At 40.7% G+C, this 142,081-nt stretch overlaps 10 protein-coding genes and 1 pseudogene across 20 annotated transcripts; 7 read left to right on the forward strand and 4 right to left on the reverse strand.

Moving 5' to 3' along the window:
- The first annotated feature begins 6,945 nt into the window (after positions 1-6,945).
- LOC146982692 (uncharacterized) lies at positions 6,946-10,229 on the forward strand. The gene is made up of 4 exons (XM_085785387.1): positions 6,946-6,962; positions 8,128-8,724; positions 8,807-8,926; positions 9,264-10,229. Exons 1-4 carry the CDS (start codon positions 6,949-6,951, stop codon positions 10,126-10,128), a joined length of 1,596 nt encoding a protein of 531 aa, XP_085641513.1. The 5' UTR covers positions 6,946-6,948; the 3' UTR covers positions 10,129-10,229.
- Positions 10,230-11,556: 1,327 nt separating this feature from the next.
- On the forward strand, positions 11,557-18,278 carry cdip1 (cell death-inducing p53 target 1). Of its 2 annotated transcripts, none has more exons than XM_085783796.1 (6): positions 11,557-11,663; positions 12,708-12,754; positions 13,791-13,940; positions 14,343-14,498; positions 15,305-15,584; positions 16,343-18,278. In XM_085783796.1, exons 3-6 carry the CDS (start codon positions 13,865-13,867, stop codon positions 16,452-16,454), a joined length of 624 nt encoding a protein of 207 aa, XP_085639922.1. In that variant the 5' UTR covers positions 11,557-11,663; positions 12,708-12,754; positions 13,791-13,864; the 3' UTR covers positions 16,455-18,278. The 2 variants fall into 2 exon arrangements, with proteins under 2 accessions (XP_085639922.1, XP_085639923.1); XM_085783797.1 differs by lacking the exon at positions 11,557-11,663 and adding an exon at positions 12,575-12,593.
- Positions 18,279-18,283: 5 nt separating this feature from the next.
- Positions 18,284-20,740, reverse strand: polr3k (polymerase (RNA) III (DNA directed) polypeptide K). Its single transcript, XM_085783798.1, has 3 exons — positions 20,479-20,740; positions 19,417-19,504; positions 18,284-18,644 (listed from the first exon to the last, which is right to left on the reverse strand). Exons 1-3 carry the CDS (start codon positions 20,587-20,589, stop codon positions 18,517-18,519), a joined length of 327 nt encoding a protein of 108 aa, XP_085639924.1. The 5' UTR covers positions 20,590-20,740; the 3' UTR covers positions 18,284-18,516.
- Positions 20,741-21,010: 270 nt separating this feature from the next.
- snrnp25 (small nuclear ribonucleoprotein 25) lies at positions 21,011-22,785 on the forward strand. 2 transcript variants are annotated; one of them, XM_085785390.1, is made up of 6 exons: positions 21,017-21,203; positions 21,243-21,374; positions 21,958-22,048; positions 22,168-22,273; positions 22,377-22,451; positions 22,553-22,785. In XM_085785390.1, the coding sequence occupies exons 1-6, from the start codon at positions 21,108-21,110 to the stop codon at positions 22,608-22,610; spliced, it is 558 nt and encodes a 185-aa protein (XP_085641516.1). In that variant the 5' UTR covers positions 21,017-21,107; the 3' UTR covers positions 22,611-22,785. The 2 variants fall into 2 exon arrangements, with proteins under 2 accessions (XP_085641514.1, XP_085641516.1); XM_085785388.1 differs by having other exon boundaries at positions 21,011-21,374.
- Positions 22,786-22,887: 102 nt separating this feature from the next.
- LOC146982696 (uncharacterized) lies at positions 22,888-27,602 on the forward strand (annotated as a pseudogene). Its single transcript, XR_015036272.1, has 5 exons — positions 22,888-23,022; positions 24,069-24,228; positions 24,379-24,705; positions 26,120-26,267; positions 26,947-27,602. The product of XR_015036272.1 is annotated as an uncharacterized LOC146982696 (transcript).
- mrtfbb (myocardin related transcription factor Bb) lies at positions 27,320-75,404 on the reverse strand. Of its 3 annotated transcripts, none has more exons than XM_085783802.1 (16): positions 75,270-75,404; positions 48,430-48,563; positions 44,631-45,007; positions 41,180-41,245; positions 37,414-37,469; positions 37,240-37,315; positions 36,846-37,007; positions 35,536-35,717; positions 35,017-35,148; positions 33,855-34,102; positions 33,478-33,610; positions 32,478-33,383; positions 31,234-31,359; positions 29,922-30,053; positions 29,776-29,836; positions 27,320-29,683 (listed from the first exon to the last, which is right to left on the reverse strand). In XM_085783802.1, exons 3-16 carry the CDS (start codon positions 44,713-44,715, stop codon positions 29,217-29,219), a joined length of 2,832 nt encoding a protein of 943 aa, XP_085639928.1. In that variant the 5' UTR covers positions 44,716-45,007; positions 48,430-48,563; positions 75,270-75,404; the 3' UTR covers positions 27,320-29,216. The 3 variants fall into 3 exon arrangements, with proteins under 3 accessions (XP_085639928.1, XP_085639925.1, XP_085639926.1); XM_085783799.1 differs by having other exon boundaries at positions 44,616-45,007; XM_085783800.1 differs by lacking the exons at positions 48,430-48,563; positions 75,270-75,404 and having other exon boundaries at positions 44,616-46,486.
- Positions 72,721-90,424, forward strand: shisa9b (shisa family member 9b). 2 transcript variants are annotated; one of them, XM_085783805.1, is made up of 4 exons: positions 72,721-73,588; positions 75,339-75,445; positions 83,881-84,021; positions 86,717-90,424. In XM_085783805.1, exons 1-4 carry the CDS (start codon positions 73,080-73,082, stop codon positions 87,094-87,096), a joined length of 1,137 nt encoding a protein of 378 aa, XP_085639931.1. In that variant the 5' UTR covers positions 72,721-73,079; the 3' UTR covers positions 87,097-90,424. The 2 variants fall into 2 exon arrangements, with proteins under 2 accessions (XP_085639931.1, XP_085639930.1); XM_085783804.1 differs by having other exon boundaries at positions 72,723-73,588; positions 86,714-90,424.
- An 11,162-nt stretch (positions 90,425-101,586) lies between these two features.
- On the forward strand, positions 101,587-104,548 carry igfals (insulin-like growth factor binding protein, acid labile subunit). Its single transcript, XM_085783803.1, has 2 exons — positions 101,587-101,666; positions 101,789-104,548. The coding sequence occupies exon 2, from the start codon at positions 101,794-101,796 to the stop codon at positions 103,525-103,527; it is 1,734 nt and encodes a 577-aa protein (XP_085639929.1). The 5' UTR covers positions 101,587-101,666; positions 101,789-101,793; the 3' UTR covers positions 103,528-104,548.
- Positions 104,549-105,143: 595 nt separating this feature from the next.
- On the forward strand, positions 105,144-117,194 carry LOC146982700 (dynein axonemal assembly factor 8). Of its 3 annotated transcripts, none has more exons than XM_085783810.1 (30): positions 105,144-105,336; positions 105,468-105,569; positions 105,698-105,838; positions 105,935-106,051; positions 106,191-106,293; positions 106,406-106,514; positions 106,594-106,830; positions 106,931-107,218; positions 107,303-107,447; positions 107,538-107,720; positions 107,809-107,955; positions 108,043-108,234; positions 108,331-108,438; positions 108,545-108,689; positions 108,815-109,094; positions 109,911-109,993; positions 110,147-110,301; positions 110,448-110,571; positions 110,687-110,818; positions 110,915-111,079; positions 111,266-111,568; positions 111,712-111,774; positions 112,173-112,336; positions 112,433-112,571; positions 113,012-113,106; positions 113,206-113,320; positions 113,626-113,840; positions 113,944-114,029; positions 114,129-114,198; positions 114,364-114,541. In XM_085783810.1, exons 1-30 carry the CDS (start codon positions 105,250-105,252, stop codon positions 114,430-114,432), a joined length of 4,362 nt encoding a protein of 1,453 aa, XP_085639936.1. In that variant the 5' UTR covers positions 105,144-105,249; the 3' UTR covers positions 114,433-114,541. The 3 variants fall into 3 exon arrangements, with proteins under 3 accessions (XP_085639936.1, XP_085639935.1, XP_085639937.1); XM_085783809.1 differs by having other exon boundaries at positions 105,145-105,336; positions 112,430-112,571; XM_085783811.1 differs by lacking the exon at positions 111,712-111,774 and having other exon boundaries at positions 105,145-105,336; positions 112,430-112,571; positions 114,364-117,194.
- Positions 117,195-118,849: 1,655 nt separating this feature from the next.
- Positions 118,850-130,271, reverse strand: unkl (unk like zinc finger). 3 transcript variants are annotated; one of them, XM_085783812.1, is made up of 16 exons: positions 130,199-130,271; positions 129,334-129,543; positions 127,115-127,291; positions 126,430-126,563; positions 126,157-126,292; positions 125,928-126,045; positions 125,685-125,769; positions 125,329-125,495; positions 124,731-124,919; positions 123,896-123,946; positions 123,633-123,810; positions 122,166-122,255; positions 121,812-122,048; positions 121,129-121,316; positions 120,747-121,004; positions 118,850-120,562 (listed from the first exon to the last, which is right to left on the reverse strand). In XM_085783812.1, the coding sequence occupies exons 1-16, from the start codon at positions 130,261-130,263 to the stop codon at positions 120,407-120,409; spliced, it is 2,439 nt and encodes an 812-aa protein (XP_085639938.1). In that variant the 5' UTR covers positions 130,264-130,271; the 3' UTR covers positions 118,850-120,406. The 3 variants fall into 3 exon arrangements, with proteins under 3 accessions (XP_085639938.1, XP_085639940.1, XP_085639939.1); XM_085783813.1 differs by having other exon boundaries at positions 120,333-120,562; positions 121,129-121,247; XM_085783814.1 differs by lacking the exon at positions 124,731-124,919.
- A 3,994-nt stretch (positions 130,272-134,265) lies between these two features.
- On the reverse strand, positions 134,266-137,627 carry gper1 (G protein-coupled estrogen receptor 1). Its single transcript, XM_085785391.1, has 2 exons — positions 137,497-137,627; positions 134,266-136,066 (listed from the first exon to the last, which is right to left on the reverse strand). The coding sequence occupies exon 2, from the start codon at positions 135,660-135,662 to the stop codon at positions 134,559-134,561; it is 1,104 nt and encodes a 367-aa protein (XP_085641517.1). The 5' UTR covers positions 135,663-136,066; positions 137,497-137,627; the 3' UTR covers positions 134,266-134,558.
- Positions 137,628-142,081: the final 4,454 nt, after the last annotated feature.

Consider the following 142,081-nt stretch of genomic DNA (forward strand, 5'->3'; position numbering starts at 1 on the left):
TTCTGATACTCCAGACACATATGGAATGACTATGTTGTTTCTCTTGTTTTGTCTTTCTTTCTCAACCACTTTGCTGGTTTTCTTTCTGGAAGCAGCTGCAGTTTTCACAAAGGTCCAGCTAGGGTAACCACAAGTTGTGAGGGCGCCTCTCAGGTGCTTGTGTTCTGCCCCTTGGGCCTGTGAGCTGGTGGGCACGTTATCAGCTCTGTGTTGTAAAGTTCTGATAACCCCAAGCTTATGTTCCAGAGGGTGGTGAGAGTCGAAAAGTAGATATTGGTCTGTATGTGTGGGTTTTCTGTATACCCCAATGTGGAGGCTCCTGTCCTTTTTCATATGGACGTCACAATCTAAGAAAGGCAGACTATTGTCCTTGACATCCTCTCTGGTGAACTTGATGTTTTTGTCCACTGAGTTAATGTGTTCGGTAAAAACACATTAACTCAGTGGAATGAAAGCAGGACACTTCAGCCTTTACATTGATCCCATCGGTGTGTTTGTAGCTTTACCCAGAAGCCGAGCAGTCAAGCCATGACAGGCTAAACTCCAGGGAAAGCTGTGAGCGGTCACACGAGCGGCCAAAGATCGTTTATTTACATCAAGATGCTGCTCTGTTGTTGCCGTGTGTGAAAAAAAAAAAAGATTTGATTTGCTTCGCTGGTTCATGCAGCTGCGCGTGAGTTTTCCTCTGTAGGCCTACACATACACCCGCTACCCACCCGCGTTCATTTGAGTTCCGCCCGTGCCCGACCCGTGAATTTTCACAAGACAGCTTATCCACCCGTTGAACACCGTTTTTGCGGGGTACCCGCCGGATACCCGCGGGGATCCGACCCGATGCAGGACTCTGTGTGAGACACCCCCTGTATCTAGAAAACGGAACACATTTATGGTCATCTGACTTTCTGACTTTCTTGCTGTCAACTTAATCAACTGTTGTGCCAAAGCAAATTGATTCACGTAAAAAAACTTATATGATACATGATGATGAACTACCAACACATAAAACCATGTGATGATGCTGGCTGAAAATTAGCCTGAATTTCTAAGAGAGGTATTTTTTTCTAAAATGGGGGTGTTGGGGTAAAGTGAGACAAATGCTGCGGGGTAAAGTGAGACTGTAGTGTATTATCCACCTGAACTTTTAGCTTTAACATCATGTATTATGTTTATTCTTTGTATGTGTGCCTTTTTTTGAGAATTGAAGGAAAGTGTGAATTGGTGCTCTGCTTCATGGATATATTTTGCTTAGAAGTAAATAAATTGAAGGTAGATGTTATAAGAGAGAAAGACGCACATACATTTATAGATATATAAAGATGTTGCATTAGTTGTTTAGTAACAGTAATAGATTAGATAATGAGTGGCTCTTGTGAAATGTACCCTAGGAGAATGTCTTTCCTGTTGTTCACATTTTTCTGTGAGAGCCTTGCTTACAGTTTTTCTCGATTGTTTACACACAATTTTTGGTACTTGAGACACAATGGCCTCAACATCTAACTCATGCACCAACTCCCTTGACCAAATCTGCTAAACTACAAGCACAATTCCTGCTTTACACTCAATTTGCAGTTCTATAACACACTTTTTTCAAAACACTACACACAATTCTCTGCATTTGGCACAATTTTCATGAAGAAAATCTCTTGTTTTCACGAGTAACACACTGTTATTCAAAATTCTAAAGTTAGTTTCCCTACTATTCACACTGACTCATCACATGGGTAAACACCTGTCACACAGTTTTACAATTAGCAATCAGAGCTTTAGCAAAAAAGGGAAACATAGCAGGCAGTGATAGACTGACACCAAAAAGAGAGAAACCAAACAGAGAGATGCCACACATAACACACACACACACACACACACACACACACACACATATATAGCAGTGATCATAATGATGATGAGAAAAGAAAATGCATTGATCACCAAAATTGCATGTTGATAGAAGGATTCAAACCTAGACTAGAACAAAGTCTTTGACTACAAAGAGTGCTGCTCTACTAGGTGAGCCACATGTTACAGTAGTTTCATCTTGTCAAAATTATGTATTCAGTCTTTCAAAATTGTTCGGCCGTAAACCAGCTGACCCCGACTGACTCTTTCTTTTTTTCTTTTGTGGTCAGATCAGCATGGCTGCATCGTCACACACCCACCTCGGTCGCGTCTTCACACATTTCATTTGTTACCGTGTCTTTGAGTGTTCTGAGTATCAAAACAATATTCTAAAATTTTACAACACATTTATATATGTACTGTCTGTAGTTACAGTAAAAAAAAAAAAAAAACCTAAGTCATTATGAGGAATGTAGTAGAAGTGTTTTCCATTCATCATAGTGTTTTACACTGAGCACATCAGTGTTCAACTGGTTCTTATAAATGTCTAGTCATATGATGGTTTGTGTGTGTCATTTGAGACTAAAATAGCATTTTGAGAATAAATAACATTGTTTTGAATGTAAAGTTTCATTTTGCAGGAGAAGTTAGGGGTTTTGCCCATTGTGTGTGTGTTTTTGGATTTGTGTGTAGAGTTCTGAGAGTATGAGGCATGCTTTCAGAAAATGTGTGTAAACAATCGAGAAAAACTGTAAGTTTATGTTAGCCTCGTCCGGAGTATGAATGCAAGGTCGTAAAACTCTATAGGCTAGATCCTGTCTCATGTACATAGATGCAAGACATGAACTGCGTATGTTAAACACTTACAGGAATTGTTTAGATTAACGGATACATGGATTGTTCATGTTAATGTTGAACACTTAATGCCTATTATGGTAAGCTATATCCTTATGTTGGGAGAAGGTGGAGTTTTGGAGTTAGAAAGTATATATGATCATGGTGTTGAGCCATTGAGAGGAAGATCTCACTTTGGCACCAGGGATGCTTCAGGATTCGGCATTTTTTGTACACTGTTCTTCTTCTTGTTAATAAACTTCTTTTTAAATACAAGTGAAGACGTGTCGGCGGTGATACCTTCTTTTCATCAACACATCAATATACCACAAGACCATGGATTATTATAATAAATCCAAGAGTGAGACACTGTGAGCACACCATACACAAAGATTCACACTAGAATCTCGTCCCCCAAGCCAGAAATCTTGCGTGATCAATGATCTTTTACATGCTTTCATTTTCAATGTGCGTGCGAGCAGGAAAGCTCAACAAAACACTGATTTCAGATAAGTGTCAGTGAAGTGTTAAAGAAATAAAGACTTGTGAATGTGAATTTATCTCAAGATGGATGAATGGGCTCTGAATCAAGTCTTACCAGATTCTTTACTGCGGTCAATGAAAACGAAATAATATATTCTCATGCAAAGTCATGATGGGGAAATTACAAAGCAAATATATTCAGAGGTCAAATGATGATGATGAATGATATAAACAAAATGAAATCTTAGGTTAAAAAATTGTTGGGATGTTATGAAAGAGACTGGCTGCTGAGGCTGCGGCTCAGTCAGGTTAATCCTCCTAGTTGTCTATGTGACTCACTAAGTTCCTTGGAATGGATTTTCAAGATATAGATATCTGTTTAATATTTCACAGAAAGTCACCCACTCACATAAGTGTGGATCCATCCATCCAAATACATTAATACATTTAAGTGGAGTTCTTCTGCTTCTGTGAGATAATGTAATGTGGTCCAAGGATTCGTAGACTTGAGTTCAGGAGCATGGGTCAGGAGATGTCTGGTCTGATCTATAAATGTATACATGATTTTTGTCTAATCTTAATTTAGGGGAGAGTGGGGTAAAGTGAGACACTTTTTACATTTGCTCCCCTCTAAGCGAGCTAAAATGATTTATCAGTAAAATTTACACATTTCCAATTAATTCAGGATGTTGCCTAGCAATGGAAATTATCAGAATGTATTTAGGACGAAGGACAGTGAAAATATGATTGTTTTAAAAAAAGTGGTCTTGTGTCTCACTTTACCCCAGCTCAGGGGTAAACTGAGACAAACTAGAAAAATCAATGGGGTAAACTGATCCACTTACTTTTTCCACTCTGAAACTACCATAACAACACCTGACAGAATCCTGACAGCCAGCTTGACAACCACACTTCCCAAAACTAATGTCGGACTAGTAGCAGAATCACGGGGATTTGTCAATTAAGCACTTTTGTTTTCTCAACACAAAGTGACTCAAAACCAAAATCAAATAGGCCTACAACACAAAATGTTTTAATTAACATTCAAATGACAGATAGAACCAGTTAGATAGTCTGGGGGTCAGGTTGTAGGCCCCGACAATGGTGACCATTTTGATCAAAAGTCCTCTTGTATGTGGAGGGAGCCGACAAAGTGGAATGTGACTAAAATTGAGTTAATTAACCAATAAATAAACAAGCTGACTGAGAGCACATAGCATAACAAAGCAGTGTGGCTACAGATCATTGATCACGCAAGATTTCTGGCTTGGGGGACGAGATTCTAGTGTGAATCTTTGTGTATGGTGTGCTCACAGTGTCTCACTCTTGGATTTATTATAATAATCCATGGTCTTGTGGTATATTGATGTGTTGATGAAAAGAAGGTATCACCGCCGACACGTCTTCACTTGTATTTAAAAAGAAGTTTATTAACAAGAAGAAGAACAGTGTACAAAAAATGCCGAATCCTGAAGCATCCCTGGTGCCAAAGTGAGATCTTCCTCTCAATGGCTCAACACCATGATCATAACTTTCTAACTCCAAAACTCCACCTTCTCCCAACATAAGGATATAGCTTACCATAATAGGCATTAAGTGTTTAACATTAACATGAACAATCCATGTATCCGTTAATCTAAACAATTCCTGTAAGTGTTTAACATACGCAGTTCATGTCTTGCATCTATGTACATGAGACAGGATCTAGCCTATAGAGTTTTACGACCTTGCATTCATACTCCGGACGAGGCTAACATAAACTTACAGTTTTTCTCGATTGTTTACACACATTTTCTGAAAGCATGCCTCATACTCTCAGAACTCTACACACAAATCCAAAAACACACACACAATGGGCAAAACCCCTAACTTCTCCTGCAAAATGAAACTTTACATTCAAAACAATGTTATTTATTCTCAAAATGCTATTTTAGTCTCAAATGACACACACAAACCATCATATGACTAGACATTTATAAGAACCAGTTGAACACTGATGTGCTCAGTGTAAAACACTATGATGAATGGAAAACACTTCTACTACATTCCTCATAATGACTTAGGTTTTTTTTTTTTTTTTACTGTAACTACAGACAGTACATATATAAATGTGTTGTAAAATTTTAGAATATTGTTTTGATACTCAGAACACTCAAATACACGGTAACAAATGAAATGTGTGAAGACGCGACCGAGGTGGGTGTGTGACGATGCAGCCATGCTGATCTGACCACAAAAGAAAAAAAGAAAGAGTCAGTCGGGGTCAGCTGGTTTACGGCCGAACAATTTTGAAAGACTGAATACATAATATTTTGACAAGATGAAACTACTGTAACATGTGGCTCACCTAGTAGAGCAGCACTCTTTGTAGTCAAAGACTTTGTTCTAGTCTAGGTTTGAATCCTTCTATCAACATGCAATTTTGGTGATCAATGCATTTTCTTTTCTCATCATCATTATGATCACTGCTATATATATGTGTGTGTGTGTGTGTGTGTGTGTGTGTGTGTGTGTTATGTGTGGCATCTCTCTGTTTGGTTTCTCTCTTTTTGGTGTCAGTCTATCACTGCCTGCTATGTTTCCCTTTTTTGCTAAAGCTCTGATTGCTAATTGTAAAACTGTGTGACAGGTGTTTACCCATGTGATGAGTCAGTGTGAATAGTAGGGAAACTAACTTTAGAATTTTGAATAACAGTGTGTTACTCGTGAAAACAAGAGATTTTCTTCATGAAAATTGTGCCAAATGCAGAGAATTGTGTGTAGTGTTTTGAATAAAGTGTGTTATAGAACTGCAAATTGAGTGTAAAGCAGGAATTGTGCTTGTAGTTTAGCAGATTTGGTCAAGGGAGTTGGTGCATGAGTTAGATGTTGAGGCCATTGTGTCTCAAGTACCAAAAATTGTGTGTAAACAATCGAGAAAAACTGTAAGCAAGGCTCTCACAGAAAAATGTGAACAACAGGAAAGACATTCTCCTAGGGTACATTTCACAAGAGCCACTCATTATCTAATCTATTACTGTTACTAAACAACTAATGCAACATCTTTATATATCTATAAATGTATGTGCGTCTTTCTCTCTTATAACATCTACCTTCAATTTATTTACTTCTAAGCAAAATATATCCATGAAGCAGAGCACCAATTCACACTTTCCTTCAATTCTCAAAAAAAGGCACACATACAAAGAATAAACATAATACATGATGTTAAAGCTAAAAGTTCAGGTGGATAATACACTACAGTCTCACTTTACCCCGCAGCATTTGTCTCACTTTACCCCAACACCCCCATTTTAGAAAAAAATACCTCTCTTAGAAATTCAGGCTAATTTTCAGCCAGCATCATCACATGGTTTTATGTGTTGGTAGTTCATCATCATGTATCATATAAGTTTTTTTACGTGAATCAATTTGCTTTGGCACAACAGTTGATTAAGTTGACAGCAAGAAAATTTACTTTTACATGCAAAAATCATATTTTTGTGAAAAAAACATGCTTTCCACAGCATCATGAGGTCCTCTCCTTCATGACCATGGGGAAATGGAAGGGGCTTGAAAACATAATGGTCAGATGACCATAAATGTGTTCCGTTTTCTAGATACAGGGGGTGTCTCACATTACCCGGTGTCTCACATTACCCCACTCTCCCCTACTAGCCTTGGAGAAGTGGGAGTTTCCCAACTTCCTGATATTAATGCAGCCCAAAGGCAAATCCAGTACTCTTCCCACTGGTTTTAAGAGCTTGCGCCACTTTCATTTTTATCAGAAACTGAAGTCTTCACACTGAGGAGAGGATGTCTGTTACAAGGTAAACTTTAAAACGAGATATCATCCTATTGTGGCTTTGCTTTCCTGCTTGCGCTCTAAAGTAATTTTTAAGAAGACAAATGCTGGAGACAGAAAGCTTAACATTGCCTCATGATTCATGTGTGATCATTTGAATGTGTTACAGCTACTTAGTTTACAGCCACATACATGGATTTTTATGTTAAGGTTAAAAGAAGCTCTTATCTCGCTGATTTAGGAGGAAGTCCTACTTAGTATGTCAGATGAAACATCAGCTGACCAGTGTAAGAGTAATCAACAAAGCCAATTTAAAACCGAATCACAAAGAATTATAAAAGGGCTGCTGTAATTCCACGTCACAATGTTTTAGAAACCAAAAACAAATGAATAATAGATAGAGTTTGATGAGGATGCAATATTGCTTACTCATTGAAAAGACTCAATCAGATCATTTGTCAGTGTTGCACTACTTGGCAACAGAGACAATTCAACTTTACAACACAGACAAACAGCATCACTTTGCCGTCCCAAAGCCCACTACATTATGATGTCTCTGATGATGAGTTACCAGCAGTTTTAACAAAAAGACACTTCACAACAAAACAAAGATTACAATCTTACCATTAAAGGGGATGAAGGGGTGTATTATTTGGCCACTAAATTGTTACTGAGTTGGATGTCTGGTACATTTTAGGAGATTTTTTAAAAGTGACATTAGTTTCTGTTTAATAACGAAAGCAAAGTGTGTGTACAAAGTGATTTTATTGCTGTGAAACCATGTGTGCTCCTGACACACCTTCTGAGCAAATACAGAGAAAAACATTAAACTATGACGCATACACGGACATGTTGGGGATTATAGCTTACTTGCTTTGTCACAGACCTGCTGTTCCTATATCTGCTGTGTCACTGGTCCATGTTTCTCCACCGAGGTTTCCCTGAATATGGCTTTCATTACTCAAATACTCTTTCTCTCCGTATACTCTTTTCAAAACAAACAACAATAGACGGGGAGAGAGGGAGTGGAAACTCTACTGTACAATTCTGTGCTTCAACTATGAAGTTATTACTGTATAGCTCTCAATATAGCTAAATTAAAAAAGTGAACAACAAAATCCAAACAGATGGGTTATGGCAACTATTTCAAAACTTCAGCAGTTCAAACTAATTGCAGTGCTGTTTTACAGAAAGGAACTACAGAAGGCTTTGTGCCACTACGTCAGAGATACCCTCATCTACATCAACGAAGTGAGAGAATTCAGCAAGAAGATTTCTAAATGGGTGGAAATGAGAGAGAAAGAATCAGACATGATGAAGGACATTAAAAACAGGGACGATCAACTTCACTTGAGCTTCAGCCATGTTAAGCAGTCAAAGAACAGATCAAAGGCCTTTGGGGAATTTTTGAAGAACAAGATGACCCTGCAGACAGCTGTAGACACGAAGCGTGCAATACTGCAGGAGGAGCTTTCTGATGTGTTGAAGGACACTCTGGAAGGCCTGAAGGAGCTCGACTGCTTCCTGGATGCAGTGGAGAAGCTGGCGGTCACCTCACCTCATGTGTTCACGGAGAACCAGATGATACGTCTGCCTGATGGCATCAGCTTCAAACATGTTCAGGACGTCATCAATACTGCAGGAAAGATCTGTCCTCGTCTCCTTGAGTTTAAAAGAGAAGCAGAAGTCTTCTTCCATCCTAGACTTCAAAATGTGGAGGTGTTGTTGTATCAGTTGGACAGATACATAGAGGCCACCCAGACAATTTGTGGGAACTTCAAATACAGGTAAAATGATATAGCAAAATTGCACATTTTTAGAATCATCTATTGTAGACAGTTAATGTGAATGGTTAAATGTCTGTCACAGCTCTTTAGGTGGGTTTTGTGGGAAGAAAACAGATGAATCTCAGGTTGACCTGGATCTGGACCTGTCTGAAGACGACATACAGAAGATGCTGCGTCACATTAATGAGCTTGAGGAAATCAGGTAAAGGTGACCCAATGCATGTTTTTATGTGATTTGTTCATAGATTGTTGTTTTGTGTAATGTGAATTTGTACTTCAAAGGATGCTCAAACCTGAAGGTAAAGAGAAAAGAAAAGAAAAGAAAAATCACAGATCCCAAATCCAGTGTTTCATTCAGTATCAGTATCAATATTTATTTCACACAAAACACATGATATTTATCTACAGAACAGAAAAGGAAGAAAACAATTGTGTGAAGCGGCAGGTCTCCCAAGAAGCTATTTAAAGCTTATGGCGGGACCCTTAGAGTTCAGGAGTTCAGTAGTTCAACTGTATTTCCTCTTTTTGGTTTTTTTCAGGATGAACCAACACTTCCGGACAGCTTTCCTGTTTCAGGGGGAATCATGTTCTGGCTTTATCAGTGAATTCAACAAGCGTCACCCCGGGATGCTTCAGTTTCTAAAGGACCTGGAGGAGAATGCAGTTCAGCTTGACAGGATGAATAAAGGGTCAAAGATCTCCAGTGTTGCAGGCAGCTCAGTGGGGGCAGTTGGTGGTGTGCTTTCCATTGTTGGTTTGGCATTAATTCCTGTAACAGCAGGAGTGTCTATAGGTCTCATAGGGGCAGGGGCAGGTCTAGCGGCTGCCAGCGCCCTCAACAGTGCTGTTACCACAGGCACAGGGATTGGAGTGAACCATAAGCATCAAAAGAAAGCCAGTGAAGTCTTCCAGGTCTTCATGGAGGATGTGCAGAGTCTCATAGATTGTCTGGAGAAGGTGATCAATCAACCTGTGATGCAACCCGACAGGATAGATGTGGTGGTGGGAGTGGTCAACGTCCTGCGTAACGCTGGTACTGTTGGAAAAGCCATTGATACAATTGTCGGTGTTGCCTCTACAACTAAGGTAGCCTCTACAACTAGGGTAGCCACAGACATCCCAGATATTGGTCAGGCAGTAGTCAAAGGGCCTCTTGCTCTCTCCAAGTCGGCCAGAGCAGGTTTCATTGCTCTCAATGCTCTTTTCCTTGGCATGGATGTCTTCTTTATCTGTAAAGATGGCATCAGTCTGGCCAAAGGCAGCGAGACAGAGGTGTCACAGTTCATCAGAGCCAGAGCTGCACTTTGGAGCTCAGAGATAGACGCATGGGAGAAGATCCGTGACTCCTTGTGTGAAACCTCAGAGAGAAAGAAAAGTACCTTGGGGACATCATTTTATCCATGAAGTAGATCCAGACCTCTACTGAGAAAAAGATGCATAAATCTCTGATCAAGTTGATGGAAAGTGAACACAAATATTATTTTTCTTTATTTTCTGTCAACAAAGCACTCTTGCTGCATTGCTACCAATGCTCACAAGCTACCTTTTCAATATTTGATCATTGTGAAGAGCTATAAATCACCTATTAGCCTCAGACATAATTCAATATAGCTATATATAAAATATGTTGATACAATACAATACAATACAAAATAGTTTATTAATCCCCAAAGGGAAATTAATTTGTCAGTCACCTCATCCGCCATTTGCAAAAGAATCAAAAAGCCAGAAAGGTACAAAGGATCCTCTATATTTATCCATAACTGCAGCAAAGAGAGAGGAGCCGCTGCTTTCCTGGTCCATCAAGGTGCCACGACGTGGATGATCTGAGCTGTTCACAATGACTTCCCATCCTCAGTGCGCATCTCTCCACCACATCCCCCAGTGAGTTCCTCAGGGAAACATGACTGAAGTCTCCTGATATCATTAAAAGTGCCTCAGGATGTTTAGTCTGTATCCTAGTAGCAACGACTTCATGGAGAACTTCAGATGGAACTTCAGCAGTTGCCATTGGGTGGGATGTAGGCCTACACAAGTTTTGTTATGATTTTTTAAAATGTTTACTTTCTGAGTTATCACCATGTCTGGACATCACTCTTGTTGGGCAGAGAGTTGGTATTTCCCATGATGACTGATGGCAGAAAGGACCGATAGTACATCTCCACTTCCAAGCCTTCATCTTTGACAAATTTGCAAAATCTATTTCTCCTAAAGCCGATTTATTGATTCCATCAACAATTGAAAGTGCAGTTATCCTTTTCCCTCGCTTGATTTATATCTCTTTTACAATGAAGCTTGTCTCAATATATAATTATGTCAGTCAGTGTTACATACTTTTAAGAAAACATATATCTTACCATACCAACAATCTTAAGAAATATAAATGAATGTTGATTAAATTGGATGAGAATATTGTAAGTTATTTGATGTTTTGTTTCATGCAGTTTAACAATCAAGTTGTTGCATTTCTTCCATATGGCCACTGGGGGGCGACTTAGCTCAACTCAACAGCATAGACTCAACAGTGGCAATTTTATGCAAAAAGAACATAAAGTTCATGATTATTTTGTTGGGTTTGTCACTTTATTTCTTCATTTAACAAATGATATTGCATGTGTAACTTTAATCTCAATAAATTTTGATACCAATCAAAGAATGTGAGGTGTGGTTTAATATACATTGGCTACAGTCTTAATTGCTCCAGTCTAGTTTATGTTCAGTCTTATCATAGTATTTTTATGGGGGGAAATATGTGACTTTTCCCACATTGTCCACATGTGATTGTTGTATTTTTCCTCTCTGTGTGAATGGTAAATGGTCATTAGTGTAATTACTGACGTGAGGAGTTAATCCCTCTCAGCGGATGTTGGAGCTGCTAACGTCAAACAAACTTCAGTGACACCGCGGACAGGCTGCGTTTCCCCCCCACACATAACCAGGTAATGACGTTTTCACTACACTAAAAAATATATATTACTACAACCACGAGCAGAGACAATGTTTTACGACATCCAGTCCGTCGATATATAAGTTTATGTCCTCTTTATTTGTCGTCTGTTTTCTTTCTGTGCTTTAGACTGGCGACGCTAGCTCGCTAACGTACCAAGCTAATGACAGGTAGCAAACATGGTTAGCTTTAGCTGGTTAAACACATAAAAATATATAAATACAAATAAAGATACACCATTAAGTTGTTTCTAAATCGGTTATAACATAAAGATAGATGACAGGTTTTAATCATGCAGCCCTGGCAACGTCAACATTACGCAGCGTTATCTCCGTTAGCTAACATGCAAGTTAACGATAATAATAATTTACAACGTTAAATATTCGGACTACACAGGCGTCCTAGTTTAACATTTGCACAAATACTGTCTTCCGCTAACCTCGGTTACGTAACTAAGTTATTCGTGGTTAGTTGTGCAAGTAGTTTTGAGCTGGATTATCTGGGAAAGGATTAAAAAAAAACACACAGCAGCAGCTAGCGTTAGCATGCTAGTTGCTTAGCATCATTTTAGGAGCATTATCGTTTAAGTCACAGTGTAACCTTATTATAAATATTTGTTATTGTGCAGCTTGTGTTGTTATTATGGCGGTGGTGGTTCCCTGTCAGCTGTGTTTTATTTACGTGAGCCAGGAGGGCAGATCTGCTGAGAAAGCAGCGCGTTTGAGTTGTGGTTGTAGGGGGGCTGCAGGTTAGCTGCTGAAGCAACACCATTGTTTTTGTATGAATAATAAGTTACTGTTGTGAGCAACAGATTGACATCCATCAGTGTTTTAGAGCCTCTTTTCCTCTGTATATCAACACAATCCATTGTTATTATGACCTCCAATCTAAATGGTCGGTTCACCAGTGTCTCTGTCGTTTGGTTTGTTTGTCAGCAGGATCACATTGGATGTAGTGAACTGACATTAGTATTATAATGATGAGGAATGTCCTTCTTGTTGTGTTTGTTGATGTGTGTTTTTTCATCGTTTTACAGGTTACCAGGGTCCTATGGTGAAACCTTTTTCTTCCCTGTAGCATCAGGTAAACATCTGCTTCCTTGTCAACTTGTTATTCAGGTTGGACTCCCCAAGTGAACAACATATTACATAATGCAACATGTGGTTATTATGGTACAACTAATGCATATTGGGCTACAGGTAGTCTGAATCTATGTTTACAGTCTATGCACAATGCAAAGATGCATTTTGGCAAAACGCCCTACACAGCTATGCTTCTTCTTTCCATTTGCCGACTCATAAGACAGAAACTTCGAGAGCCTCAACCGGTTTCCTGTTGTCGTAGGTACATTTTTGTGCCATGATGAGCAGATAAACCACGCTGCGAGCAGTTCACCTCCAGCTCTCTGCAGTCATGTCACCGTAACAAAAATAAAAGTTCAGATTTGACTGTAAAATCCCACATATTTTCCCTGTTTTCATTCTCTCTGTTGAGCTCTGCATTCAGCCAAGGCATGCATTATTTAGGCAAAGAGAAACCATGCTTCCTGTTGAAATTGAAGCCCTCAGACAGAAAGACAGAGACGCTCTCACTTGTGGTGGTGTTGTTGTTGTCAGTCTATTTGTAATGCTAATGCATTATTTACTGTGCTGATGATCATCTATCTATCTATCTATCTATCTATCTATCTATCTATCTATCTATCTATCTATCTATCTATCTATCTATCTATCTATCTATCTATCTATCTATCGTATAACCAGATGTTAAAAAATAAAATGTGTAGTTTTTTATTCAAATATGTTTTCACATTAATAAATTCAACCTAAACAAAAATATTACAAACCTTTTTCATGACAAGCTCTATAAAATAAGGCTAGTACTATTTCTAACAGACTGTAAGCTCCAATAAACCAGAGATTAACACCATCAATTACTGTCTCAATCATAAAACTGCTGCCAATACATTTTGCTTGTTCATCAGCAGTTGAGCCATGTTCCTCATTAGCTTCTCGTGACTCTCGTTGGAACAGTTTATGACTTTGGAGGAGCTTGTGTCAAAGAGTAATGAGCTCTGGGATTTCATCTGTATGTTGTTTTTTTTTATTACTCTTACCAGAGTGAAGGTCCACAGGAGAGTTGTGAGAAGAGCTCCGTGTCCATCCCCTCTCCCTGTCCACACATCCGGCCAGTATGTCCAGTGATCCTCCTCCTCCGTACCCCGGAGGTCCCAGTGCCCCGCTCATCGAGGAGAAGAATGGACAACCTGGTAATAAAATGAAACATGCAGCATTGTGATGATGAATGTTGAAAAGCATCTATTAATTTATTATTTTACTGTGAAATCAATGGATTGAACAGTTCAGGCTGTTTTCTTTGTTTAGTTTGAAAGAAATAGGGCTTGACATGTTTTAATTTTTAATCATGCAGTGTTGTAAGTGAATAGTTCACCTCTGGATTCAGTTTCTATCTCCATGCTGTCTTCATGTTTCAAATAACATTTTAACATCAAACTCCTTTGTAATTTATCAGTTTAATTTCTTTGAATAAAAAAAATAATGATCAATCAATTCCAGAATAAACCTAATTACTAAATAAATCATTGGTAATGATGCATATTGTAACTATGGAGACATTAAATGTGTTTTCTCTTGTTGTTGTGGTGAATCAGGTCCAATAAGAACTGCTCCACAGGGTCAGCCCCTGCCCCCCGACTATGGCCCCCCACCCTACGAGGGCCCGACGCCAGGCTTCCTCCCCCCACATGTCCCAGGAGAAGGGCCCATGCCAATGCCTATGCCCATGCATATGCCAATGCCACCTCATGGTACTGTAGACATCCAGCACATTAAATACACATCTAATTCATTTCCTTTCTTTGAGATTCTCATTTGGGAAATACCTCAGTTTGCCTCGTGTATATGTTTATGTTTATCTGTTTTCTTTAGGTTTTGTTATTTGTGAATATATACTTGGGGGGGAAAAAATGCAAAGTACAAAATCACAAGGAGAATGAAATGACTGATTATGTTTGTGAAGGCAAGAAGCTTTGCAATAACGTGTATATATATATATATATATATACACACGTTATTGCAAAGCTTCTTATATATATATATATATATAGGGCTGATGTGTTAGCTAATGTCTGGCCCACTGATGAATGGAAATCCAGAGTTTACTCACCTGTTAACATGAACTCTGTCCATGAAATTCTCCAGAAAAATACAGGTGCATCTCAATAAATTAGAATATCATGTAAATGTTCAATCATGTTGTAATATTCAAATTTTTTTGAGGTACTGAATTTAAATTTAAGCCATAATCATTACAATTAAAAGGATTTAAATAAATAAATAAATAAACAGGAAATGTTGTTTAATGGATCTATATAATGTATTGGTTTCACTTTTTGAATTGAATTACTGACAGAAATAAACTTTTCCATGATATTCTAATTTATTGAGATGTACCTGTAACTGGTAACTGGTGGAAGTAGAAAAGTGCTACAAGCTACATAAAGCAGCCATGTTGGGCGTTAAATCTGAGTGGGTTATTGGAATGTAAAGGTTGTGTGACTTCAATTGTTATCTTTTGTACTCACTCTTGTCTCTCTTTTTTTCCCCCCGACAGGTGGCCCCCACTACCCACCCCCACCAGGCCACTACCCTCATCCGATGCCAGGACAAATGGGCCCCGGTCCCAGTCACTTTGTCCACATGGGAGGACACACAGCGACCGTCCTGGCTCCTCCGGGGGGAGCCACCACCGTGACCGTGCTGCAGGGGGAAATGTTCCAGACGTCACCGGTGCAGACCGTGTGTCCGCACTGCCAGCAGGCCATCGTCACCCGCATCTCCCACGACATCGGCCTCATGAACACACTCTTCTGCCTCTTCTGCGTCTTCGTCGGGTGAGTGGACGACATCACGGAGGACGAGCAGGGAGGGGGGGGGGGCGGGCTTGATAACAAAGTGATGGTCATGTAAATGTTACAAACCTGTGGTGAGATTCGTAGCATTGTGACAGATTTTTGTCGGCCACAAAAAACCCAAATACTACACACACATACAGGCTAAAAGTGAAAGCAGCTCTGAAGCTGGGCTCTCACATTTCCAAAAATATCTAAAAGATCTACAACTGTATATATAATTTATTTATTTAGAGTCATGGTCTGTTAATATTTAAATCTAAACAAGTGATAAAATCAAGTGCTTATCTCAAAGTTTTAGATTATGTCTCAAGCTCATGACCCCCGCCCCCTCTCGCCGTCTGTTAGTCCATGGTCACGACCTGTTCTTAGCAACCCGCTTACATGCAAAGCAGGTGCAGCTGTTCATGGTGCAACACATGCAAATGTAAAAGGACCAGAGGCAAATCAAAAGAGAAAATATGCCCTGAATTTGATGTTCGAAGAGTGTCACGACACATTCTTGATTTAGCCAACAAGTCTCTGCTTTGTTTTGTCTGTGGGCATTACTTTGCATACAGCCGAGTCTTGTTCCAGTAAAACATCTAAACTTGCACATTATTCATTCATAATTCATTCAGATGAGGTTAAACATGGCGTCTTCACCTGTCTCTGTGCATGCATACCCCTTGCCATAATATAAAACCATGTGCATATGTTGGAATTTGTACAAATCTAAACCATATGTTCCTCTGTTCCAGGTGTGATCTAGGCTGCTGCTTGATTCCCTGTCTGATCGACGACCTCAAGGATGTGACACACACCTGCCCCAACTGTAAGGGCTACATCTACACATACAAGCGTATATGCTAACCACCGACAGCTGTATGCTACAGAGACATGTACATGCACTCAAATAAACTCACAGCTCCTCCTGCTGGTAGTTACAAGCTCCCCGCCCCCTCCCCCCCATTTTTGCAAAGTGTTGTGTAGCCCTATTAAATTGTTAGGTGCAGTTTTCTCATGAGTTCACTGAATATTTACTGTATATATCTTTCCGCATAGCTCTTTCATGTATAAACATGCATTTGTACAAAAAAAATGTACAAATATCTCACTGAAGTACAGAGGATGTCGGGCACTAAAACATTCACAGAGGCCGATAGGCAGCAGCTGCACAGGAGTATCCGATCCTGTGCGGGAACCTGGAAAAATTAATGCTTGTGATGTTCCGCATGTAAATGAAGAAAAAAAAAAAAAAATCTGGATAGACAGATAGCCTCAGTTAGAGAAAACTGTGAAAAAGGTCACTTTATTTATTTGAATTCATCTGTGAAACTCGCTCTGAAGGAATCATTTTGAGGTCAAACATGCTGGGTTAGTATTGTTTTTTTTTTTTCCTTATTTATTTCTAATATTTTATCCACTATTTTAACAAGTTAATCTTAATAACTGTGAACATTTTTGTCCATGTCTGATGATTTTGTTCTAACAGGCTAAGTTTTCCTTTTATCATAATCCCTTTTTGAATGTGAGCAAATTAACCACCCCTTTTTTTTTTCTCCTCTCTCGATAAGCGGATGTACTTTGCTTGTTTGGAAACGCCCGAGATTGATGTTACTTGCTGTATTTATTAATCTACTGGGCTTTAAGTAAGCAGCAACATAATGTGGAGTGATTTGCAGCCGAGCAACGCCCTCTGTCCATGCTGTACTTAATTATGAGAATAAAATCTTAACATTTGCACTTTAAGTTGAATTTCATATTTTGATTTAGTATAGGAACCATCGTCCTCAGTGAGGCGCTTTATCTGAGGGAAAAGATGTAATTTACTCCAATGAGTGCAGCAGCAGTGTGTACCTTTGGCTTTCACTGGGTTAGTTGTTAGATCCATACCAGCACTTATACAGACTACAGTAGAGTTGGCAGACAGAGGCTTCTTACTGTTACTAACAGTGATGCAATGCACAACACCTCGGTAATCTCTCTGTGTCCTCTCTCATCGATGCTGTCGGCCGATTTCTGCCGCCACAGTAAACGTGGGTAGCTAGTTTTAAGATAGAAACATCGGTTGACAGTTAAATAGAAGTGGTGGCGCCATCATCGCATACCACTGTTTAAGGCTGTTAACTCTCTTAACATGACACCAGCCCTGTAAGGTGACCTGCATTGCTCAGATGCATGTTAGATAACAAATAAAAGGCTAATAATGTTATTAAAAAAGAAAAAAGACAAAGAAAAAACTAAAGGGATCTCTGCTAGGAATACGCTTAAAATAAATGATTGTATCAGTCATCTTGCAAAATGACATTGTGATTTCATTGAGATTAATACTAACAACAAAGGACCATCGCATCACCACAGCATGCCCGATCCGCCACTCACCTAACTGCAGTTTGTCTGCATGAGCCACACATCAAATGAAATGAATAACTCTCACTGATTAACTCCTGGACTCTGTGTGCATTTGATCTTTTTTTTTTCCTCTCTTGAGGCTGAACTAAGCTGTGCAAGAGGGTCCACTCTGAGTTAAAGGATTGCATTGAACTTTTAATACAAAGTACAGTATGCCATTGTTGTGGATAATGCTGGTCTGCATTGCTCTCTAAATGTCTGTGATATGTATAACTATGTAAGTCAAAATTTGTTTGACTGTTGTATACAGGTACTATTTTATCAATAAAAATACGAACATGATTGTTCATTGAAACAAATTTTATTGTCATCTGGAAGCTTCATTATGTGTAAAAAAAAAAAAAAAAAAAAAGTATAACTTTAATCTGCAATGACAAAAGGAAAAGTTCCTCCAGCTGTTCCCCATGCACAGAATGGAAATCATCAAGAGCCTATTGGTAATAAATAAAGGCTTAAAGGGAAAAGCTCAACCACTTGAGCATTAAATATGTAAAAAAAAACCCATCAAAGTACAAAGGTGTCAATCTCTCCATCTGTGTCCACACTGGGCGTTGCAGCATTTGTAGAAAGTGGTCATTGGTTCATCAGCTGATCTGGTCTGAATCTGCATGAAATAGGCCCGAGGATGTTCGCACTTGGGACATTTTTCTGAGAACAGACACAAGTGGGGAAAAAGTGTCACAAAGGGCTGCTGGGTTCAACACATTTGGTTTGTGGTGCAAAGACAAAACAAGTCAAACATTTACATGAGCAGCGAGTCGCATTAAAATGTGTGTATGTGCATTAAAAACATCTAATTTTGGGGGGACAGCTTCAGTATTGATCAGATTTTTTCCAACAGTCTTCTCAAATGTTTAACTACTGTGCAAATCTGAGCTCAGGACCTGCATGCAGTCTGGCTATAATACAATTTGATGCATTAAAATATTGTTAGAAACTAAATAAAATATAATATTCTGTAATAAAGCACACTCTGTAACTTCTATCAATAAATTTGCCACCATGACGACTTTATAGTGACACATAATCCCCTATATCAGACGTCTCAGGTCATAGTAAAGTGCATCAAGACTTCTTTCTCACAGTCAATAGTTACATTAACCTGCACTTCACCTACTGTATTCACTTTTCATTTTGAATCCTGTGTTACTTGCAAATACCTTCATATCATTGTAATGTGCACCCTGTTTTTCATATATATGCATTTGAGCTTCATACACTCACTGTTCTTGTCACTTTGATATGTTAGTAGAAACCATAGAGATCTCAGGCGACGTGTCAAAACATGTATTTACAATTCAAATTAGGGTAAGTAGTCAGTGGTGAGCAGCAGTGCAACATCTAATACAGAGACAAAGAGCAGTTTGGGGTGGCAGACAAACTCCAGAGCTGTAACATGACTTAGTTGAGAAAAACTCACCAGCAGTTGAATCCACGTTTTCCCAGGCTGCAGCTCCACCAAGGACATCATCCACCTCCTTCAGCTTTGGATACTTTCTGTTGTTTACCTGTAGCCAGAAAAAAAGCAACACAAAAAAACCACACACATATGAAACTAGGAGCAACTTATCAAACATTAAAGGGATAGTTCAAGATTTTGGCAAATTCTCCTATTGCCATAATCCCTATAGTTATAGGGGTAGGTTAATTATCTTTAGTTATTGGTGCATGTTGTTTTGAGATCGGAGAGGCAGAGACGTGAGCTGCTTAGTGAACACAGTGGAGGTGAACGGTACAGGTCCCTCAAACTCATCAAATACACAATCCAACAACTCCAAAACGCTCTCGTGGACAAGTTGTGACCTGCACATTCACCACGCTATGAGATAATAATGTAAGATGGCAAGACAGAGTTGTTTTCGAGACAAATGTGAACTACATTCTTGACATGGCTGCTGAGTAGAGTGATTTCAAAAGCACAGCAAAGTAGTTCTGAGTATTTGCTTAATTTGTCGTGCCCCAAACAGACTCTGCATGGTGAACTGGCTCATGGTTTGAGGCCGATAGGTGGGCCCAAGAGAAGGCAGAAGGACCAGCTTGAGACTCTTTCACTCACACCTTGGTCTTCATAGCCATCAGCAAGCACATAAGCCCAGATGGAGAATGACTAAATGGATGAGGAGAACGGATCCTCGATGTAGGAAGCTGCCATGATGATGACATAGTGTGGTGATGAATGTGCTGGTCACAACTTGTCCACCAGTTGTTGGATTTGATGAGTTTGATGAGGGACAGGGAACCAGTACCGTTCACCTCCATTGTGTTCACTGAGCAGCTCACGTCTCTGCCCCACCGATCTCAAAACAACATGCTGCTGCACCAATAATTAAAGGCAATGAACCTACTCCTATGACTATATGGATTATGATGATAGGAAAATGTGTCAAAATGCTGAACTATCCCTTTAAGCACAAACTGTCAACCTGATAAAATGAAGTGACTCGGTGTCTTTGTGTCGTGATGTTGTATCAGATGAACTCACCTTCCTGGTGATGTTGTGTACGTACGGACAGGTGTTGCAGGCGAACCTCATGCACTTCTGTCCTTCCTCCACTATTAAAACGTTTCCACAGGTCGGACAGAAGAGGAGCATGTTAGCCGAGAAACGTGTGCGTTTTCAAAGGTAAACAAAAGCAAAAAAAAAAACTCAATATAATTACAGTATTTCACATAAAACAGCGAGCTTGTCTGAGTTTAGCCGCTGTAAACAGTTCAGCGCGTGTAGCGGAAGTAGCGCTGATGAAACCGGAAGTGTCTCCTGTTTTAACTGTTCGACAGGAAACAAGACATTAAGAGAGAAAGTGGTTTTGTATATATAAAAAAATACATTCATTCATTCAACTATATACATGCAGCCTTTAAATAATATATATAATGTATTAATAAAAAAAAATGGATATTTGATAAAATAATGTAGCTATGTATTAAATTACGTAGACGAAGAGGAACGCTGTATATGTAGCAACGCTATCCTTCCGGTATATTATTTCTGTCGCACACATTGGCTTCGTAGTTTCCACGGGACAGAAGTTGTTTTACGATGTTTAATGAATGTGAATGTAATTAAAACCGGATCTGCTGCTACTGTTGTTGCTGCTTTAGAGCCCGGTGATGGAGGAGCAGACTGCGGACACCGCTGGAGGAGCACGGCCTCTGGAGGTAGAGAAGGAGGAGAAGAAGGAGGAGGAGGAAGATGAAGAGGAGGCGGTGAAGGAGAGTCAGGCAGCTCCTGATGCTGAGCAGCAGCAGCAGCAGCAGGAGGAGGAGGAGGAGGAGGAGGATGAAGATGCTCTTCCTCACTCAGAGATCCTGGATATTTTCGAGGAGGGTCTCGCTCTGCTTGTGCAGGACCCTCTGCTCTGCGACCTGCCCATTCAGGTGTTTATACATCACACACACACACACACACACACACACACACACACACACACACACACACACACACACACACACACACACACACACACACACACACACGCACACACACACACACACTGAACTTGAGGACACTATGTTGTTGTATGCCCCTACCAAAGTTCTTCATTGGAAGGCTACTGTATACGTAAAAGATCTCAAAAACTCAAAAATGAGAAAGGATGATGTTTTCGATATATTATAATAGCATCATCTCACAGAGTAGTTTCGAGCAAATTGAAGAACAGATAGTTTTCCCTTCATACATGTTAATGCCATGTGAATATGTATAGCAGGTTTTATTAGAGCTGTAACCCGGCTGTTGTCAGTGTTACTGACCTGGTTAAAATAAAACCTCACGTTTCCAACTCACACAGGAACAAATTAAACTCTGTGTAGACCTCACTGTTTGTCTAATACATGACTCAAATAGTAAAGTAAGTAGTTTATGACCACTTCGTGCCACTTCATATAGGCTACAATAGATAGAAATAAGTCGTCTTGCAATATTTTCTGAATTTTTAGCTGTTTCCTTTTATTTTTGTAGGTGACTCTGGAGGAGGTGAATTCTCAGATCGCCCTGGAGTATGGGCAGGCCATGACCGTGAGGGTTTTAAAGGCAGACGGTGAAGTCATGCGTAAGTTGCTGTAACTGCTTATATGCAATCACTGCACAATGTGTTGATAATGATTCATTTTAGATTCATTTATCTATTTCTTTTTAAAAAGTATTGTCCATGTAACGTTTCTCCTGAAGCCATAGTTGTGGTGCAAAATGCAACAGTCCTTGACCTGAAGAAGGCCATTCGCAGATTTGTGGAGCTGAAGCAACAACGTGAGGGTGGAGTGAAACATGTCAGCTGGTAAACACATGCACACACACTTACTTACACCCACACAATCACAAGAGGGATCTCTTAAAAGCGATCATAATATTTGTAATGGTTTGCCTCTGTTCCCTTACAGGAGATACGTCTGGAGAACCTTTCACTTGGTGTTTCAGGGGGAAAAACTTGAAGATGACAAGATGAGGCTGAAAGAGTATGTGGATGAAAATGATCACTTAATTAAAGTGATTTAATTTTCATCAACACTGTTTGACTGATTTTTTCCCCTTCTCTTTTTTTCTTTTTCTTTTTCAGCTACGGGATCAGGAACAGAGATGAGGTGGCGTTCATGAAGAGACTGAGGAAAAAGTGACAATGTGTTTATAACAATAACAATACCACTAGTTCTATTCTAAGTGTTCAAGACAGTCAAATTGTGGTCACTCTATAAACTCTCACTGTACAAACTCTTAGTTTCTTCAAGAGACTACATGTAAATATGTGAAAAACTGACAGTTTGTTTTACTGTGATTTTTGTACAATTATCTGCAAATATTCAAACTTATTAAAGTATTTTCCTTCATCTTTAGTGCATGTTTCTGGTTTACTTGACATCGTATCCCAGGAGACTTATCATGTGACATTTCCTAAACAGAGCAGGTGAAACTGTGTCCTGGCGATTTGAATATTTTCCTGATACAAGTGAACACTACATGCCCTTGTTTACTTAGTTTGAATGTTACTTGTGCAGGATACAACACACTGGGAGCAGCGCAGCTAATAAGGTTATACACATTACTTTTCTTCAACAGCCGGTGATAATCATTTTCTCTTTAATACAGTTTAAATTGACTTTATGAAATTAGTAGTGGAGATGTTTGAGTATTGTTTTTGTTTTTAGTGTGAATATCTATTGCATTGTTTTAAGATTGTTATGCTGCCCAATTGTTGCTTTGAAAAGTATTACCTCTGTTTATTTACAAGTTTAAAAACCTTTACTGCTAAAAAACATAACCCCAAAATATTAAATATATATTTATAGATTTTTTGGGGGCCTGTTTATCAAACCAAATATATTTGCGTTATGGAAATGTCTACGCTAATCTCGAGTAGTTGTTTCATAATTAGCGAAAAGTGAGATGGAGTTTATTCTAAAATGAATTTAATGTGTAGGACTTGCTACAGTGAAAAGTGAGTGTGCCTTGGCCTCTTCTCAACGGCCTCACATGACCTTTCATTAGTTTGTCTAATATAAAATTTGTGTTTATTGCTGACTGAGATGAACAATAACACCATTGACGGGCCCACTTACTTTTCCTGTTTAGTATTTCAACCATAAATAGATAACCTGCAGCCAACACGCGACAGTAGCCTAATCCTCTTCAGTAACTCCTGTGATCTGCCTTCTTTTTTCATTTTTGATCTTTCAGATAAAGTAAATATATGCAAATGGATCCTGTAAATACAGTTTCCTGTTGTGGTTTCAAACATTAAAATGACTGCAAGACAAAAGTGACTCAGTATGAAGTCAGTGTAAAGGAGATTATATGATGTTTAAATCTAGAAAAGTAAATAATTGATATGAATGATATCAGTATTATTGATCTATTGTAGGGCAAGTGCTTCCGGGCCTTTATTTTGAAAGGGAATATGTGCAACATTAAGTCAAAACCAGCTAAATCCAACTTTATTTTTCACTTTATACCCACATGTATGCACCTCTGGATCACAGGACACAACACTGAGCACAGCAAACACAAAGTGGACACACACACATTAACATATGAGACTCATGAGGCTAAAAACAATCCAACAACCTCTCTCTTTTCAGTCTTCAGCGTTCACCATGACGTCTTCTTCACACAAAGATCTGAAGGTGATCACTACAGAGCTGAGACACCTTTCACTGAAAAGGCAGCAGCTTCTGGAGAGGAAGAAAATCCTGAGCATATTCCAGGAGTTAAGGAGACGAGCTGAGTTTGGACAAACAGGTGACACATGGAAACGAGACACAGATTTCCAACCCACAATGAGACAAACATGATAGAGAAGTGAAAGCTTTTGCATAGTCCACAGTAAAAATACTCACTTCCTACTGTCTCTGCTGTCCACTTTTTTTTTTTTTAAATTATTTCTGCCAGAGGAAGCAGCTTCAAATCAGATTGAGCTCGACAGCATTGATGACAAACTGAAGGTACTGACTGAGAAAAAAGGTGAACTGCAGGAAACCCGCGACAACATCATCAGTGGCAACGATAAGAGTGGGAAAGGTGAAGTCCTGCATTAGCCACTTGTTTCTCACTCCATCACACTTAAAGCCTGTAGCCACCATGGTTTTGTTTTTTTTTAAATTTTGTTTTAAAATTCTCTCTTAGAGGTTCAGGCCACGTCCTTTGAGAAGAGTGAACCTGCTGATCGTGCTTCTGAAACAGGCGTCTTCTTTATTGTGGCTCCACCTGTGGTTCCTGGTGAGTAGTGAAGCACAGATTCTCATTGTAACACTCACATCTGTATGAACAGGACAGAGAGAGTCTGTGCAAAAATATAAATGTTGTGATTCATCTGAGCAACAATTCTGCACTAACAGAGCTGGAAAAATAATTATTTGATTTACTGACATTCATTAAACTGTTGTTCCTGGATATGAACAACAACAAGATGCTGTTACTGGTTTTAATGTTGCGAATCCTGGGAATATTATAGACTGTAGCCTTACAGCAGTCAGCTATAACATTAAAACAGGTGACAGGAAGTTTTAATGTTTTGACTGATGTGTGTAGTCTTTGATCGCTGGTTGGTTGTAAACATTTAAAGCAAACAAATTAAGTTTTAAATCAAATCACAATTGAGAATGGGAAGGTGGTATCAGACTTTTGGACCCTGCTGTACATGTCAGTTTTAATGTTGTGCCCGATCATTAAATGTTCACTTTTATATTATAAATAAATACTTCAGTATTTTTACGAAAATGTGAAAGATTAAAGCAGAAGTAAGCGATCCGGTCGTTTTGGCTAACTTTTTGTCAGCCGATGGAGTTAGCAGTCCCCGCCCTCGTCCCTACGTCACCACATTCACGCGCATCCCTTCTCTCTCCTCATTGGATAAAGGTTGTAGGATACAAGGAAAGTTTTCTCCTCGGCTTACAGCAGAGCAGAGTGACTGACAGACCCGTGTTTCAGACCAAACACTCTATATAAGTGATTGCTGTTGGAAGATATAACTATTTAAGACTTATATTAACACAAAAATTCCGCTTACTTCTGCTTTAAGAGAGGAAAACTATTTATTCCTCCATTTCATCTGTTGATCGTCAAAGTTTTTGACCAAACAGCCTCAACATATGTTTTTGTATTTGTGAAGTTTAGAGAAATAATGAATAATAACTATAAAATAACTTTTATTTATATAGCACCTTTAAAAACACAAGTTTATAAAGTGCTCGACAAAACAACAAGTCACAAACAAGTACCATTAAACCATAAGTGATGGACCGCTCAAGCAATACAGCAACACAGGCAATAGGAGAAGCCAACAACAAATTGAGACCAGGAGGACTCAAATTAAAATGCAGGATGCAGTTTATTGGATAAAATAAATAAAAGGGGGTGAGATATGATGAGATGAGAAAAGACGGGATAAAAGAATTAAAGCAGAAGAAGGTGTAAAAGTAAAACTAAAGGCATCTGAGTAAAACCGTGAGATAAATATGGCAATAGTGAAGGGCGGTGTAAAATGGGGAACTAAACCAACTAAGAGAGTAAGGGAGCATTACAACAGGGAATAAAAATGATAGCAAACAAAAGGAAAACAATAAATGATGACAGAAAGAATGTTTCTTTCAGTGATAGTGGATCCTACATTTCTTTTTTCTCCTCCTCACAGCTCCTACTGTAATCCTGGATACAGACAAACTTCCGGCGTGTCCCTGCAGGACTCAGTGTCCAGAGTGTCGTCAGTTCGTCGAGACAGAGACCTTCACCCACGTCAGCAGTGTCACCTGGCTGGTGTGCGTCATGTCAGCGATGCTTGGGTATGAGAACTTTGAGGAAATTATTTGCCTGATTTGTGCAGCCTTAAAGGGATAGTTCAACATTTTGGCAAATGGGCCCATTGTCATAATCCCTATAGTTTTAGGAGTAGGTTCGTTACCTTTAATTGTTGGTGCAAGCTATTTTTCGAACGGCGGAGCGGAGCCGTGAGCTGCTCAGAGATACGCTACGGAGGCTCATGGGATTTCTTGGTTTACCTCATCAAACTCATCAAATGGTAAATTCATGCAAAACCACTGATGTGCGTTCCTGTCGAGGGCAGTTTTTCAGCAAGCAGTTTCTGTATTTGCCTCGAAAACAACTCTGTCCCGTAATGTTCTGTTATTATCTCATAGCGTGGTGAATGTGCAGGTCACAACTTGTCCACCAGAGCGATTTGGAGTTGTTGGATTGTGTATTTGATGAGTTTGATGAGGGAAACCAAGAAATCCCATTAGCCTCCGTAGCGTAGCGCTGAGCAGCTCGCGGCTCTGCTCCGCTGTTCCAAAAATAGCTTGCACCGACAATTTAAGGTAATGAACCTACTCCTAAAACTATAGGGATTATGGCAATGGGCCAATTTGCCAGAATGTTGAACTATCCCTTTAACAACACACACATTCACACTTTAACATTATTTATCCTTATTTTTTTATTAAGTTCCTGTTCCTTGTTTTCCAGCTGCGTGGCTGGTTGCTGCCTCATTCCCTTCTGCATGGATTCCCTCAAATCCACCACACACAGATGTCCAAAGTGTCGGACGTCGATCACCACCGTCAAAAAGCTCTGAGAGGAAAACGTGTCCTGGAAAACTGAAGAACACTCGTCCACTCAACCTGATGGTGACGTAGTATTTCAGAAGAATGTCTTCGTGCCCTTTCTTTAACGGAGCATGTGTCAGAAGAGACGTATGATGTTGACTTACACAGACCAAGCGTTTGTATTGTTGTGTATCATATCAGACTTTTAACCCAATGTCAACACTTTTCTATTAAGGCTGACAAACATGCGAGTGTGAAGTCTATTTGTTCAACAAACACAACAAACCTGAAGTTGATTGTTGTACAGTTTTTTTAATGACAAGCACTGGAGGGTAAATGGTGAACTGCAAATGCTCAAAGGCCGAGTGTGAAATCCCAAATAATCTCTGTATTTACAAAACGACTGCTACATTTGTATAAAAGATAACATAAATACACAACGTGTAAAAGATGTGGCGTACAAACACAATGCTTCTTGCGGCTGCGTTATACTAGTACAGTAAAGACAAAAGACTTCTCATTCCAGCACTTATTATCCATAAAGGGTGACGTTTGAACGGTCAGATGAGGCACTGAGTCGCTGATAGGAAAAAGAAAAAGAAAGAAAAAGAGTACGTTTCAGCTCCAACATTCAGACGTGTCTGTCAGTGATGATCCAGGAAGTTAAATCCCTAATGATCCATGCTCACTCCAGCAGCGTAGCACCGGGACACTGTGCTGCTGTGTTGGGTATCATGTTTTATTTGTACTGTACAGTATTCCCTTCATACCATAATTCATCTTTTGCAAGTTGCTAAAAAAAAAAAAAAGCAGATTTATCCAGCAGGTGTCACTACTACTATACAAATCATCTGTTATTTCAGTATAAAAAGAGAGTAAAAAACAAACGCACCCTGGATCACACTCATGAATACTGTTCATTTTCTGCAGGTTGTGTACAACCGCACATGTTTGTACTTTCAAAGCTTCTTCAATAAACTACCTGACCCAAAAAAAAAGATGAAGCTGATCTTCATTCAGTCATTTTAACCCTGTAAGAGCCGATGTGCCAGACTTAAAGCAGTGACAGTTTCTTCTTATTATTTATTTGGACGCAGTCTTGACAGTTCTCCTTTGTGAAGCTTATAGGACAACTGGTCTTACAATATTACACAGTGTGCACATGGCACACTTTGTTTGATTTGAGAAACACTTGACATTTACAGGCTGTTCTCATCGTTGTAGTTTCTGCTTTTTACCGCAGTCAACACAACAACGTACATTCATAAAGATCGGAGGGCAAAGAGGACAAAAAACGTGAGAAGAGGCTGATCACAAACCAGCGGCACGATTTAAGACGGAAAGCTTAAAGGCCACTTTTACTCATCAGCCACATCTGCCAGTACCAGTCCAATGTTATGTCAGTCTCCACAGATAATCAGAGGGTTTACAGCTCCTCAAAGGACTGATTCATGTGGCCAAAGAAAGCAGAGCGGAGCTGCTCAAACCTCCAGCAGCTCCTGTTCTCTCCTGGAAAACAAACCCATTCCTCTCCTTAAATAATTAAAAACGATGTTTATCTGAAAAAGGTCTGATAGGTGTGTGTGGATCCACCTCAACAGGAGAACTCAGTCCCACACTTCGAGTGCAGTTGTTCTGGATTTCGTCTCCAATAACGTTGATAGATTCATCGGAGCCGAACTCAGATGAACCTGACTTCATCTTTATCACGCGATCATTTATTTTTCGGGCTAACAGAAGAGTACAAAGTACAAAACCTGACATGTTAATGGTCTGGATCCAGAATGCAGAGATGAGATATTTTCCCGTCCTGCACTTTTAAACTTTTAAACCCCCACTTACCCCCCCCCCCCCACTACCCCCTCCCTCCTATACTGCACTCCTCCTCCTCCTCCTCCTCCTCCTCCTGGTGGGATGCTCTGATAGATATGCACTTGGCTGGTGTGCCACTCTCTGTCTGGCATCCACCAGTCTGAATGACCTCCTTTTTTTTTCTGTCTGCCCTTCTATGTATAATTACAAGAGTAAATGTACTGTTTGGTTACAGGTAATATGCAGTATATGGATTACATACATACAAGTAATATATTGATTAATACGGCTTATAGTGAGAACACACCAGTTATGGACTGATTGATTGATTGATTGAGTGATTGAGTGATTGATTGATGTAAAATTACCTCAGGTCCATCAACACAGTTCAGGAGAGTCCAGGAAGTCGGAGGAGAAGACACCCACTGGTGTTGACATGTCCAAAGCGTTGACGCCCTCGGCTGGCACAGACAGCGTGAGGTCCAGCCAGTCCATGTTGTCCATGTTGGTGCTGTGCAAGGGCGGCGTGTGTTCGTTAAAGTCCACGTCCATGGCGTCTAACGGCGAGTGCAGCTCCTCCATCAGCTTCAGTGTCTGTGGCTCGGTGGCGTCGTCGTCGTCGCCGGCGCCCAGCGTGCAGTCCAGGAGCGAGCCCAGCTGGGCGTCGGACGTCAGCGCGGCCAGACAGGGCGAGGGCTTGAGGGGTGAAGAAGGCAGCTGGGCCACTTGGACCATGGGAGGAGGGCGGGATAAAACCATGTTGATAGGAAGGGTGGTGACGCTGGCGGTCACAGGGAGAGGTTTGTCCAGGCTGGGAGGGTCCTGTCTGATGAAGGGGGAGATCTCTGGAAAAACAAACGCAGGAAAAGTGTGAAAATCCCCCAAAAAATCATTATTATGTTGACCTAGTATTAAAAAAAAGTGCAGTATTTCTCACCTCCACTCTCAATCAACACGTCAAACAGGTCATCCATCTGCTGGCTGGCTGCAGTGGGACCCTGCAGACAAACAGTAACCAGTTCAATAACAACTTCAGGATGTTCTGTACTGAAGTGTGTGTTTCAGTGTGACTTCATGTTGCACCTGAGCAGCCGTCAGCATGCTGCGCGTCTGTTTCACCGCATCCTCGTATCTGGGCGGGTCTTTACACTTTGACACGTGGTTGGTGAACGTTGGCTGCTGGAAGAGGAGCGGTGCTTGGCCCGGACTGGGAGACTGTTCAACAGGAAAACACAACAGTGTTGAAGAACAGGGGACATGTGATACAAAACCATAGTTCAAATGCAGGCCACTCTACACGAGGAAGGTGTATAAGTAGGGAGGCAACCGCCATTCCGACATCCCACCAGTCCGACATATAGGCCTCTAATTGTCTAAATGGCAACACTTAAAGCAGAAGTAAGCGGAATGTTTGTGTTAATATAAGTCTTAAATAGTTATATCTTCCGACAGCAATCACTTATATAGAGTGTTTGGTCTGAAACACGGGTCTGTCAGTCACTCTGCTCTGCTGTAAGCCGAGGAGAAAACTTCTTGTATACTTCCTTGTATCCTACAAGCTCTATCCAATGAGGAGAGAGAACGGCATGCAGGGCTGTGTGCAGCCAAGGGATGCGCGCTAATGTGGTGACGTAGGGACGAGGACCAATAGATCCATGACGAGGGCGTGGACTGCTAACTCCATCTGCTGACAAGAAGTTAGCCAAAACGACCGGATCGCTTACTTCTGCTTTAATTTTCTATCAAATGTCCCATCATTCCGACAATTTTTGCCTCCTATGGTCGGAATGACAGTATTTTTTTTTTCTTTTTTTTTTTTTAAACATCTTGCCTTTCTGACAATTCCTTTAATAGCGTATTTTATAAGATTTTGCACTGGTTGGGTTTAGGCAATGATGAAAGGAGTTGGTTAAGTTTAGTAAAAAGACCAGGTAGAGGCTAGACAGGCCAGATAGATAGATAGAGAGTCCAGGTGAGAGTCCAGATAAGTATTCTTACCAATACCTTCCACCCACAGCTGCTTAGGATATTTGTTATGTAGTCCCTGTCTGTGCTCTGCTGCATAATTATGCACAACCAAATGTGGGTACTCTATCAGCATGTGTTAAAGAAGGGAGTCACCTGTTGAGTAACGCACATTTCCTTATATTGAAAGCCTTGTTGAAATGGTGGGACGTTCACATGTCGGAATAGCAGTATTTTGGGAAGGTGGTATGTCTAAACGGTGGGATGTCGGGATGACAGCATGTAACCTTATAAGTAAACCAGGGCACCAGTTATGGATTCATAATGCAAATGATCTCATTTTCCATCAACATAGTTTGTGAGAATCCAGGAAGTCAGAGGAGAAAACAGTGGTTAGAAAGCAGAAGAGACCACAGCGTCACTTCTCTACCTTGTTTCTGGCTCCTTTAGGGACGGACTGATTCGCAGCAGCAGCAGCAGCGGCGGCTCCTGCAGGACATCCACTCGCTGGGAATGTGTTGAGTAAGCTCTGTGCTGTGGTATCCACCCTCCACCTCTGCACAGCAGAATTTAGACAAGTCAGCACCATGGCATGCATTAATGCAATCAATGTGGTTAAAATGCTGTCTGCTACATCTACGCAAACGTAGCGCATTGCAACACACACACACACACACACACACACACACACACACACACACACACACACACACACACACACACACACACACACACACACACTCTGTGGGAGGAGATGCTTCTGTGTGAGTGTCCGAGCAGCAGTGAGTCGTGGAGCCGGAGGGAATTAGATCAAATTGCTTTTAAGCAGAATAACTTGGGTTAAATTGCTGCGGGGCCTCTTCAGCTGAGGCATCACCGTACTTCACTCCCCCTGTGACGACACTGTTTCTCTTCCAGTGCTGTGTTTGCGCTGAGCTGTGGTTTCTGTTGCTAATTCTGGCTGCGTGCTGGGTTTGAACTCCGAGCTCTGAGCTCTGGGAGGGACGAAGGAGGGCAGCGAGGGCGCCACGGTCGGCCCCTCACTCAGCACCTGCAGCCAGAAGCCCCGTGTTTCCACAGGCCTCCTTTTGATGTAAGGGGGGGGGATTTCACCACCCAGCTGAGGCCTGTTATTACCGTGGCAACGAGGGCCGAGCATTAACCCGTGGTAATACGTAATTGATCGTTAGTGAGGAAAAACATATGATACGTGATACGTCGGGCAGCGCAGCGCCATGAAAAACATGGCCGTCAACAACTGAACAGCAGTTTACTGCACCGAAAACAGACATTATGATTCCAGGTGCAAACACGATTCATGCATGAATGATCCAGTGTGTGTGTGTGTGTGTGTGTTTTGAAGGAATCCACGGTCACAGCTGATAGTGATGAGTAATAAGGAGGCAGAGCGAGGCGCGAGTGTGTTTTCGGTAACACTTTACTTGAATAGGTATTCATAAGATTGACATAACACTGTCATAACCATGACATAACAGCTGTCATAAACATCAATGAACACTTACGACAGCTGTCGTTAAGTGTCATTCGGTAAGTTATGTCACTTTTAATGCAAAGTTGACATTGTTTGAGATGTTTTTTTATGTCATGGTTATGACAGTTTTATGTCTATCTTATGAATACCCATTCAAGTAAAGTGTTACTGCGTTTTCTTACCTTGGTCAGGGGCTGAGTGTGAGTGCTGCACTGCTGCTGTAGTGCTGCTGCTGCTGCTGCTGCTGCTGCTGCTGCTGAGGCCTCTATTTTCTGTGGCACCTGTCCAGAGGTCTGGATGAGGCCTGTGGCCGCGCTGCTTACAGTGGGATGTAATTTGATGCTGTTGGCTGGGAGCTGGAGAGCGACTGCTGAGGCAGGAAGGGATGCAGGCAGGAGGATCTGGGCCGCGGCCTGGACAGACTGCAGGCTCTCCGGCTGCTTGATGGTCTGATGACTGATGATGAATTGGTTTGGAGCGGCTAAGTGGCTCTGATCCGCAGCCTCCTCCTGTTTGACCAGCGCTGGCAGACCGGGAGAGCTGCAGGCCGTGGAGCAGTTCATGGGAGACCTGTTCTCCTCTTTGACCTGCACGGGGCCGAGAGGGCTGAGCTGAGGCGGAGAGTCTCCCTGCTGACTCCTCTTCTCCACCTCCAGCTGCATCTTCAGCTCCTCCACCAGCCGCTGCTCCTGCTCCAGCTTCCTCATCAGCTCCTCGATCTGACGCTCCTTCTCGTGCAGCCGTTTGTCCTTTTCAGAGTCTTTCTCGTGCAGACGTTTGTCCTTCTCGTAGCACCGTGTGTCTGTGAGGAGCTCGTCCTGAGGAGGAGTCAGAGCATCTGAGAAATTTACCGGACTGTCTGCGATACCACTGTCCTCTATGCCCAGACTGGACACCTTGGAAGCTATAGGGGACATGGGTGGGGTTAACCTTGTGTTTTCACACTGCGACGCTACTGGCGTTTCTGCGGCAGCAGCGGTCTGCATGTTCGCCGTCTCCTGATACAGCTTTAGCCTCTCTATCAGGTCCGTCTTAGTCCCAGAAACGGGCAGGGATCTGCGTTTTAGCTCCATTTTCAGCTCAGCCACCTGTAAACAGAGCAGATCATGGTCTCAGAACTGTGCTCCGCAGCATGCATGAGGCTCATACAGTCAGACTGCGTGCAGGCCGACCATGTGTCACCTTCATCTCATCCAGATTAGCTGGTAAATGATCCGGCTTGCGGTTTGTCTGAGTGTGGCGAGGCTGTGCAGGGGCAGACGCAGCGTTTCCACTCAGAACGCTGGAACAGCTGGTTTGTACCTCAGTTGCCGGTCTGTTGTAATAAGATGGGAAGAAAAAGGGAGTACAGAGTTTGAACTATTATCCATTTTTCACAATTAACAGCTTCTGTTTGGGCAGGAAATGTAAAGTATTCGAGACAAACAACAGCTGTGCACAAAGAAGTTGTGGCAGTGAACTCCACGTTCGCTGAAACCAGATGTGGGCATTTGATCGAGTTAGTAGAAAATTCAGATTCAAATAAAGAAGAATGTTTTTGTGGCTAAATGAAGACATACTTGACTGGAGCAGGCAGCACGGCCTGGTAGTTGAACTGCTGCTGCTGCTGGCTTAGGATCTGCAGCTGGAGGAACTGCTGCTGCTGCTGCAGGAGGCGGGCGTAGGCCGAGTCCATCGGCACTTCATTCAGCTCCTGTTTCTGGTCTGGAGGAATGTACTGATGGTACTTCAGCTTTTTCACCCATGGTTTGGGCTCTTTGCTCTTTTTGCTGCGGCTTTTATCGCCAGGTATCTTGGGCAGGCTTTGCTGCGGAGCACAACAAAGACAAAAAAAAAGAAAAAAGAAGGGGGCATGTAAAACCCGAGAGGACCATCTGGAGGAAATTTGATCCCTGTGACTGATCTCAGTCCAGTTTAGCAGGGAATACAGTTAGCATTTCCAGTACCAACATCGCAAGACTTGGAACTGATACTGGATTTTTATAGCTCGAAGCGCCTGAGGTGGAACATTGTTCTGACACCCGATGAGAACTGCAGGATGAGGAAACGGGTAGTGGAAATGTGACCCTTATTGTTTTACCACCTGCAATTACAGGATACACATGAAAATGGCTTGGCATCGGTGCAGCAGGTTCTGACTATGAAACCAAAAACTCGAGTTGAGTCGAGCAAAGCACACACCCTCCAATTTGTCAAATTCATTGCCCTCTCATATTGCTAGGGAGGGAGCGTATATCTCATGCTCAGAGGATAACTGGGTTATGATGAATGCACAAGTCATTGCTTCACCCCCATCCTTTGATTTTTGGCTTAGACTTTACGCAGCCTGACTGAGGAGCCGGCCTGAGCCAGCCTGTCATTTGACCCTAATTGAAGACAAACTGTGGCTGGCACAGATTTAAAACCACAGATTTGTTAAATGACTTTAAACCCTGTTGTTCTTTGAACTGCGTTTGACTTGGCTGAATCCTGACTTTCAGTTCACCCCCTAAAACCGAAGCGACTCTCGGAATGACAAAACACAGACGCTGTATCTTCTGACACTGTATCTATCCTCGCATTCCCAAAGGAAACAAAAAACCCACGCAGTAAATAAATCACAGAGGCAGAGAGCTGAGGACCAGCGGTCAGTTTCATGTCAGCTGATTATGAACGCAATGAAATCATCCTTTAAAAAAACAAAACAATGGCTGCTTTGCTTTTGCCAAACTCGGAGCTCACCTTCACGAGAAGCGGGCCTGGTGTCACAGCGGGGACGACGGCGGTGATTGGCTGAGGCGCAGACCCAGACCCTTGTGGGTTGTTTTGCTGCTCGTTGCAAGAGACGAGGTTGGTTAAATCTGGTGGGGAGTGCTAAGAAAAGAAGACAAACAAGAGCATGAGCCGTTCAGTAAGAACAGTGAAGCCGCTACGCCTGTTAATCATCATCTCACGCAGGAAAAAGAAAAGCGCCTCGAATGAAACAGTATAACCAAAAACAGGTAGATAAACAGTCAGAAAATAAGAGCTGAGCACAATATGTCCAAACTAATTGTGAAAAACACATGGCTAGTACATGTTGTGTGGAAGCATTAAATAAAATTAAAGCTCTCAAAGTATTGTTTTCGCACAAGTGAAAAATTGCAACATCAGAGAACTTCACCTTAACACGACATGTTTTTGAGAATCTAGAGTAGGAAACTTATGAAGACCAGTGTGTTTGCTGATGTGGACAGTTTATAATGGTTTGTATTGGTTCACCTGTTTGGGAGAGTTTAAATGACAGGAGGATGAAGTGGCCTCTGTCCCTCCAGACTCCCTGACAGAGGCCGAGGTGGAGCTGGGAGTTTCCTGACTGGAAGGCTGCTCCGGTGATAAGGCATCACTGCTGTCCTCATCAAAGCTGTAAACATCTGGCGTCTTAGACTGGTTCGCCTTATCACCTACGAGGGGCAAACATCAAACATAAACAAGGATGAATGAAAAGTGGAAGAAGAAAAAGAGCATTTGTCAAACTGACTTTTTAAGCATTTGCTCAGAGCGGCTCTGAAAGGCTGCACTTTGCTCTGAGCTGACGTCAGCATGCTGACATAGTTACAGCGGGAATGCTAACATCTCACTAAGGGATGTCACGATTACTTGTTTTCGCGATTAATCACGGTATTAAACGCCACAGTTAATTCATCATAAAGATTCCTAAATACCATCACTTTCCAAAAAAGATAATGTCGGAACCATCTCAACAGATGTGCGCCAAAGTAAAGGTAAATACACAGATACTGGTCCATTTACCTAATGTAACACTGAATCGGTAGGAACTTAAAAGTTTGCATGTCACTTGAATACTTCAAACTTCCCCTGGGGAGTATAATTGGTCCTTTATTAATAGATACTTAAAATATTTTGTGTAAATAATTAGCATTGTAATTATTTAGACTATATTTGACATACATAGTGTTGTGAAATGAATGCATAATAATCGTGATAATCGTAATACCATGATTATTTCTCTGACAATAATTGTACCAAGAAAATGTATAATCATGACATCTCTAATGTCACTAGATCCCTAAAGCTGTGATGCCACAGAGGAAACTGAGCAGTCAATCAATACAGAATGACACAGGTAGCTGACAAATATGGACTCATTCTGATAAAATGTGAAAAGGAAAAGGCTGAAATGTGGATGTCATTGTTCATATTATTATTCAGAGTGAAGACCAACATCTCAGTAGCCAGATACTGGCAGATAAGTTGCTCATTATTGAGTAACAATATGAAATTCCCAGACAATTGTCATGGGACAGGTTTTGTTTGTGTTTGTTTTAGGTTCTTTTTTTAGACAAAGAGGGTTTCTTTACCTTGTTGACTAGTTTCGGCGTTAGTCTTCCACCTTCTTCACGCCGAAACTAGTCAACAAGGTAAAGAAACCTTAGGTAAAGAACCTAAAACCAAGTATTCAGCCGACATAATGAACTTCCACAGCATACAGGTTATTATCGCTGGCTAAAAATGTCCCTGGCTCTGGTTTAACTGTCTCGGGGTGTCACTAGACTAGTGTGAGTCTGTACCATCATCGTCTTCCTCCCCAGCTGACTCCACAGGCAGGATGTTCTTCACCACCAGCTCCATGGGTCCGGGCCGCTGGGCGATCTTCTCGTTGAGATCGTCGGCCAGTCTGGCCCGCTTCAGCTTCATCTGTGTGGCCTGCAGGGAGGGCTCGGCCTGCGTCTCTGATAAAATAAACACACACACGCACACACACAGAGGATGATGGGTGTTCTGATCTGGTCAGCATCAGTCAGCCTCTTTAGCTGCCGCGTCAGGGTGACTCAGAGCGGCTTTAGTCGGAACTGACTGAGACTTTTATCTGGTTATAACTTTGTAAAACAAAACAGGCAGATGAATAAGCACCTTATTCATCTCCCTTATCACAACCCTAATAACCACTAAGAGGATGATCACCTTGCAGGATGTGCATACGGACCAGCTCTGATCGCTCAGGCCTTCTGCAGAGTTTGTGCTTTAAGAAGTTCCCAGTCTGTTAAAAAAAAGAAAAAGGGGGTGTTTTTTTAATGAGGACATAATTTAGATTCATTAGAGGATCTGAAGTGTTGCTGATATTACATGTCGTCTTACCTTGGCTCTCTCCAGGCTGCGAATCTGCTCATGAAAGGCAGCCGGCGTTTTCAGAGCTGTGAGGAGGCGAATAAGCAACATCTGTAACTTTTCTTGCTCACTATATTCACACATTACACACACACACAAGAGCTCTTTTCCATTTCAAAAAATAAACTCCTTCTGATTTAGATGTTTTCTCCTTCTTTCTGTTTTGAAAGATCATTTTTTACTTTGTCTGTTTCTGCCGTTAGGACCAAACCACCTGTAAGTTATTAACTGAATGAATGCACTTAATCATGACGTGATTTTTAAATTATGGACATCGAGCAGCAAATGGACCTAACACACGTTCTAATAACAAATACACAAGATGGTTTTTACTTCTTTGCAACACAGATTCATACAGAAATCTATACGATCACTTTATTATAGAATTTCATGTTACATATTTGAGATCATACAGTACCATCAAGAACAGGGAAATTGTGAAGAAAGTTTATTTCTTTAATTGACTTTCTTATCTAATTTATAGCCTCACATACACACACTCATATAGTTAGACAGCAGCTCAATGTTTAACTTCTATTATGACAGATAATGTCCAGACGGCCCCTTTCCTATCTTCAGTAAACATGACAACCAAGGTCTTATAGATAAAGATGAAGGAAGAGGCAACAACTCAGAGAGGATCGTTCAGGTCCAGATAGCTACACTTAAACTTGATACTGCGATAGTGAAGAACAAGGCATTACTGTACAGTATGTGAATTATGTTGTCTCACATGTAGATGAAGACTACAGTGGTGTACCAGTCTAAAATGGTGGAGAGATGTGTGTGCTGCAACTATCTGGAGGAGTTGGTGTGGCACTAGCTACTCTGATTCACTTCCTGAAATTGCACTGCTCATCATTTTCTCCTTGGCACGTCAGGCTTTCAATAAATACTTGGGCTGGAGACATCTGACATCTCCTGCTGAACATCTGAAATCTCCTGGTGAGCTCACGAGAATTTCCACGATACTCAGCTGTGTTTTTTTCCCCCAATAAACTGACGACCCCTTTACTTCTCAAAGTGGTCAAATTAGAGGCCTCGTCTGATGTGAAGAACTGGATGCTGAACTTTCAGATAAAACTGGGATGGTGAGCACACGGAGAAACCAGTTTGAGTTACTCCCTGTGATTCATCAAGCTTTGATCAGATTGAAGATGTAAACTTGTCTTTTCGTAGCTAATGCTCACAGATGCTGAGACCCTTACAGTAACTCATGACTGGGCTTTTCTAACGTTTTTTTTTAAGGCCTGATATTCGCCAAGTCTGAAATTCTTCAAATGGTTCAAAATGCTGCAGCTGGACTTTTAACTAAATCCAGAAAATCTGACCAAATTACACCAATTTCAGCTTTCTTTCTCACATTACCCTTGTCCGACCAGACTTTGACTATTTTTCTACTGAACAACCTCCCGGCCGAAGGTCAAGTGAATCAAACACACAAAACTCATATTTTACTTTCAGTTAGTGGCTGACTGCTCCCACTGGTCAGTCAGTCTGAAACCATTACAACCAGCGTGTGCAGCGTACAGGCCAAGTTGTTCTGCCAGTGTACTGTAAACTTTCTGATAACCACCGTTTCTCTCGAACCGTCTGTTTGTTTATTCTGTCGAGCACGTGAGCGTCCAGACTGCCTCCCTGCTTCTCTCTCTCTATCCTTTTTTATGCTTCTCAAGCTTCTCTGTGCAGGACCAGCTGCCATCCTGGGACCCCCTCTCCCTCTTCCGGCTGTCGGTGCCTCATTACAGATGTTTTAGATCAAGATCTTCGTCTTCTAGCCTGGTCTGCCCTTGTGTGTTTGTGTGGTATGTCCTCCCTCCTCTAGGTCCTCATGTGGCTGTTTGTGACACGGGGAAGTTCATTAAACTTCATGATCTTGTCATTCTGATAATATATGTACTGTAAAATATACCGTGATTTTTCTTTTTCTAGGTCTAAGAATTGGTAACACTTTATAATAAGTACATGCTATTAAGCATTAAGCATTAATAAATACTCAATTCTTCATTTATAACACATGAATACTCATTAGTATGTAGTTTATAAATACAGTTAGTGCTTGATGATGAGTAAAACATTTTTAACTGTGTTTATAAACTACATACTAATGAGTATTCATGTATTATAAATGATGAATTCAGTATTTATTAATGCTTAACTAATGCTTAAGAGTGTGTACTTATTATAAAGTGTTACCGATTCTTAGACCTAGAAAAATAAAAATCACAGTATATTTTATAATACATAAAACATATACGTACATATACATATATGATCAGGATGACAAGATCATGAAGTTTGATGAACTTCCACGTGTCACAAACGGCTACATGAGATAAACACAGTTAGAAATGTTTTACTCATCATTGATAAGCACTAACTGTTTTTATAAACTACATACTAATGAGTATTCATGCTTTATTAATGAAGAATTCAGCATTTATTAATGCTTAACTAATGCTTAATAATGTGTACTTATTATAAAGTGTTACCGAAGAATCAAGTTTGAGGCAAATGCATCATTTTGTGATTTTCGGACTATGCACAGAAAAAGCTGGACCTTCCTTGTCACTTTCCACAATAACCCAGCAGCATCGGTGAAATCCAGTCTTTCTATCGTTATTTTCATGTGTTTTGTCTTTGTTCTGCATGAGTGTGACATTAATAATAAACAGAAGCTCATGGGAGTCCAACAGGAAGTGTCAGCTTTACTGATTCAAGCGGAGAGGAGATTGTTCCACGCAGAGAGTAACTCTTTGATCTCTTGGAATAAACCCGATGCTGCTTCAGGCGAGGTCTGGCTCACTGACGAGTCACCTCTGCTATGATGAGCACTGTTTGCTTTAAAGACACTCAGGCCGGAGGGGGTGCGGGTGGACTCTGAGGAGTGTGTCAGAGGAGCAAAGCAAAACATTCCTGCTCGTCACCCAAATCTCAGCGCATACCTACCATAAGACTATAAGTGTGGGAGTAGCTAGAGCGCTTTAGTGGAGAATAGGAGGATTGTGCAGCAAGCCACGCCTGACCAGGCCACAGAGGGGGTGAGTGACCTCCACTGGAGGCTCAGTCGTTGACTCATGAGGCTGCGTGGAGCCAGAGAGGAGCTGGAAACCTGACGGCAGGAGACTCCTCGAGGGAGAACGGGGACACAGAGGAGGCGCTGTGTCGCTTTCTCTCTCCTTCCCGGCTATCAGCGTGATTCTGTCACCGATTCAGCTCGTCTTTTATTAGTTGTTCTCTCAGACACAATGCTCGAGGGGGGGCCCCCCGAGTCTGCTCCACTTGTGTCACATCAAAGGATGAATGTGTGTTAAAGCAGGAGCCAGTCCTCTCCTCTGTGCCGCTCGGTGGCCTATCTGTGTTAAATCTTTGAGTCATTCTCGCCGCTGTGACTGTGTTTACATGAGGAAGTGATGCACTTATTAGTGCGAGGAGAATAAACTTCACAGTTTATAGAATAAAATTTATGTGCAGATTATTTGCCATTTACAACACTCAATAAAACAACACTTCTCCAGTGAGGTAGTTTAACGTGTAATTAAGTGTATTTTATTTTAGTGAGCAACACAGAATTGACAGAATTGGCCTTCGGGCTGAAGACAGTTGTGAGAAATCAAGGCACACTGGTCTATTTTTGTGGCTTTCTTAATTTCCATACAGTAGCTGGCAGTCCATTAACCTCATTATTTCAGACTGGAGGTAACAGTTTCTGCTAATGTGCGATGCGAGTACTCACGTGGCATGATGCCTTGCTCCACAAGCTGCTCCCGAGTTCTCCTCTGCTGCAGACAGAGCTGGAGGACTGTGAGAGAGCAGAGACACGGGTCAGAGGTCAACTTTTACCATTCGGTGCCAACTCGGCTGCGTCAACCGACAACCATCCCTGGGCTTTAAACCCCTGAAACCTGCCAGACTTCAAATAAAACACAAAGTACTTATTATTTCTCAATCAATACGCTCCCCCGAAGGCCTGACAGTAAAGCCTGTTCACCACCACAGACATCCTATTCACTTCCTGCATGGTTTTAACTGGGGCTGTTAAAAGCACCGCACATTTGACAACACTTTGGACTCGAATGCGACTGGCCCAGAGCCTTCCCAGCTACGGTCAATATCACCATGTGGGATGCAAATTGCATTTAGGAATCAAACGGCGACGCAACGGCAGCGCAGAATACAGTAGAGGCAGATAAAAGAGGGATTAATGTCAGAGCTGTAGTCACGATAAGCAGCAAAAAACTGGACACGGTCATGACGCCACAAAGAGCCGAGCTGGTTTTCAGAGTGTAATCTTTCAGTGGAACATCAAAGACGTGACTATCTCCCAGCCAGAAACTGTTGAGTCTTGAGCGTACGAGGCCCCACGTTGCTGCTTTCCCATCAAGTATAAACTGTAGTAAGACCCCATGTTTAAACATTTAAAAACAAGGGAGCGTGGACATGTTATTTCAGTATAATAACACAGATTCATGCAGAAAGAAAAAAGAGAAAAAAAAACTGTTTGAAGACAAAGGTGACGGGTGATGGTGACGAATGAGAGCGGTGGGTGTGAGCTACATGAGGCTCTTATCGTCACCACTGTAGTGAAGTGAGGCCGGGCTTAGCTAGAACGACTCAGTGGCTCGAGGGGGGAATCAGCTACTCCCACCAATCCACACACACGCACACACACACACGCACACACACACACACACACACACACACACACACACCAGACCTGCTCAACTCTCCTGGGAAAGGCGCTGCGTCTGAACAGGCCTCTCTGACTCACTCTAGCAAAAATAAACTGGGCAGCTGTGAGAACAAGGCCTGGGAACCATGAAATTTTGGGGGTAGTTAAGGGGGTGGGATCACTCCAGTTGTACTGTATGCGGAGCCGAGGAGAGGAGAGGAGACGCTCACGGGGGCTTCTACTGGCGGGCAAAGGGAACACAGAGCGACAAGAGCTGAGGCAAAAGGGGGTGGGGGGGTGGGAGGCCGAGTCCATTCTCACAGCAGAGCCATCAACTCAACTGCGGGGCAGAGAACACAGTGTGCCTGCCCCGCCTGCTGTGTTTCCTATTACAAACCCAAGCCAGAGGGGGGGTTATGGTCAGCATGAGACAGATCATACCAGGAGATTTTTTTTTATTTATTTATTTATTTTAAAATTGCCATTGGTTTTTGTTTCAATATTTATATCCACTGTGACTTGGAGAGAATGCCACAAGCAAGAACATTTATGATTTTATATTACGACATATCAATAACACCAAAAGCTGCCTTCCAGCGCCACGAGAGGGGGGGGGATACAGAGTTTAATTTGAGCATGGGTATAATATGGGGGTACACCTCATGCCCGGGGTCCTCCGCTCCACTCTATCTGTTATGTTGCGTTCAACGTGTGAACCCTGGCTAACCTCTGTGTGATGCAAACCGGCTCTGCTCTCCTGCTCACCAGCAGAGCGTAAACAGAGGTTGTGGAGGAACGGAGAGAGGGAGAGAAAGAGAAGACTCTGCTGAAATCCTTCTCTACTGATGTAATCTCTAATCTCAGACCCGCGTTGTTCTCAGCAAATCATCCCTGGAGGTCTCACATCAGACCTTTTCTATTTTATTTTATTTGCCCTTTTCTTTTTTTTCTTTTTTGGAGAAACAGTACAAATACAAGATACTGTTTGGGGTGGCTACAGATAGTCCCTCGCCAGACAAAGCTGAATTTAGTTTAGAAACAGACTGACACTGGGTGATGTTGACTTTGCTGTTATAAATACCAGAAGACTTTAAACAAAATCCAATTTTAGCAAAGATTTGTGGATCTATAACCAGAGGCAGACTAAACCACACAGATTACACTGCTTTATCAAAAGTGTCCTGCGCTGCTTTCAAGTCTACCTGAATTTAACGTCCTTGGCAGACTTTGTGACCCAGTGATATTATCATTCAAAGCCTCTATAAACATATCAGTTAATAGGAGCTGTAGTTTGTTATGAGTGTGTCATTGTAGACTACAATGTTACTCCTTATATCCTATAATTCAAAGTGCAGGACATTTAGGAGTAAGGTTTACACACTATACATGGTTGTTACATAACTACTTATGCTAGATTTTAACCCTTTCTGGCAAACTGGAAATGAAAATGAACTTATTATATCATATTATCAATGGAAAACACTCATATCAGTCTGATGTTACACTTAATAGTATTATTTGGTTATTCTGGTAACAGAACTTTAAAATGTCATAAATGCAAATCCTGCATGAGGCCCACATGTAACGGAAAGTTACATTTTTGTTTCTTCTTGGTATGTACTGTATGTTACGTATATTTCCAGTGTTACACACTTTTTGAGCACTGTTATGCATTATTCTTACAATAGAAAATAAAACACGTTGTACATTATAACTTATGTAGGATGCACATGTACTGTATGTAAACATTGCCCCTTACATAGGTTGTCACTTTGAGTGGCTTTCATTAAATGTGTTGTCACAACAACTTTACAACTATACTCTATTAGAGAAGTTAAATAGCAGTGACATTTGTTTTTAATCACCAAAAGACGGTTATGTTTTGTTTTATTAAAGGGAATAAAAAACCTGTCTACATTACTCATGGCCTGGTCTAATCAAAGGAATTTGCAGCTGATGAATGCACACAAGGAAGATAAGAAATATTCAAATAATGACCGAATCTTGATCGGCAGCACATCTACGTATTGCACTTGATTTGAATGAAGCTCATTGTGTGTACTTACATTACAGCGGTGAATTCATGCTTAAATTGTGTGACAGAAAACCATAACAATGTTTCAGCAGAGTGCCAGCATAAACACAGGCAGTATAAACCCATCTACTTTCTCCTACGTCTCTCTCTCTCACACACACACAAACACACACACACTCGTGCCTTTTCAGAACTAAGTTTAAATTGTTAGCGATTAGAAATCAATAGTCTCTCTCCTGCAAGAAATGATGCTTGGCATGAGTCACTGTGATGAGCTTCACTGTTGCCCTGTCATTTCCTGTTAGGACTGCTGCATCCACGTCACTACAACCCCCTTTTGCCCCTGCAGCAGCCAGCATCAGAAAAAAAACTCCAAAAAACAGAGTGAAGTTAAAGCTGATGTTCAAACCAAACAATGAAATGAAATGCATGCGGATTAGATGAGAAAAGGAAAGCAAAAAGCACCTGATTTGAATTTACCCCTGCAGATGGAAGGGGTCTCCACATCAAGGCAGGCCATGGAGGACAGTGGTGGTTTGCTTGGCGGCCAGGTCTGGAGTCCCATGGAGTGATGAGGGCCAGTGGAGAACGGAGAGGGAGTCGGGGGAGAGAAAAGACCCAGCGCTGAGCGAACGACAGCTGGCTCTCAGAGCTGCTCGCGGTCCCTCCTCTCTGGCTCTTTGCTGGCCTCAGCGGAGAAAGTGTGTGTGTGTGTGTGTGTGTCTGTGTGTGTGTTTGAGTGTGTGTAAGTGTGTGTGAGCGCTCAGTCAACGTCAGGAGGAGGGAACACAGCGCTGCTCATGTTAACCCTCGCTGGGTCACTTTGTTCTTCTGCTCACAGAGGATTCATCATCACTCTGCAACACAAAACTTTTGATTACCTTGTTATTATTTCATAACCATCAATAAGTCTCGGTTTGGAAATCCACTCAGCGGGGGACCACATCATTTACTGGTAACCAATACACAGTCAATAAAAACAAGCTGTTGGGGATTTTGTGTGGATTTTTTTTCCCCCCTCTATAAATTTTAGTAACACTAAATAACAATGACAGGAACAAACACACTGGCTCCTCAAGGACGTGGAAGCTTATCTCTTAACATTTTTTAATGATTAGTTGTGAATTGGCTTTAATTTCTGAAGTCGCTGTTATTTTCCATTACAACACCACTGATTTATAGCAGCCGACAACACTTTCAACAGCTGTTGTGTTAAATCCAAGAAATTCAAACGTGTAGCCTATGTCACTGTTTACTTTAAATAATATGATGATCAAACATTAAAGTCAAAGAGTGAACAAAGAAGAGCTACGACGCAGTGGCTCATCCAACAAAAACTTGTGGCTTTTACAGTGGTGGTTAGATGCCATTCATGACTACAAATGCTCCAACAGGAAACGAGATAAAAAGGAATTACACTAATTGTGGTGGTGGTGAGTTCCGTGTGTCCCAGTGGATCCAGGAAGGCTGGTTATAAAATACATCAACGCTAAAAAGCGGGCGGCGTTTCCCGCAAAAGGATCTGATGTCAAGGTGACGCTGCAGAGAGACACACGGGATGCGCCTGGTGTTCGTTCCTGTGATGTGCCTGAGCGGGACAGTGCATGCTGGGAAGGCCGGGACCGCTGTGCTCCGGATTAATAATTTTCACTTGCGGGATCAAAAAAGTATGCGTGTCAAACAGCATGGGGACAAGGGGGGGAGACATGGAGCTGATAAAGTAAATGGGACTAGTACAGTCAGACGCAATGTGTTATGACAGCTCACCGCTGAGATTGAATAATGGTGAACAACAAGGCCATAAAAAACATGGGGGAGTTAGTCGGAGCAGTAGGAATGTGGAAAAACATCTCTCGGCATGTCACACTGTCAGTAAATACACTGGATTCCTCCGAGTTAATATTTCAGAAGTGCATTAGCCGCATAAACATAACAACAGTTTTTTATAAATGCCTCGTACACCTGGTTTATCCCATAAACAGAGGAACTCTCCGCCATCAAAGTCTGCCGTGGTAGTTCGGATCAGTTCAAGATGTTTCCCATTCACATTCACATAGAATATATAAATCCATTTATATTCAAATCACCTCTCTCATTTATGATCTAGTTTAGCACAGCGACTGTTTCATTGCACCAGCAGTTATTAATAGTCATTTTAGCTCGGCCACGTGCGCTACATTATTACATCCACCTGCTTCCCACTGGACATTTGTTTTCACTGTCTTATGAATTTATAATTGCTCATTTAGAAAGTCAGAGTGGAAACACATGTGTTTGCAGCTGCAGTCACGAAGCTGCCTTTTATCATGACACAGGTTTGTATTAATAAGACATAATTTGGTAACCTTATACAGAAATAAAATATAAATTGTTATATCAAGAGTGATGTTGTCATACATTTATTAATAATATATTGATATATTACTATCAATATATTGCATATGTTAACTTGTATCTTCAGTAAACTTTGTGTATGTACACATATCAAATATGTTGCAACTGTACTATATACATATATATTTTATTTATACGTAAAAAAGAAATCAACATGCTATCTGTGTCTTTCCTCTTCATTTTCCTTATTCATTTCAAACTTGTCAATCTTCTGAGAAAGTGTCTCAGAATTTGGATCCTACTGGTTATAACATCAACTTATACTGACAGTCTGATATATACAACATATTATTTAATATGTGTCTATAATAAACATATAAGGCTAGAAATATATGTCAGTATTTGAATATGTATGAATAGTATTTGAATTTCTAATAGGTTTTATATATAATCGTTACCTATTTCTATTCTATTGTATAGATTAGACAGAGAAAGACAGACAGAGATTTAAACATGAAGTCACGTGGACCAGCGGGTGACTCATTCAGTGTCATCATGGTATTAAGTCATGGAGCTCCTTCCTGCCTCTTATGTCTTTTGTATCGCTGCTAAAATCACATATCGACTATAATAACATCCAGCGGTTGGTCTGATTTACTTAGCAACAGTGTGAACCACACTGCTGAGACCCCCCCCCCCCTCCAATCTCTCTTCTCAGGCGATCTTGGTTGTTTACTCCACACCACCAGAGTTTGATATTACTGTAGGCCTTTGGTTTGGTTTGTTTTTTTCCTGTCATAAAACAACCTACACACAACACGCAACACATTCACAGCAGCCTAAACACAGAGATAAACAGACCCAAACACATGAGGTGTGAAAGCAGCCTATAAAAAACAGTTTAAAGCTTTCTGTTGATGCTGACATACTAGAGTGTTTAGTGTTCATGCATATAGGTTTTAGTGCCTATACAATACTTCTAATAGAAAACAACAGAGGGAGAAACACACCTGTATGTAACAGGGACATTGGGCTGAATGACCACATTGTCTCTTACTAATAATCGTCAGTTACAATTGAGCTTGTGAGAGTGGAAAAGGAGCGAGGCCGCAGCGTAAGCTTTCACTTGTGTTTTATCACCACTGAGGGACAGAGAAGTTGCCACAATAACTCACTACAGAAATAAACTCCGCAGCTAATTTTTCCTTCTGGAAAACGTGTTAATCATGCTCATTTGGCTTCACCCACAGGCTACGGCTACAATGGCTAAGCAAAGACAAGAACAATGCTTCATAGTTAATGTCATCATTTAAAATAAATCATGACACTATACTTCGTTTGCCCATTCCAACAGTGATCCTCTTACATACAAGATTTGTTATTTATTGTCATTACTGTACGCAAGCATAAAAAACTACGGTGTAAATCCTCACTTTCTGAAAAATAACAAAACTAGACTAAAACGTGCAGTACACTGGGAGCATGAGTGTATGTGTGGTTTACATAAAACGAGTGTTTAATTTGGCACCAGTGTGTATAAATGATACAGGGATTTTTACATCTTTAAATGCCCAACTCATATTATCATTAATTAATAAGAAAACAATTATACCACATTATCAAAAGCAGTGCTCAGTTGGAACCAAGATACAGTACCAGGTTTGTTCTGCCTAAATGGCAAAATACATTTCTAATAAATATTTTTAACATTTAATTACTGGCAAAACATTTTGGTGACGCAAAATAACATTGCTGTAAATACAAAAGAAACGTGTTTTCCCAAGGAAACGCTTTGATTTCACTAACTAAGCTGTGATTATGTGTTGGCTTCAAGATGCATGTCTGATTTAATTCCTAACTTCACTCCACAAACAAATCATTGAAGAGAGTTTGTTTTCCCATAGAGCCCCTTGCTCTTAAATGGTCAACATAAAGTAAGCCTCACCAAACTCTTGTGTTTTGGTCACTCATTCTGCCGCTGGTGTCGCTGGGCTTGGAGACATTCCTTGTGGATGTGCAGGAGGAGTAAGGAGGAGGAGGACCCTCTTAAACACCAAGGGAACACGACTCCTGATCAGCCTGGAGGACAGAATCAGTGTTCACTTACAGTGTAATATATAGTGATCAAAAAGCATTTCTTTCTGTACACACAGAGACCTACAGGCTTATTACTCGTAAATGTTGCCAAGAAATGTGTTTAAATCTTTGTTAACGCGCACACACACACAGTGGCGCCGCCAGGATTCAATTTCAATGTACGCACAGAAACGGCAAATAGGCTGCAACAATTTTTTTTTCGGGGGGGGGGGGGGGGGGGGGGGGGGGGGCGGCTCGCTGTGCCCATCATGCCACGTAGCAATGGGACTTGTCATAATATACTGCACAACTGAAAATATTGTTGCGACCCCGCAGTAATGTTGTTGTGATGTTTAAGTTGTGTGATTCCTGACTGACTGTGAATGTGTACGGGCAGGTAGGGTATGGTTGGATGAGAAGCTGAGGGGCCGGGGTGAGTGTGAGGAAGACAAATGTGTGTAGGTGAGTGAGGAGGAGCAGAGGAAAAAGTGAGAGAGCTGTCAGATAAGTTTGTGTTATGTTGTTGTAGTTACGTCGGGTCGGACGCTACAATATCAATAACAACATGTGCTTAACATAGACGTCGGACGCGAAATAGCCGCGGAGCGGAGCCAGTTTCCTTTCGGTGCCGTTAACCGACTGTGCCAGATGCGCCAGAGCGCGCACCTCTGTGCCAGGCTCGCGCTCTGCAGCGGTTTGTGTTGATTCATCTTAACATAGCGCGTGAGAGATTAACACACACAGGCTACACACATACGGGTTACACATACCCACAGACACACAGCTGATGGGCCGAGGCTCCCCCAGTGGGGGCTCAACCTGGAATCGGCACTTATGAGTCCATAATCGCGGTGCAGACGAGTGAGTTTGGAGCTAGAGAGGAGAGACCTTCATTATCGCTGCTCTGCTGCGTGTTTGTGATCGTGGGTTTGGATCTCTCTTTTTTTTTTTTAAATGCCTGGAAAAGGCATTTCTATACTGGACCGGGCGTAATCATCACATAGCGGTAGTGTAATAGGCGCCAGAAATCAAAAAGAGACAGATGACATGATGTAAACGACAATCACTGGCTTTTACGTTAGGCTTCCACTGATTGGTTTAACAATCAATGAACTCAGCACGTTTAGCCTGTTACAAACAACAAGCGTCTTTATCACACCCGCTCAAAATAAACAAAATTGCTTCTTTTTTTTTCCACCTATGAAAAAAATTGTACGCACAGTGCGTACAGGATTCCGGCTGGCGGCGCCACTGCACACACACACACACACACACACGATCATCATTAATCCACCTGACAGGTGTTGCATATGTAATTGAGGGTCTGGGTGCACTCACTCAACTATAAAGGACGTGCAAACCCAATTGCCAAGAGGTCAATGACCGCTTGGCAATTGTGTTTGCATCGTCGCCCGCCGTGACCCGGATGCCCTGGGTGGAGTGAGTTCAGCGGGGGTGAGTGTAACGGAGGGTCAGGTCAGGTTTGCATGTCCTTTTGCATGTGGCTGGATGACACAGTCAGGTTTGCACGCCCTTTTTTATGGGTGAGTGAGTGCACCCGGACCCTCTGTTACACTCACCCCCGCTGAACTCACTCCACCCAGGGCATCCAGGTCACGGCACCACTGTAGCCGATGTTATCTGGCTACTCTGTGTTGTGTTTCGGTGCGGATTGCCCCAGGTGGGGTTCGAAACCATGGTCGCGACTCGCGACGATGCAAACCGTTGTGCCAAGAGGTCAATGACCGCTTAGCAGTCAGGTTTGCACCTCCTTTTTTATGGGTGAGTGAGTGCACCTGGACCCTCCGTTACACATATCAATGTGCTGATTGCACAGCATGATTTTTGCACAGGTGACGTGTGTCTTGGATCTTTTCACAGGTTATCGACCAAAATGTGCAGTTTTATCACACAACACAAAGACACAGATGTTGCATGTTTCCAGATAGACATGTGAAATGAAACGGTCATCTCACAACCATAAAGTTGCTTTTGAGGATGTAGCAGTAAATGGTGGGAGTAGGTAGGTATAAGGCAGGCAACAAACACTGGTGCATTTTTGTTATTGACAGCAGTTTGAAAGATACTCTGATGAGACTCATGTTGGAGCATGATGCACGGCCCCGTGTTGCAAGGATCTGCATCACTGAAAAGGATTGTGTCAGCACTTCACAGGTCACAGTCGACAACCTGATCAACACTCTGCAAAGTGTCGCCCTGCAAATCTGTAGCCTGAATTATGTAGAGTTTTTTTTTTTTCAAAATAAAACTGCAGATTTTTAAAGTGGCCTTTTATTATGACACATCTGTGCAGTAATCAGGCTGTGCAATCAGCACCTTGATATGCAACACCTGTCAGGTGGATGGATGATGGTGCCAGAGGAGAAATGCTGATCAAAACAGATTTAAACACATTTGTGAGAGAACTAAGCCTTTGTGTGTGTTATCTATGTAATCTATTCTATTCAACTTGTGAAAAATGGGAGCAAAAACAAAAGTGTTGCTTTTTTATCTTTGGTCTATTGTTGTACGTATGTTTATATGTCAGGCAGTAAATCGGTAATGACCCATGAATATGAGCCAACTGTATGAAAAAATTGTTGTGTTATCTGCTGCATGACATTGTTTGGACAAGCCTGTTGTGTGTGAAACACATGGGTGTAGTGACAGTGGGATGAGCAGCTTCTGTGACTCAGAAACCCCACATGAATAAGCATGAGCTGCAGATTCCCAAGGTCGGCCTCATCTCTAATATTGTGTAACCGTTTCTGCACTGAGGAGCGGGCTGAGTCACGTAACACAGATCAGAAACGATAAGAAGTTAAAAGCAGATAAAAAAAAACCCACCTACAAAGTCTGTTAGTGATTATTAGATTGTGAAGCAGAATACATAATCAGCCATTAAGAATTAAAAAGAAATAAAATGCTACGCTGCTGTCCAGGGTAATGTTGTTGGCAGTGAAGAGCAATTTACAACATGAGCCTTGAATCTCAGCCAGGAATGATGCCAGCAGCTTTCAATGTGCTTTTCATGTTGAATTCATAAATACATCTCACCCTCAGTGATTCTTCATTTATACCAATGATGTCAGTTATGGTGCATTACATCCAGGCGGTTACACTGACAGAATAATGATAAGGGTTTTAGGCCCCATAGATTTCACTGAAGACATGTTGAAGCTTAACTGCAGCTCTTTTATTTATTGTTCCACATCATTATGTGACTGAGACCACACCATGTCCTTTTAGACTGCTGGAGTAATCACCTTAGATCAACGCTTCATATCTAAAAAGTTGAAGCCCCTAGATGCTTTTAGAGCTTACAACGTTCACTCATTCCTGCGAGATGAGAAGATGATTTCTTGTGAATTTGCTTGATTTGGCCTCCACATGATTTTTTACCAAATATGTTCTTAAAAGTCAGAGTACTTGCTGGTCTTCTCTGATCATCCATGGATCAGGGGTTCTGAGTTATTGCCATCTGGTCTTTGCTTCAGGGCGTCAGCTGGACAAATGAACCGGAGCATCTTTTTGTTTCTGAAGTCTGTTGAACTGTTGTTGAGTTGCATGTGGAGTTAAACTATCAAAGTACCAGTTAGAGGGTTCTTTTTCATTAGCAATTAGTCTGCTGATTATCTCTTTGGGCTATTTTATTTTCAGGTTTATATAATTACATACAAACATAACATAACACAACACAACAGATGGCATAAAAGATGAAGCCATATCCTAACAGAAAAAAAACAATAACCAATAATCTCTTTGATTAACGGATGAAAAGCCAATCACAACCTCCGAGACCCAAGAGTGAAATACTCAGTTCTCTTATTTACTCTTATCAAATACCCAAAGATATTCAGTTTATTGCATTTTTACTTGCTAATGGACGGAAATCAATTAATGCCATTGATCTATTTGATTAATTAATAGCTTTATGTCTACTGGCTGGGGGTCTCTTGATGGCTAAAGCCAATGGCTTGTGTTAGTTGTATTGTTTTGCTGTTGCAGCTCAAAGCAGCTGGATGTACAATCCTACAATCATCCGGTTTTTCCCCCAGTCAGCAAACAAATAATATGATGTGTATGCCAGGTTTAAGTGCTATGATGTCTCCCTGACCCTCCACTTTGCATTGATAATGACAATACAGCAACCCCCTCCTCACATCCTGTGTTTATCGTCCATCTATATTTGCTACTCATGTCATGATGGTCCGGTGGAACAGAAGTGATTCTTGCAGGACATTTCCTTTGTGCAGTTTCCTTTGTGCACGCCACAAACAAAAGCCTGTTAATGAATATCAGTTCACGATGTTTCCTGCCGTTATTTCTCACTAGTGATGTCAGAGATTGTTGGTCTGTGGTGAGAAATGTGCACAGCAGCGCCATCACTGAGATCCTGAAAATCTCATTAGACTCTTGCCAAAATCCACACTTCTTTTTTCCCCAGATAAAGTTTCTTTGAACATCAAAGCGCTCATTAACAACGAGTCCCATGTGGGGGTTTCAACTTAACACACATAACTTAGATTTATGAAATCATGCTCGGCTTGTTTTTGTACAGCAAAGTGTCAGGGTCAAGCTGAATTCTGCGACACACGCGTTTGAGTTTCAATCTCCATCACAGAAGAAGAACAACACTCAAGGCCAAGAGCGCTCTGGAGAGACCGTAAGCCGACTTCAAGCCGCCACTTAAAGGCTTTGGGAGTGACTTTGTCCTGTTCTGATGGGCACGCAGTAATCAAGTTCAGGTGCACCGTGATGAGGGAGTCATCTACACAACCCCTCTCAGCCCACATAGGTATTTCCTATGTAAAACCCAGACTGCGTCAAATTCCTTGTGGTTTTTTTTCACTGGGGTGCTTCCAGGAAGAATCCCAGGGAAGGTCTGGATGAGACGCACGTTTAAATTAATCTAGGCGCAGGTATGGGCAGCAGACAGCTCCTTCCATAACACACGGCTCACTCCTGGCTCGCTCTGAGCCCAGACGTCAGGCTGAATAAGATTGATTCGAGTTTCGCCAGCACATTGTTGTGCATGTGCTGCTACGTCGAGGACAGATGTTCACTTTAATCAAACCATGAATCTGTTAATCAAACTATTTCTCAAAGTATCAGGTGTTGGATTGCGGAGGATTGATTGCGGGGCTACGAAGCGCTGACATTTCATAGACTTATTTATCGTGGTAGTGAAAAGCCTGGGTGGCTGCCATGGCATTATCTCCAGTAAAGGATCACCTGGATCAAAGCTGAGTGGAAGACAATACAAAGAGTGTGATTTACTGATGGGATGCAAGTCAAAATGTTATGTACGCCGGCTGGTGCCTGATCAACCTTTAGATGGATAATGATATATAAAGTAGATTATTCAAAATCACAAATACGAGCATGCATCATGGTGTCCAGAGAGAGAGAGAGAGCATGTGCTGAAAGAGGGTGCAGCACAAGTGGATACTCATTTTCACAGGGGAGTCTCCACAACAACCACTACCATCACATCCCATGATGAAGGCCTGTGCAGATGGTGGGAAAGCCAGAGGAAAATCCCTGTAGGCCTGCAGCTTTTTCTTTGAAGCTGTGCTACACGCAGCTGCCACAAGAGGCTAAAAAAGGCTGCAGGCCTGTGGCAGCTACACAACCGCATTAACATCATCGCCCCCCGAAAAACAACTAATTGCACACACTTAGCAGAACGTAAACACACTCGCAGTTGCTCACAGGGAATGAACTACAGTATAATGGCATTCAAGCATGTGTGCATGAACACACAAATAACCACAAATCATTTACACAGTATTTACTCTCTCAGATGAACAACGCCATTAACAAGAGTAATCAAAAGCTCGCATTCTTTCCCACGTTTTATTATTGGTAAATAATGATACTGCCAGACTGACCAAGTGTTTCGTTAAGACTGATAATCAGTCACTATTTAAACATTTAATAAAGAAGCTAAGGTTTGGAAAGTTGTTGTTTTGCCACAACATTGAAACGACTGGACTGATTTAACATGAAAATGACTGAAACACAATGGTCCAGTACAAATGTACAGTAAGTGAGTCACATCACAGCATCAGATGGATGAATGTTTGAACCTTTAATCTTTTTGATTCCCATAGATTTTATCTGCCAACATTTATCCAAAAGTCATAAATCATTAACAAAGCACTTCACTGTAGTTAAGATAATAATTAAATAACCCTATATATATATCCCATTGTTAGTCCAGTACATAGATAGAAGAATCAAACACACTCTCCATCTTCCTGTGAAATTATGAATGTCACCAGCAGGATGAAAAGTGATCAATTCCCTAATGGAAACCAGTAAACAAAGAGGAGACAGATCAGATCAAGGCGATAGGCTGACGCTGCACCGTGCAGTGGAAGCCAGATTGAGCCATCACGAAGGTCAGCTGGTAACCGTGGTTATAAAATGGGCAGATATGGGTCGACCAAATTGAAAGGCGTCATACACACAAGGGCTGAGTGAGTAATGAGTGAGTGAGTGAGTGTGCGGCTGTAAAAGAACGGAACAAAGTCATGTTGAAATAGAGGAGGCCCAAAAATCGTTGTCATGGAAAAACAACTCAGCACTATAAAGCGAGAGCAGGCTATGCTGCTAAAAATAGCTGATCGTATAGACAAAACAAGCAGCTGGGTAAAGTGTGTGTGTGTGTGTGTGTGTGTGTGTCGGGAGGGGAGTCTTTTCCGTTTCTGCGTGCGTCTGGTGTAGGAGGGCATCCCCACAATCTGGACATTGTGAAAGAAAAGAAAATGTTACGACTGCAGCGACGGTCGGTCGACTCATTCACACTTCCCCTCTAACATTCCCTGATTTCAACAAACCATAACTTTCCCATAAGTCTAATTAACCCTCGAGTGACTGTTACACACAAAACACTCCCCCCTCCCTCCTTCCCTTCCTTCTCTGCTCCTGGTTGGACCCTTCCCGCCGTGAGCCTGGCAGGGGGTTGGTGAGGGGTCGACCACAGACAGAAATAACCTCTTGTTTGCTCGCTGGCACGCTGCAACTCGTGGTGTTGTTCTGAGAGCCAGATGAGGCACTTGTGTTTTCGTCTAGTATCTTAGTGAAACATTTTTTACGGCTGCAAACGGCTTAGAATTAGTCATTTCAAACCAACACAGACTTTTGGGGAAAGATCATGTTTTAAAGTGTTTATGCGACGAGAACCGATGGTTAATATTAGTATTAAACTTTCTAATTCTCAAAAGTAAACACTTAAAAACTCTCCGTCTGCATCAGAGCAGTCGGACAGAGGGTGGACTGCTTAGACGAGCTCTCAGCTATGTTATACTTTATGTAATACAATCACAGGCCTGCAGCTCTGCTGACTCAAAGGGAAAAGCTTCTTACTTTGTGTCAGCTATAGTTTTCACATTGCGTTGGATGTATGTGCTTTTAATACAAATGAGATTACCAGAGACCTGGGTTTAGCGTGTGGCACAGTCACAGACTGATGTGCTGATGGCGTCATCCGAAAACTGAAAGTTTTGGAGTGTGTGAAGTGCAAAAAAGTCATTATTCTAAATTACTGTTAATGCAGGAGACTTACACAGAGGCAGCGTGCCAACGTTTGGCACCACCGAACTTTTCCATGCCTGAGTGGAAACTGAAAACTTCTTCCATTATTCAGTTTGGGATATTAGGAGTGGATGTGCAGCTGTAGCACACTGGATAAATCTTAACATGGGAGAATCCAGTGTATAATCTTATCTTTGGACATTTTCTCCCTGAACTTTCTATTAACGCAGCGTAGCGGTACGCATATGATTTTTGTGTCCCCTGAAAAAGATCAGGAATAACATTTGTTTCATTGGAATAACAGGTAGCAATAACAGTGTAACCACGGCCTCGGCCTCAAGAGAGAAGGACATCCAGAGCAGCAGACTGTGAAAATACAGCCCAGACCACAAGGGAAGCATTAACTGCCCTATAAATGCCAGGAATATAAAGTGTGTGGTGTTGTTTTCAAATGGACAATGTATAATAGAGGCTTTTACACTAAAGGTGGGTGCACAGGAGGTAAAACAAAACTGGCTCGCTGGTCTATTATTCAAAACTACATAAAATCTGATGATGCATATTGAAATTGAATATGGAAAAAATAAAACTGAGCTTAAAATCAGAAGTTTACGATCTCCTCCTCTCTGTGTCTGTCAGCTCTGCTCACTCTATTCAACTACTGTCATCTCCCTCTAACTGATTTACTTCCTGACTCAGCTATGGGAAACAGTGAAGTTACCCTGATTACAGACATTTCCTTCCTCCACCATTCACAGCAATGCCTGGAATGGCTGCAGTATTTACTCAGGCCTGAAGTGGTAAACTGCAGATCCCACACCCACATGGCATATGCATCACAGGCTCCAGAGGCCACGGGTTCCTGGGAGAGTAGTTCCTCTTAATCCAGACAGAAAAAAAATAATATTTTGCAAGAGACGCGATGCAAATTAGATAATCTGGTTACGTTGGTGTGTGTTTCTGAAGTTTTCACTATGTCTGAATTATGTCTGCTGAGGGACCGCCGACAAGAGTTAAGGCTGGATTTATTGTACAAATGTATACAGCAGCACTTCGTCTCCCTGATCACTCCCCCTCTCTGTCTTGGGACCACCCTGAAACTTTCCCCCCCAAAGTTTTCTCGGGTCCTAAATAGTTTTCTCATCCACTTCTTCCAGCGTCAAGTTTGAAAAACAAAGTGTTTTTGAAAGTCTCTCGGTGACGACGTGCAGGTCTTAACATTGAACTGCGCCTCATCCTGGATTATCACATCAATGAAACAAGAAAACACTCATAATTTAGGCAGCACTCCACAAGCAAAACAAAAAAAGAGACCCGGTAAATAGAGGGATAATGTTTTTCATGTTAAGCCAATTCAATTGCTGCAGGATATAATTAGATAAAAACACTGTGACCATGAGAGGATCCAGCTCTGCAAACTGTTCCACCTCCTCCTGTCTCACCAGAGGGGGGCACAAGGAGATTGTGTTTCTTTTTGTTTGTGATGTAGTCCAACATTGTCTGGCTTTTGCACATACTGTATAAGATAATGATAATACCTAAAATAATAAGGTGTATTCTCCCCCCAACAAGGCTGATTAGTTCCTATAGACTGGGTTAGATTTAATATAATATGCACCCTCTGTTGACAGCTTTAATATATAAACATATGTCATATAACATTGTCTGGCTTTTACACGTATATATCAGCAGAGGCTAGTTTACTTTATTTAGTTTATAGCAGGACAGCTTGCAGTGACATTAATTATTCAAAGAAATAAAAAGATGGCTGCACCAGATTTAGTGAGAATGCTAATTTCCATCTGTAAAGTAGTCCTTGACATAAAAACAGACATCATAAATAGACTATACGTGCATAATGATAATGAAAATACCTTAAATAATAAGGCATATTGTGATTAGTTCCTGGGTTTAATATCTAGATAATACTATACTATAGTATATACAGTAGACTGAGAGTCAGTGACACATTTACAACTTTTTATTCATCTCTCATTCAAAAGGAATTCTCCACCGTCTGCCTTGACAGAAAAACATCACTTAGATAAGGGCACGTTGATGTTTGATATTATGTTTAACCTTTTCCACCAGGTCAGACCTACTTCACTGACATGTGGTGATGAATCAATGCAGCTAACAGTGAATTAAAGACAGGTGGATCATGCTATGCTACAATAACTCTGAGAAACTAGCTACAGTATATTCTCATTTTGACTCTAAGTGAGGACTCCATAGATAACTGTTGAACTGAATTACGCTGCCCTCTAGTGTAATAGAAGAGCTTCATACATTTTCCAGTCTGGTGTAATTCCAAAGGTATCTATGTAGGACAATGAGGAAATAGACACAATAATTACATGTACAGTTAAAAATGTGACACTTTATGTTTTACAACGGACTCAGACCAACGCTTCAAAACCGTCAGACACTACAACTGCAAAACCAGGACATGGGCCAAAGTTTTATTTAAATGAGCCTGATAAGAAGCCACATAGCATCACCTGCTGTGGTGCAACACATCTGATAAACACTTGACTGTAGCTCATAAGATGGAGGCTTTAATTACCAGCAGTGGTGAATCTGATTGCATGGCATCTTGGCCAAATTTCAACATCGTCAAGTATCATCCAGTGTTGCCAAGATGGACTATACAACACACTTTGCAAACCAAACACATTCACATCAGTGGAGGCAATTATGTGCATCTAGGAGGCTAGTATTTCACAAATAATGAGTTTTCTTTGTGTTCTTTATCCTCAAAGAAGGGAGCCATACACAAAACTTTCTGATTCAAAGAAGATTTCACAAATTCAATCAGCTGGCTAGGGGGACGATTATATACCTGGAGGCTTAATGCCGTGACAATGAAACTATCCGATGCAGAATTATCTTTGAATATAGTCAACTCTGGTTTCTAAGGAGCCAGCCTAAGTAATTATTCACAAAAAGAAAACCTTTTGCTACAAAACCCCCTGAAAGGTGGTTTTCATTAACAAATGAACAAAGATTGAATTCATAGTGAACTTTGATACCTCCTTGCCTTCACAGAGACAAAATAGCCCGGGTGTAATTACAGACACAAGGGGGCAGTGGAGCTATTATGTGCTGCAGCCTGTCATTTGGCTCCTTTGACTCTGGGTGGTTAAAATTATATCTGAAGTGTTGCTTCAGTATCACACAGTGATAATTTTAAAAATCGATTCAGTCCACATGGCCCCCCCTCCCGTTAGCTCTGTCCCAAATATAGCGCTAAGTATGAAACTACAGGAGTGTGATTATATTAGTCAGTGATTCTCTCCCTTGGAGGCGAATCGTCGGGAGTGAATCCATCATGAATCTGCAGTTATCTGTTCTCAAACGTCTAGCTCCACTGAAATAACTGTTACTGAGGTACCAACGATCAGGATAACTTGCTTCAATCAAAGTCCCATTTCAATATATTATCTTCTTAAAGTGTGAAAGGACAGCATTAAAACTTTTATACACGCTTAAGTACATCATGACGTCCATTTGGGGATTTCTTAACCGACGTTGGTTTCTGCTCGTGAATCTGTGCTACACAAACCAGCCGTATCTAGCTAAAGATAATATTTGATTCTACTGTATGCTGTGTGGTCGCTCCAGGCGCCACAACTACCTGGGGACACAACAAAGATGGAAAATTCAAGCAAAGAGTATTTTTCGTTCATGATGAACTGTGCAAATTTTCTGCTGAGGTGTTGCTATCTGAATTAATTATGTTGCTTTGGTGCCACCTGCAGGCAAAATATCATCAAATTTGCAATAATGCTCGGCTTTTATGCAAAAATAACTTTTCAGACTGCTTGAAATATCTTAAACACCAAATCTGGGAAAGACCGATTGGAACTAGTATTATCGCCTCACAGGTGTAAGGTTCAGGAAATACAGTCATAAACTCTCCTATAACAGCCAGAAGTGTTTTTACAGAAGAATGATGTCACAGTGAAGTTGACCTTTGACCTTTTGGATATCAAATGTCATTATTTCCTCATTTCATATATGTATGTGAAATTTTCCACATATTTACTGCATGAATACTGAGTATTGACCATAATCATGTTCTGTGAAGTCACAGTGACCCTTTGACCTTTGATCAGCAAATTCTAATCAGTTCATCCTTGACTGCCAGTGAATGTTTGCACTGAGTGCATTGAAATCCCCGCTGGGTGTTTCTGAGTTGCTGCCATGGCTGTCGCTGGCATAGAGGCATAAAAATCATTTGCAGAGAGCTGAAGATGGGCACGGCTCTTTATAATTGGACCCGTGGTGGAACAATTGGGTCTGGATCAACATAAAAGACTAAAGCGGTCTAAATATACATCTAATTTCAGTGAAATTTGTCACATTGTCTCTGGAAAAAGAGACAAAAACAAAAAGAACTGGAAACATAAAGTAGGGTTATCTGGAGTTGTGAAGAGAAACCCACACTTTACTCAACTGAAGTCATCAGACTACGACACATTTACATTTACATTTCACTAAAATCAACACTGCCAATTTGTTGTATATACTTTTGTACATTACATTTTATTTGCTTTTGCTATTTTATTATGTATAGTTTGTTCTTTATATTCTTATCCTATATGTTGTTATCATCACTGTATGTAATGCTGCACTGTAATTTCCCAGCTTGGGATCAATAAAGTCTATCTATCTATCTATCTATCTATCTATCTATCTATCTATCTATCTATCTATCTATCTATCTATCTATCTATCTATCTATCTATCTATGCAACAAATAATGACTAATTTGTGAAAGAAAGTGTATTTCATTCTAAAGAAAGGCAGATAAACATAGCTGCAGAGGCTCAAAATGATGGCTGAAAATACACAACTGCGATTTTATGAAGAAATCTCTGACTGTGATACTGATTCCTACTGATCACAACCCCAACAAGGATATGAGGTACATTGTGTATTTAGTTTTGTAGTCAAGTGTCTCCCATTGCTCTTGTAGTTTTCTAAAAGCAATCCACACTGAGCTCCTACGTGAAGGAGTAATTTGATTAGAGTCCTTTCGTTGCGTTTTCAAACAGCACGTTGGTCTGCGAGTGAGGCTGCTGGAGCTAAGTCTTCAGTCTGCAACAGTGATTAAAGCCTATGCAAATAAATCAGCCGCGACTTGACTTGCATTCAATGTAAATGTCAGAACAATTTGAGAGGTGGGACACTGTCATTTGGCAAAAACTTCACTGGAGCCACGGAGGTTTCTGAGCGCTATCAACTGGAAAAGCATGACATTTGCTTTAAAAAGATAAGAGTTGAAGGGTTGATATGAAATCCCCTTGGGTGCATTTGCTGAGAAGCTTATTAGTCTTTTTCTTTTTTTCCATCCATGACATTTTCTGGCTGTTCATTACTTTCCCACAATAACTCCACTCTGAAAAAAAATAAATAAAAAAAAACACACAAACAAAAACAAAAGACTAACTGAAGGCAATCAAACATCTATTTGTTCAAGGGTTATTTTGAGGTTTTTCTGTGTCACAAGTAGTTTGTAGTTAATTGAATTCAAATGACTAAGGATCCCTGGGTACAAACATATATTAAGAGCCACACAAATAACTCTAATTGAAAGCGAGGCTGCGACTAACCTTTATTTTATCATTGTTTAATTTGCCAATTATTTTCTTCACTAATCAGCGAATAAACAAAAACATACACACACACACACACACACACACACACACACACACACACACACACACACACACTATACACAATACATTTTGTGCATAAAATGTCAGAATTACAATTTCCCAGAATCCAATGTGTTGTCCCTGAATGTCTTATTTTCTCCAGCCTATAAAGCTCAAAGATATTCAGACCTTTCAATTACATAAAACTAAAGATGAAAGCTTAAAAACATCATTAAATAATTATTCAATAATCATAAAGGTTCAGTTCTTTTATGTCAGTTATCTAATCTATTAAATCTCATAAAATATAAAATGAAAGTGGGATGGTACAGTTTTGTACAGTAAAATCAATAGAGATTGAAATTTGCTTTTCAAACCCTATACAAATAAAAAACTATTATGTAAATGAGGCTTCAGTTTCTCCCTGTTCAGACAGGGTTTCCAGATGTTGTACCAGTGGTTAGACTGAAAAGAGTTGAGTGTGATGCAGAATTATAAAGACCACAATCAGTACAGTTTAATTTACTTTTGTCAACCAGTCATTTTCAAACATTATCTGTCCTTCTCTGCTCAGAAATAGACGCCATCGTTAGTGAGGAATGGAAATTGGCTTGTAATTTATGTGTCTACCTAGTGTATCAGTGACTTGGAAGCCAGTGGTTGAGTGTGATGGCAAATAAATGTCAGAGCTGTCAGACAATAAGTTCCATAAAAACAGCCCATTTTGGAGAGAATTTATAGGCATGATGTCCTCGGTTATCAGTTTCAATTCAACTCCAGCGAACGACTTAGGCAATAACGCTGTGAAAATACTGGGCGGAGGGGAGGATGTGGAGAGATAAGTGACTTGGGGAAAGTAAATTTGTCGAGAACAGCAGCAAAATAAATGTCCGTCCATCTGCGGTAAAATAGCGCTCTGACAGGAGCTCGGCCAAATAAAAAGCAACCATTTGTCGTAAATGGAAAAAAGTCTCATGGTCCTGCCACAAATTGGACAGCTTGATCATGTTGTCAAAACAGTGTTGCAAAGCGTGTTTTGAAAAGTAGCAGCAGTGACACGGACTCATTAAAACAAGCTCATGTGAGTCAACATGATGAAGTAGAGTACATTCATGATTTTATCAGAGACAAATCTGTAGAACTGGTGATATTTCTCATCTAAATGTACTTGTCAAGCAGAAAGTACTTCAGTCAGAATGTGAAACACGGATCAGTTAGATGTGTGTTAATGTGGCTGTCTGCAGATTGGGATGTTTTCAGACACTATTTGCAGATGATGATTGGCTGGACAGACCTGAGACTTTCCCCTCAGAGGTCAAATATAGCTCCAATTTGATTTGAGTAATCCAGCCAAGTGTCTGCCCTAGGTGTGTGTGTATGTGTGTGTGTGTGTGTGCACAGTCCTGCCAAAATCTCCCAGAGTGCATGTTAGGGAGATCAGCTTTGCTCCAGTAAAATGTGTGGGGCTGAAAATAGGCCTGATCGAAGAATAGTGTGTCATATTACATTGCACAGGAGACCCGTGCAGCTGAAGCTCTTACTGATGTCCTCTTCACTTCTCTAGACTGAGGTCTCCACTTCTCCCAAAACAGCACACAATGGACTCTAACAGGACACTGGTCAAGGTCACATTATCACATCACAACACTACACTACATAGCCGAGGCCTGAGACAGAGAGATACACAAAAAGTGAGAGTTGGCATCAACTGTGCTTCTTTTTTTGTTGATATCCTTCAGTTTTTATATAAATAAACTTTCATTTTTGGACTATAAACACTCATGTTAAAGTTTTAGAAGAGTTTTATTATCATTCAGATGTGAATTGTGAGTCATAATAAACAATTTGGTCCTCTGAGTGACACAAAGGTCTGTTTTTTGTTATTCGCTATAAAACCGTTCTGAGTTTGACTTTGCCTCTCTCACGCTTGTGCTTTGAAAGCCACTAGAAATAATCAAAGAAGCCACAAGCACTGTAAACACAGTAATGGGCATCCTGTGGGCAGCTTCACCTGGGAGCCGACTGGACGGACATTCAAAACGTTACAGCTACAGTTGAGTCACAATTCTCCGGGATCCGTGCCAACGCTGGCAGCCCAATTCTGGATATCTCTGCTGTGGCAGGTCCACACAGTTTTCTCTCCCTCCAAGCAGCGAATGTTCCCAGCACCAAAAAGTATTATGCCCCTCTCCCTCCCTCCCCACACACACACACACACACACTCACAAAAACCCCCACCACTTACAAACCCATATATCTGGGTCTCTCACACATAATGCGTCGCCTGCGGCAGGACTGTTTTTGAAAGGCAAGGTGAATACTCAATGACATCTGAAAATAACCACCGACAGCTGTGATTCTTGAAATGGAAGAAAAATTTGCTCTAATAAAGCTCTAGGTGTACTTTTTTTTTCTTTTTTTCTCAGACCAATATTTTAAATTAGTGACAGTGGGGCGTCATGGGTTTAGTGGAGAGTAAGGTGTAACTTTTATGTTGTGGCTCAGGTATCTCAAATCCCTGTAACATCTCAACAATAGCAAAATATCTATAATCGTCTTCACATACATTACCTGTGCAATGCTGAGACTTCTTTGATTAATAGATGTGCAGGTTTCCCTCCTTTGGCTAAATATTTCTGCACATTTAAAGGTTTGTTTGACATTGCATGCATTACCTTCATTTGCTTTACTTGGCTAATGAAAGAGGTAATGCAGCTAGTATCAATATGTCCGGCGGTAACAAAATACTCCCATCCTATAGCCAAAGCCGACTAATTAACACATTTTATCTTCTGTTTTTCGATCCCCACAAATAAACAGAAAGTGTGAAGAGATTTTTTTGCTGTTGCTGTTTTACAGGTGTTTATGTGCCGGACTATTTCTTGGCCATGGACAGTGACTTCCTGCAGTCTCGGGCTGGTTGCCTGGCCAGTGCTCAGAGCCAAGAAATAGTTTGGTGCTACTAGACGGACTGTGAGACTCCAGAGCCAGGCAAGCTGTTCCCTGTTTCCAGCCCTTATGCTAAGCTAAGCAAAGCTAACGGGATGCTGGCTGCAGCTTGGACGGACTTGAGAGTGGTCTTCACTTTCTTTTTCTACACTCTCTATTTCCCCAAAATGTCAGGCTTATACTTTACGACAAAAACCACAGGCTGTAGTCCTGTAATCATTGTTTGCTTCTCAAATTCTCACAGGCACATATAGAAATTGAAAGCCTGTTAGGTGTGATTTACGGGACGACGTGTATCGCAAAGTATGATGATGGAATTCAGGAGCAAAACAAGCAGGGGGTGAAGTCTCCTCAGCTCCAGGCAGACTGAAGCAGCCAGACAGGCATTTACTCCCAGTGGTCAGGAGGCTCATTATCCCCAGCGAAGCTCTCATGCAGTAGTTAGAGGAGAAGTGAACTCTCAACTCGCTATAATGAGCCTGGCATCCCACTAGAGACGTTTGGCATGAAGCTGGCCAACTTGGAGCGAGGCAGCCACCCTGTTGCTCTGCAGCTGACTGAGGCAGACGAGCGAGGGCCTCTGATGGCGTCCTGAATGAGGCTGTTAGGTGTCTTCTGCCAGGCATCGCTGTTTTCCACGGCTCTCTGTGGAGCTGGATCACCTGACGTTCAACTCACATGCACAGGACTTTATCTTTTAGGTCTTTCTCTGACTGAGGCTGTCGAGTCTTGCAGTTTGCAGAAAGAGGGGAGACTCAAAGATCTCTGCTCAACACCTCCTGGATTTTTTATTTTATTTTTTATGAGCCATTTCACTCCTCAGGTATCTGTAATTCACCTGCTACATTTATAGTATAATGGCAGGCAGTCCTTTAAAAGGATCATTAGACAAGAACAAGTCACATTTCCAAGTGAGCATTGATCTCATTTGTCTTCTGTGTAGTATGTTGTTATTTCGTTTTATTTGGACCTATGACTTTCCTCAGGCTACATGTTTGATCCTGCTGTGTCTCTTTCTGGTGTTTTTTTTTTATATATTTTGTGTGAATGAAGCATTGTTTGCACTTGAATACAACAGCACATTCAAGTAGCGCTTTTTTAGGGTTGAAGTTTCTGAGTTTTTCAACTTTTATATTAATGCCACTGTCAATGTCCAGAGACTGTCTGCTCAGTATCTAATGTGATATAGCCTTTTCCCTTATGAGCCAGACGTGATCAAAAGAGCACAAACACAATGACTGATACATGAGAGGAGAAGTGAGACATCTCTAAAATAGCCTTTTTCACAGAAATAACAAAAGAAAAATGTCCAAAAGTTTCTCCTCCCATTCGTTTCAACAACAGCTTTAAACTCAGAAAGAGTTTGAAGCCTTTCCGGTGGCTATTTCCAGCTATAGAGGAGTCAGATTATGAAGCCTGTCTTACAGGTCTTTGTCAGAGTAATAAGCAGACACACCTGCAGGTATGTCAGTGACCGAGCACTTCAGCTAAGTTCAGCTGTCTCCCAGGGGAGTCTCTTCCTGTCTCACAGAGCTGCCTCTCTATGGGGGAAATGACCAATGGATTGTGATTTATGTGACAATGAAATTTTAGATGTAACTGTGGACGAAAAAAATAAAAAGCGCATCTGAAACATCATGAGAGGTTGAGCACTAATCTGCTTTTAGGACACCATGAGACAGAAGACAGAAGCAGACGTCCTGCACCCCCCGCTCGCGCAATACGAGCAAGATTTCAAAAGCTCCTCTTTCTCATGACAAGAAAGGTCACTTGATCTCAAACCCTCTCAACCAGGCGCTTAGCTAATCAGATTTGGTTCAGCTTCTTTCAGCTTTGAGAGGACTTCTCGAAAAGACCGCTCAATTTTACACGCTCAGCTTCAAAAGTTTGTCCAAACCATAGAAAGCTATCACTGATAAAGCTGCAAATGCTTAGGGACCATTGTGAGCTGCCAGTCTATCTAGCGATTGGTTTGCACTACACACACACACACACACGCGGCACACACACACACACACACATCCTTGTAATGCTATCTTTGTGAGAACACTCATTGACATAATGTATTCCCTAGACCCTTACCCTAACCTTAACCATCCAAAACAAATGCCTAACCTTAACCATTACTCTTAATAAACCTAATTATAACCAAAAGTCTTAACCCTCAAACAGCCCTTGGAAAAAAAATGTCCTCACTTCCCAAAAATGTCCTCACTCTGTTGGTTAAAAACTCTTTCCGGTCCTCACAATGTAGTAAGTACAAGAACACACACACACACAAGAAGCTTTTTCTCTGTTGCATAGATTGAACTCCGTTTCATGAAGACAAACTGGAAACACCAAGACAACTTGAGAAATAGGCCACTTTGATAACAGTGACTCCACAAAGGGAGCTCAGAATGATGCTGCTTTTCTAAATGTATATTTGAGCTTTAACAAAACCAAGACCTACTAACTATACAGCACATGTCAGAGCAGTAATAATCCCCAGAAAGCCAGTTTCCAGTAGAGTAGTGACCTTGAAGCTCCTGCTACTGTATCGCTTATTTTTCATCTGCAGGAAATCTCAAAGTAATATCCTGCAGCCGTATAGTATCAGGTCATGAAATACATTGGCACAGTACAGTGTGCTATCAGGTCTGTCTCACTCATGGTCATCCTGGCTATTTTTTCTGTTACCATGACAACGTTTCTCTGCACTCCTCTGCCTCTTGATTGTGTGTGGAAAATGAGCAAGAAGACAAAGGGAAAAATGTCAGACGCCCGAGAAGCAGAGATTGAACACGGACGAAACCGTCAGCGCTGACTGGCCTACTTTGTCTACAAAATGACTTAAAGGCCTCGCCTCGACGCGTTTGAGGTGTTGCGTATCTAACCAATTTTAGTCTCGGCGTTGGAGGCTATGTATAGTCATGGAAAAGTGTGTTGCTCCATCTTACAAGCCAATCTTTCCCTGTCATCCTTCATTAATAACAGAGTCACATGGTCTGAGACTCAGGTCTGCTTTTCAACTATTCAAATTTCATACAGACTAGTTAGAGGTCTCTTTTTTTTTCGCCCAGTATCCTCTAATACTTTTTATAACTAGGACAAAGGAGAAATGAAAACAAACTCACTGGCTATTCACCAGGGCCCACACTGGGTCCAAAAGCCCGAAGTGAAAGCTTACAGCTTTTTGACCCAATAAGACTTCATCAACAGTGAGGGCCTCGGCCTCCATTTATCAAGCATCTCACGATCTTTCCAGACATCACACTGAGAGGTAAACTAGGACTCAAAACACTAAAACTCTCCTCACAGACACAATGTGCATGTATGTCGAAACATTAACTCTCATTATAAGTGGCTTGGTGTACTGAGCCTTTCAGACGATGACTCAATGTCCTCACTCAGAACTTTAGTGCATGTGGACACCTGAGATGATCCTTAAGATGTATCAGTATGTCTGATACAATTCAGAGACAAAGATAAAAAGTTGGTGCTGACTGGCCTACTTCATCTAGATCCTGCATATTTCACCAACTTTAGTCTCATATACAATAATAATCGCATGGACTGTACGGACAATTGCAGACCTACTTTCGTCAACGTGTTTAGCATAATAACAGCTTAGATTGGTTTTAAGCAAAGATTGTAATTGAGGTAAAAATACGTCCCTCTTCAACATGAGACAGTCTTTGATGAGCCGGAGGCAGTGGCTGTCAACACACTTCCCTTTGCTCGTCATACTTACGACAACCACTAGATGTCGCCTGACACAACAAAACTATGGGTCTTAAAGAGGAACTATACAAGATTTACAAATAGCTTCAGAGTAATTGTAATGATTAAATGACTTATTACAGGGAGAATGGAGGCTCCACCTTGCATCTCTTGCCCAAAAGCCAACCTTGCAAGATCAGCGCCTCCGACCCGAGGTCCCTACGACACAAACATGCGGCCAGTAATCCGTAATGTATTTTTTTTACTTTACCGACCTCGGTAGACATCGCGACAAGGATTGCCTTCGCACCAGCTTCATTGAAAACAAATGCGCATGGCCAGAAGGGGAGGGAGGAGGGTTAGCGATGAGTTTTTACGGCTGTGAAAATATGCACTCCGAAACTGTAGGGGGAGCTCCGTCAAGAAAAAAATCAACCAAAACAGCGATAAAGCGACCAGACTTGCACAGTACCTCAAACCTGCTGCGCAAACAACCAATAAGCTTTTTTTTTTTTTACAGGAGCTAGTCTCCGTACATTGATTTAAAGCAAAATTTTGCTAACATATGGTTTAACATCCATTTTTACAAGCTTGAGAGGAGGATCATCTTCAAGCAATGTAATCATATAAACAAAAATAGGACAATAGGACACCTTTAAAATAAATGTAACCAAGTTGAGAAGATGTACAACTAGTTGAATCAGTCCTGAGCAGGCAGACTGTCTGCTCTTTGGTGGCTGGAAAACACACTGTACTCCCTCATATTGGAACAATGAGTAGTTCATCCAGTATCAAGAGAATCTGGAGATGAAAAGAAACCACGGAGTTGATAAAGTCAAATCAGAAGGTCAGGTACATTTGTTTGTGTGTCTCACTTTGAAGCGGAAAGCTTCAAGCCATGCAGGCATGAATAACTCATACAGCTGTGAGCGGAGGCCATAATATCACTGGGGTCACATGACAAAAGACTGTCTGCATGACACCTACTGCTTTATATTGGTCCCACAAGCCTTCAGAGAACATCTGTTGAAATTAAGCTACACACATTTCACTGCTGTGACTTAAACATCAAATATGAATATGATGATACTATATTTCATCTGATGATCAAAATAATGTCATGTGAAGACAGAGTAGTTTATATAACTGGACAGGGCTTTGTCATGAAGGGTCCTCCCAACAACCTCTTTACACACTGGAATAATAAAGCACGAAGCAGCAATGAACACTGATATTTCAGGATGGGAAAGGTCAGCACGATGACAGCAAGTCTTCCCTAGAGAAATATTTTCTGCTATCGGTAAAAACCCTCAGATTTTCTCATTACATCACCCAACGACATGTATATACAGTTCACACAGTGTAACTTCATAAACTTCATTTTGCACTGCACATGGCTAACAGAAAATTACAAGGTGGAGGCTCTGAGGAATCTTGTATGTACATTTACAATCAACTTACTTATAATTAGAGGGCATGTGTGTAAATGGGTATTTTTGGAGTCCACTGAAAATGTGGTATTAATCTTCACAGCACGCCTTTGAAGCATGAGTCCCTTCAACCTGCCCAACAGTGTGTTTTAAAATGACATGTAGCCTACAAAAATTGTTTAAAAACAACAGATAAATATAGCACCTCCATGTGCAGGAGTTACAGAAAGTGCAAATCAAATCATTTGTCAGAAGCGTTAATGTATAAATATACATCTTTTCACACATACGACTCAAAACAACTTCAGTGTGTAAATACACCACATATTATTTTTTACAGCTATTAAACATTTGAAAATGTACATTATGTGCAGATTGAGGAGGTTTTTTTTGACAGTTTTGGCCATGATATGAAAAAACATATATACAGTATATTCTAAGACACTGATGTTGTGGTTCACATACAGGTAGTTGTATGGAGCGACAGAGCCGTCTGTATGTGTGGTCTCAGGCCTGAGCCGATCCATGTGACAGTTGCATTAACTCAGACAAAACAGAGAGGGATTACATTTAAATTCCCCACTGTGTGAGTATTTAATTAAGCTCTTTCTGGTCTTCCCACCTGCTCCCATCCCAGGAATGACTGGTACCGTAAAAATGTTTGTGGCAAAGATGTAGCTGCAAGAGTCATGCAGCTGCAGCCCTGTCGCACAATGTGTTGAAATTTATGCTTGGACACGTTTGATCTTTTGTTGTTGTCATGGGGAAAAAATGGAATAAAAATATGCCACTGTTCCTGTTTCAAACACAGGACAACAGATCCATTTCATTTATTTTCACAATGCCACTTTTGTATTTATTCAGTTAGTCAGGTATAATGCGTCCAACTTGGTACGCACAAACAAAACACAAACAAAACAAAAGATACAACAGCCACAGAACAAACTAATTATCACCTAAGTTTCTGCAATTATTTAAAACATCCTCAGTGGACTCTGCTCTAGCTTTGCTCGGAGAAGCTTCTGGATTTCATTTATTAGCAGAGTTGGAAATACAATAAAAGATAATTTTTGACACCTTTTTTAACTCTGGTTTTTGTTGTTTTTCTGTAAGATAAAAATACCGTCCACATAATGAAGCTGTAGAAAAGTGCTGCATAGTATTAATAATAAAATAAGAAGCCGTGACAGCAGCTATGTTTCACAGGGTGTCATCAACACTGACCAGCACCATAACGAGAATACCAACTGGTACAGCAACAAATCTATGACATGTTCATTTCACTTGGCAGTCGTCTAACAGGAGAGCATTTAAATGAAATGTCACCGTCTGGAGATCAGCTGGTCCTCATAAAGCTGTTGTGGTTTTACTTTAAAGGAACGCTAAAGTTTCATCCCTGGGGACTGTGCGCACTATTTATAGGGAACTTTAAAGATGCACAAAGACGAGACAAGCAAAACCTCCCCTGACAGCCAATTGTAAATAAAACTTGCCTCTCACGGCTAAGATGATTCAACATCAAACAAAAAAGAGTGAGATTTCTCAAGTGGCAGATGGTAAGCCTCCTTTCATTAATCATAATTTTAGATGAAAAGGTTTCTCTAAAAATAAATCGCCAACTAGCTGTTTTCAGATCAATGCTTGTCAAGGCCCCTTCATCATCTGTTTTCTGTTTGTAAATGATCGGTAATTAATAGCTGGACGGTCAGCCCAAGGTCTGTGGCATGATGATACGAACACTGAAATAAAGTGGTAATTTAAGGGTTAATCAAAGTCTACTTAAAATCTGAAAAATCTGTATAAATGACAATATTCAGATATGATTTCAAAGTTTCCTTGGACAGTTGGTTCGGCGTGTGTCATTTATGCTGATAACAAGTCTGCGAGTACATTCAAATTACATCTGACACGCTTTTGACCAGTAGTGGCGATGATTAATTGCTACACGTCCGTGCAGCAGTATTAAGTAATGTTGTATTTTGTGCTTATATTCTGACCCTTCTAAAGAATAGCAGAGATGAACTCTCTGCAGAGCTGTTTTCTTGTTGGAGTGGATGAAACTCTGAATGGTCATTTTCACTTTTGTGTTACAACTGTGTGGGAGAGGTGATTAATAACCGAGGCCAGCCGGGTTACAGCTCTAATAAAACCTGCTATGCATATTCACATGGCATTAACATGTATGAAGGGAAAACTATCTGTTCTTCAATTTGCTCGAAACATCTCTTTGAGATGATGCTATTATAATATATTAAAAACATCATCCTTTCTCATTTCTGCCACATGGTTTTTGAGATATTTTTGTAATTGATCATCGATCAGGAAGGACGGTCATCTTGAAAACAAGAGTTTCTGAGATCTTTTCCTTATGAAGAACTTTGGTATATAAGCGCACAACAACATCAGTGTCCTCAAACTAAATCAGATGTTAAAACATAAAACATGCGCTAAATGACGCATGTTGGCCAAATGCACAGCCAGAAAATATTGTTTTTTAAAACTCAGTAAGTTACTGTGAGGGATTCATTCAATAGCCAGTCACTAAGTTTTAATTAAAAATGTGTTCATGTTTTACTCTGATATGAAGACTCTGGAAATGTAAACACTTTTCTATTGTGAACGCCTGTATTGAAGTTACTTGACTGTACAATCTTGCCTTTTGAATTTTAGTGGTGAGGTGTTTCGGATCTTTACAGACGATTTGAAGACTCAACACAATAATAAAGGGCTGTGAGTGTTGTAATTAGAGCTATTGCACCAAGCTCCCCCTCTCTCTCATTGGCTCTCACCATCTCTCTCTCTCTCTCTCTCTCTCTTCCCGTGATGCACTCACTCATTGGGGTCCCTGCTACTTTGTGTTGTCTTTATCCTACTCTCTCTCTCTCTGTGACTGGCTATGTGGAGGGAGGCAGCCTCAGAGGTGTCTATGACACCCTCCAGCACAGCCAAGGGCACCGCTTCAGTGATGCTACACACTCTCCAAATATTCACAGTAGTTTGTCCTTTGGAAAGTGCCTGAGCTGCCACTGCAGAAAATTTTTAACTATCCTATTTTATTTTTTTTTCCAAGGAAAGAAAAGTACAGGGTTGATCTGTGCTTTTACGCATGGAAGTTGGAATCAGCCTCATCATCTTTACGCATGGCTGTGGCGGCTCGTCTCCTCGGAAGATGCTGCCGGGCTTATGAGAGCGTGTCAGGGCGTCAAGAAGAGCGGGGTGACAAGTGAGCAACGATGCGGGGCACTGAGCTGCTGCTCGGTTACTTTCTGGTCAAAGTTATGGTGTGCGACGCGGAGGGCGAGCCGGGTCAGACCGTCGACGACTTCATGTTGGTGACCGGCTTCAACGACTCCAGGGAAGAGGAGATCGAAGTGACGGAGAGTCCGCACATGGAGGACAAGTGCCGCGGCTACTACGACGTCATGGGCCAGTGGGACCCGCCGTTCGTGTGCAGGACGGGCAGCTACCTGTACTGCTGCGGCACCTGTGGCTTCCGCTTCTGCTGCGCGTTTAAAAGCTCCAGGCTGGACCAGACCACCTGTAAGAACTACGACACTCCGCCGTGGATGATGACGGGCAAACCGCCGCCGAAAGTGGACGTGGCGCTGGACACCGCGAAGGATAAAACAAACCTCATTGTGTACGTCATATGCGGGGTCGTGGCCATAATGGCACTGATTGGGATTTTCACCAAGCTGGGTTTGGAAAAGTCGCACCGGCCGCACAGGGAGAACATGTCAAGGTGGGTTTTTCTTTCATCACAAAGCAACAAGTTTTTAATAAATAAACTCTGTTTAAAACAAAGTTCAGTAATGCATTATTAATGTTTCCACTCAGGCACATTGGATAGGACAAAATGTTTCTGAGGGGAACATCAGTTTCCTCTCAGAAACATGTATAATGAAACTCATCCTGCCTGTCCTTGTCCACATTACTCCCAAAATGCATTTGTGATATTCACTGCACTGACCTTGACCTGCAGCTTGAGTGTGAAACAGACAATTGGAAATGATATGAAAGGAGCTATAATTGTTAAATGTGTCCCTGCTCAAGTAGAAAAAAAGAAAAGAAAAAAGATTTTTAATCTTTTCAAATGTTGCTCAAAGGAAGTTAAACATAGTCTGCACAAAAATGTAATAATTGGCACAATTAAAATAAAGTATGAGGTCAAAAAAATGTGCCAATTTTTATTATTTAAATCATTAACCATCTGCAAGCTGTATACAAACACACACCTGATTGGATGATCGGTGTATGTCAAACACACACTCACTCACATACTCTCCATCATTCTCAAACACACTTCACATACGCACACAAAGAGGCTTATTATGCTCTCGCGGCCCACTCAGAGGAGTGAAAAGTGTCTGCATTGAGGAGACGGTGTCATGTCCCTGTGCAGGCCAGCGCAGGCTGTGTACTCATACACTCTCATTTGGAGAAGTTGGATTCTGAAGCAGCAGAGGATTTTTAATATAAGCAATGTCCCTTGAATCTGCGCTGACACCTGTGACAATAGCTAAGTACTAAATACCTGGGAGGTACTGGGCTTTAAAACTCATATTGAAATAGTGGAGAGTCTGGGGACTGTGAATAGCTGAACAATATGTAACTTAAAAGAAAAGAAATATTAGAAAAAGTGTCTCAGTTCAACTTCAGATATTTTTCCATAAAATCAGGCACCTAGTGAGTGTGAGAATGTGATTTTAGAAAACAGTGACTTGACATGTCTGATATTCTGTGAGAGAAAGTCTTTTGTTTTTGATGACCTCACCTTCACACCGGTCAGAGTCACAGGTGTGGGTGCAGCACACCTGTCACTCTGACCACCAACAGCGATGTCAGAGCTGCCTGAGTATAAACTTCAGAGCAGCTGTAATGAGGTGTGCTGCCGTGGCTCAGTCAGGTTATAGGCTCAATCATAACTAGTTCTAACAATGTGTTGTTGTTAGAGATGCAGTGTCTTTTAAATGTGGGGATAATGGCGGCCATTTTCAGACATTCCTCTGTGAAAGACGTACGTAATATTGCACATCGTTGGTCACAAGAGCAGTGACGGTAATAGAGCTATAGAAAGAAGTTTAGACCTTGGGCTCTTTCTCAGCCTGCTAATCACGGGATGAGGTGAGTGTGAATGTTGTGAAATGCTGTTGTGTGTGTTTCCAAAGTTATTTAGCCATGAGATAAGATGGGTATGTTAAAAGCTTATAGTTGTGAAGACAGTTGAGCCTTGTGTGGATCTTTGCCAAGTTTGAGAAAAATAACCCAGATGATGTCACGGTGATGTCATCAGGGTTATAAGAAGAAGTGCACTGCCAACAGTCAACCATGTTCACCTGAACCACCTAGATTTAGCTTGGTGAAGATGCTCTTATATGAAACACATGTACAGTCTGTCATTTAGAGGAACTTGGTATAAAAACCTGTGGTGCGCTGCGCTGTCGGCCCGGCACAGGATCCACCGTTGCTCATCCTTCCCTTCCTGTTTCCAGGGCTCTTGCACATGTGATCCGCCACCCAGCTTCAGAGCATACGGACGACATCGGACTTGGCCAGCACTACGAGAACATACAGACCAGAGTGACGGTCAACAGTCTCCGTAAGTACAGCACTGTGACGTCAGCAGCACACAGCAAGCTACAAGCCGACACTGATACAGAGGGATTTATTTAAACGCCTTGTCTATACTGTACCTCTATTTATTCTGTTTCCAGTTTCTCCAATAAAACCTTAATGACACTCACACTTAAACATATGAACTAAATATTGTCCTAAAATACAGTATCTGTATCCTGAAATAACTCTGGAACCGGAAGTGGGGGGACAGAAAAAATACAGATCCATCCAGAACCCTGCGGGCTGGTGAAGCAGTCATGCCCTCAGCAATCACTTAACATACACACTAATTACCACCAGCAACCTAGCTAACAAGCTTTCTTTCTTAGCCAGTACTTATACACGTTATATCGCACCCTTATTCTCTCAGTCATCAGCAGCGACACCTACACACACACACCCACGTGGACACACACACACACAGACACACAGACAGAGCAGAGTTCTCATTAAAGTGAACCTGCTTACTGCCTTGACAGCTACAGTCAATTAAGATCTCTCTGCCTCTCTCACACATTTCACATAACAAAAAAAAAGAATTTACAGTAAAGCAGCATTTTTGTGACTATAATATTCATTTATAATAAAAAAAATATATATTTGGTAAGGTTTTATATGACTAACCCATATTTAAAATAAAAACGTGACAACAAAAGTCTCCTGTCTGATTAAGTCTGATGTCAGGATGTATTTAGTGAAATACTCACACCTCACATACTGTACAATAAAGGTTAGAAGTCAAGGAGTCATCAAAGTAATTAATTGAGCCAGGTTTTGTGTCAGCGCTGCAGTCATGGTGGAAAAAGAACCACAAATGAAGCCAGCAGGGGGAAAAAAAGGACAATTTTTCCTTCGTTTAGATGCTTCTCGTGACGTCTCATCTGGGGCAGATGCACATAAATATCAGGGATTATCTTGTGCTATCGATGGCCAGAAGTTTGCATGTTCTCGTTGCAGGTGCAGAGTGCAGCGGGTGATTCTGCTGATTAGTTTGGACGCGCTTCTTAATAAGTGAAAGCACCTGGTGTAATCTGTTGGTTGGGATGAAAACCAGCCTGGTTGTTGGCACTCGCAGTAAATTGATTACCTTATCTCATAGCCAGGCTTTGGCGATACAAATGTTTCAGCATTTTCAATAAGCGCTCCATGTCGGTAATTAATCCCAATGGAAGCCAAGATGCCTCAGTGAATTATTCTTCAACATCAGCTGCTGAGTCAAACACTCACTCCGCAAAGGTTTTTGATGCAAGAATTGTTGAAAATCACAAAGCACCAATGATTGAAAACCCTAAAATTCCCTCCAACAATAAGTCCTGATGAGCAAAATACTCTGATAACAATCCAGGGAATGTAGAGTTCATCTACAACTGGAACTGTTTTACACATACTGTAAAACTGTTGAACTGAATATGGTCTTTTAAAAATGGCTGACACAAGGTCCTTTCAAATTTGCATTTGCATTTTAGTATCCTGTGATATTGACAAAAAAAAAGATAGAAGATATTACTGAGAAAAAGAAATTCAGTCTGACCAAAAAACCAAAGTAACCTCAAAAACCGAGGGGTGTTCTATTTTAAGAGCAAGATATCTATCTTTTTTTTTTTTTTTACTCACTAAAAATCAGCTGAGGTGAGGTGTCAGCCCCGACATGATAATAATTAATCATTCTAAAATCAGACCAGTCTCTTTCATACCTAGCCTCCTCACAGAATAATTATCAGTTCATTAAAAACCAGCCGACACATTTTGACAGGTTGGAGTGAATGAGGAGAAACATACAGTTACTTTAGAAGCTATATGTACAGTATCATACTTTTTGTAGTTTGACATACAACAACATAATTTAACAATGCACGTAGGAACTGTATGGACACAGCAAGAAACCAAAAATCCAATTTTCCTTGTTGCTCTTCCCTGGAGTGAATGAAAGACAATGATCAATGATGTGAGATAATAGTCTGATATTGTTGTAAAACAAGTGTAGACACTACACCTATTTAAAGGTTATGCCACGTTAAAAAAAAGTGCAAGTCGTCTCACCTCACCTGCCTCCTCCTTTGAGTCAGAAAATAACACCACAATGATGAGAACTGCATATCAAGTTTCCGTTTGAGTCTGTAATAATCTGGAAAATTACTACAAACAGTGTTTTCTCCACTCTGCAGTAATGTTAAGAAAATTACAAATACACAACATAACAATTTGCGTACTTGTAAAAAAAAACAACAAGCATGTATTGCAGGGTGTATGTATGTACATGTACTGTATATAGGATATATTAAACTGTGGCAAAGACAGTCACCGCTCAACCATACAGTGTAGATGCTGGGGTGTATCACTGGGGTATAAGCTTCATGTTAGAGGATTACTATTGTACGATGAATACCTGTGAGATGAGTGGTTGGGAGTAGCTTTCTCTTTCATTTTGTGACCTTGGACATGGAGATCCAGGGCGCGGTGTGCTGGGCTGGCTGCCGTATCTTACGAGGAGGTTTGGGAATTATTCTGTGTAACTGAGCTGGAAACAGCAAAGGGACGGCTGTTGTTTTCTTGACAGCAATCTATTCAAGGGTACAAAGGGTGAGATGATTTTTTATTTTTTTACTTTTTGGCTGCATGAATTTGTCCTGCACTCTGTCCTCTCCAGCTGTGCTTCCTAGCGGCAGGTGCGACCATTCCTCAGTTATAATAGTCACTGTAAATTACAGATACCCCCGCCCCTCCCCACCCCCCAGTTCTTCATCTGTTGCCTGTCAGAGATAACAAAAACCTATGAGCTCTCATTCTCCCCAAGACACCGGTTGTACAGATTTTGCGAACTGGGTTTCTTTGGCCACCAGCACTATCATGCTCATGTCCTGCTGGCCATTGTGCGTGCATGGGGCAATTGTGAAGTGTGGCCTCTTTTTACTCCAGGCAGTCAGCCAGAGAGAACAAAGTCTCCGCTCACTGCCAACACTCCACTGGTGCATGACAGTCCATTTCCTCACTGCCAGATAGAAATGTATTTCAGCTGCATTACCGTTGACAGCAGCTGAGAAATCGCTACCAAATGTAGAAGTCTACCTATGGTTCTATTTTCCACCTGCCATATACTGCACTTTGAACTGTATACTGAAGCCTCAAAGCTTTAAGGAGATGATACAGAGGGCTTTAAAATACGTAGGGTTGGAGGCATATAAGTTGTTTTGGTTTCACTTGTATTAGTTTGTGAAATGAAAACTTGACTATGGGAAGGGTTGTTTATCATATTAAGAACATTAGCCCACAAGCTATGTCAATTTACCCGTGTAAAAAATGTGAGGAAAGGTTCACCTGCTTTCCTTGTGAGAAAAAAAAAAGAAAAAAAAGGAAACAGACTGTTTTGTGAGTGATGGAATAAGAAATAAAGCAGATTTCAGGTAAATATGCTGCCAGGTTGGATGGTGGATCTAGGTGGGTGGGGCTTGGGGGAGTGGCTGATGGCAGTGACATGACAAAGTTACAGAGACACGGGAACAAAACTTCTGAATCTACTTAAAGAGTTACCTTGACAGCTTGAAACCAAAGTTTTAACTTGTTATGAGTCAGAGTTATATCATTCGAGATGATCTAATCTGTACTGCTCTGAAGAGAAGGTGAGGTATTGGCTCTGTGATATGACACATAATATATGAGACAAGTTGTTCGGTATGAAATTTCACTTGTTATCCAGAAAAGGTAGTACTTTGATTTTTGCAGTAAAATGGATGTGCAACAGGAGTGTGATGCACCATATTAGATTTTCTTCTTACTAGCTTATCGTCAGATTGTATCAGGCCACTGGCATCAATACAGCTGATCTTCACTGTCAGATATAATATTTCAGCGTCTTAAAACCTTTTGCCACTCTGAGGATATGACCATTATATTTTGGGTAGCTGACAAGTAAATATAACTGAGACCCTCATTTAAATGTGTTACCATTCATTATACATAGTTTAAAGGAGACATATCATGCCTCCTTTCCACAACTTAAAATAGTTCCTAGGTGTCTTAAAGACATTTCTGTAACATGTTTTGGTCAAAATACTCTAAGGATCAAACATCACAGCTCTCTTTTCATCCTCTCAAAACAGCCCTGTTCAGAACAGCTGGTTTCAGTGCCTGTCCCTTTAAATGCAAATGAACCACTGCTTGCCCCGCCCCCTTCTACCGGTCCCAGGTAGGGATGTTATTATGCAAATTCGAAACCTAGTTACATCACTAGAAGACAACTGAGGGAACAGCTCATAAAACCATGTGGATTTCAGCCTGCACATTACAGATTCTTTTGTCAATTCTCACATTTTGGAGGCCAAAAGGCAAGACAAACACCCAAATATATGTTAAAGAGCCTTCAAAAAATACTAATTTATCATGTTTAGTCCTCAGAGTCTTGGTGTCATTTTTCATCAGTGCTTTTGGTTTGAACCCCTGGTATATAAAGTTGCTCAGTCATGTCTTTATCATTTGAGAAATACAGCCCTGGTTAAGTCTTTTATTTCAGTCGCAGGTGTGGAGAAACCCATCTACACTTTTATTTCCTCCCGCCTCGACTGCTGCAACTCCCCATATACCTGTCTAAGTCAGAAATCAATTCATAGCCTGTTAGTTTGAAAATGCTGCAGCTCGGCTCTTAACTCAGTCCCAAAGAATGTGTTCACATCACCCCAGGTTTTAGCATCCTTGCATTGTCTGCCCGTTTATGTTAGGATTGATTTTAAAGTTATCTTACTTACTTTTAAGGGCAGGCTTGCTCCCTTCATTTCTGAGCCTTTACCCCCTCAGTGAACCAGGATGCTGTCTTGAGATCCTCTGGTAGTGCACTGCTGGACATTGCGAGGAAAACCAAAGGAGACAGGGCCTGTGCTGAGAATTAGAAACAACCTGTCAGAGGAGACCAGATTTGCAGAGTCATATCCCTATTATATTCCATCTCTTATGCCATATCTTTATAAAACAAAAGCTTTCAATGTGAGATTTTAATTTGAATTCCAATTTATAATAAAAAGAACCATTTCTTATTATAAAGTCTCTTAAAAAATGTAATTATTCCCAAAATTCACCATCTTATTTACAAGTGCATCGTTGTAAACACGCAAATAAAAGTTTGTACAAAGAGTATATTATTCTCAGCAAATAAATAACTAAGTTAAATGATTTGTCTCAATTTTTAAAACAGATTCGACTGAATAATTTACACATACACTTAGGTAAAAAGTACCTCTCAAACTCTGAATTAGTGATGTCAACATGGTTTTGGGATGTTAAGCTTTTCAGAGGTCTTGACAGAAATGGCCAGATATTGACTTGAAGAGAATAGAATATTTTCATCAGTGACTTGAAAGTAGGCTGCCTGTAAATAAGAGCGCCCTTCTCCTTGTACCATTTATTTCAGGGCATACAGCTCCCAAAATACTCTCTTAAATCTTTTATGAGTTCCAGGGAGGTGTCTGTGTCTGGAGTGTTAACTCGCTTATTTCCCGCAACAACCATGGAGTCTTTAACCTTACAAGTCTCCAGAAGTGGCCTACTTTCTGCCAGCAGCTGACAAAAAAGCTGTGACTTTGACAATAGCACGAGCACAAACGAAAAACTCAGTCAAAATAAAGTCACAGACAGACATTAAAGAGGGAGATAGATAGACAACCACCACGTACATCAGCATATCAGCACATCAGCTTAAATCGACTCTGGCGTCCTTGAAATAGAAAAGTTGCACCAGATGTTAACAAAGCACTGGCACCGTTTAATGCTTATTAACTGCAGTGAAATCTCTTCCCATCCTGTAGTAGACTGTAGCGTCTAAAGGACATGTGAGACACCGGAGATGTGCAGACAGCTTGAAAAATTAACGTTTTAGACAAATACTGGGATATAAAACAGTTTGATTAAAGCTCTCTCTGTGTAAAGATACATATTTATTTCCATTGACTTTTGCCTTGAAGGGAAAACCCTGACTTTGACCTTGACTGGCATCAGATAAGCACAACAGACAGGTAGGACTGTTCAGATGGTATAGCTTACAAAGTAGCTGCTGAGTGGCTCAGCTAAGGAGGACGTCCAAATAGTTTTCCACGGCTGAAGGAGCTCATCTGACAATAAAACACCATGGGACTAAATTTGATCAAAGTCTTTTCATGTTTTTGTTTTTCACACAGTGCATGTGTGTACTGTACCTTGGACTTCCTGGGAAACAATATTAATACTGTATTACTGTGGTTGAATGACTTTAAAAAAGGAGGCAGATTCTGTGTATCCTATATGGAAGCAGAAGATCCCACCTGACTTTCAGCTTTTAAACAAGATCACACTGAATGAGAGTGTGTGTGTGCCTGGCCCACTTGCAATGAAAGGTAGGAAACTGAAGCAGGTCAGCAAGCTCAGACAGCAACCATGAGGTAACACAGATACAGTAGACTGGATGCAGACGTTTGTTTTCAGGTCTTTGGGAGAATTTAATTATTTTAGTGACATAACGTAAAAAAAAAAACATTAATATGACAGTTCAGCATCATCAGCTCTGCAGCTCATGTCTAAAACCTAATGGACGAGCTTCTTATGGATCTCTGAAAGGATTTAATGGAGCTTCATGAACACTGTCCACTTCATGACTAAGATTAATACATGTGAAAGTGTGGCACTGTCTTTCTTAACGACTAAAGTTTTTAATAAGGCTTTCAATAAAGCTGGATAACACAGGAGCTTGTTATAAAGACACCAGTATAAAGTAAGGAGAACACAGTGGCTCCATCAATCTCTTGGCAACCTGAGGTGACCTCCAAAATCTGAACTTCCTCATTACGGCGCCCACCCATCGAGGTGTGGTGAAGTGAAAGGACCGTGGTGGAAGCTGTCCTCTGCATCGTTTCATGAGACAGCATTGATAATTTGAGACTTTCCAAATTAATTAGCACAGTAATAAAATTTCTTGCTGACCAGTGGGGAATAAGGGCCTAATTAACCCATTTTCTGTATTAACGATCTGTTTTTATCAGACACGTTCTGGAACAAGGACTAAAGGACCACCCCCACACATCGAAAAGTTTGTAAACTTTAACCATTAACAACGGCAGTGAGACCAGTGGCGAGGTCAGGGGGTTAAAACACCGACACTGAAGGGTCAATGGGTGGTTCTGCTGTCTTGGCCAGGCTTCCCTTGAAAAAGAGGTCATTGTGTCTCAACGGGACCGACCTGGTTAAATAAAGGCAAAAATAAATAAATAAATAAAAATAACGAGTATGAAAATGATGTGCATCATATGCTACGGTATGGCCTAAACAGTTACTAAATCTTAATTAACCCAGTTATTACGGATGAGCGTGACGCTAACAGTTTTTTTTCCCACTGATACTGATAACCGATAACTTCCTGCTTCTCATAACTGATGCCGATACCAATAAACTAATAACATTTTTGATAGTTTATATGTACACACCTAGGCTAAAGTGAGTAAAGATGAATTTAACATTACAGCTCTGCCTCTGACTTCACAAAATAATATAACCCACATCACTACTGCAATCACAACAAAAACAAGAACAGTTATGACTCTTCAAAAATCAACAGAACAGACTGATCATGATAAATAGTCAGCAAAAATGTTATTTATCTGACTTTTCTGTATATTTTGCCCATAATTATTGGCCAATATCCGGCCGATAATTATCAGTACCGATAGTTATCGTGCATCCCTACCAGTTGAGATCTTGAATCACTGGGTTAAAGAGCACTCTCCATCATCATCTTCATCAAAACACCAATAGGAGGATGTTTTAGGATGCTGCTCAGTGTCAGGGAGCACTGAAGCTGTTCTGATGGTATGTGGTGGCCCAACACTTTCAGACAACTCCTTTTAATTTGTCATCCATGTATACATTATATATACAAAGCACATGAAGCAGCGTTCACACTGCTTCCCGTGGATAAATACGTTCCACTAACCTCCTCGTGGAGAAGACACTCTGAACATCTGTTGGCTCTGTCATGCCAGTAGGCAGGGGGCCAGTCTATTTGCTGTGCACCCCTTAATTTACCAGATGTCTACTGTAGGATTAGTGCAGTTTTACAAAGAGCAGTCATGACTCTCCAGCTGGGTCCCCACAAAAAGCCTACTTAAAGGAGAGTGACACCACCAAGCTATAGAAACCGTTACTGTATACTCACATGCATCCATCAAGCTGAGGATTCAACCTTGAGTCACTTAGAGGAAACCAAGGCAGTTTAAATAAATAATAAAACAATATAATATATTTATAAATAGTATGAATAATATACACATACACATTTTACATTTTAGGGACTTTCTTACTTTAAAGTGTAACTTTTTCATCCCAAAAAATGTAAAAACAAAACAAAACTGCAGTGTCTGAATTTGTGAAACTCTGCAATAATGGATTGTGTTTTCCCTCCTTCAGATAGCAGCCAGATGAACAACGTGGTCCAAACGTCAACTTTAATAACGCAGCCGTACCCGGCCGTGGGACAGATCACCAGCCCTTACGAACAACAGAAGCCTGTCAAGGATCTCAACAAGTACGCCACGCTCAAGGCTGTGGGTAAGAAGCTGTTTACACTGAGCCATAATGATGAGAACGCGGTCAGCATTTATCATTTGATCTAATTAGGTAGCTCATTACATCCTCTATAAATAAAACTTGCATAATTAATCAGGGTTTTTCCCGTGTCCAATGAGGAGGAGTGTCAGGGTTTAATTGAGTGAACTGGAAACAATAGAATCTGTAATCACGGCGACAGGTTTGTAAGTTTATGAGGCAGAAAATTCATCGGCAGTGATTTTTTAGATCCCTAGTACAATGAAATATGGTTGATGTGTGTGATAAACACAACTTGGCTCCACAGAAAACAAAAAAACATGTAATTAAAATTTCCTGCCAGCTGCAGTTGTTAGTAAATTCACTGTGAAACCCCCCCCCCCCTAATATGGCTCTCATAGTTATTCACTCTTCACTGCCCCCTCCCTAAACCCATCTGCACCTGCACTCACCTCCCAACATTCAAGACCATGTTAAAAACACACCTTTTTAAATCAGCTTTTAATACATAATTTCTGTGTGTGTTTTATATTGTTTTCTATGTTTTATACTGTCTTTGCTGCTTTTAACTGAATTTATATGTCTTGTGTTCTTAACTGAATTTATTGTATGTAAAGTGTCTTTGAGCTTCTGGAAAAGCGCTTATAAATAAAATGTATTATTATTAAATTTATTATTAATTCTGATCTGCTTCAGAAAGAGCGAGATTCCTGTGAATCTCGATTTCCACACCACACGTGTTGATAAAAATGCTTTTTCTTTTCTTTAAATAGTGACCTTGCTGGTCTGCATCTCCATGACGCGCCTGCATGGCTGACAGAAATCCTTGTCAGTTAATCCATAGTCCATCAATGCCAACAGAGAGGGGAACTGAAAGTTTATTTATAGGCACAAGTTTGTTGTTCTTCTCCTGTGCTAATTTTGGAAAGTCTGCAACCAGTCAGTTCCTGGACAAACAAGAAATCAGCAAATACCTAAATACTTCCAAGGAGCAAGGGGCTACTTTTAGATTCTTGTTTTAAATCATGAAAAAAGTTTAGTGTTTAAAGTCTATCTATCTATCTATCTATCTATCTATCTATCTATCTATCTATCTATCTATCTATCTATCTATCTATCTATCTATAGCCTTCTCAGTATTTCTCAGCAGTATTCAAAGTTGAGTTGATTACTGTAATAATAATAGATGATTATTTCCCATTACCTTTCATGTATTAATTCTGTTTTGACAGACAGTGATCTGCCTGTTCTCCTAATGCTCCTCATGTGAGTGGATAAAAAAAATTATCCTAATAAATAAGAGAAATGAGCAGCGTGAAAATCAAAGTGTGCAGTAGAAGTATTTGTGGATCAGTATTTGATGCTTCAGCGGAGTGAAACAGGGGTCTTTTTATAGATTCTACTTGAATCAATTAGCTGTGTTTGACAGACCTGGCCAGAGAAGGGATGACAGCTATCAGGAATCTGTGTAGTATACTGTAGGTCCAGTCACATAAAAACAGCTCGCTCTCTTTGTGATTCACTCCAGCAGCTGAAGCTCCACCGCTAATCCACTGAAGTGCCGTCAAACAAACTGATCATTAGGGAAAATAAAAATAGAGCAAATCTTAGCTAATGACACTGGGGACAGGAGACAATCAGGAGCAATCATAACACAAATGAGTCGGAACGTGGCGATGGGAAGCAGCTACACCGCACACTGTGACTCATGTGAGCCTCCGTGGTCCAAATATACTGTACATGTTCATGTACTGGTGATGGAGCAGGTGACTCAAGTAGCTGCTGCTCATCGCCACATCACTTCTCTGTGTCCATGTAGCATGAAGTGTGATGGGGAGCACAGACGCAGGTGATCTGGGAGACATTTAATTAAAAAAAAGGCTGAAATAGTGTAAAATGACAAAGGCTAAGGCTGAAGTGTGCACTCGGGCTCAATTAGTGCTGAAGTGAACACTGTTTTCACACTGTCTCACCGATATAAAATGACACCACGGTGACTATAAGTGGCGAGTTACAGCAGATCGAGTGTGACTCGACTAATGCCAAAAGACAAGATATGATATACTCTACTGGCACATGTCTCAGCCTCACTGAGTTGTACCAAAATATTTTCATATACAGGAATATCAACACATATTTAGTGGAGTGCAATTTATAAGAAAACACACATACACACACACACGCTTTCTTAATTGAATTTTAACCTAATGCCTGACAGGAAGGCATAATGTGAAAATATTTGAATATTTGTGAAAAACTTGAAGCTACTTATCAGTAACTTAGAAAACAATGTTTGTATTTTACAGTTCATTACCATTTATTAAAAATAATGAGCACCAGTTCACACTGAATAGCTAGTATTGTGCGTATGCAATTTCAATAATATTTACATTTCAATCACAGGTAAATATGGACTGCAATTATCAGTGACATTTTAAAGCATGTATATTCCAATTAAATTATGTTAAATGATGTCTTCTGTTCAACTTTTTAATTTAAGTCAGTCAGTTTCACTGATTTAAACAGCAAATGCGAAATATTTCTTGTTTGAGTCCACTGACCTGCAATGTCAGGTGCACACGGTGCATTCCTATTTTAATTAAACCGCTATAAAGATACCTGAAAATTATAAGTTAGATGACTTCAATCTTGAAAATCCAACGAAGAAAAACCCATCTTGTTTGTTTGTGTACAGCAGAGAAAGCTAACGACAGCTTCTACAGCAGCCGTCGGCAGGTGATGGAGATGACGACCAAGGGCAGCCTTCCCATGGAAGCTGTGGATATGGAGCCTGAGCCGAGCAATCCCTACAGCCCACCGAGACAGCTGTCTGCAAAGCAGAACGGACACAAGTACAAAAGCCCCAAGAGCCACAGCTCCCATTCGCTCTGCTACGGCTCCAGCTCTGCTGCCAGCCCCAGCGTGCTCAGGTCCTGGGACAGCAAGGAGACGCTGGGACTGCGACCGAACTACGGCCCAAAGAAACTCTGCATCGTAGAGAAGGAGCTGCACACCACCCGCTACGTGCTCCCACAACCGTACTTTGTCACCAACAGCAAGACAGAAGTGACAGTATGAGGGACTGTCTAAACACCAGGCTTAAAAAAGGAGTCTGCATTTAAGGAAGACAGTAACTGCTGACCGAGTGTGCTTTTCCACAAAAGCAGCATAAACTCCTGTATGTGCAGATGTGCAGATGTGCATGTGATGGGCAGCTTTTAAGATGCCACCAGAAGGCAAAGGTGTGCTGGAACAGGACTCGGTAGAAATCACCGTGGCCTCAGGGAGGCACAGCGGTGAATATATTGTCATCAATATTCATATAATCCAAGTGCTAAAACAAATCACAAAAGCTAAATAAATCATATATACCAGTGATGAGATGTGACACGTACAGGGGAGTTGTCAATATTCACTATCATCATATCAAAGAAACTGAAAATTAGAGCATCTCATGTAACTTTTATTAAATCGAGGGTTATAGAAGGAGAAATCTTTTCTTATTTACTGTATTTAACCGAGGCTGAGTTGTTGTTGAGATGTTTTACTGGACAATTTATAGATGCTGTTTGGAAAAAGTTGGCACTGGATACATGATGAGGAGCAGAATTGAACTATTCCAGTAAAATGCAGCGTTTTTCGCCTGCCTGCCCGAGGCTGATACATTTAAAAAAATATTACCTGCATAAACTAAATCAGTCCTAATCCTTGTTGTTTTATTTACTGATTTAAAATGAAAGATCCAGTAGTTTCCAGTGTGTTACACTGGTGTAAGATAGTTGATGAGTAAGAAAACACAGTCTGGGGAGCTCACAGGGAATTTCATTAGGGAACTTCATTATCGTCTACAAATGACTCACACCCTGAGCTCACAGTATGAGCGCCCCCAAAAAAGGGAGTCTATTTGTATTGTTGTTAAAAGCCAGTGAATCATTCACAGTGTAGATGGCCATGACTGTCACTAACATATGTAAGAACTTGTTTCATTTCAGACAGACTAGGAAAAACATAACATTGTTTAAAGCTTTTCAGGTTGTACAGTCATTCTGGGGACAAATCAAGAGTTTATATCAGTCAGTATTTCTGATAAATAGACAGCTGAGTCTATGAACGCGTCGACTGTTGACTTAAATGACTAAGATCCATTGCAACCGTGTGGATAGTGTCACTGTAGATGTCTCATTTTGAGGGAAAAACGCATTCGAACCAAGTCACTGCCAACAGACATCCTACTGATACATGTTTCTATGATAACTAGGAGAAGTAGCTGCAGATTGTTGAACCAGTGTTGTATTGGTGTAATAGTGCCTCTCATCAGTACCAGCATGTGTGTGATGATTATCCTAGAGTATACTGTAGACGACGCCCCAGGATTAGGATGGTGATTGGTCTTATTCTTATAGCGATCCATTATGCCCCCAACAAACGGCATTTTCGGCGAGAAGACGGTGGCTCACAGTTTGCATCAGTGTGTGTAATCTATTTTCAATCCCAAATCCTTCACATTTCATGAATGTACAGTATCTGGTCTGAACAGCCTAAATGCAAGTGGTGGAAAGTTGATAAATTGGTGGTGATAAGTTAATTAACTTTTGTCAGGATGAATGTAAAGATATTGTGACACAAGGTAAAGTTTTTTTTTGTTTTGTCTGTTGCTAAAGAAATAAATGGGTCCTCTAAATACACCCAGACAAGGTGTTGGGTGATGATCCTATTATACGTACAACAATATTTACCTGTTGTTGTGGTTTAACGTTTGAAAAGCTTTGTCTGGAAGTGAGATGTTCCATGTCAGCTGGGAATTTAAACATTTTGGTAAACACCTTTTATCCCAGCCAATAGTGATGGTGATGCCAATTCTGAGACCAAAACAGGACTCAAGGACACTGGAATTCATGCCACACTTGGCAAAATAAAAAACTTTTGAGTAAACCAGGGTTTTCAGGAGCAGCTGATCATTCGTCGCACTGATTTCCCAGCCAAGCAATATAAAAGGATGCTCACGCCTGCTTGCAACTCTTTGCTCATGCGGTTGATTATTTCAAGCTGCCAAGGACAGGGCTACACTCATAGCTGAGTGTGGGAAGTGGGAATTGCTAGTATGAAGGTGTATTCATGTCTCCTCAAGTCTAATTCTTACAAAAGGAAAAAAAAAAACATATAACAAGGGCAGAAATCTTGCAGATTGTTGTCTTTGGGTAGCTGTTACAACTGTATGCACTATACTATATACAAAGTATGTATATCTGGTGCACCAAACTGTTCTTTCACAATATTAATAAACTGTTTCAGTGTTTATTTCACAGTTACATGAAATCTGTTCTATTCAAACACACCTGAGATTTTTTTTTTGTTATTTATGCAAACAATATATACAATATTGTCACCTGTCACTTTTTGTGAATACGAGTTGTTTTACTGAAACCACTATAAATAAGCTACAGAACACCATATTTACACACAAAGACCTAGTGTAATAATAATGTGTATAATAGGTGACGTGTGCATTGCAGCATCCAGCAATGAGAAGGCAGCAGTGATGTATACTTGGCTAATGTTAAGGAAAGCCCCTATTATTGCAGGTCTGGCTTATTATCAATGCTGGCTCAGTATCTCATAATCCTTCTGCTCTAATGAATGTCATAATGTGTCTGTCATTTGTGTACCTTATATTTTTATTTTGGATTTAAGAGCTCTTGTTAAATATATTTGCAACCTCCAAGTTTGACAGTTTACATCCTCTATTTATGCTTGAAGATTACTGAGCTGAGCGTTATTATGTTTCCATCTGTTGTTTGTGCCATAAAAATATATAATCCCCATGTTGCCAGAGATCTGCGAAAACCTTGAATCTCTACAATGTCAATTTTGTCAAACTGAATTATATGAAATTACAGTTAAACCAGTGATTCAGTTTCATTGTGATATTTTGAAATAGTTTTTGTGCAGTCTGGAAAAATCCAAGGTTCATGAAACGTTTTTATGATGTGGAAAACCTTGATGGCTGCCTTTTACTGTGAAGCCAACTGTTCCAACTTATTTCCATGTGTTAGATATACTAGCCCACCTTGATCAATGAAATGGTTATTGGCACCACTGCAGCTTTGAGCATTTTGTCACTAGTTTGTTCGACTAACTTATCCTTGGGGGCTAATAATAATAAGACCATGCACATAATTACACAACAAAGAAACTCATTTCAAAAAGTTTTCTGTAACATTATTTTGGTGCTTAATAGAGCTGCTTTGTTCTATTTCCTTTCAAAACATTATTGATTGATGATTCTAGCTGGTTCTACTGGCTGCCCCCTCAACATCACACTGCATGGTATCATAATAACATGCCAGAGGACCTCCCCTATATAACATGGGACATATGGGCCTGTTTTGGTGTGATCCATTAAAAAAAGTGACGTGTCATTAAAACTGTCTATATTAAAATTATTTTTAACAACTGTCTCAATGCCAGACTTTTTTTTTTTAGAGCCACGTCCTTTTTTTTTTTTTCCATGACACTTATGATTATATAACTTGACCCAGATGATTTGGTGCTTTTAATTCCTATTAAACCACATGTCTCAGTAGGTAATTTATTTATATGATGCAGGGTGACAATTTTGTGAATGTTGTTTTTAGCAGCAACAAGGATGCAACACTTTCACACTCCAGCAGTGCCATGTTGCTGTTAAGCTGCATATTTAGAGAACAGCCTTGATGTTGAGTGTTAATTATAGTTACTGTTTATGAAGAAAAAAAAAGCTTACTTTGCCGGTTTAGAACAAATATAATATTCATTATAATATTTATATAAATATATAGTACATACACATGCAGGGATGTCACACTTCATGCTTGTATATAATTGAGAGTCTATTCAGTTCTGTCATTCTCACATATGTCACAGTATTTAAAAATGTATAAGTAAATTGTTCTGAGCTGAAATGACAGTTCAATTGTACAGGTTGTTATAGTGCACTAACACAATGACAATAGCTGAATACAACCTCACATTCACACTCATTCAGTCCAAGCACCAGAAGCTACACATATTGATTTCCTCATTATGGTCTGACTATACAGACAGACCACCGAGAGGTATTTGTTGAAGGGGCTGCCACTCTGATTTGAAACGCTCAATACATGCTCATCTGTCAAGGCCTGGATAAATAAAGGAGCTGGATCGATTTGCTGAAGCGCTAATGCCTTGTGGAGTTAGTTAAAATAACTTGAAGGTTTGCCTCTTGATAAGTGGACTGCATGATAAAAGAACAACAGCAGTAGAACAGCACAATAACAATAAAATAGACCAGACAATAAAAGAAGGGGGAATTTAGTACTTGCTGTCTGGAACAGCAGAATATAACATGCACTGATAAAATATCATTTGTCTTGACTTTCAAAATAATTATCACAGACTCATTTTTGCAGCCAAACAAAAACTTATTTATGCACCTTTGTACTTGTTTCAGTCCACGTTGGACCTGTTACTGCAGAGATCGCTCCTGCTTCCTGAACTTCTGTTTTAACATACCTCTGGGAGCACTGTCATTTTCTTGAAAACGCCAGGAGACATTCTTGTTAATTAGCAAACGATGTTTCCGACTGCCAGGGTGGATCCCTCTGGAAATTAAATCAGCACAATAACCTAATTCAGTCAGACAAGAGGGGTAAAGCTACGTCCTGGTGTAAATCTTCATCTTACAACAATGACATGAAAAAAAAAAAAAGCTGCATGATTTTTCAAACATGAAATGTTGCAACGTCGGGTTGCACTTTTTCACATGAGCCAACAAACGGTTAATCCATATGAGGGTTAGGGTAAAAAAAAAGTTAAATGTCATTTTGGATTTACATACTAAGAAATGCACTAGAGTAAGTCAGAGAGTCCTCTGGGAGTGCAGACGTTCATGGCAGCCCATGTTCACTGCTGCTGGACACGTTTATTGTGTTGCTTAGATAAAAGCTTCTGTAATGTGTTGGGACAGATTGTTCAAACTTAGCTGTTAAATGTGTGTTTCCACATTTTTTTAGCTGCCACAGTAACAGACTGGTCTCTATGTCTTATAGCCTGTGATTCATAAGTTCTGCTGTAGCAAAGAAGCCCTGATCAGAAACTTCTAGGTAAAATGCCCTTTTCCCTTTTTTTTATCAGTTTCATCAGTCATCATGTGTTTTCATCTTCAAAACAAAGCTACAAGTGAGTAAATAAAGCTAATAATTAGATATGAGAGTTGAATTCGCAGGTTATCAACTTCAGTGCGGAAGGTTTAAATGAGTCCTTTCAGACACATCGAATCATCTTGCACACGCACAATACTCTGTCTGCCGCACCAACACTGTCTGACCCTTGTCGTCTGCACCACCACATCCAGTGACAGGCTAATGGAACCGCTGACTCTGCCGGTTTGAAACAGAACCGCTCAGAAGCTCAGGGGAGATTTATCAGCAAACAAAAGACTTAACTGTAAGAACTCAGCTATGAAGCCCAATATGAGTCAGCCCTGCTGCTACCACAACAAAAACACCACCTTAGGGGTAAGATTATATCAAATGTAAGTTTTACACACCTCATTCAATTAATTCATCTGAGTACTGGCTATCATCATATGTGATGATGTGTTTAGATGCATTCAAAAACAAACATATACAGTACTGTGTTTCTTTGATGAATACTGATTAAAGTGTGACTATGGCGTGACTACAATGAAAACAGGAGCCTAAGACGCCTCCAATGACAAGCTGTCGAGATTTCTGAGTCCCAGATATGAGAAACTGGACTCTGGCAGGATGTGGTTCTGGCCACAGAAACATCTTAATGAGCTGCTGCTTATTAAAAAAAACAAAAACAAGTAATGACTTTCATACTAAATCTGAATCGCCATCTGAGATAATGAGCGACAGTTCAGCATCTTACTGGCAAACTGCTGCTGTGGAGTTACAAGGTAAAGGCTGACCTGAAAGCAGCTGTGTCCAAACTCAGTTCAGTCTCCAAAGCTTCATGGTCCAGTAATCTGGAGAAGGATTTTGGAGGTGACTGGAGAAGTATCGCTTTCTCTTGCTGTCCGACAGTGAGTGATTAAGAGACAAAAAAAGCAGTGGAGGTCTAATGTCTGTATTCTGTTGTAACTGGCAATATAATGATAAAATACTACTATCTACAAACAGTGCTAAGTGGTGTGTCTTTTCTCGTGGAAAATAATCACACAGCAGGGAACTAAGTTCATTTTGAAAGGGAGGGGAAGACATCAATCCTCATAATTTCCACTGTACTGCAGTCAAGCTAGATGGTTAATAAGGGAGAAATTCCCCTCACATAAATAGAGATCAGTGGGGATAGAATAGACTAGTCGATGCTCCAAAATTAATCCACTCCACAAGCCACTGCAGAGTAACAAAGCCCAGATCATTGTGCCACTACAAAAGCAAGCGAAGCAGCTTGGAGCAAAATCTGAGAGTTTCTGAAAGGAGGCACACAGAGATTAGGAATGTGGAGCTCCTCAGAGAGATGACTCTGCAGCAGACAAAGACACTGGCGAGGCAGGAAGAGAGGTCATTGTGTTATTCTGGGGAAGGGGCTGTTACATGGGTTAAAAAGTCTGTGATTGGCTGATTACCCTCACAGGAACATCGCTGCAACAGACATGCTATTACTGGAGAAGAGTTGGAAGAAACAACTGATTTTTCAACATGTGATGCAATTAAATTTAAACACCAATCTGTGGTCATCAAATCTCTTTAAAGCTGACGATCTGAACTTCACACCAACGTCTCTCTGAGATCACATACAGAGGAGCTTCACAGGGAATTTTATTTGGAAGAAAAACTCATGCCTGGAAGCCAAGAATCTTTAACTGAGGCCGTCTACATTTATTTGGTTTTGCTGCCTTAGTCCAGCCGACTAAAGCACATCTATATCTCCTGCCTGTACCATCTAAATAACAACGCTGCACTTTTCTTGCCTTTTTGAAAGCAAATTAACACAGTTAACCTTTCACTTCACTTTCACTTACATCCCACCTGACTAACTAAAAGCATTAGCTGAATTCATACTCTAAGAGCTGAATACTTTCTCTTTTCAATGCCGTGCAACTATCCAACTTAGTCCTGCAATTCAATTCAGATTGCTTGAAAAAAAAGAAGCTTGTTGTAAACAATGTAAATTACAGTGTAGAGAGGTCAATAGATGAGCGCGTACTTGTTTGTGGCATTTGAGCCAATTAAGGTCTCAAATAGCTAAGCAGCACTATGAGATGAGTCATTTGGGAGGAAAACAATTTTCACCATAAAGATACAACTTAAAGTATTCTCCTTGTAGTTATCTACAACAATATTATATGTTATCTAAAGTATTAAAGGAGACATATTATGCCCCCTTTCCACAAATTAAAATAGTTCCCAGGTGTCTTGAAGACATATCTGTGACATGCTTTGGTCAAAATATCCCAAGGATCAAACATCACAGCTCTTTTCAAACTCTCAAAACAGCCCTGTTCAGAATGGCTGGTTTCAGTGCCTGTCCCTTTAAATGCAAATGAACCACTGCTTGCGGGACGGGCCCTTCTACTGGTCCCAGGTAAGGGTGGTAGTATGCAAATTCAAAACCTAGTTACATCACTGGAAGACATACACATTTACATCTTGTAAAACCACATGGATTTCAACCTAGGGAGCCTGAAAATTACAGATTTTTTTGTCAATTTTCGCATTTTGGGGGCCAGAAGGCAAGACAAACACCGAAATTAAAGAGCTTTCGAAAAGTGATATTTCCATAATATGTCCCCTTTAAATTAAGTTCTGCTTTAAAATAACCTAAAGGTTTTGAGAGAGTGGTTTCAATCAACCCTAAGAGCAAAAGGTCAAGATTTCATACTTGGGGTATTTGATATTATTCTCCCTAATAGCCATGTTGCTTCAGTGTCTCCAATCCTTATCTAAGAGCTCAGGGAGGCAGCAATTTTGCCAGGTGGGTCATAAGTGTTAAGGAGAGTTACAGTGACTATCTTATTTCCCAGATGTCTTCTCCTGTGTGGCTTTAGGTCCCACTATCAGACGTGATTAACATTTCAATTATACTGAATGTACATCTCATTGCTAACATTGTAACACAAGTCTCCAAAGGCTACTAGCCAGAAAATTACTCTTGAGGAGTTACAGCTTAAGCGGGTAGGAATCTCGCAGAGATGGAAGATGAGTGCCAGTGAAATGATTCCTGGGAGCATCGCTAAGTTGTACTCATCTGCAGCCGAGGCCTCAAAGTGGGCAATAGCTCAGATGAGTCAGATAGCGGCAGCAGACATAAGTGAAGAGCAGAGTTCTTGGTTTGGCAGTTAATCAAAAAAAGTAATGCGAAGGATTTGTGATGACAGACGGTGAGCTGGTGAGATGTAAAATCGGGTTTGTGACGAAGCTCAGTGATTTTTTCAGATACTTGCTCAGAACCGTTTGCGTCACAGGAAAATTACACTGACGCCACATTATTCTGGAAATCTCAGTGACTTCAAAGTAGCTGGTTTTATTGTTTTATATACTGTAGTTGATTTAGTATAAAAACTATACTGTAAGGGTCTCCCATATGGACTAACAATCTATGAATATAAATATATATAATAATATATATAGAATGTATTAATTTGATTCCTACTACTTTTTCTTGTCACATACTGAATGATGGCAGTCAAGTCAAAGCTCATAATTTTCCTGCCACTGTGTGACTGGCGAACGGCTGCACCTTTTCATCTCATTTCTTTCTGTCCAACAGTGGCCTCTCACCTTTGCTTTACCAGCTTCTCAAAGGGCCTCTGGAGACCAGGTTTAGTCACAAAGTCACTTCATACATCTCACATACCTATTTTAGTATAAGATAAGATGCCTTTATAAAAACCTTACTACAAAGTAAATAAACTGGCCTCATATTGATTTACATAATGGATGACATTATGAAATATTTCAAACTCTCTGCTTAAACATTTCTAGCCCCAAACACCACAAAAACCCCACTATTAGAAAACGTATACCACTACATGCATGTCAAATATGTACAAGAGAAAATAATGTCCCGACAATATTCATTCAACAACAGGAGGGCAGCTAAACTGAAGTGACGATTACAGCCCAAATAAAATGGAAAGAAAAAATGAAGCTGCCTCAAATTTCTCCAGAGGACCATGGTCGTCATGACAGGATTCAAATGGCAGAATAGGACCAATGTCTTCAGCTTTTCTGCTATGAATCTACTGTTGGACAAGTTAATTATAGATTCATACCAATCCTGATAGGCGAATGACCTATTCTGTAGAAACGTAAATCTGACAAGAAAAATGCGTAGTTAATAAACTAAGGAGGCCTTTGTAGAAATTTGCTGCTTTGTTCAATAGCTGAGGTTCAGTTATGAAACATTCAGTGTCATGTGGCCTCTCACAATTTGTTAAGTTTGCTCTTGAGCCATTAGAAATAAGTTCATCACCAAACAAGGACTCTGTCTTTACAATAAAACCCTGTCAAACTGAAATCTGTGTGCTACAATCCCTGTCTAAGAAAAGGAACTATTAAAATATTCCCCACATCCCACAGGCAGAGTGTTATTTTTTATTATTGACCTACACTTCTATCCACATTTATTCACTCTATATTGTAAATGTAGAACAGGAGCCCTGGGCTACAGGTTGATAACACACAACCATTTCATCACCTTGCGGTGACACACATTTTGTTTTACCTTAGCTTTGATAAACTTGAAACAATTGGGTCATTATAGGATAAAACAATTTTGAGGAAATGAAGTTGGTTTACATGTAACTAGAACTGCAACAGGTACTAATTACCTGCGAATGCCCTGTAGATGATGTGTAGAATTTATACTGTAGTTTCCCAAACCATTTCTATTAACTGGGGTAATACCTCTAACTGAGAAACCGAGAAAAGATTGAAAAGACATGCTGCTCAAACATCTGGAATTTTGATTGATGGTTGCCTTGTGCTTTGCAAAACTACAACCCCTGGATGCTGCTCTCAATATCTTAATTCTAAAAATCCAATTAAAACCCTAAAATCTGAAAAGATATCGTCTGTGGCTATTTTTCAAGTGCAACTTGAACTGCAGCTGCTGTCAACTGAGTTGCAACATTAGTATTTGCTCTACTTCCAAAACAAGCATTCAAAATGTCAGCATTATGGCAGACACGTCACTGACTTTGCCATAGCTAACACTGTTGCTTTGTATATATGTTTCCTGTTCAGCTCAAGTCTATGAAAATGTGGATGACACTGCCACTGAAAGCTGTGTCGCTCTTTCACCTGAATGGACCTTGCAGAAAAAAATTAAAGTCTCATCCATCAAAAAGGCAATGAGTGCTTGTTAGGCCTTTTTTTGGGGTCAACCCATGAGCGTGGGTCTGAATAACAACTAAAAAGTAGAAACTAAGAGGCCAGGTGACATATACAAATGAATGAATAAATGATTGAGGGATCTAAAAGAGGCTAGGGATTTTCTGAATTTCTCCAGGGAGTTGTCAGCTGCTTTTCTTTCTTCCTCTGAATGGGATCCAGGTCTCCTCCATGATTTAAAACCTGCCAACTACTCAGACACACCGGTTGTGTTTGAGTGCATGAAGTGTGTCTCACCTGTCCTCTTCCGAGCCTTGGAAGATGACATTGTGTTAGTGTGTTTAAGGTTACTCAGCAAACATTTTGTCAATGTTCATGAATTTGCACCAGAACTTAGAGAGAAAACGAATCTAAAATAATGTGATTTTTTTGTTGAATAAAGGAAATTATGTTTGACAGCAAACAAACTGGCAGTTGAAGAACATGCAACATGCATCTGGTTACCATGGACTCATCTAACATTTAAATTCCACCTGTAAACGGTGAACTCTGGGGAGTTGTTTATAGGTTGGCATCTTGTTTCAACACAAAAAGTATCTTTTTGTCTTGAATTAGGAACAAAATACAGTATTTGCCTGTCTTAACGTGACATGGCCTTGTTATCTCTGGCGCACACATTCAACAGGAAAAAAAAAAAAAATCTAATGGCTTAGTTTGGTCATCAGCTGCAATGATCTGCTCTTGTCACAAGGATCACAACCAATTAAGAAACAGTGGGTGAGTTCCGCCACCTCCCAGATGTCGAGACAAAGCCGATGGATTCTCTCTCTGCCTCGAGAGCAGCGGGTTGACTGTGAGCTCCGAGTGTTATTAATAGCCACTGCAGGGGTGTTGAGGGTCTTTGGCTGTCAAAGGACTGAGGTGGCACTGCGGTTCAGAGCGGCGCTCAACTACGATCACCTCGCTGGGTGAGAGGCCATCCAACAGCCCAGTTTCATTGCTGCCTTTCGCAAGTCAGACGTGTATCTCTTTGTCCAGTTTTTAATTACTGTGAGGGAATAACAGTCCAGCGGTCTGCCAGATGATGGCAGTGTTGACTGAGCTCGTTGGCATTAAGTATTGACTTAAGATGTTTTTGTAACAACATATTCAGATTGAGCTTACCTTTCTGAAGTTGGCTGGGGAAGCTCTGGATTGTTCCCATCTTCAGCCTGTAACAAAGAAAACTATTTAGTTCAATTAAACCTCTGCACTTAGTAATAGTAGAGTATAAGAAGTGAGATGTGTGGGCCCTGTTAGAGCAGCAGAACAGGGAATAGTCTCCTTTTCATCTCACTCTCCTTTGGCTGTATGCACCGTGCACTATCCACCATGTTATGTGCAACAGATGAGACCGACATTATGCATACCCAGAGTCCTAACGCACCAGCACAGGAGGAGTGATCTGTTGCTTTACGGTTTGTTGATTATAGAGCTATTTCATACACAGCTGGAGTTCACTGCATTAAGCTGTTGGGTTTGATGTGTTTATCTGAGGTTCAGTTGCGGGTTGTACTGTGGTGTTTGGCTGTCTTTCTTTAACAGAGATAAATTAGGCAATTGCTTAATAGAACTCTTTAATACTGGTTCATAATATAGTGTTTTATGTCTGACAGAAAAACTGGAAAAGTTGGGTGTCAAAGGTGAATCTGCTCTGACCGTAAACAGTGGACAAACACTGTCCACTGGACAGCAGCCTAAACAAAAAGACTCAATGTCTGAGCCATAATACTGCTTTTAAGGTGAAGCTCTATTCATGTTTTCATGACCATGTCTATTCAGTGCTTCTCATCTGTGCAGCGAGACTTTGACTATATCTAAGAAATAGAAATAGAGATATGTTTAAAAGCTTAAATACTAAACTTGCTTGATTTAAGACAGAAATAAAACACGTCTGTCAACAGAAGAGACACGGAGTGAATACAACGGGCCTAACAGCAGAGCAGCTGAATTGCTCTGGGGGAGTATTATGTGCAGATTATGGTTTAATGGATCCTAAACATTTGCACTGGGCTTCCCTGGCACTACATGTCAAGACATTTATTTGCAGAGCAGTGGAGTGAAGAAGGACACTGATGGGTTTCAACACTGATCAGTGTGCATCCATAGATTGACATCATGCCTTTTAGGCCCCCGTACGCCGCTGCTGCTGAGGAAGCACAAAATTTACCCAGAATGATTTGAGAAAATTATCCAGAGGGGAAGGCACAGTCCAGTTAAACCTATCCAGCCACAGCAGCAGGCTTCTGCCACAAGACTCCTCTCCTCCACTCAGGAAGCCCACAGCAAGCTGACAAACCTGGAAACCTTTGTGTCTGGTTGAGTGCCGGGGAATGAGCCAATTAGAGGTGTTTGTCAGGGGAGCAACAATCATGAAACTACTCACTGGCAGCCATTCGATTTGGCAGTTTTTTGTTGTTGACTGAAATAGCTGTGAAAACTGCTGTTTTTTTCATGTTTGTAAAAATGATTTGATTTTCATTCTATAAAAAATAAGGGTAAAACTTCCCTTTTTTGTGATATTGTACAATCTTTAAGCATGAATCTAAGCGTTTAATAGTTTTCTTTGGACATTTCACCGAGTCCTTCTCAGGCAAAGAGAGCTAAATATGACAAGAGACCAGCAGTGCTCTCTACTGGCAAGACAAGTAAATATTTGAATTTCCACAGTCCTCAGCCCTGTCAGTACAGATAATCACAGCTTCCTCCAGCATCAGTTTAACGGTAATGAGTTTGCTGGTAGGCCACGCTGGTTTTATGATCTGTGTGTTGTTTCTTTGTTTTAAATCTATTGCAGAACTGCAGTGCCGGGTCCAAAACAAATTTGGCCATGTGGAAACAAATAAAGTTAGATTTTGATCTTGACATAGATATTAAACAAGGTTTCAGTCAGGACACGCTGTTCTTTTCACATGACATAGCTCACATGCCATGCCACATAAATTACTGAAAAAATATTATTACAACAAATTAGTTGAGGATTACTAATAAACGAGGGCTATCATCACTCTGACAGAAAATCTAAATGATCATTACTGTAATGAATTGATCAATATTTAGCGTCACGTTAAAGAAGGTGAGGTTGTGCTGTGCATCACGTGCCCTGATACTAAATAACATTTACCCTACTTTATTGGCACAGACATGGAGCAAATTTGAGTGACAATCATAACAAACTTGGAAGATATGTCCGACATGATGAATTTTCTTCATACTGTTATAAATCCAGTGTTGGTTGAGTCAGTCAAAGAATGAAATTCATGTGCACACAGTGTTATCTGGATTTGGTTGTCCTTTAGAACATGACCAGTTCATGGTTGTCTAAAAGAACCCAGATACCGAGAAAAAGAGTAAACAGAAAGTTAGTCATTACAATAATCGATCAGGAAATAGACCTCTGGAACTGACCTCATCCTGCGCTGTTGATTAAGTGAATCAAGCAGAAAAGAGTTGGCATCATAGTTTTTAAGTCCAATGTAGTTGGTACATACTGTTCCCCCAGTTTAATAAAACAGGGCGATGGCAGGTGGGGTAGTTAAATCAATATTTAATGAGGTAAGGGGTAATGGGGTAAGACGTGAAATGACACTTTACATCTCATCAAACTATATCATACAGTACCCCCCTTTTAAAGGGTTAAATAATCAAAAGAAAAAAAGTTGAGTATTTTGTCAAGGATCTAGTGCACTGGGTTCATCTTATCTCTTTTCCGCAGAGTATCAGTCAAAATCTACAGTAAATGCACTCAGTGACTGGACCCTGACTTTAGTAAACACCAAAGGCCACTTGGGCATAATCCCTTATTAGGATGACAATACTGTATGTGCAAGATACATTAAGATTAAATTAGCCAAATGGGCATTTAAGATATTACATTAAGTAACACTGATATCTTACTAAGGCAAGGCTTAGATTTAAAGTATATATTGTTATATTAGTATCAAATATTTTAATATATTGTCAATATAAAGACTTTATCTTCTTTAGAAACATCGGGTTACATATTTGACATGAACAAAATTGATAGACTGAATAATGATGGCACGCTAATTACTGTCTCAGAAAATATGACAGATAATTCTGATAAGATGAAAGCTCACTGACAACAGGCATCACAAGTCGAATGGAAATGAATGGGTTAATTGTACTCTTTCAGTGCAACTGACTCAGAGAAAGGTTTGGGGGCTTGTCAGGCTTTCATTTCAGCATACAAACAATTGCACAAGGCTTCAGTCATTCTGTATCCGACTGCCTGTCAACTCTAAATCAAGACCACTAAGATTTAAGGTAAGCAATAGTATAGGATTTGAAGTATTAACATCAAATTTACAAAACTAGAAAGGCACTGCATTTTATTGAGAAATTAAGCTAGTGAACATTTTTATATTGATATCATTTTATATCCACAGCTGATATGCAAACAATTGTGTTGTTGGTGCTATGGGTACTGGGGACATCACTGGTGTTGCCAGATCCCGACACAGCTGGAGATAAAGTGACCGAAGAGCCTATTCCATGTTCTAAAGGCTGCACCTGCCTGCACGATGACTACAGCTTGGAGCTCAACATGTATTGCAGTTCTCGTAACTTCACGCAAGTCCCCCCTGACATACCAACACCGACTCACTCTCTCTGGCTGGATGGCAACTTGTTCACCACACTCCCAGCAGTTTCTTTTAAGGATCTTACCAACTTGGACTTTTTGAATCTGCAGAGTGGCCAGCTGGTGACACTTGACCCTCAAGCTTTCAAGGGACTGAGGTCACTGGCACACATTCACCTCGAGCGAAACAGTCTCCGTTCATTGCCAGGTACAATCTTTCAGAATACGCCTAACCTTGCTTCACTCAGTCTGCACAACAACCAACTCACTCGAATTGAGGAAAGACTGTTTGCAGGACTCTCACATATGTGGCTTCTCAATCTTGGATGGAACTCAATCGCAGTCTTACCTGAGACAGCTTTCCATGACCTGCAGGGTCTACGAGAGCTTGTTCTTGCAGGGAACAGACTTGCTTACTTGCAGCCACAGCTTTTCCAAAATCTTGTTGAGCTTAAAGAGTTGGATCTAACTGGAAATTACCTGAAGGTCATCAAAGCTAATGTGTTTCTTAAACTCACTAAGCTGCAAAAATTGTACCTGGCCCAGAATCAGATTGTGACAGTGGTACCCCGAGCCTTTGCAGGCATGAAGTCACTAAGATGGTTGGATCTCACAAACAACAGATTGACTTCTCTGCATGACGACACTTTCCTGGGCCTGCACAGTCTTCATGTTCTGCGTTTGTCCAACAACTCCATTACTGGAATTAGACCCAGGACTTTCCGTGATCTGCAGTACTTAGAAGAACTACGTCTCAGTTACAACAGGATCCGAGCCTTGGGGGAGAGGATCTTTGAAGGGCTTTGTCATCTGGAGGTCTTAGAGTTAGATCACAACCAAGTGCAAGAGGCACAAATGGGTAGTTTCACAGGCCTGTCTCATGTGGCTGTCATCAACCTGTCTGGAAGCTGCTTCCAAAGTCTGCCAGATCAAGTATTCAAAGGTCTCCCAAAGCTGCACAGCCTTCATTTGGACAGAGGCTGCCTAACAAGGATCACAACTCAAGCTTTCACTGGACTCGCTGGTCTACGGAGGCTTTTCTTACAACACAACAACATCTCTGTTGTAGAACGCCAGAGCTTTGTAGATCTGGTTGGCTTATCCGGACTAGACCTGAGTTCCAACAAGCTGGAGGTTCTGACAACGCACACATTCACTGGCCTCAAGAATTTGGAGTACTTGCTTCTGTCCAACAACGAATGCCGACAGTTTTTGCAGAACGGCACAAAGCAGGTGCTTCCAAAGCTGCGGTTTTTGGACCTGAGAGCTAATGCTTTGACCAACCTGGTTCCTGACTTCCCAGAAAACATGGAAAAACTTTTGTTGTCTGGGAACCGATGGAAATGTGACTGCAGCTCCCTTCCACTCAGAAACTACAGCTTGAGGAATCCATTGGTGATACCTCGGCGAGTGGAGACCCATGCAGAGGGTGAAGAGCCTGACACAACCATTACCCTATACAACAACATAACATGTATAAGCCCACAGCGTCTAGCTAGTCAGGACCTACGTGATATTGACAATGAAGTCTTCCAAGGCTGCTGAGCCATATACAGTCATGTTACTAGGATTTGTTTGTACACAGCACAGAATATTACAAAAAAGTTACCTGTAAACATTTCTCATTTCAAGACTGAAAATGTATTGCTGATGTATCATTCAGGTTCTTATCTCACATCAACAGAATCAGCCTGTATAAAAATGTGATTTATCTAAGATTTCAAGTTCGCAAAAAAAAAAAATCTTCAATGAATAGACCAACAAATCGATATTTCACTAATAATTACCTACATGTACTGTTCAACTGTTGGAGAATGTGATAACTGCTTGTAAATTCTCACTTTTCTGCAAAGGGACAATTTCATGGAACAAATTTTCAGCAAACTTTCAAACTATTCTGTTTAGGATATTAGAGACTTAGATAGACTTTAAGGAGCCTTGTTGTTTTAGCACTGTGGTGAAGTTGTTTGATATGATAGCTCTCAAAAAAAAATCTGATGAGTCCAAATGTGATGAATGTTGACCTGTCTTTAAAATACTTTAAAATGTGTACCACCTGAACCTCCTTTAATGGCCTTAAACACTGAGCATATCAAATCCACACAACAATTCAGTGTGATAGCAGTTATTGTGTGAGTATTGTGAAACAGCAAAATTGAGAAGACAAGTCAGTTGAGGTGAAAAGCAATAGCAACAGAAACTTTCATTTGAAATGGAAACGCTGTCGACTAGAATGAGTGGCCCTGTGAATACGTCCTAAAAAACTGAGAGCAACAAAGAGAAATGTCATGTAACAAAATCTTTAATTCAAGCCATTGAGCTAGTACTCACTTTATTAAATTATTTATGTGACTGGGCTTGGTAGTTACTGGCAGAGGGAAATATACACAGCTCAGACACTATTATGTCCTCAAGTATGTTGCATAATGTGTGTATCATACAGTGTTGTAAAGCTCCATGTTTGTCACTTTAAAACGATGCACTATTGGGGAATTGCCTTGAAAGTGCAATAAGTGTATAAAAACCTCTGTGCCATCAATATAATAAAAATGTTTCATGCACCAAATGAGTTTAAAATATGTTTACCCACTGTAAAATTGTTAATAAGGTAACTAACTTAAACGAATAGCAGCTCTGCACAAATCCATCCTTAATGAAGGTATTGCGTTACACAAAGAGAGCACACCTGTCAACATAAACTCAATTAGTAATACCAGAGGTTAGCACTGTGTGCCTCTGGTCACTTGACAAGACTCACAGAAGGAAATGTAACGAATAAAATACCATGAATATACTTACAGGTACTTGTAGATTTCCTTTCAGTCAAGTTAGTTAATAGTTGACACAGCACCTGCAAAAAAAACAACAACAAAAAAAACGTTAGCACAATAAGTTAGCCAACTTGCTAGCTCTCACAGTTCGCTATTTGGATTCAAGTCGTGTTTAAAAGGGTCAGAAAGCTAAAGTGTTCTTACACAGGATTTACCAATGTCGTTACAGTTTAGCCCACAGTGCTTAACCTAACGTTACCTCGGAAATGTCTCTTTTCCTTTATCATAACAAGCCAGGCAGAGGTTCTGCAGCTTGCGTCCAGGTCCAGGTGCAAAACACTTGATATTTCTGGCAGCACCTGAACGCAACATTGCCCTCGTGCTGCGGACAGAAGTTTTCTGTTGCCAGTGGTAACTAGGCAGACGCATCAAGTAGTGCTGCGTGCGGACTGCAAACGCCAACGTTACGAGACAGATATTCCTTTAATTTCCTGAAATGGACTTAACTTCATCGTCGTGTTGGAGCTCAATTCTTGAGAAAGTGACGCCACATTTGCCGACGATCGACTTCGACTCTTCAGCAGTATGTGTTTTGTTTTATTTCCTGACTAACGTCTGCTAATCTCACTGACACGAACTTTTCTACATAACTTTATTTACAAAAGACCTCAAACACACACACACACACAGTGATGCTTCCTCTTTACATTACAGTCAGACAGTGAAGAGATTTCCGTTTATGAAAGACCAGCTGGTCTTTCTCTGACGGTCCTTGAAGACTCTGACAGTTCTTCACTGGAAGATGCTGAACTGGAGGTTAGTTTTTTAGTTATAAAACGTTACATAGTTATATATTTTGTATGTAAATGATAGTAGCTCATGACTGTATCCCCAAAGAGACATGATTTATGATCACTGCTGTTTGTGTGTCTTTCCTCAATCAGAGGCTGTTGAATCCTGCAGAGGAGACCTGTTGCAGCCTGGGATTGAAGTTAAATGATGATCAAGTTGCAGAGAGCACCAGTGTAGTTCAGTGTTGTAGAGGAGGCTCTGATGCTGATGTTGATGCTGATTCTGGTGCTGAGGTGGGTAACATCAATCTGCAGCTGCTGTCCTGGTTAGATTGAAACACACTTGCCATGATACACTAAGGATGCACATTCCCTGTTTCAAAATTACAGTTAGATTATCATCGGAGCATCACTGTAGAGTTGAACAGAGCTGAGCAGGAAACAGCTGTAAAACCTGATGTGGACAGAAAGAAATCTGATGCAGGTTTCCCTGTTCTCTCATTTGGGGTGAGTCTGAGAAAGTAAAACTGGTGGTGGTTATGGGTTGATGCACATATAATGTGATGCACATATAATTCTTCTCTTGGTGCCAGATGGTTTTATCTGACAAATAACAAAGCTCTTTTTGTGTCACGCCTGCATTCAGATGATTGACCAGTGGGATCTAGACAGTGTCCTCCAAAATCTGCAAGGTGATGGGGTGTCTCTCCCTCAACATGTGTCAGTTGAACCTGCAAAAAAGGATACAGGTACAACACACAATCTTTTTAGCTATGATGAGCACTAAGGGGATATATATTCTTATAATTTACATCATGAATATTTTGTTTTATTATAGTTTCAACACATATTTGTTCACAGATTGTGACAAGCACAGGTCTGAGGACAATATAATGGAGAGGCTAATTTCTTACTGCAAGAGCCAGTCATCTGAGTCTGTGTCAGAACCTGGTGCAAACACAAAATGCAGGTAAGTCATATTATTGCTAAATGTTTGTCACTACATTTAGAATCTCAAAATAGTAGTAATAATAATATGTGTTATTCAGACAGAATAATGTGTGGAGCAAAACTCTGGAGAGGATGGCAGAGCTCCCTGGCTACCAGGAATGTCCCACTGTTTATATTGACCTGCGTTGCCCTGATCCTTCAATAAAACCACCAAGAACATCCCCAAATCTTTCATCAGTGTCCAAGTCACCAGCCAAATACCACACTGACCGGGAAGCACCACCTGCAAAGAAACCTGACTTTAAAGTGCACACTGGGTCGCGCATGGGGGAGAGGTAAATACAATATGTCCTGCATCAAAGAACTCTTTCAGTGCTTCAGTCCTGCACATTAAGTTTCATTTAAACTTCTTATTTGTCATATTTCTGCTTACAGGGAAGTTACTGGCAAGAGTGGGTTGCTGCAGAAAATAAGAGAGATGAATCGCAACGGGAATAAATATCCCAGTAGTTATATAGATCCACCAGAGTCGGCAGTAGGAAATAAAACGGGGGAACTTAAAGACAGGCCGTCACCGCCTGTAGAGTCTGCATGCAGCCATGACTCACAACATGTGTGGGTAGATAAACAATCTTCGCCTGTACAATCTGAGTCTACAGGACCTAAAATGGAAAGCCCACCAACTGTTCAGCAAAGTTCAATTAAAGAAGCAAAGCAGCAGAGGTATGGAAATCTTCTTTATTATTCATTAAACACATCATGGACAGTAAAGAAATATTTTTTTAACCATGACGATGCATTTGTCAGTCACCAACAGAGACGACAGATGAAGCAGACACTGTTACGTGAACAACACCAGCAGATTCTCAAGAAACTGGAAAAACATCGTCCAACCAGATCTGCCTATCAGAAGCAGCCGGCTGCTGAAAAGACTGATGTTCTTTATGATTTTGTACGTGCCACACAGTTAAAAACAGCAAAAAACAAAAACAATTACCGTATTTAAAAAATTTGCTGACATGTGTTATGATTTCTTTTTCAGGAAGCATCCCACCTAGAACCAGTCAGTACGCTACCAGGAGATATTAAAACTAAGGGCTGCGTTCTGCTGACTGTCAAACTCTCCGGTCCTGGGATGGTTGAAGAAAGAGTTCCTGGGAAAAGGAATTCAGCTGCTACGAAAGCGCACATCTACAACACTTTAGTGGCCTGGTTTCTGTCCTTGGTTAGTGAACAGTGGCTTCTCTCATAGTGCGAGTCAGAGTTATTGTTTGTGCTTCAACATGTCGGATCATTTGTATATGTGTCATTAGGTTGGCTCAGACACACCTGATGATGAAGAAGAGGCTGAGGCCGGCGTCGATGTCCCGTTCTGGGTCGCAGGACTCCAGCAGCTGTGGACAGAGAACGGACTGGTTTTGAATGTTTTAGCCGTGGCTCGTCACTGTTACAAACCGAGGGTACGGTAAATATCAAAGATTACACTCTGTGGGCTTTACAGTGTCTCATGATCTTGGCTCTGATGTTGTTATTTCTGTGTTTTATAGAAAAGAGACACAGACGTCCATGCGCCTTTCTATAGCCACGTCTGTAGGTTCCTCTCCGAGACCTCTCTCACTCAGATTGCTCCCTGGCTTCCTGAGCTCCAGATCCTACTGAATCGACGGGCCTACGCGTCACACATTCACCTGCCTCCTTCCTGTTTAAACTGTTTTATGACTGAAACCCCCAACAAAAAGGTACCCTGATTTAATTAACCTCAAAAGATGTGAGATGATTTGAGATGATTTTGCATTCTCTTAACTGCGTCTCGCTCCCTCGGCTTTGTATTCCAGGTTATCGATAGGACGTTTGGTCTGACTCCAGGTTTTTACTGGCAGACTGTGGAAACTCAGGAGCGCGTTTGTAAGAAGAGAGAGACCACACAAGAGCTGCAGCCAGAGGTGAGCACGATACCCTTCAGCTGCGCTCTTGGCAGGAGCAGGAACCACTGAATCAGAATCATAGCAGTAAAGATGGAGAAACTCACCTGTTTATTTTCTCCTGTAGGTATCAGTTGCTCTGGGGTGCAGTGGCTTCTTCCTACACCCCCTCCTCACACACTACACCCTCCAGCTAGCCGTGGACGCAGGACTCGATGTGTGTGGTCTGCGACTCCTTTATCCACCGCACAGGTTCTTGAGTGACAGCGCCGGTAGGATATATAACCAAAGCCATGTGTTCATAAAATTACTTCATGACTCTCCCTCTGGCACATTGGTCTGTTGTTTGTCCTGGATCCAGAGTCTTGACTGACCTAAGTCTTCCTCTCACTCACAGGTGCTGTACCAGTTAACCAGAGAGCTGATGAGAGCTGCCAGCCTGTCCTCGCCCTGGCTGTCCGGGGTCCTTCTGCCCACTCATTGTTGAAGGATATAACCAGTTCCTTAGATCCTCTGCTGCCCAAAAACACAGATCCAACTTCTGTCAGCAGAGGTCAAGACCCTCCCCTGGTCTACTCCCCTCCACTGGCCAGTCAAGTCCACAGGGAGCTGTGCTTGTGGTTTTCGGGAAGATTTGAGGGAGAAAGTGCACAGAGTCACAACCAGCCTCAGAATGGGTTTGTTGTAAAGGTTTAAAAATGCTAAAAGTCATTTAACAGTCAATATTTCTGACTTAATGTGTGAGGTTTTTTGTTGTTTTTCAATTTTTCATTAGACTGATGCTTTTAAGTAAATTTAAAGTCCCCCTAAAGATGCATTTTAAAATTTGTCAAAATGCTCAGCTATGACTATTTTTTTTAATAAAAATTGCTTTCCCACAAAAAAGTTGTTTAAGAAAACTCTCAAAGAGACTAAAAACACGTCTACTATTTCTCCCTCATTGAAAAATCCCAGTTCTATGAATATTCATGAGTATGCAAATGCTATAATAATAATAATACCTCTCGGCCATGTCAATCAATGATACTGATATTGAACATCTAGCTGTATAGGTAGATGTGAAGCGTCACCATCACAGTGAACAACAAATGAGATGCAAAAAAAAAAATCAATGGGATTGGTTGCTAGGGATTCTGATGTATTAAACCTGACTGTGCTGAAAAACTGAATCCAACGTTTTCAGACTCTGGCTTTGAAACTGCATTTTCAAATCTAAAATGCTCAGTTATGGCGTACATTAGCGACTTCGCTGCTGAAATGTATTGTAATAGAAACCAAACACTACATTGACATGTTTCATTTTTGGTTTAGGGGAACTTTAACTAAAATAACTTTAAGAAGAAGAAGTTACAGTCTTTCAACTGATTTCAACTGAAATCCCTCAGAGCCAAGAGGCTTTGGACCAACTACAGCACATTCCCTTTATCACTGTGGCACTGTCTTGTTTTTATTTTAATGATGCTGCATTCAGTTCCCTTCACTTCTGCTTGTAGAACTCTACCTCCGGATGACAGCGTTGACAGCAGCTTGATCAGCTTAAGCCGATCCCCTGCCTTCCTGTGTACTACAACTAAAGGTAGCGTAAGCAGGGCCAAACTGTCAAAAGGGGGAGGATTTCATTTTCATACCTCCATCTTTCCTGCCCTGAGGGAAATTTTGTTTTCAGCCAGGATAAGATGTGTACTGTGGAGTGCAGCTCCTAATCCCAGCCTCTTTCCCTCCTGCTTAGCTGACATACTCCTCGTGGTGTCGCCTGTTGTGTCTCCAAGTTGTTACGGCCAAGTGTTGGCTGTGTGTGAACGTAGAGGCTTCAGTCTGTTGGGGATGCAGAGACTGTGGCTTCAGAGAAATGGAGCTGTGAGCCTCAGACTCAACAGCCAGCAGGTAAAACTTCAACACACTCAGTCAGAGGCTGCAGACCTCGCTGGAATATCATCAGCTTACATTTTCCAACTGGTGCATGAATGTACAATAAAGTCAACGGCTCTTTTTACTAAATCATCCTGATGTCTGTGTATATTTTTGCCTAGATGAATGTGTTCTGCAGCTCACGCACTGTGACCCTCGATCAGGGGATGGAGCTTCCCTCTAAATGTCTGGTGTTGATACTGAAGAAAGAAAATGCGATGCACCACAGTGTTAGTCTACCTGCAGGTCTCAAAAATCCATCAGATTCTATCTATAACAAAATACAAGTTTAAAATTTTAATTTAAAAATAAATATATGTGTTTTCTTTGCCATTAAAAATATGTTGCCATATTGTTTCAGCTCTAATGAGAGAATTTAAGGCCCAAAAGCTTCTGCGCCGCCTCCTCTTCAGGCTTAATGGTGTCGACACAGTCGAGCCGAGCTTGTGTTTCCATACTGTGCCCTACAGCAGTAACCTGTTCCACATCTACGGTGAGCACCATGTGTCCAGTGTCCTTAAAAACCTTGGCAGATGCTCCTCTACTGTTGCCGTTTCTGTTTCTTATGTACAGCATGCTTTATTTTTAGTGAGGTCCATGTGGACGGTGCCAAATCCTCCCGGTGTGATCCTGTCCCATCGCAAGTGTCTGTCCAATTCCAAAACGGAGCAGGTGGTGATTTTGACCCTGCGTGGGAAGGACATGAGCCAAGGCCTGAGCCTCCTACACAGGGCGCTGACAGAAGGGCCAGAAGGTGGGTGAAGTTCAATAATGGCACAGCCTGTCCTGGGTTTGGAAACTGGAGGTGGTAGCAAACAAACAAAACACACGATAAGATACACACAGCAGCCATTGCAGTTTAATGATTTGTTTCCCCGCTAGAACTGTCTTCAGCACGATGTTTAAATGGCTGTAATGTGCTTTGTAATTGATATTCCAGGCGATGCACAACAGGCTCAGTTCAAGCTACTCGGCCTGAAGTGGCTGCCCGCGCTGACTCGACTTCAGGCCCAGGAACTGAGTCCCTACGAGGTGGGAGAGAAGCTGTACTGCGACAGCCGGGACGATCTGATGTCCTCTCCCGCTCTGGTGTGCGCTCTCAGACGAGCAGATGCCTTCACCTCACTGCGAAAACTCCTACCAGAAGATTACCCCGGTAACCTGAGTGTCCTGATGTCACCCACGCCTGAAGTGGCCTCCAGACAAGCCTCACTCCTATTCTTTGACCATGAGCTGGTTCCTGGTAAGTCTGTTTAGCACTGTTAAAAATAATGCAATCAGATACCAAGTACACTCTGACAGCTTTATTGGCAAAACTTGGGCAGATAATTCCCTCTGGGTACAACCTTATGGATTGTCTCTTTGTATCTCTTCACTTGTCTACAGACCACAGCCCTACAGACCTAAAGCCAACACTGGGGTTCCCTCAAGAGGACTGCACGACAACAGGTTGGTGCAAAAAAGACAAAACAACCCCCCATCTGAAATACAACAAGCACGACTAATGCATACTGATGAATACCATTATGTACTGTAAAAGAGCTCATCAGAAGGTTTTATAGAGTAAATCCAAATGTTTACAAATTCAAAAAGCATATGTCCTCTCCAAATGTTAAGATTTTGTTAAACTTGTTCAAACTCTTGACGAAAATCTGAAGCATCTTTTCCTGAGCATTAAATGAGCTGTCAATATGTATATTAACTCCATGTTAACGGCTGCTGTCTGCTCTGATCTGGATCTGTTGTCCTTTTTTTCTTTTGTCCCTTATACCCCAGGGAGGGGACAAAAGGAAATAAAAGAAATGAAATGAACTCCCATGGTGCAGTAAAAGTGACTTTATGCTCAGACCCACAGACGCTGCTCACTGTGTGCCTGTTCAAGCCGAGCGCCTGGAATCACGCTCTGACTGAAATATTCCACCAGCTCCAGCACAGCGGCCTCCTGTTGGTCGGCCTGCGAGTAGTGACCCTTAGCAGGAGCGACGCTAACTCACTGCTGTCTGCAGAAAGTGTAACAAAAAAAAAAAAAATCTAAACTAAAGATTTTGTTCTCAAACTTGAACTGTGAGCCGTGGTAACCCTGAGTGTCGCTGGTTCTGTGCAGCAGCGCTCGGACCTGCAGGCCCGTGTGCAGGACCTGTGCTCCGGTTCTTCGCTGTCTCTCTGCCTCCAGGGAGAAAACGCTGTGAGGAGGCTGCTGGACGTGCTGGGTCAAGAGGACTCAACCGTCTGGACAGACTGTTATGGTATGGCTCATTTATGTAATAACATATGTCATCCCCTGGCATCGAAATTCAAACTGCTCCAATCCGGATGCAGATTTTGTATGCCCCGATGTACTGTAGGACTAGCAGATTTAAGAAGTCCTGGGTTCCAGTGGCCATTGGTCTTTTAAATAATGAATGATTCATATACATTTTAAGGTGGATTGCACGCACTGTGGTCACTCTACCTCCTTCTGTTTTTATTATTATTTATTCTCTATTGTACTACCAATTTTTAACTGTTGTCTTATGTCATTGTTGTGTATTTTTATTGTTTGGTTGTTTTTTTGCTGCTGGCTGCACCACAGATTGCCCCTCGGGGACAATAAAGATATCTTGAATCTTGAATACTGCAAACTGGTACATATTCCAGATCAGCATCACTATGCTGCTGTATATTCATAATTATTTTTATATCATAGTTTCAGGATCATGTCAGAGAGCAGCAGAGGATGTGAAGAGGTTTTTCCCTCATGGCCTTTGCTGCACTGGGACCAGCTCAGTGACACAGGAACAGGTATATGTCAGACACAGATCTGCAGTCAACACCGCTCTACCTTGAGTCTGTTCCTCTACCTGTTAAAAGAAAGACATTCTCTTGGCTTCTTTGTTTCAGATACTCAGCATGTGTTCAGACTCATTTGCCTCTGTGGAGCGTGAACAGAGCTGCACGCTGACTCCTGTGGCCCGGCAAACTCTGACAGCTTCAAATGTATCAGCACCAACAGGAGGTTTGAACGACCTGTCTGGTTTAAAGTTCAGAAAATAAGACATAGATAACTTTTATTAATCTCAGTGCTTTAAAGGCTGTAGAACTAAGCTGTGTTTTATATTGAGTAACATTAGGGGTGTACTCATAATCACAGGAAAACACATGGTTCAATCATTTATTAAAGCAAAACAAGTCCCTTTAAACGATTTAATTATTTATCAGGACTTTGGCAGAGGCTTTTCTGGAAAGGATGTTGAAATGTGACTCAGTTGCAGATAAGCTTTGTAAACAAATGTGCTGTTTTGCTTGTTTATTTGGTACCAGGGTCCCTGATACACAGTCCCACCTGGCAGACAACCTGTCTGCTGATACCCTTAGATGCCCCACTGCTCAGCCAAGCGCACTCCCAGCTGGAGGTGCTGGAGCAGCTGCTGAGGACAGGCTGCCATCTGGTGGCCGGGAGGATGAGCGCGCTGGATAACAAGCAGAGGACACACATCGCCGAGACTCTCAGGGAGTCTTCAAGTGGAAAGAAGAGGGTGAGCAGGGACTTTGATAGAGGTTTATTCAGAGTGTACTTCCTAACACACAGTGCTGTCAGCAGCTGATCTTGTTTTTCCTGGTTTGTTTTGTCCATAACAGCTGACTCAGCCTTACCTGCCTGCCTATCTCATCATGGCTCTGCAAGGAGAACAGATTGTAACTAACTTCAAGTTGATCCTTGAAAGGTATGGAAAAAGACAACTCAAAACTGTTGTGAATATATTTGTAGTCCTTACATATAGATAACTTTTTGTTTTCACCTGTGTTTTCCATTGTTACACCAGCATTTACAAGGACAGGCCTGACCTTGGGTATGTGTGGGAAGTGATTGTCTACCCAGGAAATGAGAAAGAGGTAAAGTGAATGAATATAATTCATATCTTAAATTCATGGCCTTTATTTTGAAATAGATAAATATGAGTCACACTAATTAGCAATGGTTTGTTAATTATCATGGAAATTGTCTACGTGCAGCAAATAACAAGTCACATGCACATCATGTTCTGTTCTCTCCTCTAGGCCGAGCAGCTCGTATGTTACCTATTTGATGCCTTGTCTCCTGAGAGCTGTCATACCATTGTGCCATAACATTCAAATATGAACTTACCAAAGAAAAAGCAGAATCTGGGATCATTTTTGTATAGTGTTTGCTTTAAATTGTCCAATAAATTGTTGTTTTAGTTTACAGAAATGTCTGTGTCCAAGTGACTTTAAGGCGGCAACTTGATTTAGTAAGTTGTGTTTAAGACAATAAGTACTCACACATTTCAGATGAAAAATTATTTTAATTCTCAAGATGATAAAAATAATTTTGTGAACTCTGTAAACCATTGCATAACTGTAGTGTAACAATTGAACAAGTGTTAACAAACTAGTAATACACTACAGAAATTATGCAGTACACAATCCTCAATGTAGAAAAGAAAAAAGCTATTATACTAAGACTTGCACCAATTTTTGTGTTCACAACACAAAAAAATATCAATATACCAACAGAATTATTTCTACGATTATCAGTAGAGAATTTCCTACATATCCATACAGCTTGTCACAAAATAAGGGACATATTTCTTAATCTATCTATAAATAATGTCTAAACTCACTGACATTAACTAAATAAATCAATGAAATGCAGTTTCCTCAGACATAACACATTTTCTATTAAATCACTGTATTACCCTGAGAAAAATACATTTCTTTCCTTATATTTCCTCATTATGCTGACAAATAGAAACTTGAAAACTTGCATTTGTTTTTAGTTCTAATAATTTTTTTATTGAATAGCAGTTCACAACTAGATGCTACATCATATCATGAATTAACTGCGCTCCATAATATCCAGTGACCCATTCATTGAATATCTAATTTAGAACAATACATTCAATATTTCAGGGCTTCAATGTTAAAATAACATTTCTACTGAAATTTTTCTAAAGTGTATGGAACAACTGGTTCCACATTCAGATTATTTACTTTCGACACCACCTGTTGTACTAGTATTTTACTCATTTTGAACAGTTCCATACATCATACTCATATACATGTACACGATTGCATAAATCTTCAGGCTCCATTTTCATAATATTAAAAACAAAAAGACAACACAACAACTAACAATAATGCAAAATAGATTAAACTATTCCAATGCAGAGCATAATGATACATCTATTACAGTTCATTTACAAGATTCTTCCTATTTGGTGCTTTTCCTCACAAACAACAGTTTTTGGTGCCAAATAACTAATTGAGATCAAAATAGTGTGTTCAGTGGTTAGGTATTGCTGCATGTTATTATTTTTCATAAATTGTATGGCAAATACAGACTGAGATAAGACAATTTTCAGTCAATTTAAGTGGCCTGAATGCAGAAGATCGTTTAGTTATCACATTGTGGTCCACAAAAATATCATAAGGCACTGGAATTTTGATTCTAATTAAACGTCTCTGATCGTCATCATCTGACTGAGGACAAATGCCGTCTCAGAAATATTCTCTTGATACCAATCGACATGTTTTTAATCATTTAAAAAGGCACAGATGTACTTCAAAGGGTAATTGGTCCACTGGACAGAGATTTTAACAAATCAGAAGGGTCTCAAGAAACATATACTGTGCTTACGGACTGATTGCTTGTGTCATTTCTTTTCAGAAAATTGGAATTAGGGTTAAGTGGACCACTAGAGAGATCAAGAGTCAACAACAATTGACCATCACGACAACTCCGTTTTTAATTATGTCTGTATCTGCCACTGATGCTTGTAACAATCATCTTCATCTCCCCTGTAATTTTACAAAAACAAAACAAAACAAAACTCAAACCTAATTTGGACCACGGCTGTCAGAAATAGAAAAACAAAGTCAGGTAAAAAAAAAAAGAAAAGAAAAGAAAAAAAAGCACCTTACAGTCAGGCCTATCATAACAGCATATAATGCATAACCATCAAATTTTCCAAAGTGATTGAGATTATCTAGTTAAGCAAAAATCAACAAAATAATGAACTCCAGAACAGAACAGTACTGTAATGAAGTTTATATGGCCACTTCAGAAGCACAAATGTCATTCACCTTTGACATTCCTTCACTGTAGACGACAATGAAACTGACACTGAATCCTCGCTTAAGGTCAGCATGTGCTAGCCAGTATTGCACAAATCTGCCATAAACGTCAATGTATACTGAACACGAAATCAAATGTACAAATACACACTTTTTTGTGAGGATCTGACCCATGCATTTTTGATCATTTGTGTTATCGACTCACTATATGCTAACATTAGTTAGAAAAAGATGCCATTAATTACTGTTAATGAACATTATCTATTTAAGGTACTAGGTGATTTACTTTGTAAAATCAATTTAGGTTTCTTACTGAAATAAAATGAATGATGAAATGTAGTACAAAAGAAACAACAATAGTACAGGTCTTTGGTAAAACTGCAAAAAAATGGGCTCAAGTTCATTAATGTTGTAAGCAAAAGCCATTGGCATAGTCCTGTTGTTTACTCGCTAAGAGGAGATACTGTACGTCCTACTGAATGAAATATTAAAGCAAAAAATCCATCCAATAACAGAATTCCTGCCACTCACAATACTGGACTGTGTCTCAGTGTCTCTGACCTTCCCCGTCCACAGCTACAGGCTCAACTCCCCCAATACCTCAGCATTATCTGAATTCTGTTCAAGGGCAAATTTTCTCTTTAGAATAAATATTTGGACAGCTACGAGAACACCACTTTGGTTCCACTTTTAGATTTTCACACTAGACATCATTAATTTAGTTGGCTTCACAGGCGTAAAAAAAAAAGAAAACAAAAACAGAAAACAAAAAACAAAACAGAAAAAAAACAAAACAGACCAGAGGACCCTGTAAAATTAGCTGCACCGTACACTGCTATCCAGCATATGGGGAGGGGGTCCTACGGAAATACATTTACCTTCAATCAATTTTTTTTTTTTTTAAAAAGGGGGATCATCTACAGCAGTAGAGGTCTGTGACATCATCATCTAAGTGATTTACAAAAGCACTGAAATTTTGACGTTAATGGATTTACAAATGAAAAAATTCAATCAAATAAGATTTAGTCAAGTTAAATGCAATAGACAGATTATTTCATAGTTTCTGAAATCTGACCTGTGGATGCACAACAACATTCAAACATCTAAATGTATAACAAGAAACTACATTAATACCTTTTCCAGTAGCAGCGAAGCTTGCAGAAGTTATTAAGCCTTTACTACACTAAAAATAAGTCAATACAAATATTCTGGCAGTGTGACACAGTGCGAACTTTTTTTTTGTATTTTTTTTCCTTTTGTTTTTTTTTGTAGCTGGTTAATATATCGCATGACATGCAATACCAGAAGTGTTTAGCCTGCCTTTTATGCTGAAATATAGTCATGAAAATGCTAAAATACCATAACCTTTCTTGATATTTTTCCTCTGAGTTGCTTAATCATCATTTATGTTAATGTAAACAATGCGTTTTTCCCATATTTGTAAGTAGCAAAAGGTGTACCTGGAGATACATGATTTTCTATTGAATTTAAAGCAAGAATAAAAAGTTTTTTTTTTTAATGTTTTTTGTTTTCAACACAGTAGAAGGTCATTTCAATTAGAGGAACCTAAACACAAATCCTTTGTAAAAATCCAACCTACCGGCTAACTACAGAGTTATTCATTCGCTGCAGATTCATTACAATAAAACTAATTAAAGTTACTGAACTGTTTAAAAAGCATTATTTATATGTTGCTATACAAATCCGTGTGATCTATTTCAAAGACTGAAGCTGCACCGAAAGAGCACCACAACCGGGGAATGAGTGGGCGGGCGGTTGGAAGGGAGACAGGAGGGGTTTCATTTCTATGGTTGAAGTCAGGACACAGGCACTGACAATGCTCGTTTTTCAATTATCCTCCGCAGAAATACTTAATGGGATTGGCCAAATACACTGGCATATATTTATAGATATATATATATTTATATATATATATATACACATAGTCATACACATGTCAATGTTCCTGCAAAGTTAAACAAGACACATTTTGTAGAAACCTGTGCACAAGCTTCAACTACTTGTGTTTAACTCTGACAATTCTACACATATCCTTTTCAACTAAGGCAAGGCACTTTAGAGTTAGAGGCCGATATGTTCTAGACAAGGTCAAGAGGCTAGATTCCTACAAAAAATCACCATTTCAGGCTTTTAGCAAATACAATACATGCTTCTCTAATGGCTCGGCTATATAAATCTCTACAAAACAAAACAAACTGATTGAACAGCCTTAACATGTAGCATGTGCCTTACTGATATTACAGCTGCTGGTTATGCCTAAAATACATTTTAAATTTGCACTTATTTGATTGAAATTTTATAAATCTAACTATGAAAGTAGAAACTATTAAGTACTTTTCTATGAAATCTTAATAATATGTAGAACCATGCCATGATTTAACAATAGGAAACATGAAATATTCAAATTATGTTTCACAGTACACACAAATGCTTCAGACATTAGCTTATATATATAGAAAAAAAGTATAAATCTACAAAAAAAAGACACAAAAGAATACCTACAAAGCAGCTTAAAGCAAATTTCTATATACCCTTTAATAAAGTCCCAGGTCAACAAAGTGCTTTTAATAAGAAATCAATCTTCTTCAGAAAGTTGGTCAAATAATGATGCTTGACTGGTTGAATTAAATGTTACTGAAAATGTGGGCTTTAAGAAAACTGTGGCTTTACTTAAAGAGGAACACTGATGGACTACAGCATCTGTGTGTTTCTGATTCACTGCTACTGTCATATGAAGTCTGTGCCATTGGATACTTTGGCCTAATATTATTATTTTGTCCATTAATTACTCTCCACAGTATTGAATGCATGAATACAAATGTGTTCATTCCTGAGAGCACGGGACTTCTTTACATTGTAGTGCTTTCTGATAGAATAACATTAGACCATCACTTGACAGTTTTAGAAGCGCCGTGCTCTGTGAAATTATGTGAATACATACTTTTTGTGTCTAGAATCCCAAACATATTAAACTGGAGAACAAAAAGAAAAGAAAAAAAAAGGTTTCCTCTTTAATTAAAGAAAAATCAGCTTTGAGGTTTTGCTCATTTTATGTTGAACATCACCGGACCTGTTTGTAACTGAGCTCAGAATTTCCTAGCAGCACAGTTTTGAACATCTACACAGTGATTTCCTTGCATTTGAGATCCCCAAGCTGAAATGACACTGCTAATTGTGGTGAACTACTGTATCATGGCCTTTTCTCCAACTCTGGAGATCAGCTCCTTAAGGATACAATTGTTCAGCAAACTTTTTCCACTTAAGACAGACAAGGACTGAGTTTTTTTTATACGTAGTCTAAAACTTTTTAAAGACTATTTTAGTACATTTCCACAGGATTTTTTTTGGGGGGTGGAAGTTGGTGTTGAAATGTCTTCACAGTTGCTCTGAGCAGACTTTAAGTGCATTAAGTTAAGAAGTTGCTGCCTCAGGAGATTAGAGGTTTATCCACACTTATACCAAAGTGCAGTGTTAAGTATTACCAACCCATAAACAGCAAGCCGCACGGCCAGAAAAACAAACTAACACTCATTAATATCTGTATGTATTAAGCTTTAAACTGAGTTTATTGGTCCTGTTTGCATTGTTTTTTTTTTTTATTAATTTCATATCCACTGTAAGAGCAATATGTCATATCTTGTTTGGAGAAATCTCAACTGCACCTGTGTTTTGCCAAAAATGTATGAAATGTAAATATCTCGGAGGATTTGAATCCTGATTGAACATTTGAGAAGGGGGCAACGCAAGGTAGAGAAAAGCTCTCAGGTTGATGGAGGTTCACATAAAATGAGCAAAAGCTACAATGATTGAACTCCCTGTATAAAACCTGATTTGTAATACTATTTGTTTTGTCAGTCAAACATCATTTTGTTCTAAATCAATTCAATCACTGTATGAAACAGACATTGCTATTTAGAAAATGTAATATCTATTAGTAGTTTTTCAAAGGGCTAATTCTTTAAATAGTACCTTGAGTAATTGTACATCACCACTTCAATATTTTCGTTCTACAGTAGGGACATTCTGTTTTACTAGGTGCACAGTTCTCACATAGTACATAATGTTGGCAAGGCTGCAGAACAATGCAACGATCATGCTTTTGGCAAACTATACATTTCTTTGACTGAAGCTGATATATTACCTGTTGGGGAAGAAAAAAGCGAATATCAGCCGCAACTTAGGAAAATTAACAGTTCATGCAGACTTTTCAAATATGCATGCTTGATGACTAAGTGCGCAGATCTGAATGCTACGTCTGATAAACCATTTCAAAAACTATGCAGGTGCTACGAGTGAAATGCTGTGTGTGATCTAGACTTTCTTACCCCGTCTATAAGGTCTAGGTCATTACGCAGCTGACTCTGGATGGAGTGAAGCTTTGACAAGGGGAGCTGGTCCAGCTCGCCGTAGCTACGCAGAAGAGGTGTTCCAGGGCTGCGACAGAGCACATCAAAGTCCCCTTGGAGCTCTTTCAGCTTGCGCTCTGTTTCCTCCCATTTCTGTTCCGCCAGCTGCCGCTCCGCCTCGGCTGTTTTTGCTTGTTCCTTTGCTTCATGAGCTTCTTTCTGGCATGCTTCACACGCCTGGAACAAAGGGGAATCTTGTTATTAATAATAATGGAGGAAAAAAAAAAAAGGGAATAAACTTGGCATCTGTGAAGTCATTTTAAAATCACACGCAGAGGAAGAGTTCATTTATAAGACTGACCTGTTTGACCTGATGCCAGGCCTCCTCCCATTGTTTGATCTTCCTCTTGGCCTCGTCCAGCTCTCTGAAAAGCCGGGCCAGATCGGTGCTGCTGGTTGTGGAGGTTAGGCTGCTGAAAACTGGAGACGGACTCGGGGAAAAGCTGCCACTTACAAAATCCCAAATGCTGCTGGCTCCTCCGTTTAAGCCTAGGTGAGTGATATGTGGGCATGAAAGTGAAACGTTACTCTTGGGTTTGTGCACAACCTTAGAGCATTTTCATTTAAAGCATTTAAAATGCTTTTAATCAGCCTTGACTGGTGTTTGTTTTGTTTTTTTAAGTAGCTTTGAGACAATCTTTTATGGCCATTTACAGCTCTATGTTTTGATTCTGGGACTCCATTATCTTATTTATCTTAAACTGCCTGTTATGCAGCTTCCCAGTTGAGCCTCTCTCTTCTGATTAGCTGCACAACTGAAAGGACCAAGTGTACATCTTCTTACAGTTTTGGAGGCTCTGAGAGGAAACTGTACAACTGAGTAACTCATAAGTATCATAATTAGAAATGTAAACTTCAATCATCTATACTTGTTCAGAGCAGTTTGATGACTGAGTTTTTGGCTCATAAATAAAGGATACATTCATTCATTGTCTGAAGCGTGAAATCTTAAAATGTGAACATCATCTGATGGTATCAGCTTACCCAAGGAGTTCTGGGAAGAGGAGGTGGGTGTTCCCAGGAGGCCGTGCTCTTGCTTGGCTAACATATTTGAAGGTTGCGTCTGCTGTGATACCGCCGCAGACAGGAGGGACTGTGACAGGGACTGGGAGAGGGAGCTCAGCGGGGAAGTGGAGAGCGATGACGAAGAGTTGAAGGAGGAGGATCGTGCCAGGGAGCCGGGAATGTTGACAGGAGCTGATCCACCTAACACCCTTTGACCTGCGCGGGGGAGGGGCAAACAAAAAGTTGCTGTAGCTCTTTGATATAATTCCCCAGGCAAATACTGTAATGATGCGTCCATTTCATGATCTGCTTTAACAAACTGCGGCTCCTTACTTGCCAAACCAACACTGTTGTCCTGCTCCTCCAGCTCCTTATCAAGAGACGCAACACTAATGTCACTGAAATTGATGTCCAGGGCAGAGCCTGAGGGAAAACACACAACATGAGTGATGTTTTAAAACAACAATACAGTGGTGTTTTTCAACCTTGGGGTTGGGACCCCATGTTGAGTCACCTGAAATTCAAATGGGGTCGCCTGAAATGTCAAGTAATTGAATTAAATTGAATTATTGATAGAAATATATTTTTTAAACTAATTAGTGTGACTGCTGAAGCAGTCACACTATTGTTCTTCTGTTTGGCCATTTTCTTCCGCCTTTTTACGGTCTTCTTCTAGTCCTTCATACTTTGTGCTATTTCAACAATTCATATATCAAAACGTGCAGCTTTTTTTGAACTTTATCGGCATTACTTTTCTCTTTTTAACTATTTATACTTTTTCAAATATTTAACTTTTTCACAAAAAATCTCACATTCATCAAAGTCTCAACCTCTCTTCTTCACAACTCCACTGTAGTGTAGGGGTTAGGGTGGCTGTTTGCCAACCCTAAGGTCACTGGTTTGAATCCAAGGGAAGAACTCTTGTTATGTTATGTTGAATTCTGCTCTCCTCCCCCGCCTTCAATTGGTTACAGGTGTTTGTTATCTCCTTGATTACTCATACCAGTTTGCAGCACATCATCACATTACAATGAATGACAACAGTTTTGAAAGCAGTGTGCTCTCTGTAGCTGAGTGGCAGAGTAAAGGTTTAGTGATTATATGGTCATGGGTTCGATTCCTGCCTCAGTCTTTTCACTTCATTGCTTGACTTTTGATTCCAATTATTCAGCTGTCATTGGACAGTCTTTGATTCCTCATAGTATAAAGCTCATTGTAACTCAGGTTCTCTGTGGCCATATGGTTAGTGCTCAGCCTGAAATTCACAGACATTTTCATTCTAAGTCATTCAAGCTTGACTCTCAAGCTTTCTTGATGTTGACAGTGTGCAGATCATTAACAGACAACAGTCTCCGCAACTGTGTGTGCACTGTGGCCTAGAGGCAGAGTGGAAGTCTAATGACCATGAGGATGTGGGTTCGATTCTGACCTTGGTCAAACATTTGTATGGTGATCACAGCTTGCACTATTTGCTAATTCTGCAACAGCGTTCAGTTGCTATCAGCAGTCACACCATTTCCATTCTTGGAAATGCTTTTTCTAGTTATTATTCTTTTTTAAATGATGATTAAAAACACCACACACAATCTTAAACAACTGTATTCTATACTTTTACTTTCTCTAATATAAACAGAGTTCAAATAAAATGCAGCATATAAAAATATCTGAGCCGTCACATTTTGATCGACGGGGTTGCCCGAAATTTGTTATGTCAAAATGGGGTCACGAGTCAAAAAAAGGTTCGGGAACCACTGACATACAGAGTTGTACTGGCCCACCGGTGGTTTAACATGCACTTACCAATGACAGACTCCACCGTGTTGCTCCCCGGATAGAAAGGAGTGGCTTTTGCATTCATTGTTGATAAGGTGGTGGGTGAAGAACTATCTGAGCCAATACTAGACGCCAAGCTGGATGTTATACTGGAGGTAAAGCTTGATGCCAAAGGGTTCACCGCTGAGAATACAGTATTTTGTGTCTGAAAGGGGAGCACAGAAGATATTTATTAATTAAACAAATACACTAATTGTTATGTAATTTCACAAAACACAAAAACCACAAACCTGTTTTTCTTGGTCCATCAGTTTCTGATCCAACTGGCCCTTGTTCTTGATCTAGAAATGATCAAATAACAAAACAGCACATTTCAGTGGTATGTAACTAACTATTTAAAGGTATTTCACTCAGGCAAGGCTAACTGTAAACTGGTGACAGGAGCATTACGTATCTCTGATAGCCTTCAAAGATGTGTAACCTGATCATGGAACTAGACTCTTATAGTCATAGAAATTGCAGCCGCAAAACAGTTCAAACTGAATAAAAAGGAGCTGCCCACTCTGATTTCAGGTAAGTGTTAATTACATTTTATATGAGTGGGTTGGTTTCTTTCAAAGTAAGAGGAATTTTTTGGTGTGAAGTTACAAATACTTCTAGCCATGTGTCCAGTGTAAAAATACTAATTAGGAAGTGTGACTGTAAGATTCAACTGCCAAAATAAATATATTAGGAAAGGCTTTTGAAAACAGTCAAATCTCTCAGATAATAAATTACTTAGTACTTTTTAGATTATTCAGCAGTCAGCAATGCCTCTAGGAGGATATTTTAAGAACTGTCACCAAGTTAATTATCTCAGAACTTGAATTAAAATAAAATATATATCAAATACCTATAAAATAGGTGAACTTGGTGATATAAGAGTGTGGATTATAAATACTAAGCCCTGAGACCTTAAAACAATGCAGTTCATGGGAGAGAAATGACATGGCAAATAATGGATGAGACATAAATAAAAGTGACTTTAAAAGAATGACAATGACACAGTGGTGAAGTGCCAGGCCCTACAGTTGTTTGTCAGTGTGGTGTGTTGTTCCTAAAGCTGAAGAGAACGGTTCTGTGTACCTGATCCTCACGTTCAAAGCCCGGAGCTTTAGGATAGTTAGACGTCAGAGATGAGACACTGGATGTGGTGGACTCTGAACATAAACTACTGTTAGTTAAGGATTTGGGCCTGCTGATGGATCCCACTGGGGATAACATACTGTCGCTTCCTGAGCTTGGCGTTACAGTTGAGCTATTAGAACATGAAACCTGAGAAAGAGAAGCGCACATGATCTTAATAAGATGATGATCAATACATTTAATAAATAAAAAAATCAATATTCTGAAAGGGCTATGAAGCTGATGACTAATGAGGTAAACATGAGAATGTATCCAAGATTGAGAACGTAACAATAAATGAGGACTGTTTTTACTGAATAAACTTATTAAAGCTTTCAATGAGAAACTGTATCTGTGGAAATGAAATGTAGAGGAATAAAATAAAATAGTAACAATGACAAATCAATGTATAAAAACATGTCAAACATGTAAAAATGAGAGCATGGTAAAAAAAAAAAGTAAAAGGCTTTAAATTGTAAGAAATGTGTGAACTGTGTGGTTAAACTACTTTAAATCGATCTCTTCTAGAAGGACTGCTGTAACAATAGAGACAACATACACTCCCCACTTGTCCGTTGCTACTGGTTGTGTTGCTGGTGGAGTTTCCTCCACTGTTCCACTCACTGACCGGACACTCTGAATACTGCTGAGAGCCCAGCTGGGACTGGGAGCTCGACTGCATCGCGTTGAGCAGTGAACTCATGGTCTCCTCTGTGGAGGGAATTCCTACAAGGGAATCAAGACGAGATTTTTACCTAAAATGTAACGTATGCATTTTACCAGAAAAAAAATAATTTTCAATGAAGCATAAAAGTAAACCTTAAATCAAATTGCTCTACATAAGCTTCAGCTTTGTGCTGTGAAACATAATGAACAAAACATCATCTGTATGTATGGAACATGTATCAAACTCACTTTCTACATGAGCAAATGCACAAAACGGTCCTCTGGGACAGTATCCAGTTTGTCGCATGTCATTGCATTTTGTAGATTTGTAGATCTTGGGAGAGAGAAAAACAAACCACAAGCCATTGACAGCCAACGTTAAGAAGCTATAAAGTCAACATCCAAAACAATAAAACTTCAATTATAAAACCACACTGTAGTAAAAGGTGAATGCGACTTATCCCTGTTTTAATCTGAGAAACATTCCCTCACCTCTGGGTGAAACTGCTGTTCAGTGCGAGAGTGACAATACTGGCAGCTGTCTCCACTGTCACACTTTGAGGGCTCTCCCCATTCATCCCCATGTTTCACATTTGGGCAAGGTGTTGACCTGCAGTGTGACACACAGGACCAGAGCTCTTAACACATACACACACACACACACATACACACACTGTAATCACACCAACTTAGCACAATTTATTATTTTAACTCATTGTACCTGTATTTGAATTTCCGTGGATTTCGTCTTCGATCTCTACTGTTGTGGTAGTGGGGGCAGGCGTAGCCCTGTCTGCATAGTCTTGGGGGCTTAGTACATTGATCTGTTTTATAATTGGCTAAAACAAAGTTGGTATCTGCGGGAGAAAAAAAGCACAATACACAAAGTCTTAGTATCATTTTTCATTAATTTTGCAGATAAGCAAAAGGGTTTACTCCTTTACAATCAAATGTGGTTTTGCTGGCAATGAATGAAACTGTCAATATTTCTCACCTTGCCACCGAGGGTCCTCTGTCAGAGTTTTCTCAATCATAGCTTGGCTGGCTAATACACCCGGCTGCAAATCAGGAATACCTTCCCCAGACCCCAGCTGTCCATTCTGCAGGGCCTCTTGAGCTTGGATCTCTCTGTGCACAAAACAATGAATGTTATTTTTATGTCTTGTTCCTCAAAAAGCAAAATGTTTATATGTAGAGAGTAACGGAGAATTATCTCACAGGCTCCTCTACAACAACTCTCAACAGGTTCATTTAATGATTTAATTGCAGGTTTTCAGGTACTAACTAATAATTTTTAACTTAATCTTAAAATACTTAAGTAAAGTGACACCTTATACTCAACCATAATAATATAACTCACACTATAGGCTATATCATGAAATATTATCTGAACACGATAACCATTTCTTCATGGTATAATCTGCTATCAGATGACCTCAGCACAGAGCTGAACAAAACATGTTTATTCACCATCAGGTTTGCAGAAATGCATCGAGCCAAGCCTTAAAATCTGGGACAGAAACCAGACTGTGAGTCTGGCAATTCATTAAACCCTGTTCTATACAGGTATTCTGTTTACATTATGTCCACACCGGCTGATTTGTTTGTTCCATTGTGAGGCTTGTGAGTGAAAAGTTTGGCAGGGGAAAAGAGAGGCTGCTATTTGCTGTGTACGTCACCTGATATCATAGACTGGAGGTCGGAGATCATGTGGCCCATGAGCAAAAGCACAGTGGAGGCCATTCTTCACACAATGCCCTCGAGCATCTGTCTCATGGATACAAGTGCCAGTCTTGTAATAGCGTAGATGGTACTTGCGCTCTGTGTCACCAGTGGTCCGGTGTAAATATGGGCAGCTGAGGAAGCAAGGAAATCACTGTGAAATACATCACAAAATATCTGACACTGGACACAATAAGGACGGAAAAAAAATCTTCCTCATGTTGAAATTATGACTGTTCACTATTGTTTTAAACAGCACAGGCAGCAGGTTTGATATGACTAAATTGCACAGGCACAGCACTTGGACATTTAGGACATGGTGCAGACATTCAGTGATGAACATACTGGCTTAGTAAATTGCATTAAAAGCAGATAATTCTGGGTTGCACATAAATTTAATTCAGGAATAATATTCCATTGTGAATGCAGGGCTGACACCCCAGCAATGCCTTTAAGAAATGTATGTCCAATAAGCCTTTTGAATAAAGCAAATTTTCCTTTCTTGAGTAGCAACAGTTGCTATAGCAACACATAAGGTCATACAGAAATAGCTTCCATTGGCGGCAGAGGCATTGTAAGGACTGCAGTTGTTCACTTTCCATTTCTTCAATTTAATTGTATTCCTATGTGGCGCTCAATTAAATGCTCCATCATTTTAAATTCCCAATCACATGATGCATACTGTCTGTATATGCCTGGTGCAGATTAAAAGAGGATGTGGGGGTGGTAGCATTCAGACCCCTTTTGAGGATTCACTAGTGTCTAGTTTCTGTGGCACCAGACAGTTAATCAATACTTATGACAAGGCTTGATTCTTCTCTAACAAAATGTTTTTCTCTAGAGATGACAGAGGTCAAAAGAAGCCACAAACAAAAGGGAACTGGCATGTTTTTTTCAAAGACTATGAAGCAATGGATGAAAATGTTGAGTCTTATCTTTAGAGATATCAAATTTTGATTGCAAAAACACACAGCCCTTTGTTGCTGAATACTTTTAAACAGCTGCTCTAACTCACTGGCTCTGATGAAGCTGTAATACACAATTAAATCCTAGTTCTGAAAGTGTGCATAAATATTAAACTGCAGCAGTTAGCTGACTGAGATTTTTTGATAATTGTATCAAACTATTTTTAGGCGAAACAATAAATACTTTCTTAAATTAATTTCTGTTTTTTGCACTTAAAACTGAATATGGTTTCAATACTTACTTCTGAATGTGAGATATTGGGTTGTATGAAGTGAAAATGATAACATTTTTCATCAAGCAAATAATCTGCAGATTTGTCAATATTAAAATTAAGTGTATAACCCTACAGCAATGCCATTACACATAGTTTTGCAAATCTACACACAAGTGGTAAAATTTTAAATCCAAAAGATTAATCCTCATAATGCAGAAAAATGATAATAAATACCTGTACTTGTTCTTTCAGTGCTATGCAAAGCTTGCCAATAAAAAACATAAACTCTGGTGTATGTACACAGCAACACAGTGGAAAAATGCTTTAGCCTCTTCAGCAACAGGCAAAGAAACAAACACGCAGATCATCCATCAGACTCTTCACCAGCAGCATCATTGCACTGTTGTTACTGTCACCTTTTTTCATACTCCTCTGCAAAATTATAATACCTGGTGGTGGTGCAACATTCTTTTTAGTACTTTTAATATTTATGTCACAGACACTCTTCTTAGTTTTTGTGTATAATAATATTATGGATGTTGTCTGTCTATTTCTAAATAATTTATATCAAATCAAATGCATATTATCCTACAGTTCAATACTTTATATTCTTGTCATTTTATTGACGTTCCTATTCCTTAGCTAATTTTCCAGACTCTTTTCCCACCTGTTTGACTGAATGCTGCTCAACCATACTACAGAAATGTCCAAGTTGGTATAGATCTATATGAACCAATAAAGTCCAACACAAACACAGAAAACAGAGGTATATCCACACATTTCCTCTAAGCTATATCAGGACAAAGCCACAGAGCCCAAAGCCATTTAAGGTCAAAGATGGGAAGACAGAAACACTCATCTATCATCACCTCAGCACCATTCAGTCTCAGACTAATCAGAGCATCAGGCTGCAGCTGCTTCATCATGACACAGTCACGCTGACATTTTCACGGAGTTTGGAGGATTGGTTATGATGACTGGACCGGGGGGACTTACTCATCTCCATCTGGACAAATGCCTGTGGTCTCGTCGTATTTGGTGCAGTACACGTCGGGGCTGTAGTTGAAAGTCCCGTCTCTCCGTCTGATGGGACGCCTTCTCCGCTGGTTGAGAAAATGCCAGTGAAAGCACGTAAAGGGTCGGTGCTGCGTACACTTGTGCTGGAGGAACAACGGGCACTGCTCAGTCCTGAACTCCTTCAAGTATCTGAAACAACGAGGAAAAGAAAAAAGGCTTTGTCAAGAATTGTGTTTTAACGCGACTGTTTTTTAAACGATACGATAAAGGCAATTAAAAAGTTCAGTGTCGTGTTTTGCTTCTGCTGCTGTTGCTGAAGGCTGCTCTGTATTTTGGGTCACTAACGTTAGCTCGGTATTCACAGAGCAAAACACGGAAGTATTTGTGCGTAACGCTGGTGTGAAGCCCTCGAGCGTACGTCTATAAATGTGCGTAGTAAGAGGGAACTCAAAATAAGGCCGAGCTATTTACAAGCAGACTGGTTAGCGAGTTCCTGGCTAATCATTTAGCAGACCGAGTTCACGGTGTAATATTCAACGGAGAGTTCAAAACAATCCCCCAACTCTGTAAAACAGTTGTTAACGGTTCCGGTGACGGTTGGCTGGTCGGTTATGTGATTTAAGACGTCCGCGTTTTTTCCTACATTAGGGCTGGTGTCGTTAGCGTGCAGTCGCTGTTTGCTATGTAACGTTAGGTAGTCACAAAGCCAGGAAAAGCACCATGTTTTTAACGCACACACAAGAGTTGAGGAATGCGAGAAATGCACACGCGCACGGGTGCACGTGCAAGTAACACTTTCGACAACGAGCGATTTCGCCGTTTCTTTTGCAGCAGCTTTACTCACGTATAGTGGGTAGGTTTCTCGGTTTGAGGAGACGCATTGGCCGCCGTTTTCGAAACCGACGGCATTTTCAGTCAAAACAATGAAGTGCGCATGCGCTGAGATCTGTTGCTCGAGTGCGTGCACGTCCGCGCCCGCCTCGCGCGCCAGCGCACTGCAGGACATTGATCAGTGGCGCAGGGGGCGCTGCAGTGCGGCCACTTCTCCAACTGTTTACTGCTCTCATTCTGTATGTTACTACGCCCCTTGAATCAGTGCTGTTTCATTTACAGTGATGTAGATTTGAAACAAATTAATGAAATATATTCCAAAACAACACTGACGGGATGTGTTTTAGATACCCTTGAAACTCCACTTAGAAACACCTTTTGTTATTTCCCCCTGGATATGTTTTAAACAGTTTTGCTAATTATATTGAATATTCACCAATAATAATGTTAGTTAGTTAGTTAGTTATTTTCTGTAATACATGTGATTTCCACATTAAAAATATATATTTATCTGTCCCTATGATCTGGTTGTTATAAACCACAGAAAAAAAAAACCTAAATAAAAACATGTGGCCTGCACCCAGTGATGTCACACGCTCTTGCAGAAAAGATTTGGAGGGAACTATAGTATGTTACTTCCTCTATCATTAATTTGAACAAAATGTTGAGAATACACCGACAGTAGCCTAGATTATATGTCAACTCTGTTACTATGATATTCTAGTGAATCCCTGGTTCAATTAAAAAAAATTGATATGATGAAAGTTCATAAAATTGTGGTTTTATTCATAACATATGGTAGTTTTTTTTGTTTTGTTTTTTGTTAAAATATACGTATGCTTCAATAATATCTCAAAATTAACTTCCTAAACTAGCTTCTCATTGTTCGACTTTAAAATTCTGATGAATTTGGTTGATCTTAAATATTCAAATTCCAGATGAACCAAGCATCAATTTACCAAACACAAATTAAATGTGACCATTTTCAAATTGGTCCAAAAAATAAAATAAAATCAAAAATCTGTCTTTTTGAACATCACTTTTTCTTTGTCTTATTCCAAAGTTGATGTTTTCCAATACCTGTCTCCTGTGTTACTTTGCAGATTTTGGTTTTTCTTTTTACATTTACAGCAAACTTCAATGAAGTGTGTCTTATCAACACCGAAGCTAATCAATCTTCAATCCCTTTTGTTTCCCTCTGAATGTGGGAAGTTAATCTGCTCTTTTCAGTCCTTTTTTTTTTTTTTTTTTCCTGTGAGGGATTTTAATTTACAAATGCAATTATACAGTTAATCCATTATTCAGCTGCTGAGGTCCACCGAGTGCACTGCCTTGTAATTATGCATAAGCCCTGGTCTATCAAGTTGTAATTACTTTGACTGTGCCCCACCCCCAAAATCCACTACCTGCCTCACAAAAGAAAACTTCTAAAGGGGAACTCTGTGTGATTTTTTCTTTTTTTTTTCCATATTTTGTGCAGCTAATGTGCAGATTCTCATAAATCTCAGAAACCTATACATCTTTTTTGACATTGTGGTGGAAATTTGCTGTGCTTAGTATTCTCCCAGAACCAAAATTTCCACGACAACATCTTCAGGAACAAATCGGTATCATGACTAATGTTTTGCAACAGTTAACCTCACATTTTCCACTGGTCAGATTGTGTATTTGCAGTGAGAATGTGCACACAGAGTAAAATCAGCCCTGATGTCTCCAAAATTACTGTGTCTTGATGATTTTGCAACTTTTTCATTAAATTTAGTCAGTGAAAGGCTCCCGGATTTGTTTAATATCAACATTATCTGAAAACCTGGGCATGTTCAACCCAATTTATATGAGAATAACTGTTAAAATATTGTATTAATGTTCTTTTACCGCATTGATTTTTGCTCACAATTGTCGCTCGCATTGTTTAATCCAGCATCATCCAGAGGAAGTGTGGTGAATGTAAGCAAGGGGAAAAGTCACACCCTCCATCCTCTGTGACGTCAGCCACCACAAACCTTTAACCTTCCTCAGTAGCCTCAGCTGTACACACAATCCACTGTCAACCTCTTCTCACAGCATCTCATCTGGTGTGTGCATTTGTCCGCGTGTGTATGTGTGTATGTCTGTGTATGTCTGTGTGATGTAAAGATGATCCTTTGCCTCTCCCCTGGGTTTGAACTTGGGGGGTCTTTGCCTCTGGTGTCTAGGTGCTGCTTGTTTATATCAATGAACTTGACAGCTATATCATTGCATCGTTACTGTGCACCCTGTGGCTTCAGTTAGTAACAGGTGCTATTGGCAGAATATTCTAGCTTTTACATCAAATCAACACATACATATGTGTTAAAACCCAAAGACAAAACTATGAACATCACATTAAGAACATGCTTAATGCTTTTTTGCATAGTAAAGACATGGGACATCCAATTGTGTAATGGAAACATCACGCAGCAAAAAAAAAGTCTTTAGGACCACAACAAGTTTTGCATTTTTGCAGACCTCTAATAAACAATCACTGACACAATCCTCAGCGCTGTTTTCCCAGGCTGCTGGGACTGTTACAGCTGGAATAACAGTTTGTGGTTTGGACTCCTGTTTTTCCCAGTCACGCCATTATCTCTGGCTGCCTCGCTGCCTCATGCACAAACACAGCACAGACACACCGCAGGCTGGTAATACACTGATTTTTTTTTTTTTTAACGCAGGTTCAATCTTCTTTGTAGGTGTGGCACTTCTTCCTCCTGTGTTCTGTTAGTTCATCCATGTTTTTAACATTCCTACTGCACTGGACCTGTTGTACACGAATGCTTCTCAATCTAAGAAAACAAACTGTGATGTAGCCTACAGAGATAAATTTTATAGTGTTTGTGATAACGGATAGATAATCAAAGAGGATGTAAAACTTTATGACACCTTTCTGGGAACATCTACAGTATGAGGCCTCTGATGGGATTCAGAAATGGTTATACTGCACGTGCGTAACCTGGTAATCTGCGTAGGAAAGTGTTAATGAGCACCTCTATGTTGCCAAATTCATCTAAATTAGATCATGATGCTGTATTACGAGACTTTTAGGGATAATATACAGTATGTCAAATGTTGTATGTTCGAGTTAAATAAGAAAAATTGAAATATTTGACTTAGAAAACTGTTTGTTGTTCAGTATTTACACCCAGGGTTTGCTGCTGTTGTCAGTATGTTAAGACAGGTGAGAACAGAATATTGAAGCAGCTTCACATCAACACTGAATGATGTGTTTACCCAGTCTCATCTCCTCACGGCAGAAACACACCTGCCTTTTTGCTCTCGCGTCTCGCTAACGGGAACTGACAAGTGATGCAATAAGTCAGCCATCTTTGAACACCTCAGTATAGAGAAAAACTGGATCATGTATTTTTGTTAACCCACCTCACAACACATATAAAACTGACCGAAATACTATTGTCGTCATTGGAAGTCGTCGACAACTTTCACTTTATATTCCTCGAAAATGTGACATTTTCTTTATTTCTAAAAAATAAAACACATCTGTGAACATCAGTTTGCATTGTCAAATGAATGTTATGTATACATGACGCCATACATAATGCCTTTTTTAACACAGGAGTCTGACAGAAAAGTAGAAAGAAAGAAAGTGGTACCGTTTTATCTGATCGTTCCTTTTGTTCCTTGACTGTGATGTCCTGAAATGCTGTTACATTGTGTTAAGATGCTTTGACACATAACGTGTTGTCATGATGTTGATAGTTTGACTTTCTTGATAGATGACACATTTACTTTCATTGTAAATACATGTCAGCTTTTTTAAATGAAACATACTCTTCTCTTGCAGCCTGATTAGATTTGATGTGACGCAGTCTTTCCTCTACGTACGCCGCTGTAGCTGTGACGCATTCACATGCCCAGAAAACGTTCTGGAAGATTTACATTCGAGGTCACGCAGTGTGAAATGTTACACTCTTTGCCTCTGAGACTCATCTGTCCACTCAGGCTGTGCTCCTGGGGGGGAAGATGGTGACATTTTGAAGCAATAACACACTGAATCCACTTAAAAGAAAACAGTCCAACATGCAGATGAACATGGAATATCTGTAAGTACTGTATGTGCATTGTTTACCTACTTAAAAAGATACACACATCAAGTCATTTTCATCCTTCGAGTGCACGTTCTTGAGTGCTTTTGTGTTTTTCTTTTGTTCAGAAAGTGAGCAGGTTAACTGAGACACTGGTACAACTATGAGGCGAAGCTAAACAACAGTTGAAAGAAAGATGAGGTAATATTTCACACGAGGTGATATATCACTTTGATATAAAGATTTTTTTTTTTGAAAGCATATTTTGTGGACTTCATGGTTTCGTACTTGTCCCCTCTCCTCAGCAGCCAGTCACACCTCTGACACTTCGCTCCTGACAGGGAGGCGTAAATCGAGGCCGTGGTGGCAGAAGCGGTTCACCACCGACCAGCTGGCCTTCTGCTTAATGAAGAGACGCAGCTTGTCCCTGAAGGTTTCCCCGAGGAAGCTGTAGATAATGGGGTTGAGGCAGCTGTTGGAGAAAGCTGCCAGGTTAACAATGTGGCCTGTTAGCGGGTAGTCATGCCACAGGGTGGTAGCAGTCCTCTGCGCCGGGTCGGCCGTGCCCTGCAGCAGCTGGATGCTGATGAAGACGTTCTCCGGGAGCCAGCAGATGAAGAACACCAGCACCACCACCACGATCATGCGCAGGGCTTTCTGCCGCCGCGGCCACAGCCCACGGTGCTTCTGGGACCTCATGAGGATGCGCCCGATCAGAGAGTAGCATAGACCAATGATGGAGAAGGGCACCAAAAAGCCAATGGTTACCTCCAGCCACTGGATCTCAAAGACGTTGGCGAAGCAGAAGTGCACCTCGCCCCTGTGCTGCGTCTGCACGATGGTGAAGGGGAGGAGGGTGGCCAGGATGGACGCCATCCAGATGAGGCCGCAGCTGAGCTTGGCGTGCTGCATAGTCCTCAGCGGGCTGCTGCTGATGGAGCTGGCCAAGGCGATGTACCGGTCGAAGCTCATCCACGTGAGGAAGAAGATGCTGCTGTACATGTTGACCTGCAGGAAGAGGGACATGAAGGTGCAGAGGACGGCGTAGTCGTAATACTTCTCGTTCAGGTTGAAGACCTCGATGAGGGAATCTGCCACCAGGATGAGGTCGGCTATGGCCAGGTTGACAAAGTAAAGGTCGGGGATGGTCATCTTCTCTCTGTGGTTTAGGTTCACCACCAGGATCAAGATGTTCCCGATAAATCCAATAGGAAAGAGCAGGATGGTGTAGAGGCAGGACAGGAAGAGACCGATTACATAAGACTGGTACTTGTCTGAGTCTTCACTTAACTCCGTGGTGTTGTATTCATATGAAGAGTTCAGTTGTTCTGTCCTGTTTACATAAATCCAGACCAGAGAGGTCGTCTGCACTTCCATACTGACTGTGGTTGGACTGTCTTGAATCATAGGCCACATGTACGTCACCTGTAGCTGCTACATCATTAGACCATGTAAGTTCCCACTCCTGTGTCTTTGAAGGGTGAATCATCTATGCCGAATTGGCGTGCTGACAGAAGTCAGGGGAGTGGAGCCAAAACATTTAGGGCTCGTTTGACCCCATGCTGACATCAAGGTCCAACTACTAACAGATTCCAGAAGCAGGAGAGAAGCAACTCCATGTCTTTAATATCGACTCTGGCCTCTGTGCTCTGCCAACATCACATAACATCGTTCAAGCTGTTGGCCTGAGATTAAAAGGAGGCTTTCTTTCTCCTCTTTTGAGTCATCTGATTGTTTGAGTGATGCTTTGTCTCCCCAAATCCTTGTGCTTCTTTATTCAGTGAAGCTCGGCCAGAGAGCCTATTGCTGTGACACCTGAGCTGTGGAGAGGAGAGGGCGAGAAAAAAAACACAACACGGAAGAGAATTAGGTGTGGAGAATGTTTGGGAGGGAAAAAAGCTATTGCATGCATTAAAATTAGGATACAACATTAGCATTGTACTTTTTAAAAACTCATTACAATGTTTAAACCCCTTAAGATCAAATTTTTAAATGATAATCTATTTCATTGTTTTCTAAGCGGTTCAAACCGGATGTCAGTGAACTACGCAATCACATTAACATTCAAGCTTCAGACTTAAACAGATGCATTGAAATCCTCCGTAGAAATCCTCACTCAAAACGGCTTCTTGACTATTAATTGGCAAGATGAAAAAAAAAAGCCATTAAAATTGAACACACCTCTGCGTGGATGTGTGTTTTGACAGCTCCACTCACCACAAGTTTTTCAATACATGTGACATAAAAATCTATGTTGCGCAATTAAGCTTTTACATTCTGCATCTGCCCTCTTCCTTATAGTTGACCATGATGAGCAGAGCACCCCCCCCCCCCCCAAAAAAAAAAAAAAAAAAATCCCAGACTTTCCCTGGTGATAGAATGACTGAGTTGTGTTTGGCAAACATGACCTTTAGCAAACATCCACAGCCCTTAGGGTTTTATTTCCACCAGAGGAAACCGTCTGCAATATTAATGCATTCTTATTAAGCGTGGTCTTCAGCAGCGGTAGTTCAGCACATGTCCAATATGCATGCACATGAGAGGAAGACAGGATAAGATGTATACACAAGGAACGTTCACACGGAAAAAAAAAAAAAAAAGTCAGCTGCACTTTGAATCTGTGCCCTAAAGAATAATATGTGAGGACAAGATGCAAGAGATAAAATCTGAGATAAATATAAGAAATGATGACAACAATGAGCCAAACTACTTCCATAACCCACTTCAGTAATATTCTATAATTATTCTAAATTAATTTAAAGACATTCATGCATTTCTGCATTTGTTATTATTATTCACAGATGTATTCTGATAAATTATCTTTACCCAAATCTTGTTTAGCATGATTAGACACACAGATCCTGCAGCTACAATATTGTGCAATATGTTGAAACACAGTTCTCTGTTGCTTTTTTGCCAAACAAAATCAGTGAGAGCTAAGATTATGTAAAGGTGTTCTCTGAGAAACTCCAGACGTGTAATGGAGCAAGATGAAGAGCAAGTTGATGACATAATATAACTACAACTCATTGTGCAACAGGATTCATGAGACATCTACTCTGAAACTAAACAGACACCTTAGTAACTGTGCAATAATAAATATGTACTGTACCTTTAGACTTAGGTAGCCAATCATAATTTCACTGTGTTAACTCCTCTTCCTTGTTTTTGTTTTTTTTAAGGCTCTACTTTACATCGGCAGAAAACTCATCAGACAGCAAACAAACCAGAGAAAACAAACAGCACTTACTTTTTAAAATAAGAGGTTTGTTGCTTCTCCATGCTTGTGCGGTGCAGAAGTCAGAGAGCCAGAGGTTTGTAAATCCCATGTCCGGGGCTTCTCTTCTGCACCACCTGCTGTTTGGCCCAACCCTGTCTGGCGAGGAGGAGACGAGGGCGGGAGACACAGAGAGGCAAGAGATGATCTGTCACCCCTGGTTTGTCACCGTGCTTCATCAGATACCCTCTTCTTTTTCTCCTTCTTCTACTACCTCTTTTTCTTTTCTTTTATTTATTTATTATTTTTTGTACAGTCAGTGAGCTTTTAGGGACAGAAGTGGATGAGTGCTGATTTTAACAAAAAGGCAGCTTTAGACAGCAAATAAGTACAGTGTGGATTAGGATGTGTTACTATGGAAACCACTTATGTTTTTTGTTTTTTTGTGAGGGTGAGGTGGAGCCGCGGGTCTACCTGGGTCATCTAGCTCTTAGCCTTAAAGGGCTGTGTAAACCCACAGCACATGACCTTTTCCTCATATTTTTCCACCAATATATTTGCAAAAACAGTTTCCCTGCTAATCTGTATTGATTATTGATCCCAACATACAACAGAAAACATGGATCCTCGCTTAATTAATGTTCATTCTCAATAACACAATTATATTCAGATAAGACTTAGGAAACTGTGAGCCTTCAGTCTCAATAAGGGGGAAACAGAACAGACACTTTGCTCCAAGGCAAAAGGAGCAACATTAACATAATTTGGACTAATCAGTGCATTCAAACTGTGACTATGGAGACTTATTTCATATGGTGTTGCCTTGTGTTATGTTCCTTTGGATGGATTAGCTGCAGATGCCTTCAATTATAGCAGACATACAATAACCATATGCTACAACAGAGATGTGTGTATCTAGTATATCGAACAGACTGCATCATAATGAAGCTGTGACTATATAATCTTGGATGCTGTTGATGATTTAATTGTTTCCTTCATAATCTATTGTATTGTTTTTGTTTTATTTAACTTTAACTTTAATCCTCATAGAAATTTTTTTGTGTTCTATGACTACATGAACTTTCCCTTTACCTCCTAAGAAGTCCTTACACGGCTCAGGAAGGTCACGCCATCCAGAGACAGCCAGAGTGGAGAGCAGGGGTCAAGGCCAAGGCTGGATCAGTGCCTGCAGGCTGCAGCTACTCTGGCAGTGCTGCTGTTCATCAACATGAAGGCTTTGAATGTGATACAAGCAGCAACGGGGAGACTTTTGAGAGTGAGTGTGTTTCCACAGCACTGTCAATGTTCATACCTCAAGCTCGGACATGAAGGAGAGCGCTCATGGTGCGGTGGGATGATACAGTTTAGGAGCTCAGGATTACAGAGGCAGTTTATTATGTAAGGTCTATTTCAACTGTTGATGCCCTTACAGTCCAAACATGTGGCCGTGGGATGTTTTTGCAGAATCATTTCTTCAGGGTGAGACGGTGAGACAGTGGTTAACACTGTCCTCTCACACCAAGACATGTTCGGGGTTTGATCCCCTTGAGTGTGTGTATTCTCTCTGTACTTCGGTTGTTCCTCTCATAGTCTAGAGACGTGCACATTAGGCTGACTAATCACCATAGGTGTGCATGAAAGTGTGTGAGGCTCTATGTGGTCCTGTGATAGACAAGTGCACCTGCATGGGTAAGTGATAGCCAATGGATGAATGGATGTTTTCTTCATTATCTCTTCCCAAAGGGTTTTTTGGTGTCACTGATTCTCTTCAACATGCTAAACAGCCTATTTGGTGCTTGTGGCAACACATGCTGGTGGCTTGGTAATGAATGAGTAAACTGTTTCAGTGACATTAAAGGGATAGTTCGACATTTTGGCAAATTGGCCCATTGCCATAATCCTTACTGGGCGTTCACACCAAAAGCGTCCGGAGCGACCGTGGCGACCAGCTGCCATTCATTTTCAATGTACACTGGCGACGAGGAGCGACGAGGAGCGACCGGTGGCGGGAGCGACGCGATGGGAGCGACGCGACGAGAGCGATGAAAGTTGGGAGAGATTGAACTTTATGCAAATGAGCAGTGGCGCGACCGCGGCGACAGCCAATAGCGGACTGGGATTCTCACAGCCGGAGAAATTGAGAGAGCCTGAATGGACACATCTGCAGCACAGCTTGAAAGTCCCGCCCCTTTGGTCGCTTGGTGCAAGGGCCTGCTAGAGCTGGCAAGCGACGCGATAGGAGCGGCCAGGGCGACTACAGGCGATGTAATCGCTTTCGGTGTGAACGCACAGTTATAGTCATAGCAGTAGGTTCATTGTTTTCGAGGCAAATGCAGAGACTGCTTGCTGAAAAACTGTCCCCGACGGGAACTAATGAATTTACCTCGAAAACAACTCTGTCTCGTAACGTTCTGTTATCATCTCATAGCGTGGTGAATGTGCAGGTCACAACTTGTCCACCAGAGCGTTTTGGAGTTGTTGGATTGTGTATTTGATTAGTTTGATAAGGGAAGCCAAGAAATCCCATTAGCCTCCGTAGCGTAGCTCTGAGCGGCTCGCGGCTCTGCTCCGCTGTTCTAAAAATAGCTTGCACTGACAATTAAAGGTAACAAACCTACTCCTAAAACTATAGGGATTATGGCACTGGGCCAATTTGCCAAAATGCTGAACTATCCCTTTAAGCTAAAATCAGAATGAGTCATAGGAGTTAGATTCACTATTGTTAAAACAAGAAAAAACTAGAGCTAGTGTCTTCCAGACAGGTCAGGCACTGGCTGCATATTGGAGAAGTGCAGACGCCACACAGCCTCTTGTCTTGGAGAAGCTGATTTTTTCAGTCAGGAAAAGGAGCAGTGGAGCAGCAGCGATGGTCTGACGGAGCAGACGGGGTCAGCACGGCAGCTGGTGGCCCTGCTGGCACGAACAAGTTTGAGTTTCTTTTTATGACCAGACAGGGGACAGAAGAGGAGCGTCTCTGTGGGTGAGAAGCGAGGGAGGAGAAAGAGAGGAACAGAGAGTCTGAGAGGTCATGCAGCAGGCCAAGTTTGTGCGATTTTCACCTACCTACCTTAAATCTCACTTACTCAGTCTGCATGACTTCACACAGATAAGGGGAAAGTGGGGATGTAGAGATCAGTCAGTGGACGGGAGCAAGAGAGAGGAGAGGGAAGGAGGATGAGAAAAAGAGTTTGCTCAATTCCTTCATTACTCCCCATATGAAAAAAGCACATGTGAAAGTCAGCATTTCATCTTCCCCTATATACAGACACAAAAAAGCCCTCCATAGCAGAGTTCTGACTGATTGTAGGATTTCTCCACAACAGAAAGCTCTGAACTGACTAAGAAAGGTATCATAAGGTTAAAGGGATACTTCACTCAAAATCAATAATTCACCAATTTTCTACTCACTGTCATGCCAAGGAAGGGTTTGGAGAACTTTCGGAGTTATCAAAATGCTTTTGGAATTCCAGGGGGGGTCCGGCTGGCAACGGATTTTCATATAATGGTGGTGGATCAAGTTCACTTTTGAATCGTTCAAAACACACACTATGAAACATCCAGCATGATCTGATATTACCAAGTAATAAACAGCCCAGGAGCGCTGTTATAACCAACCGGTTAGGGTTAGGGTCAGGGTTAGGTGATAGGTGATATCAGATCATGCGAAACATCCAGATACCTCCATGCTGCTCGTCTGTACTGACCCAAGTGTCCTGAAGCCGCCACATGAAAAAGTTGTTTGGAAAAAGATAATTTGATCTCTGTTTTTAGCCTTGTTGTAGCTCCCAGTGGCTCTGTTGATGTTTGTGCACATGCGCGAGACTTGCTGTGAGATGTTTTGTTTTTGTTTTTGGATGTTTCATAGTGTGCGTTTTGGACGATTCAAAAGTGAGCTCTATCCGGCCACCATTATATGAAAATCTGTTGCCAGCCGGACCCCCCTGGAACTCCTAAAGCGTTTTGATGAGTCTGAAAGTTCTCCAAACCCTTCCTTGGCATGACGGTGAGTAGAAAACTAGCTCTAACATGCAACACACAGAGCACAAAGCAGTGAAGATGATTTCTAAAGGCCGATTGTCCTGTTTTGTGTCAGTTTCATGGCTGAAGACTTATCATCTCTTCTTACTATATGGACTGGTCTTTGTTTGAATTTACAAACTAGGCTCCAGCTCTGTGAGGCCTCTGCTCTACAGTATACCGTACGCCCAATTGCTGAGGTTTTGTGCACGAGGTTGCGCTTCCTGTTTGTAACCACTGGGTGGCCCACTGGCATAAACAGTGAATAATGTTTGGCAAGTGGAGGAGAAGGTGAACCAAGGCTGGAGCTCTGGCTGAGTCAGAGAAATCAGAGGAATGATTGATGTGATGTTGTGAGGACGGTTCGTGAACATGAAAAAAAAAAAAAAGCACAAACATTCAGGTTAAAGGTGAAAGCTTGACTTTTAATATTCTGTTTGAAAACTTCCACAGAGGCTCATGGGTAAATAATTGAATTATACGGTAAATGACAAGGAGAATCCAACATTTACATTGGTCTCGGTCTCTATGAAATCCTACCATAGCTATAATAACATATGATTATAATAACTTCACTCTCCATGCTGCCCCGGGTTTCTCA

Source organism: Trachurus japonicus, chromosome 8 (assembly GCF_045865225.1).
Source record: "Trachurus japonicus isolate A0001 chromosome 8, Traja_1.0".
NCBI classification, from domain to species: Eukaryota; Metazoa; Chordata; class Actinopteri; order Carangiformes; family Carangidae; genus Trachurus; species Trachurus japonicus.

Bases quoted from the DNA above. Each gene is read 5' to 3' on its own strand.
- igfals (XM_085783803.1), top strand. From the start codon at position 101,794: ATGCAAACAATTGTGTTGTTGGTGCTATGGGTACTGGGGACATCACTG.
- LOC146982692 (XM_085785387.1), top strand. The intron at 8,725-8,806 runs GTAAAATGATAT...TGTCTGTCACAG, and splicing joins TGTGGGAACTTCAAATACAG to CTCTTTAGGTGGGTTTTGTG. The intron at 8,927-9,263 runs GTAAAGGTGACC...GGTTTTTTTCAG, and splicing joins AATGAGCTTGAGGAAATCAG to GATGAACCAACACTTCCGGA.
- shisa9b (XM_085783804.1), top strand. From the start codon at position 73,080: ATGCGGGGCACTGAGCTGCTGCTCGGTTACTTTCTGGTCAAAGTTATG. The intron at 73,589-75,338 runs GTGGGTTTTTCT...TCCTGTTTCCAG, and splicing joins CACAGGGAGAACATGTCAAG to GGCTCTTGCACATGTGATCC. The intron at 75,446-83,880 runs GTAAGTACAGCA...TCCCTCCTTCAG, and splicing joins AGTGACGGTCAACAGTCTCC to ATAGCAGCCAGATGAACAAC.
- LOC146982700 (XM_085783809.1), top strand. From the start codon at position 105,250: ATGGACTTAACTTCATCGTCGTGTTGGAGCTCAATTCTTGAGAAAGTG. The intron at 105,839-105,934 runs GTGGGTAACATC...TCAAAATTACAG, and splicing joins ATGCTGATTCTGGTGCTGAG to TTAGATTATCATCGGAGCAT. The intron at 110,572-110,686 runs GTCTCAAAAATC...ATATTGTTTCAG, and splicing joins CAGTGTTAGTCTACCTGCAG to CTCTAATGAGAGAATTTAAG.
- unkl (XM_085783812.1), bottom strand. From the start codon at position 130,263: ATGCCGTCGGTTTCGAAAACGGCGGCCAATGCGTCTCCTCAAACCGAG. The intron at 125,770-125,927 runs GTGAGGGAATGT...CTCTCTCCCAAG, and splicing joins AACAGCAGTTTCACCCAGAG to ATCTACAAATCTACAAAATG. The intron at 123,811-123,895 runs GTTTGTGGTTTT...CTCCCCTTTCAG, and splicing joins TGATGGACCAAGAAAAACAG to ACACAAAATACTGTATTCTC.
- polr3k (XM_085783798.1), bottom strand. From the start codon at position 20,589: ATGCTCCTCTTCTGTCCGACCTGTGGAAACGTTTTAATAGTGGAGGAA. The intron at 19,505-20,478 runs GTGAGTTCATCT...TTCTGGCTACAG, and splicing joins TACACAACATCACCAGGAAG to GTAAACAACAGAAAGTATCC. The intron at 18,645-19,416 runs GTGAGTTTTTCT...GTCTGTTCTCAG, and splicing joins AAACGTGGATTCAACTGCTG to AAAAATGTCCCAAGTGCGAA.
- mrtfbb (XM_085783799.1), bottom strand. From the start codon at position 44,715: ATGGGACTCCAGACCTGGCCGCCAAGCAAACCACCACTGTCCTCCATG. The intron at 41,246-44,615 runs GTGCTTTTTGCT...GCTCTCTCACAG, and splicing joins CAGGGGTAAATTCAAATCAG to TCCTCCAGCTCTGTCTGCAG. The intron at 33,384-33,477 runs GTGACACATGGT...CTCTGTTTACAG, and splicing joins CTAATCTGGATGAGATGAAG to GTGGCTGAGCTGAAAATGGA.
- snrnp25 (XM_085785388.1), top strand. From the start codon at position 21,108: ATGGAGGAGCAGACTGCGGACACCGCTGGAGGAGCACGGCCTCTGGAG. The intron at 21,375-21,957 runs GTGTTTATACAT...TTATTTTTGTAG, and splicing joins TCTGCGACCTGCCCATTCAG to GTGACTCTGGAGGAGGTGAA. The intron at 22,452-22,552 runs GTATGTGGATGA...TTTCTTTTTCAG, and splicing joins GACAAGATGAGGCTGAAAGA to CTACGGGATCAGGAACAGAG.
- cdip1 (XM_085783796.1), top strand. From the start codon at position 13,865: ATGTCCAGTGATCCTCCTCCTCCGTACCCCGGAGGTCCCAGTGCCCCG. The intron at 13,941-14,342 runs GTAATAAAATGA...GTGGTGAATCAG, and splicing joins GGAGAAGAATGGACAACCTG to GTCCAATAAGAACTGCTCCA. The intron at 14,499-15,304 runs GTACTGTAGACA...TCCCCCCGACAG, and splicing joins TATGCCAATGCCACCTCATG to GTGGCCCCCACTACCCACCC.
- gper1 (XM_085785391.1), bottom strand. From the start codon at position 135,662: ATGTGGCCTATGATTCAAGACAGTCCAACCACAGTCAGTATGGAAGTG.